Source organism: Bufo bufo, chromosome 3, assembly GCF_905171765.1.
Source record: "Bufo bufo chromosome 3, aBufBuf1.1, whole genome shotgun sequence".
Lineage (NCBI taxonomy): Eukaryota > Metazoa > Chordata > Amphibia > Anura > Bufonidae > Bufo > Bufo bufo.
The window spans coordinates 124,827,560-124,971,738 of NC_053391.1; the positions used below are offsets into that span (position 1 = coordinate 124,827,560).

At 44.5% G+C, this 144,179-nt stretch overlaps 2 protein-coding genes and 1 long non-coding RNA gene across 4 annotated transcripts; 1 reads left to right on the forward strand and 2 right to left on the reverse strand.

Annotated features, from left to right (window-relative positions):
- Nucleotides 1-25,848: 25,848 nt before the first annotated feature.
- LOC120993264 lies at nucleotides 25,849-26,550 on the reverse strand. The gene is made up of 2 exons (XR_005777184.1): nucleotides 26,319-26,550; nucleotides 25,849-26,169 (listed from the first exon to the last, which is right to left on the reverse strand). It is a non-coding gene; the product is annotated as an uncharacterized LOC120993264 (long non-coding RNA).
- Nucleotides 26,551-34,417: 7,867 nt separating this feature from the next.
- On the reverse strand, nucleotides 34,418-83,117 carry TLCD2 (TLC domain containing 2). Of its 2 annotated transcripts, XM_040421815.1 has the most exons (5): nucleotides 82,790-83,117; nucleotides 82,545-82,753; nucleotides 80,472-80,554; nucleotides 76,453-76,535; nucleotides 34,418-35,270 (listed from the first exon to the last, which is right to left on the reverse strand). In XM_040421815.1, the coding sequence occupies exons 2-5, from the start codon at nucleotides 82,727-82,729 to the stop codon at nucleotides 34,893-34,895; spliced, it is 729 nt and encodes a 242-aa protein (XP_040277749.1). In that variant the 5' UTR covers nucleotides 82,730-82,753; nucleotides 82,790-83,117; the 3' UTR covers nucleotides 34,418-34,892. The 2 variants fall into 2 exon arrangements, with proteins under 2 accessions (XP_040277749.1, XP_040277748.1); XM_040421814.1 differs by having other exon boundaries at nucleotides 82,545-83,117.
- Nucleotides 83,118-94,715: 11,598 nt separating this feature from the next.
- LOC120994758 (lamina-associated polypeptide 2, isoforms alpha/zeta-like) lies at nucleotides 94,716-96,624 on the forward strand. Its single transcript, XM_040423552.1, has 2 exons — nucleotides 94,716-95,140; nucleotides 95,218-96,624. Exons 1-2 carry the CDS (start codon nucleotides 95,084-95,086, stop codon nucleotides 96,388-96,390), a joined length of 1,230 nt encoding a protein of 409 aa, XP_040279486.1. The 5' UTR covers nucleotides 94,716-95,083; the 3' UTR covers nucleotides 96,391-96,624.
- The last annotated feature ends 47,555 nt before the right edge of the window (nucleotides 96,625-144,179 follow it).

A 144,179-nucleotide genomic window follows, 5' to 3' on the forward strand; every position in this document is an offset into this window, starting at 1 on the left:
AGGTCTGTATACTTCTGTATCTTGTACCTCAAATTTACCTCAAATGTATATTTCTCGGTGTCCATCACCACAGTGGCTCTTCCCTTATTAGCCTTCTTGATAGTTATCTCTTTCCTGCTCTTTAATGTAGACAGAGCTACCTTCTCTCCCTTAGTCAAATTCTAGGTATAGGGACACCCAGACTTGTTCCTGAGTCTCTCTATCTCAGATCTGACAAGGTAGACAAAAGTATCAATTGCCTTATTATATATAGGGGGCTGAAAGTCACTCTTCAGAAATAAACCCACACTTTTCAATGTCAACATATCTTTAAAGATCATCTCATCACCTACTGGTTTTTGTTCATTAAAAAACACTTTCAACTTAATACGTCAGAAAAAATTATGCAAGTCTACCTCTACTTGGAACCAGTCTACCTCAGTCTTTGGACTAAAGGAGAGTCCTCTGTTCAAAAGGGACAACTCCTCCTGTGTTAGTTCATAGGAGGATATATTTACTACCAGTGTCGGGTCCATTACAGGTTTGTATTTAATTTCCTGGGATGTTTGCTCCTTACAGGTGGCTTCCTTGATCATGTAATTCTCACATTCTTTTCTCCTTTGTCCCCTAAGTCGATGTTTTCGTCCCCCTCTTCTTGTACTCCTCTTATTCTTCCATTTTAAAAAAACATCACTCTGCTCTCCTGAGGATTCTGTATCCGTTAAGTTAGTACGGCTTCATTTGGGTTTTAATGGCTTATATCGTTTCAACGCCCTGATGTTTCTATTTTTATTGGTTGATGTTATTTTATAAATGTCCCCTTTACCATAATTGTCCTGGTCCCTGCTCCATTTTTTTCTATCCGCCTTTTCGTTATCTCTATGTTTTCACGGTATTTCTGTAAGTCCACCTCCGTCCGCCTCCGCGTATTCTTGTTCACTCTGGAGGGTCTGTAACTGTGCTTCATATTCAGATATTCTCCTCTGTATTTCAACTAGATCTTTCTGCAAATAGTCCATATTTAACAACATCATATCCATCGAAAATCTATCTGCCAAAGAAGTAAATTATGCCCAAAATTCTGGATTATTAGGAAAGAGGATTGGCCTTAGATGCGTCCTCAGTCCCCTTTGTATTCGCTCTGCCTTATATTATTCCCTCAATGTGGAGAGGTGCAGTTCAGTATTAATAAGTTGTTTCTTCTCATTTTCCCATTTGCGTTTTATCACGTCCACTATTGGTCTATTTAAGAACGCACCATTATATTCATTACCCCGCAAGATGTGTAAAATCTGTTCACTTGTATATAAGAGACTTTTCGGTGCATCTATTTTCTCAATACCACTGCAATGCTGCATAGATTTCACGGTCTATACTGCATAAGTGTGCTCGTCTTCAGGCCCCAATAGTACAATATAGCAATAAGACAGCACTACTCACTGGACACTTCCAGCTGATCCAATTTGTGGCGGTGCCTGCAGCGTTGAGTCCCGGCCTTTTGGTCCCCACAAACATCAGATAATATAGTATAGAGCCACGGCACTCCAATGATTGCGTAACCAGGAGAAAGGTGACGTCAGAACGAATGCGCAGTTGAGATTGTAGGACGCCCGATATTAAATGTTTTGCTGTAAGAAATATGATAATGAGAATCCTTGGAGATGTTCCCACAGCACGTGACATGGTATGTAAATGCTATGAATAGTCCTATGAATGTGCTACCTTTCTATTGGGAATAGATCCTAGGAAGGAGGAGGGGTTAATGTAGGTGGGGGAATGTGTAACCAATGAGAGATATTGTGTAAGTATTTAAATGTTCACTCTGGTGGTATTATGTTGTGAGCTTGATAAAGACCGGATAGGTCGAAACGTTGCTATTTTCGGTGCAAATAAACTTTAGAAGATAAAGAATCATTGGAGTGCCCTGGCTCTATACTATTATCTGACGGTAAAATATGAGAGACCCTTTGTCCCCTTTTATCTCATCTATCTAAGGATCCTCTCTGAGATATACATGATAAACCCATAAATGACACAAGAAACACTCCAACCAAGTAGGACATTGCTGCTCAGTAGATGACATGCTTTCTTTGGACATTTCCAGGTCCTGGCATCTCTGTACATCAGGGAGCTGCAGACGCCGTGTTACATCAAGGTAAATGGACTGTATCTAGGGGTGTAGCTATAGGGGAAGCTGTGGTTTTGGGATTCAAAGTCAGAAGGGCCCACCCAGGAGGAGGACTAAATGATTTTATTGTCAGGGCCCCCTCAACAGTATTATACAATGACATTATATACATTGACAGTGATCTTGACTAACTACAGGAGTGATGGTTGTGTAAGTGTAACACCCCAGAGTGGCGTTACCACTCCTGCACCCTGCTACTGTCTTTAATGGGCTAACACAGTGTCATCCTAATATTGTTATGTAACTGTTATAAATGTAATTTACCTGGTTCACCAGCAGGTGGCAGCAAACACAGCAGAGCTATAGTTAGATAGAATGGAACTCACCATTCCATCCCCCCCCCCTCCTTTGGTCAGAAGTGGGCCAGTCCTGCTTGCTACCAGTAGGAGGTGGGTCAATTCTGGTTTGTGCTGGTTCAGACTCCATGTTGGAGTTGACAAGACACTAACCTATTCCTTGGCTGAAACTAAGTCAGACTAAAGAGTGGACTGAAGCATAAAGAAGGACTCAAAGTTACTGAGGTAGCCTGTCAGTACAGCAGAGAGAAAGCAGAGTTGAGTTTGCCTGCCAGTTCATGCTCAAGCCTGCTGGAACCAAGACAAAGCCTGAAAACTGTTTGGAGAAATGTTTATTCAAGTAAAGCTGCCATTGAACTTCTTTCAAATCCCTCAATTATTCCCCCTATTTATTGCTTCTGAGCCAAAGCTCAGTCATATCCAGGTAGAAGCACCGCGACACACAATAAGAGACGTTTTAGGCCGCGCTATTCCACTCGGCATTCCTCCTACACCTGGGTCGTAGTATAGGAGGGCCCTGGGGGGAATCGCACATTGCAGTTGCACAGGAGGAGGGGGTTGCGAAGAAGTTGCTGGGGGGTGGGTATCATAAATCTGCTGTGGGGCCCAGTCATTTCTAGTTACCCCACTGACTGTAATAGAAGAATTTAGTAAGTGACCTCTGCTGACCTCTGTCTTTACTATTGCAGGCCGCAGTGACCAGTGTACAGGGTGAGTTCTGCCATCTACAACAATTGATCTCTAGCCTTTCCATGTCTGAGATCTTCTACTGACACATTTGTCTCATCATATAGTTTCTTTATGCCCCCTTCCCACTGTTATAATACTGTATACTAATGAATAAATATTCATCCATTAAAGAGGTTTTCTGGGAGTAGAATATTGATGAGCTAGCCTCAGGATAGGTCATCAAAATCTGATCGGTGGGGTCCGACTGTTTAAAGAGGCTGTGGTGCTCCAGTGAGCACTATGGACTCTTCCTAGACCAGTTCATCAGTCGCATGGCCTAGAGCAGATTAGGTCCCATTCAAGTGATTGTGTTTGGACTGTAATATCAAGCATAGCCACTATACAATATTCAAGCCTGTGCTTGATAAGCTGTCAGGTGGTCCCAGTACTCACCAAAGTCTCTTCAAACATGTGATTGGTAGCAATGTCAGGAGTCAGAACCACACCGATCAAATATTGATGTCCTATTCTGAGGAAAGGTCATCAATATTCTACTCCCTGACAACCCAATTAACCCAGGGATCAATGTAGCCAAGACCGAGATTACAATCAGGTTCAGGCCATAACACATATTAGACATCCATATTATGGCTATAAGACCCATATCTGCAAGTTTATGGCCATCAATGGTGATGAAGTTGTCTGGAGACCTAAACGCTGTCTCATCGAACTGTGTGGTGTCCTTGTCTTACCACGATAATGGAGACGCTAAAAATGCAGCTACATAATGGTTATTCAGATCAGATCTAATAAATGTACTGGTCACTTGTACAGTGGTATTGTGTCGTGCTAGGTTATGTCATCCAACATGATTGAAGTGAATTTTACAATTTTATCTTGCTTTATACAATTACTTTGTGAAAATCTCAGTTTTAATCTAATTGTTTCCTTTTTTAGATGCAGAACCCAAAGTCAGGTGAATAATCTTTAATGTAACTGTGGAGGGTAAAGTCATACTGTGTGTCCTGTACAGCCTGAACGTCTCCCGACTTATATACCAACATGGCCATTGACTTAAAGGGGCATTACAGTTGTTAAACGCTATTTCCTATCCACAGAATAGGGGATAACTATTAGACCGTGGGGGTCCTATGCTGGAACCCCACCGATCATGAGAACAGATACTCCGTGCTCTCAGAGCCCCTAAAAATGAAAACAGCTGCAGGTCGAGCAATCGCACTCATCTCTATGGGAGTTCTGGAGGAGCAGAGTACAGAATTTGTCTATTTCTATTTCATTCATTTTGGTGTCTCCAAGGGGTCGGGTCACCCCTTCTGTGGATAGGAAAAACCTTTAGCAACCACAATACCCCATTATCAGCTATGAACACCTTTGAACTGTTTTTTAGTAATTCTTATTACTGAATGGCGTATATTATGTGGACACGTGCTCTATGACTATGCACTCTCACCTTTTGTGAACCGTCTATTCAGCTGATTTATGACGAAATAAAACTTTCACTAATTGTATAAATGGATCAGTATTGTGTTGGGTTCTCACTGTTTTCTCTATTCTGTGACTAACAGGACTGATGATGACATTCTAGACCTGACGTAAGTATATCATTGTAATATATTATATAATGAATGCGGAGAATAAAGCGATTATCCAAACTGATACAAGAGAGAAGTGGAGCAGTTCCATAGTCGACCAATACCAATGAGATTCCAGCTTTATATTTCACAGAACCTTTTGCAGATCCACTTCGCTGCAAGGGCTTTAAGTGTTCCTTGTAGTAATTTGATAAATCTCCCCGAATAGAGGTTGGTAGCTGTTGACCCCCTCATAATACAGAATATTTTCACTATTTTTTTTTCTTCCTCTCAATAGCTAAAAAAGATGGTGATGACTGCACCACGTGCATTCAGGTAATTACCTCACAATACAGGCGCCTCCTTGGCAGAGAAATATATAAGAACAGAATGGGAGAAGTGTCAAGGATACATAATGGACAATGGGGAACGGAAGAGAAAGAAATCCCTGACTTTTACTTCATGTTTTTACTAATCATCAATACAGGGTCGATAATCCTAATCCAAATTGTGCTTTATGTTACAGACCTTTTAAATATGCCGACTGTCAGTACCGCCCTATACTAGAGACCATCATGTAAGTATGAAGAAGCTGCAGAGCTGACCTCCTGTTGCTGGAGTCTGGGTTGATATATGAGCCCTCTGTCATATACTTTGTATGCCTCATATACCACCACCCAGGTCTCTATATAATCACTGTCCACTGGCTGCTATAATAAGTATAAAGTAGTTCTGGAGCTATTTTGTTATTACAGAGAGGATCTGGGTAGAGACGGGCAAGGAGGCGGCCATCGTGATCCCCAGGTGAGGAATCAAATGCTATAAGGTTCCGAATGTAACTTGCAGGGAGAGGAGCAGTAAGTGGACAGGATAGGGGGCGCTAAATTGTCACAATTTTTATGACTCCTGAATGTAATTGTAGTGATAATGAGATATTATTGTAAAAAAAAAAATATAGGGGTTAATAACTTGGCTTTGCCAGAAGCTGCTCAGCATGCGGAAGTATAGAGAAATATGGCCTTGTCCAGAAATGTTAGACTGGGTTCATACCTCCAGACTGCCGGAGGAGGCATGTCATTTATGATGAGGCTTGTGTCTTGATAAAAAAATGGCTGCACAACTTTACACATACAAACAAAAGAGCTGAGAAATGGGGAACATTGTACACTGCCTGTCCAAAAAACAAGTGGCCACCTGGATTTAACTAAGCAAATAGTTATGAGCCTCCTATTGGATAATTACAGCATGGGCGATTTCTTAAACAACCATGTCGAAAGACACATCTCGTGGTCGTGGAAAAGATGTTAGTCTGTTTGAGAAGGGTGAAATCATTGGCATGCATCAAGCAGAGAAACATCTAAGGAGATTGCAGAAACTACTAAAATTGGGTTAAGAACTGTCCAACGCATTATTAAAAACTGAAAGGATAGTGGGGACCCATCATATTCGAGGAAGAAATGTGGCGGGGAAAAAAAATCCTGAATGATCGTAATCGGCGATCACTTAAACGTTTGGTGAAATCAAATAGAAGAAAAACAACAGTAGAACTCAGGGCTATGTTTAATAGTGAAAGTAAGAGCATTTCCACACGCACAATGCAAAGGGAACTCAAGGGATTGAACAGCTGTGTAGCCATAAGAAAACCACTAATCAGTGAGGCAAACCAGAAAAAAGGCTTCAATTTGCTAGGGAGCATAAAGATTGGATTCTGGAGCAATGGAAGAAGGTCATGTGGTCTGATGAGTCCAGATTTACCCTGTTCCAAAGTGCTGGGCGTATCAGGGTAAGAAGAGAGGCAGATCAAGTGATCATGCCTACCATCATGCCTAGTGCCTACTGTACAAGCCTGTGGGGGCAATGCTATGATTTGGGGTTGCTGCAGTTGGTCAGGTCTAGGTTCAGCAACAGTATGTTCTCCAAGAATGAGGTCAGCTGACTACCTGAACATACTGAATGACCAGGTTATTCCATCAATGGATTTTTTTCTTCCCTGATGGCACGGGCATATTCCAAGATGACAATGCCAGGATTCATCGGGCTCAAATTGTGAAAGAGTGGTTCAGGGAGCATGAGACATCATTTTCACACATGGCTTGGCCACCACAGAGTCCAGACCTAAACCCCATTGAGAATCTTTGGGATGTGCTGGAGAAGGTTTTGCGCAGCAGTCAGACTCTACCATCATCAATGCAAGATCTTGGTGAAAAATGTATGCAACACTGGATGGAAATAAATCTTAAGCTTATCAAAACAATGCCGCAGCGAATGCGTGTGGTAATCAAAGTTTAAGGCGGTTCAACAAAATATTAGAGTGTGTGACCTTTTTTTTTTGGTAGTGACTTTTTTTTTGGACAGGCAGTGTAAATTAAAGTGGTTTTTATATCTATTATAAATGGAAAAATGGAAGCTCTTAGCACACATATTTGATCAAACGTGTGTCAGGCCCATCTACCAGGCGTCAAGGTGGCTTGTGTCTTGTCATAAATGAGATGCCTCCTCCGGAAGCGCAGGCCTTATTAAGACTGGGGTATCTTGATAAATCAGGTCCGATATATGTAGCTGCAGGAGCTGAGGACTATAAGAATATGTTTTCTTTATATCCTTTTTTATATAATGTCTTCTATGCTTCTGGATTTCTTGAATTAATCATTTATTTCTCCCCATTTCTTGGTCACTTCTCTCCAGCAGAAGCCGCAAGAACAGCAGCTTTCTGCACAGGTAAATAAATACAAGTGCGGTTACTGCCTGTAAATCCCCGACTCCCTGATCTCCCGTGTAAAGCTTATTCCTCCATCACTGCTGTATCTCCAGAAGATATGTCTGATTTATGCTGTTTTTTCTTTTTTCAGATTAAGATCTCTATTTTGCTGCTGGGGCACTCACGATGAATAAAAGTAAGGAAACAAAATCCTCATCGGCACACAGCAAGCCGCCCTGCCTCTCAGGGTCCATATTGTCTTCTTTGCTGGCTACACTGCTCAATTCCATGGTTACGACCACCCTGCAATCCAGCATTGGTGGTCGTGCTCGCACACTATGGAAAAGTTCAGCCTATGCACACTTCCGTGGTCCCAGCCACCAGAGAGAACAGTGCAAGCATGACCACCACTGCTGGATTAAAGGTTGGTCGCAATCATGGAAACGAGAAGTATAATGTGATGGAAAATTTAATGAATCCAGCAAAGGAAGGCAATATAGAGTACCACAATACATTAGTGTTTGGTATTAACTTCCTCTACATCATACATGCCATTTGCTGAAGTGAGACAACCCCTTTAACCACCTCCGGACCGCCTAACGCAGGATCGCGTTCCGGAGGTGGCAGCCCTGCGCACAGTCACGCATATATGCGTCATCTCGCGATGGCCGAGATTTCCTGTGAACGCGCGCACACAGGCGCGCGCGCTCACAGGAACGGAAGGTAAGAGAGTTGATCTCCAGCCTGCCAGCGGCGATCGTTCGCTGGCAGGCTGGAGATGTGTTTTTTTTAACCCCTAACAGGTATATTAGACGCTGTTTTGATAACAGCGTCTAATATACCTGCTACCTGGTCCTCTGGTGGTCCCATTTGTTTGGATCGACCACCAGAGGACACAGGTAGCTCAGTAAAGTCCCACCAAGCACCACTACACTACACTACCCCCCCCCCCCCCCGTCACTTATTAACCCCTTATTAGCCCCTGATCACCCCATATAGACTCCCTGATCACCCCCCTGTCATTGATCACCCCCCTGTCATTGATTACCCCCCTGTAAAGCTCCATTCAGATGTCCGCATGATTTTTACGGATCCACTGATAGATGGATCGGATCCGCAAAACGCATCCGGACGTCTGAATGAAGCCTTACAGGGGCGTGATCAATGACTGTGGTTATCACCCCATATAGACTCCCTGATCACCCCCCCTGTCATTGATTACACCCCTGTCATTGATCAACCCCCTGTAAAGCTCCATTCAGACGTCCGCATGATTTTTACGGATCCACTGATAGATGGATCGGATCCGCAAAACGCATCCGGACGTCTGAATGAAGCCTTACAGGGGCGTGATCAATGACTGTGGTGATCACCCCATATAGACTCCCTGATCACCCCCCTGTAAAGCTCCATTCAGATGTCCGCATGATTTTTACGGATGCACTGATAGATGGATCCGATCCGCAAACGCATCCGGACGTCTGAATGAAGCCTTACAGGGGCATGATCAATGACTGTGGTGATCACCCCATATAGACTCCCTGATCACCCCCCTGTAAAGCTCCATTCAGATGTCCGCATGATTTTTACGGATGCACTGATAGATGGATCCGATCCGCAAAACGCATCCGGACGTCTGAATGAAGCCTTACAGGGGCATGATCAATGACTGTGGTGATCACCCCATATAGACTCCCTGATCACCCCCCTGTAAAGCTCCATTTAGATGTCCGCATGATTTTTACGGATGCACTGATAGATGGATCCGATCCGCAAAACGCATCCGGACGTCTAAATGAAGCCTTACAGGGGCGTGATCAATGACTGTGGTGATCACCCCATATAGACTCCCTGATCACCCCCCTGTCATTGATTACCCCCCTGTCATTGATTACCCCCCTGTAAAGCTCCATTCAGACATCCGCATGATTTTTACGGATCCACTGATAGATGGATCGGATCCGCAAAACGCATCCGGACGTCTGAATGAAGCCTTACAGGGGCGTGATCAATGACTGTGGTGATCACCCCATATAGACTCCCTGATTACCCCCCTGTCATTGATCAACCCCCCTGTCATTGATCACCCCCCCCTGTCATTGATCACTCCCCCTGTCATTGATCACCCCCCCTGTCATTGATCACCCCTCTGTAAGGCTCCATTCAGATATTTTTTTGGCCCAAGTTAGCGGAATTTATTTTTTTTTTCTTACAAAGTCTCATATTCCACTAACTTGTGTCAAAAAATAAAATCTCACATGAACTCCCCATACCCCTCACGGAATCCAAATGCGTAAAATTTTTTAGACATTTATATTCCAGACTTCTTCTCACGCTTTAGGGCCCCTAGAATGCCAGGGCAGTATAAATACCCCACATGTGACCCCATTTCGGAAAGAAGACACCCCCAGGTATTCCGTGAGGGGCATATTGAGTCCATGAAAGATTGAAATTTTTGTCCCAAGTTAGCGGAACGGGAGACTTTGTGAGAAAAAAATTAAAAATATCAATTTCCGCTAACTTGTGCCAAAAAAAAAAAATTTCTATGAACTCGCCATGCCCCTCATTGAATACCTTGGGGTGTCTTCTTTCCAAAATGGGGTCACATGTGGGGTATTTATACTGCCCTGGCATTCTAGGGGCCCCAAAGCGTGAGAAGAAGTCTGGTATCCAAATGTCTAAAAATGCCCTCCTAAAAGGAATTTGGGCACCTTTGCGCATCTAGGCTGCAAAAAAGTGTCACACATCTGGTATCGCCGTACTCAGGAGAAGTTGGGGAATGTGTTTTGGGGTGTCATTTTACATATACCCATGCTGGGTGAGAGAAATATCTTGGTCAAATGCCAACTTTGTATAAAAAAATGGGAAAAGTGATTTCTCCCCCCCCCCTCCCCTCCTCTTGTGTGTCACCCTGTCTTCCCCCCTTTTATGTCAAGTTTGTCTAGAATTATTGGCCTATACATCATTTGTTTGAGGCCTTATTAAGCCCTTTAGGGCCTTTGTTTCCTCTGACTTTTTGTCAGTTGACTGTTTGTTATACAGATACAGATACATGCTTATACCTTGTCCTTTATGCTGTACTGCTGTTCATGATGGCATGTCGCAATGTATCTTTGTATGCGGTATGTATACTGCAATTTGGGATGTTCTCTTATGATTGTATTTGATAATAATAATAATAAAATCTTATTGAACCATAAAAAAATGGGAAAAGTTGTCTTTTGCCAAGATATTTCTCTCACCCAGCATGGGTATATGTAAAATGACACCCCAAAACACATTCCCCAACTTCTCCTGAATACCACATGTGTGACACTTTTTTGCAGCCTAGGTGGGCAAAGGGGCCCATATTCCAAAGAGCACCTTTAGGATTTCACAGGTCATTTACCTACTTACCACACATTAGGGCCCCTGGAAAATGCCAGGGCAGTATAACTACCCCACAAGTGACCCCATTTTGGAAAGAAGACACCCCAAGGTATTCCGTGAGGGGCATGGCGAGTTCCTAGAATTTTTTATTTTTTTGTCACAAGTTAGTGGAAAATGCTTATTTTTTTTTTTATATTTTTTTTCATACAAAGTCTCATATTCCACTAACTTGTGACAAAAAATAAAAAGTTCCATGAACTCACTATGCCCATCAGCGAATACCTTGGGGTCTCTTCTTTCCAAAATGGGGTCACTTGTGGGGTAGTTATACTGCCCTGGCATTCTAGGGGCCCAAATGTGTGGTAAGGAGTTTGAAATCAAATTCTGTAAAAAATGACCTGTGAAATCCGAAAGGTGCTCTTTTGAATATGGGCCCCTTTGCCCACCTAGGCTGCAAAAAAGTGTCACACATCTGGTATCTCCGTAATCGGGAGAAGTTGGGGAATGTGTTTGGGGTGTCATTTTACATATACCCATGCTGGGTGAGAGAAATATCTTGGCAAAAGACAACTTTTCCCATTTTTTTATACAAAGTTGGCATTTGACCAAGATATTTATCTCACCCAGCATGGGTATATGTAAAAAGACACCCCAAAACACATTCCTCAACTTCTCCTGAATACAGAGATACCAGATGTGTGACACTTTTTTGCAGCCCAGGTGGGCAAAGGGGCCCACATTCCAAAGAGCACCTTTCGGATTTCACAGGTCATTTACCTACTTACCACACATTTGGGCCCCTAGAATGCCAGGGCAGTATAACTACCCCACAAGTGACCCCATTTTGGAAAGAAGAGACCCCAAGGTATTCGCTGATGGGCATAGTGAGTTCATGGAAGTTTTTATTTTTTGTCACAAGTTTGTGGAATATGAGACTTTGTATGAAAAAAAAAAAAAAAAAAAAAAAATCATCATTTTCCACTAACTTGTGACAAAAAATAAAAAATTCTAGGAACTCGCCATGCCCCTCACGGAATACCTTGGGGTGTCTTCTTTCCAAAATGGGGTCACTTGTGGGGTAGTTATACTGCCCTGGTATTCTAGGGGCCCAAATGTGTGGTAAGGAGTTTGAAATCAAATTCAGGAAAAAATGAGGAGTGAAATCCGAAAGGTGCTCTTTGGAATATGGGCCCCTTTGCCCACCTAGGCTGCAAAAAAGTGTCACACATCTGGTATCCCCGTACTCAGGAGAAGTTGAGGAATGTGTTTTGGGGTGTCTTTTTACATATACCCATGCTGGGTGAGATAAATATCTTGGTCAAATGACAACTTTGTATAAAAAAATGGGAAAAGTTGTCTTTTGCCAAGATATTTCTCTCACCCAGCATGGGTATATATAAAATGACACCCCAAAACACATTCCCCACCTTCTCCTGAGTACGGAGATACCAGATGTGTGACACTTTTTTGCAGCCTAGGTGGGCAAAGGGGCCCATATTCCAAAGAGCACCTTTCGGATTTCACAGGTAATTTTTTACAGAATTTGATTTCAAACTCCTTACCACACATTTGGGCCCCTAGAATGCCAGGGCAGTATAACTACCCCACAAGTGACCCCATTTTGGAAAGAAGAGACCCCAAGGTATTCGCTGATGGGCATAGTGAGTTCATAGAACTTTTTATTTTTTGTCACAAGTTAGTGGAATATGAGACTTTGTAAGAAAAAAAAAAAAAATATAATAAATCATAATTTTCCGCTAACTTGTGACAAAAAAATAAAAAGTTCTATGAACTCACTATGCCCATCAGCGAATACCTTAGGGTGTGTACTTTCAGAAATGGGGTCATTTGTGGGGTGTTTGTACTGTCTGGGCATTGTAGAACCTCAGGAAACATGACAGGTGCTCAGAAAGTCAGAGCTGCTTCAAAAAGCGGAAATTCACATTTTTGTACCATAGTTTGTAAACGCTATAACTTTTACCCAAACCATTTTTTTTTTACCCAAACATTTTTTTTTTATCAGAGACATGTAGAACTATAAATTTAGAGCAAAATTTCTATATGGATGTCGTTTTTTTTGCAAAATTTTACAACTGAAAGTGAAAAATGTCATTTTTTTGCAAAAAAATCGTTAAATTTCGATTAATAACAAAAAAAGTAAAAATGTCAGCAGCAATGAAATACCACCAAATGAAAGCTCTATTAGTGAGAAGAAAAGGAGGTAAAATTCATTTGGGTGGTAAGTTGCATGACCGAGCAATAAACGGTGAAAGTAGTGTAGGTCAGAAGTGTAAAAAGTGGCCTGGTCTTTCAGGGTGTTTAAGCACTGGGGGCTGAGGTGGTTAAGCTGGCCTTACATATTAGATTAATGTGAGCTGAATCTGCCATTTCAGAAAGTGACGACCATCTAATATACTGTACATGTGCCTTCTGATTTTCACCTGCCGCCAGATGTCAAGGGAAAGTTCAGGCATATTGGATTTCGACATGTCTGATCCCTTTGTTCTCGAAAGATAAGGTGTTGCTACAGATATGTGGCAGGGGTTCATTCCCCTCTCCTATGGAGATCACATGCATCCTCTGCCAATCTGAGCATGTATATGCATAGGGTGTCTGTTGGCCAAACATTTATCTAAACTGTATGGTCAGATTTAGACCTCATGCAAAATACGGATACCGGCCTCGTGCATCCCGCACTTTCCTCAGTCCCTTACATAGAAATACCTATTCTTGTCTGCAAAACAGAGAAGAATAGGATTTGTTCTATAATTTACAGCATGAATGGCGACACCACATGGATGACATCATCGTGCTCTCCACATTTGTGAATGGGTCCACGTCCAAACTGCAAATGTGAAAAATGGGTTTCACACTAGCGTTAAAATCATCTTCTGCTGTAACAGTCTGCCGGAGTTCATTGTTACTGCAAAAGCCAGATATTGCCTTTCCCGGCTGCAGCAAATTGGCTATACTGGTACCTGGCGGGGACCTGGCCTGTTTCTGGCATTAGTGACAGGATTCGGTTAGATAAAAAAAATGGTGCAAGCACTGGTTTTTTGTTCAGCCGAATACTGGCCCTAATGCCAGAAACTGGCCGGATCCCTGCTGGGTCCCATTATAGTCAATACGGTCTGGCAGTGCCCTTTCCGGGTATGTTGGATACGATAAACTGATTATTTTAAAGCTAGTGTGAAACTAACCTTAAAGGGAATCTGTCACCTACCTGACCGGTTTCAAACAGGTGACATTGTTCAGTGGGGCACAAAGACATGACACAGATGTTACCTGTGTTTCGTTCCTCAGATGCTTCAAATCGCCCAAAAAGTTGTTTTTGTCATATGCTAATGAGCCTTCGCAAGTGCCCAGGGGCAGAGAGTTTTCTTAAAGTGCCCTAGTTCCCCCGCCTCACTCCCTCCTCATCACTGCCGGGCCCGGGCATGCGCACTGTTCTGCCCACCGTGGGCAGAGGGACAGGGATATGGAGTGCGCATGCACTAGTAACTGGCGTGAAATTGGCGCATGCGCACTGCATATCTCTGTGCCTCTGACCACAGTGAGCAGAACAGTGCGCATGCCCAGGCCCAGCAGTGATGCGCAAACAGCCTATAGGGAAATATGATGTCACAGAGCCACAGGGCTGGCCTGAGCTTACTGAGGGGCAGAGTTAGGCGCGAGTGAGGCGGGGGAACTTGGGCACTTTCAGAAAACTCTCCGCCCCTGGGCACTTGCGGCGGCTCATTAGCATATGACAAAAATGACTTTTTGGGCGATTTGAAGCATCTGAAGAACGAAACACAGGTAAGATCTGTGTCATGCCTTTGTGCCCCACTGAACAATGTCACCTGTTTGAAACCGGTCAGGTAGGTGACAGATTCCCTTTAAGAATATTTATCTATGTGATGAAGCATTTTTATAGGCTGCAAAAAGGTGCAACAGGCCAGACCTGTATATCTTGTGTATGGAGTATACTGTTTTTATTTTTTTGGTTGATATAAAATGTATAAATTTGAAATATGATTTATTTATAATTTTATAAAGATTTGATGTTTATATTTTAATATTTTTTTTGTTTATCTCCCATGTAGGTACCATCAGAAAGTGGAGGAGCAGACTCCATTAACATCTGTGAGTCTGAAGGCGGAGGCGGCACCCGAACCATCTTGAGACAAATGAGGCGCCATTAACATCTGGAGGATTAATTTGTCTCACCGGGGGAGGAGTAGAAGGAGACCCCCCTTTAACCATCAGAAAGTGGAGGAGCAGACTCCATTACCATCTGGAGGAGTTTAAAGGCGGAGGCGGCACCCGAACCATCTTGAGACAAATGAGGCGCCATTAACATCTAGAGGATTAATTTGTCTCACCGGGGGAGGAGTAGAAGGAGACCCCCCTTTAACCATCAGAAAGTGGAGGAGCAGACTCCATTACCATCTGGAGGAGTCTGAAGGCGGAGGCGGCACCCATACCATCTTGAGACAAATGAGGCGCCATTAACATCTGGAGGATTCATTTGTCTCACTGGGGGGAGGAGGAGACCCCCCTTTACCATCAGATAGTGGATCACATGGTCGAGGAGGAGGCCTTTATCATCTGAAACTGGATTGTGGAGAGAGTCAAGCACTTTATCTCTGTGAAAAGAATGAGCTCCATTACATCTTGAGGGGCAGAAGTGCCCTTATCATCTTTAGGAATAGCCATCCATCTTATCTATACCATCAGGAGGAGTAGATGATCCTATCATTATAAGGAGGAGCTTATATCATCAGGTACATATATCTGGTTACCTAACTTGTACTATATTTTTTTTTCACATTTGTAGACTGTCCCCAGAGTTCATTGTTGATTTATCTACTTTCTTTGTCAACATAAAGCTGCATTTTATCACCCTAAGATCGGTGCTCTCTTAGGGCTCATGCACATGGCTGTATATTCGGTACGCATGTGATCAGCATTTTTGTGGATCACATGCGGACCCATTCATTGCAATAAGCACTGTGTGCTGTCCGCATCCGCACGTCCATTCTGCGACCCCCGAAAGAAAAGATAGAAAATTTACTATTCATGCCCATTTTGGAGACAAGGATAGGATATTTCTAAAGAAGTTCTACAATAAATGGTGGCATGCCCTCTGCCGGGATTGATGTTTTGCAGATGCGCAAGGGTGGGTTCACATCACATTGTTTCCCATCCTTTTAACGTATACATAAAACGTATATGTTAAACGGATGCCACAGACTGATTCCACACAGTGGCATCCCTTCACCTTTAAACTTCTTGTATCTTTTATATTTTGCAAACTTTGCGTCAAATGGAGGCATAAAACGTGATGTGAACACACCCTATCGGCCGTGTGCATGAGCCCTTAATGGAAAGAATGACTCTTGGATTTAGACCTCATGCACATAACTGTATTTTTGGTCTACATCTAATCTGCATTTTTTGCATATTGGATGTGGACCCATTCATTTGAATGAGGCCTCAAAAAATGCACACAACACACCGTGTGCTGTCCACATCCGTATGTCCGTTATGTAGAAAAGATAGAACATGTCCTATTCTTGTCCGTTTTGCTCACAAGAATAGCCATTTTTAACATAGGGTGGGACATGTGGAATGGTAAATTGCGAAACGCACAGGACTGGTATCCATGTTTTGATGATTCAGAAAGAAAACCTATGTGCGAAGCCACCCTAATAACTACCTGATTTATTCCAGCAGATACATCAGGAGGAGGATATAGAGAGAAGAAATATCCAACAAGATGGACATAAATGTGACAAACCCAAAGAACGTGTCCCTCTAATATATTTCCAGCTTCACTGTCACTGCAGCGGAAGATAAAAGATCATCAACAATCAGACTCGTTTTCACCGTTTACCATTAAATATCAGATGAAAGGACTATAACAAACTGGAGAATGTGTCTTTTGCTGATACTGGAGAAATACTGCTATTACACCATAAAATAATATTATTAGTAATAATTATAATTCAGCAACAATAAAATCTGATCTTTTATAATACTGTATATATCTTAGTTTTCTTTCTTGGGTAACAAAAAGACCAGAGTATAGGAAGTGCACAAGGGCAACTTGGTGATCTGGTTAAAATCACAACCGGATGAAGAGAACCAGTAATCTGACATGTGGAAGGGAGCTCCCTGCTCCACAATTTACCTTGTAGACCACAAGGTGACGTGCCAGACACACAGTATTCCAAACAATCAAGCACAATGTGATGATGTCCACTAGATGCTGAAATGGAAACATGGAAAGCTAAGTAGGTCATACTCATTTTAGTGAGAGGGCCATGGGCATGCCAGCTCTATGCCAACAATAAGAAGCAAGATATTCTATATTGTTATAGCCCCTGACCACGATGCAGACATTAGACATCTCTGAGGCTTATATAAGTCATTAGCTTGGTAGGTTGCTTCTTCTGTTGGGTTTGCTGTGGGCAACATCCTGGATCCCGATCAGTCACAGGAAAGGAGTGGAGCTTGGATGCAACAGGAGCAATGGCGACACCCTCATTGCACCACGGGCCTAAATTGCATATTAAGAAAAAGCATTAAAACTACTACAACTACGTGTCTATGCAAACAGTTGGATAAGGGGGTCGCTGGTGATAGTTTCCCTTTAAAATGCAAATGTTGTGGGGAAGAACAGATCCTGTGATTGCAATAAAAAGTTACATAGAATGGTTCACCACCCGGCTCTCCAGACATCGTCCACCCCTCTACCTTCACAGAAACAGCTGAACAGGACAAAGTGTAGACTCTCCTGGTTTGGCGATTGGTGCAGCTCTTGTCAGGCTGAGTGCAGACATCTCCCAATGGTCTCTGTGTAGAAGATGCGGGTTGTAAATGGTAGCCCTAGCGGAAATAATCAGGGAGTGGGAAACAGTCCTAAAGTACAGTAATTAGTCAGTAAAGAACAGCCCCAGAATAATACAGCAGTAGATAACAGCTCCAAACTTTATAGAAGTGTAACAGATCCTTCAAACTATGATAACCTGCTAGCCGCATTGCCTGAGAAACTATGACACTACCATGCTTGACATTGGCACACTTTTCCCTTAGTGTTGCAGTTGCCGGTGGCCCATCACCCTCAGTACTCTTCATATTACTGTTTGCTGCATCCTATCACTGTCTACTTACGTTAATGCATTGTTCAGACTGAGGGCTCATGCACACAGCCATGTGCACCCTGCATTACGGATGTGGATTCCCTTGAATGGATCCGCAATCCAGAAGGTCGGTGCGGAACACAGGCACAGAACCCTCCGTGGTGCTTCCGTGGAGTTTCTTTCCGTGCCTCTGCAACGCAAAAAAGTATTGCATGCACGACTTTTTTGCAGTGCGGACGGACCATGGACCCTTTCAAGTTAAATGGGTCTGGATCTGTCTTCAGAATCTGCACGGATGTTGCCTGTGCATTGGGGACAGCAAATTGCTGTCCCCAATGCACGGAACGGACTATCAACGGCCGTGTGCATGAGGCCTAAGGCTAGTAAACCCAAGCACATCCAAATGCTGAAATGCAACACATAACAATGAAATCTAGGATACGTAATACGGGTAAATTTACCTTTAAAAGGAACCTGTCATCAATTTTATGCTGACCATACTAACAGCAGTATAAAGTAGAGACAGGTGAGTTGATTTCAGCGGTCTGTCATTTATATGTTAAAAGTAAGTTGTTGCCGAGAACAAACGCCACAATCATTGCAGACTGGGCCTGGAAAAGAGTCCCAGCCACCTGAGAAGAATCATGGTTATTCATGAATTCCTGCTCTCCTGCCCACCTGCTCATGACTTCTACTGAGTTTTCTCCCTTTCTCTCTAGGAGAGAACTGTCAATCACCAGCAGATGGGCGAGGAGAGCAGGAGATTAGGAATAACCAGGACTCTTCTCAAGTAGATTTGACACTTTTCAAGGCCTGGGCTGCAATGATTATGCAGATGGTTCTCGGCGACCACTTACTTTTAGCTCATGAGTGACACACCGCTGAGATCAGCATTTCTGTCACTAATTTATGCGGCCCTCAGTGAGGTCAGCATAAAGTTGATGACAGGTTCCCTTTAACCACTTCAGCCCCCAGTGCTTAAACACCCTTAATGACCAGGCCACTTTTTACACTTCTGACCTACACTACTTTCACCGTTTATTGCTCGGTCATGCAACTTACCACCCAAATGAATTTTACCTCCTTTTCTTCTCACTAATAGAGCTTTCATTTGGTGGTATTTCATTGCTGCTGACATTTTTACTTTTTTTGTTATTAATCGAAATTTAACGATTTTTTTGCAAAAAAAGGACATTTTTCACTTTTTCAGGTGTAAAATTTTGCAAAAAAAACGACATCCATATATAAATTTTTCTCTAAATTTATTGTTCTACATGTCTTTGATAAAAAAAAAAATGTTTGGGTAAAAAAAAAATTTGAATTTCCGCTTTTGGAAGCAGCTCTGACTTTCTGAGCACCTGTCATGTTTCCTGAGGTTCTACAATGCCCAGACAGTACAAACACCCCACAAATGACCCCATTTCGGAAAGTAGACACCCTAAGGTATTCGCTGATGGGCATAGTGAGTTCATAGAACTTTTTATTTTTCTTCACAAGTTAGTGGAAAATGATGATTTTTTTTTTTTCTTACAAAGTCTCATATTCCACTAACTTGTGACAAAAAATAAAAACTTCTATGAACTCACTATGCCCATCAGCGAATACCTTGGGGTGTCTTCTTTCCAAAATGGGGTCACTTGTGGGGTAGTTATACTGCCCTGGCATTCTAGGGGCCCAAATGTGTGGTAAGAAGTTTGAAATCAAAATGTGTAAAAAATGACCGGTGAAATCCGAAAGGTGCTCTTTGGAATATGGGCCCCTTTGCCCACCTAGGCTGCAAAAAAGTGTCACACATCTGGTATCCCCGTACTCAGGAGAAGTTGGGCAATGTGTTTTGGGGTGTCATTTTACATATACCCATGCTGGGTGAGATAAATATCTCGGTCAAATGCCAACTTTGTATAAAAAAATGGGAAAAGTTGTCTTTTGCCAAGATATTTATCTCACCCAGCATGGGTATATGTAAAAAGACACCCCAAAACACATTGCCCAACTTCTCCTGAGTACGGGGATACCAGATGTGTGACACTTTTTTGCAGCCTAGGTGGGCAAAGGGGCCCACATTCCAAAGAGCACCTTTCGGATTTCACCGGCCATTTTTTACAGATTTTGATTTCAAACCACTTCTCACGCATTCGGCCCCTAAAATGCCAGGGCAGTATAACTACCCCACAAGTGACCCCATTTTGGAAAGAAGACACCCCAAGGTATTTCGTGATGGGCATAGTGAGTTCATGGAAGTTTTTATTTTTTGTCACAAGTTAGTGGAATATGAGACTTTGTAAGAAAAAAAAAAAGAAATCATCATTTTCCGCTAACTTGTGACAAAAAATATAAAATTCTAGGAACTCGCCATGCCCCTCACGGAATACCTTGGGGTGTCTTCTTTCCAAAATGGGGTCACTTGTGGGGTAGTTATACTGCCCTGGCATTCTAGGGGCCCTAATGTGTGGTAAGTAGGTAAATGACCTGTGAAATCCAAAAGGTGCTCTTTGGAATGTGGGCCCCTTTGCCCACCTAGGCTGCAAAAAAGTGTCACACATGTGGTATCGCCGTATTCAGGAGAAGTTGGGCAATGTGTTTTGGGGTGTCTTTTTACATATACTCATGCTGGGTGAGAGAAATATCTCGGCAAAAACAACTTTTCCCATTTTTTTATACAAAGTTGGCATTTGACCAAGATATTTATCTCACCCAGCATGGGTATATGTAAAATGACACCCCAAAACACATTGCCCAACTTCTCCTGAGTACGGCGATACTAGATGTGTGACAATTTTTTGCAGCCTAGATGCGCAAAGGGGCCCACATTCCTTTTATGCATTTGGATTCCGTGAGGAGTATGGTGAGTTCATGTGAGATTTTATTTTTTGACACAAGTTAGTGGAATATGAGACTTTGTAAGAAAAAAAAAATAATTTCCGCTAACTTGGGCCAAAAAAATGTCTGAATGAGGGGTGATCAATGACAGGGGGGTGATCAGGGAGTCTATATGGGGTGATCACCCCCCTGTCATTGATCACCCCCCCTATAAGGCTCCATTCAGATGTCCGTATGTGTTTTGCGGATCCGATCCATGTATCAGTGGATCCATAAAAATCATACGGACATCTGAATGCAGCCTTACAGGGGGGTGATCAATGACAGGGGGGTGATCAATGACAGGGGGGTGATCAGGGAGTCTATATGGGGTGATCACCCCCCTGTAAGGCTCTATTCAGACGTCCGTATGTGTTTTGCGGATCCGATCCATGTATCAGTGGATCCGTAAAAATCACACGGACATCTGAATGCAGCCTTACGGGGGGGGGGGGGGGGGGGTGATCAATGACAGGGGGGTGATCAGGGAGTCTATATGGGGTGATCACCCCCCTGTAAGGCTCCATTCAGATGTCCATATGTGTTTTGCGGATCCGATCTATGTATCAGTGGATCCGTAAAAATCATACGGACGTCCGAATGGAGCCTTACAGGGGGGTGATCAATGACAGGGGGGTGATCAGGGAGTCTATATGGGGTGATCACCTCCGTCATTGATCACTCCCCTGTAAGGCTCCATTCAGACGTCCGTATGTGTTTTGCGGATCCGATCCATCTATTAGTGGATCCGTAAAAATCATACAGACGTCTGAATGGAGCCTTACAGGGGGGTGATCAGAAAGTCTATATGGGGTGATCAGTGGTTCATAAGGGGTTAATAAGTGACAGGGGGGGGGGGTGTAGTGTAGTGGTGTTTGGTGCTACTTTACTGAGCTACCAGAAGGGACCACCAGAGGACCAGGTAGCAGGTATATTAGACGCTGTTATCATAACAGCGTCTAATATACCTGTTAGGGGTTAAAAAAATCACATCTCCAGCCTGCCAGCGAACGATCGCCGCTGGCAGGCTGGAGATCCACTCGCTTACCTTCCGATCCTGTGAGCGCGCGCGCGCCTGTGTGCGCGCGTTCACAGGAAATCTCGCGTCTCGCACGGATGCGTCCAGGAGGAATGAATCAACCACCTTCCGGACGCATCCGTGCGTTAGGCGGTCGGGAGGTGGTTAAACACGTGAACGAACACATTTTGGCGGCCATTGCCTCATGTAAGACTTGATTGAGAAAATTGTCAGAACTAATGTTGGCCTCCTCAAGGAAACCAGAGAGTGGGTGCAGGGTGTAGAGCAACAAATCTCTCATCCTGAGAACCGCCTGGCCCTACTACCTAGATCCACAGCTGATCTCAGTTCTAAAGCTGAATGAGGCCCCTTTCACACGGGCGAGTATTCCGCGTGGATGCGATGCGTGAGTTGAACGCATTGCACCCGCACTGAATCATGACCCAGTCATTTCTATGGGGCTGTGCACACGAGCAGTGATTTTCACGCATCACTTGTGCGTTGCGTGAAAATCGCAGCATGCTCCTCTTTGTGCGTTTTTCACGTAACGCAGGCACCATAGAAATGAATAGGGTTGCGTGAAAATCGCAAGCATCCGCAAGCAAGTGCGGATGCGGTGCGATTTTCACGCACGGTTGCTAGGAGACGATCGGGATGGGGACCCGATCATTATTATTTTCCCTTATAACATAGTTATAAGGGAAAATAATAGCATTCTGAATACAGAATGCATAGTACAATAGGGCTGGAGGGGTTAATAAAATAAAAAATAATTAAACTCACCTTAATCCACTTGCTTGCGCAGCTCGGCTTCTCTTCTGTCTTCTTTATTGCTGTGTGCAGGAAAAGGACCTGTGGTGACGTCACTCCGGTCATCACATGGGTGCGCGAGCAAGTGGATTAAGGTGAGCTTAATAATTTTTTTTTTAACCCCTCCAGCCCTATTTTACTATGCATTCTGTATCCATGTTATAAGGGAAAATAATACAATCTACACAGAACACCGATCCCAAGCCCGAACTTCTGTGAAGAAGTTTGGGTACCAAGCATGCGCGATTTTTCTCACACGAGTGCAAAACGCATTACAATGTTTTGCACTCGCGCGGAAAAATTGTGCATGTTCCCGCAACGCACCCGCACCTTTTCCCGCAACGCCCGTGTGAAAGGGGCCTTAAAGAAGCAAACACAGGCTAACTTTACTGCCACACAAACCAAGCAAACACAGTTACTGTTGAGGTCCATTGGAGTGACGAGGTTCATGTAAGAATTCCAGATGGTCTACTGCAGTAAATGAGCTTATGTTAGAATTTCTGGTGCTCTAGGGCAGTGAAGGGGTTAAAAAGAGTATCTCTGGTGATATAGGGTTGTAAGGTGGTTAATATCAATATCCCTGGTAGTCTACGATACTGAAGAATTTAATATCATTATATTTGATTGTCTAGAACCATTAGAGGGTTAATTCCAGTATTTCTGGTGTTCTTTGCCACTGAAGGAACTACTGTCAGTATACCTACTGGGGTCAAGGGCAGGGAGGAGGGTTACACAGAATCCCTGTTGATCTAGGGAAGTCATATGGTTAAGAGGGTTTTCAGAGATTTTTTTTTTTTTACCGATTACCTATCGGTGGGGGTCCGACAACTGGGACCTCTGCCAAGCAGTGGCGCTTCTGTGAGTGCAGCTGACTTCTCACAGGTCATGAATCACAGCGCCGTACATAGTATTGCAACTGTGTTTGGTATCGCGCTCAGCCCCACAAGCCGCAGCACTACTGCGAGCGCCGCTGCCTTCTCAAACAGCTGATCGGCGGTGCTCCCGGTTGTCGGACCCCCACCACTCAGATACTGATGACCTATCCTGAGGATAGGTCATCAGTATAGAAATCTCAGAAAACCCCTTTAAATTTAAGATCCCAAGTGGTCTATGGCTGTACAAGGGTTAATACTTCATACCTGGGAGGCTTTGTTCACATCACCGTTCAGACTTTCCATTCTCCAGATCTGTTTAGGAGCAGGAGAACGGAAAGGACGGATTCGAAACATAACTGAGCCGAACGGAACCTAAGGACCCCATAGACTATAATTCTGCTCAGAGGAAGATTTTTGAAGCGGAGACAGAAGTCCTGCATGCGCAACTTTTGTCTCAGCTACAAAATCATCTTCTGAGCGGAAATCTAACGGACCCCATTATAGTCTATGGGGTCCTTAGGCTCCGTTCGGCTCAGTTATGTGCAGAATCCGTCCTTTCCGTTCTCCTGCTGAACGGTGATGTGAACGAACACTGATAACTAAACAATTTTTATGGGATTCAAATACTGATGACAATCAAAATCTGACTAGTAGGAGGTTGACTCCTGGGACCAAATGTCTGGAGGGGCCTATTATACCATGGCATCAAAGTTAATACAAGGCACTTACTAATGTATTGTGGTTGTCCTTATTGCCTCCTTTGCTGGTGAGATTCATTTTCCATTGCATTATACACTGCTAGTTTCCAGGGGTTACTTCGTATGTGCGCTGGAGTGGTGGCCGGTACCACTGCTGCTACGCATGGGTGCCTATGTGCATTCCTACGGTCTTGGCCACCAAAGAGGCCAGCGCTTCTTCCTATAGTGTGCAAGCATGGCCACCGCTGCTGGATTTTAGTGGTGGCCATGACCCCTGGAAACAAATGTGACTGGAAAACGAACGAAGGCAGCAAAGGATGCAATATGGACAATCACAATACATCAGTAATCGCCTTATATTAACTCTATCTACATGATAAATGCTATTGGCTAAAGTGAGAAAACGGATTAGTGCTTCTCCTTTCTGACATCTAACAAGTGTGACAAATGGTAGCAAAATGTAGAATGAAAACAGTTTTTTTACATTTAATTTACTGCAATGTACAACTTAGAGGAAAAAGTAAACATTTTTAGTCAAATATTTAACATATTATAATAATGAAATAAAAATCACAAAAGCCATTTATTTAGAAAAACAAAAATAGCAAATATAAAAAGAATTACAGCACAATTAAAAATTTCTTGATCCAGATAGAAGCCTCTGGGAAACAAATGTTCACATAGCTGCCTGAAAAAGCTTAGCTTTGTAGAGGGAGTTCGGCCTCGTTCACATGTCCTGACATCAGCGACAAGATGGTCAACAGTTTACAAGTGAAGGTCTGTGTGTCGTCCGTATTCCATGGACACTGCTCAGCTGAAAATTCATTTCAAGAGCATCTCCTAGCAATGATCCGTGAAACATGGACGAAACAGTATGTCGTGTTCGTATTTTTTCACAGACCCATAGACTATAATGGGTGTGAAGGAACCATAAACAATAAGTGCCATAACTGAACCATTCGGACCACACTGACACTGGTGTCCGTTTGGGAGTCCGCATTTTAGTGGAGAAAGGTCCTGCAATTTTGTCGACTGTTTTTGACGGAATCTGTGATGGAGCCTCGGGCACATGTGTGAACTTAGCCTAAGTCCATAAATTGGTTTACATCACAACAAAAAATGAAAGTCTCATTTAAAGCCTGAGCAGGCTAGGAAATATATTAAAATTCAAAGCAAATCAGCAAAACAGAGAATAATAATCAAAAAATTTAAAACTTAAAGAATAAGCCAAGACCTCATGCACACGGCCGTTCCGTGCATTGGGGACCGCAATTTGCGGTCTCCAATGCACGGGCAACATCCGTGCGGCGGCCGGGACGGATCGAGACCAATTCAACTCGAATGGGTCCGTGATCCGTCCGCGCCGCAAAAAAAATAGAACATGTTATATTTTTTTGCAGTGCAGAGGCACGGACAGGAACATCAAGTGAATGGGTCCGCATCCGTGATGCTGGGAGCACACGGCCGGTGCCTGCATATTACGGACCCACTGTTTGCGGGCCGGGCAACGGCCGTGTGCATGAGGCCTTAAAGGCAACATCAAAGGAAACATTCATTATTTCACAACCTTTATATCTTATAAGTTGGTCAACTTTCTTTTTTGTGTTTTAAGTGCACAAGTAAAACTTTAGAGACCTAGGCAGTCATTTATGAATCTTTTTTTAGGTCTATGTCCGGTCTATTTGGGTCTCATTTTTGGCGCACGTTTTCTTTGCGTTTTGGGCGCACATTAGAACTTATCCGTCGGCAACAAAATTTAGAACTGCAAACCCAGATTACAATCGATTTGTGAAGAGCGACTGACTAAATCAGTCGCATACTTGGCGCAACTCACGCCATCAAGACACCTGTCTTAAAATAGACGTCTTCGAATGTGCGCTGCAGCAGAGACGAAGGGCCGAGAATACATGAGCCTAGACAATACAATAAACGGCCCCTGACACTGGCTAAAAAATTGAACACATAATCGCTAGCGAGCGTTCATAGTGATGCTCGTTAGCGATGATCTTGTGGTGTAAATGTACCGCCGAGCAAAACGCTCGTTCATCGGGTAATTGGATTTTTTTGTGCAGCATAAACGATCATCGTTTCCCAGTGGCAGATCGTGCTGTGTAAACACAATCTGCTGCCGGGAAACAACAAGACAGTATGGGGAAGGGGGGCGGCGTTAGCGATCGCTCCTCCCCATACTCTGCAGGAGCTTTTTTACATCACTGTTGTACATCCCCGGAGACATTCCTTGTGTCATTTAGAACATTTTATTCATTGGATTCCACATGATTTTTTTCTCATTTTCATTGTGACATTAAATATTTTTTAGACTTGCAACAAGTTTGAAAATTAAATGGTAAATTTTAGGCCACATTTATCTTCTATTTTACGCATGCGCAGTGCCGGTATAGGTGTTCCTTCCCTGTGCTGGCATCAGCCTCAGGGAAGGAACTGCGCATCGCGAGATTACGGCAATCTATCGTTGATGAAAGGAGGAGATTCGGAGGACATAGGCGGTGCTGGGCTTCTTCACAGGCGGGCGTGGCTGGGCACCAGGAAGGTTCGTACAGACCCTTGGGCACCTTACAAGACTCATTTACATATCTCTAAAATCCTTTTTTAAAGAAAATAAAAAGCACACAGCTCTATTGGACCGGTATATTGCGGACATGCTAGCGGCGATCTAGCCGTGCATGTCCGCATCTCTATAGCCCAAAACTTGGTGACAGAATCCCTTTAACTAGATCACAGTTTTTAAGTAAAATACCCATCTCCCGATCAACCATGTAATGGATTTCAATATTTTAAACACTAAGGCCTCTTTCACACTTGCGTTGTTGGGATCCGGCATGCACTTCCGTTGCCGGAGGTGCCCGCCGGATCCGGAAAAACGCAAGTGTACTGAAAGCATTTGAAGACGGAACCGTCTTCCAAATGCTTTCAGTGTTACTATGGCACCCAGGACGCTATTAAAGTCCTGGTTGCCATAGTAGGAGCGGGGGAGCGGTATACTTACAGTCCGTGCGGCTCCCCGGGCGCTCCAGAATGACGTCAGAGCGCCCCATGCGCATGGATGACGTGATCCATGCGCTTGGGGCGCCCTGACGTCACTCTGGAGCGCCCGGGGAGCCGCACGGACGGTAAGTACACTGCTCTCCCGCTCCCCACTACACTTACCATGGCTGCCAGGAATTCAGCGTCCCAGCAGCCATGGTAACCATTCACAAAAAGCTAAATGTCGGATCTGGTAATGCGCCGAAACGACGTTTAGCTTAAGGCCGGATCCGGATCAATGCCTTCCAATGGGCATTAATTCCGGATCCGGCCTTGCGGCAAGTGTTCCGGATTTTTGGCCGGAGCAAAAAGCGCAGCATGCTGCGGTATTTTCTCCGGCCAAAAAAACGTTCCGTTCCGGAACTGAAGACATCCTGATGCATCCTGAATGGATTTCTCTCCATTCAGAATGCATTAGGATAATCCTGATCAGGATTCTTCCGGCATAGAGCCCCGACGACGGAACTCTATGCCGGAAGACAACAACGCAGGTGTGAAAGAGCCCTAACAGAGTATAATGTAAATGTAATGTTTTTTTTTTTTAGCAAATTGTCACAATGTTTCACTCAATCGTGTATTTTTATCAATATCGGTGACAGGCCCACCACCTGTTTGCTGAGAATGGTGAGCCATCTTGGACATTTTACACTTCTTTTTTCTGCCGTAAATCACGCCATTTAAAAAAAAAATATATTTTTTACATTCGGGTACTGTTCTGACAGCAACGCTAAGACTCAATACTTTGTCAGAGATGGTGTTCCGCAATGCAGATTTGCCACTCTGGGAAACCTTATCTGGTTTCTGTCCAAAAGAGACTATAAAAAAAAAATTATGGACAACCTATTACGATAAAAATGAAATTAAAAACAAGATAAACAAAAATCAAAAACACAATTTAGTTGATTTTAGCACAAAAAAAGGGAAACAGGAGGAAAAATTTAAAAACAAAATTAAATACTTAAATATCTTACAAGCTCAGCTATCATCACTGTCTCTTCATGTGAAAAATTTTGCATATAAATTTATTATTTTATTTTAACAGTGATGGGACTAGATGAGCCAGCTGATACATCGGATTTACGGGGAGACTGCAGGAGCGGAGGAACGATTCTCTCCGTGACAGGTAAGTCGCAGGCCAACAAAGAACTGCCTGATGCTTGTCCTGGATTTACGTTTGCAGGGAAAATTTGTACAATAAAAATTTGTTCCATAACTTCAACATAGGATGTTCGGGTGGGCCAGAGCTAGACATGTTTGCAGCATGGGAACTGACGCACTACAATTAGGACTTAATATACGATTCTGCTGGAGACCGCCAAACAACACAAATGTGCCCGATTTATGATTGCTAAACAATGTGTTAAATCAGGCGTACATTTAGACTTAGAAAACAGGTCAAAATCACTTCCAAAAAAACAACAGCCATAATAAATGAGCCCCTAAATTTCCAGATACAATTGCGGTATCATAGCTCCCTTTGCTTAAAGGGGTTTTGCAGTTTGTTTAAACTGATGATTTATCCTCTGGATAGATCATCAGCATCTGATCGGCTCCAGCAGCACCGCAGCCTTCTCACCGTTTACCGCTGGCCCAGTGACGTCATGACTAGTATCAACTGGCCTGGGCGCGGCTAAACTCTGTTCACTTGAATGGAGCTTAGCTGCGTCCAGGCAAGTTTATACTAGTCGTGACATCACTGGGCCAGCGGTAAACAGTGAGAAGGCCGCGGCGCTCCAGCAGCGCCGCTGCCTTCTCAAACAGCTGATCGGCGGGGGTCCCGGGTGTCGGACCCCTGCCTGTCAGATGCGGATGATCTATCCAGAGGATAGATCATCAGTTTAAACAAACTGCAGAACCCCTTTAAGGGCTCATGTACACGACTGCATTTTTCTTCTGTGCACTATCCATTTCTTCACAAATAACACACTGAGCAATTCCTTTCTATGAAGCCAGGCACACATCCATTTTTTCTTTTGTGGATCCGTGTGGCTGTTCCGCAAATTATAGAACAGGTCCTATTCTTGTCTTGTTGGGAGTCATAAAAATACAGAATGGTCATGGAAGTCTGTACTTCGTGGATTCATTTTTTTCTGGACTGAAATAGACACAGTCGTGTTCACAAGACCTTAGGGGGCTTATCCTTTTCTGCCTCTCAGTCTGGAGATTGGGAGAGTGGTCACGTGGCTGCACCCTCTGTGGAGACTATTTCCTCACAACCAGATCCCCTACGTTGCCCTCCGTCAGAATCTCTGTCCAAATGGTCATGATGTCAGACCAATGTTATCTCAGAATGGGGAGATCGACTCTCTCAATCCACAAGTAGGGTAGGCTTGTCATATCAAAGCTGTGGTGGAGGACAATGCAAGGGGATGATGGGGAGTGTAGTGGCAACGTTTTTCGGCCTAGGGAAGGGTGTAGTAGGCGTTTACATTGCTGGCTGATCTAGCAGGGCATAGCACTATGGGAAGTGTTGTGGCTGCTGCTCATCTACGTCCACAACCTGGAAGGTTGGGTTGTAAACAATGGAGAACAGCGGGAGCATGGAGATCAAAGTGAAGAGACAATAAATGACATTTTTTAGAATCCTGCACAACCCTTTAAGGGGACCTGTCACCAGTTTTATGATGCCCCATCTGAGAGCAACATAAACTGGTCACATGGACCAGGATTAAAACATTGGGTCATTCTCATGAATGGAGTCCACTCAATACACAGCGTGTGCCAGGGTGTCCTCATACTCACTGAAGGTGGCGACCCAGTGTTTTTCTCAGGTTCTCAGATAGGGCAGCATAAAACTGGTGAGAGATGCCCTTTGAGGACATCGACATTTCACAGGAAAACCAACACTTGTCTGCACTGGTATTTATGCAGGAGGTCAAAAATAGCCAGTTATGAAACTGCAGTTCCAAAATTGAATAAAAGGATAAGCTCTTCTAGGACTAGTTTACAAATCTTACACTTTATATACTACTAGAATGGGTGATAGAAAAAGGGTGAGAGTTACCCAGCTTCTACACTGGCTTTCTGGCGTAGAAAAGGTTTTGTAGCATTTTTACTGCTTGGTCCTGTCAAAGTGGAGAGGGTGCAGCGGTTGCAGAGAGAGCAGTCTCTAGGTGTAATAGCAACGCCCCCGTTGCTCCTAGAGGCTCATTTGCATATATTACAACTTCATTTTCCTCAGCAATGTGGGCACATATGAACCATATACAGATGCCTTCAGCTGCCAAGAGCACATGTAACAGGTCAGCCAGTTTCATAGGTACAAATCTCTTGCCAGATGCCCTTTAAGTGCAACAGAGGCGATGACCTGACCAGAAAGCCACTGCAAACGTTTCATCAAGGTTGAATTGGGACAAAGTACAAATGTCAATTGCATCTACCTATAAATTCTAGAAGTGGAAACGCTCTAAATGGGAAAAAAGGGTGGTACTTTTTGTATAAATAATTTACATGCTCATCAAAGTGCAGAAAATAAAATATTAATGGCATCAATTGCAAAAATAAAACAGTGCATACAAATCAACCTCACTACTGAGTAATAGACAGGCAGACGTCAGACTGAAACTGCTTCAATGGAGTAGAGGGCTAGTAGTGTACACCAAGATGTAAAATCTTGGCGTCTGCCCCAGTCCTGTCATTTTATAGTGCTGGTTTCTGGCTCTTCTTAAAAGGGACTGTCTGGGATCAAAAAAAAAGGGCAGTGGTTGGCTTTACTTACCTATGAAATCCCCTACTATTCCAACTCTGCTGCTCCGGTGTTCCTCACTACTGTGTTTATTGTGTGGCAGGACCAGAACTTTATTTAATTCCATACAAATTCCCACCATTGCTCCATGGGGTTTATAGACAATATCATCACACGGATCTAGCCATTCACTGCACGTCTTCCCATGTTCACAGTGATCGGACTACTTGCTGGAACAGAAGGATATTTGATTCCATCTTGGAAATAAAAGCTAACTCCCTCTCTAGCAATATATGCAACTAATGTACAGTATCCATATAGAATTAGCTCTTTGATTGGAACTTCAGCTTATTATGTTGTAGGCAAATATTCACAGAGGAAAGTATCTACGACATGAGGCCAGCGGTCGTCGGCTGCCTCATCACTGGGGGGGGGGGGGGGGGGGGGGGGCACAACACACGGCAAGGAAAAACTTGTGAGGTAGCCAGGTGATGGGGAAGAACACATCTTTGGCCTGTACACTAGCAAATACTGTTATCTTGTAATTTTTTTTACTGCCACCTGAACTATGTAAGACTCAGATCTGGTAGAGGCTCAAGTCCATAGCACCATTGAGAGGTAGATTTCAAGTGATGTGTAGTAAAAACCTTACAGCCGAGATGATGAAAACTAAGTATAACCAACATAAAGGATGCAAGAGTCACTGATGGTTGTAAGTAGGGATGAGCAAATTTCATATTTTGAAATTCGAGTTCAGGGTGTGGTATAATAATCTGAATTGTGGTATGGATTCCGTTACCATGGACCATAAACGCAATTCCATGACGGAATGCCTTTAGAGGCATTCCATTATTCATTCAGTCATAATAGAAGTCTATGGCCTGCATAACGGATCCCTCCGGTTTCCGTTAGGCTACTTTCACACTAGCGTTTTTTGCGGATCAGTCATGGATCTGCAAAAACGCTTCCGTTACAATAATACAACCGCATGTATCCTTCATGAACGGATCCGGTTGTATTAAATGTCTTCTATAGCCATGACGGATCCGTCTTGAACACCATTGAAAGTCGATGGGGGACGGATCCATTTTCTATTGTGCCAGATTGTGTAAGAGCAAACGGATCCATCCCCATTGACCTACATTGTGTGCCAGGATGGATCAGTTTGGCTCCGCTTCGTCAGGATAGGCCATAAATATCAGAAGCCTGGAAAATCCCTTTATGGTGGCATGCATCATCAAGGGACACACATTAGAGATGAGAGAAGCGAGCTTCGGATCCAAGATCTGAAGTAAGTTTGCTCAAAAATTTGTTTTAATGCTGTAGGGAGATCCATCTCGCAAGACTTTGGCATTTTATTAAACTTGAAAACCATTTTAAAACAGGTATCCGAAGTAGGCTTCGGTACCGAAGCCAACCTCAGAATCAAGGTTTTAAATGGTTTTCAAGTTCAAAATTCAAATCCAGGGACTTCGGTGATCACTCACTTCACATTTTAATGCTGTACGGAGACGGAGCGAAGAGAATTCGGATTTTGGATCAGAAGCTCGGTTCACTAATCCCTAACACACATTCATAGTAATAAAGTTTTTGGATGTGACCATTCAGCCATTTGAAACCTTACCTTGAAGGTATTGCCTGAAATTAGAAAAACAGGTCTGTTTTATCCAGAAACGCCACTACCTTTTGTCCATGGTCTGTGTCTATTCTTCTAGCTAAGTGAATGGAGATGAGTTGCAATACCAAACACAACCTATACAAAGAATGGTGCTGTTTCTGGAAATATAAAATAGACCTATTTTTTCTAATCGCCTTTAATATTTTATCTGGTGGCCATGCAGGGTTACTGCAACTTGGCTCCCACTTAAGTGAATGGGATCTAAGCTGCAGTGACTATCTGGTGACATCACCGAGACCCTCCGACCTCCAAACTACAGGGAGTGCAGAATTAGTATTTTGACCACATCATCCTCTTTATGCATGTTGTCTTACTCCAAGCTGTATAGGCTCGAAAGCCTACTACCAATTAAGCATATTAGGTGATGTGCATCTCTGTAATGAGAAGGGGTGTGGTCTAATGACATCAACACCCTATATTAGGTGTGCATAATTATTAGGCAACTTCCTTTCCTTTGGCAAAATGGGTCAAAAAAAGGACTTGACAGGCTCAGAAAAGTCAAAAATAGTGAGATATCTTGCAGAGGGATGCAGCACTCTTAAAATTGCAAAGCTTCTGAAGCGTGATCATCGAACAATCAAGCGTTTCATTCAAAATAGTCAACAGGGTCGCAAGAAGCGTGTGGAGAAACCAAGGCGCAAAATAACTGCCCATGAACTGAGAAAAGTCAAGCGTGCAGCTGCCAAGATGCCACTTGCCACCAGTTTGGCCATATTTCAGAGCTGCAACATCACTGGAGTGCCCAAAAGCACAAGGTGTGCAATACTCAGAGACATGGCCAAGGTAAGAAAGGCTGAAAGACGACCACCACTGAACAAGACACACAAGCTGAAACGTCAAGACTGGGCCAAGAAATATCTCAAGACTGATTTTTCTAAGGTTTTATGGACTGATGAAATGAGAGTGAGTCTTGATGGGCCAGATGGATGGGCCCGTGGCTGGATTGGTAAAGGGCAGAGAGCTCCAGTCCGACTCAGACGCCAGCAAGGTGGAGGTGGAGTACTGGTTTGGGCTGGTATCATCAAAGATGAGCTTGTGGGGCCTTTTCGGGTTGAGGATGGAGTCAAGCTCAACTCCCAGTCCTACTGCCAGTTTCTGGAAGACACCTTCTTCAAGCAGTGGTACAGGAAGAAGTCTGCATCCTTCAAGAAAAACATGATTTTCATGCAGGACAATGCTCCATCACACGCGTCCAAGTACTCCACAGCGTGGCTGGCAAGAAAGGGTATAAAAGAAGAAAATCTAATGACATGGCCTCCTTGTTCACCTGATCTGAACCCCATTGAGAACCTGTGGTCCATCATCAAATGTGAGATTTACAAGGAGGGAAAACAGTACACCTCTCTGAACAGTGTCTGGGAGGCTGTGGTTGCTGCTGCACGCAATGTTGATGGTGAACAGATCAAAACACTGACAGAATCCATGGATGGCAGGCTTTTGAGTGTCCTTGCAAAGAAAGGTGGCTATATTGGTCACAGATTTGTTTTTGTTTTGTTTTTGAATGTCAGAAATGTATATTTGTGAATGTTGAGATGTTATATTGGTTTCACTGGTAAAAATAAATAATTGAAATGGGTATATATTTGTTTTTTGTTAAGTTGCCTAATAATTATGCACAGTAATAGTCACCTGCACACACAGATATCCCCCTAAAATAGCTAAAACTAAAAACAAACTAAAAACTACTTCCAAAAATATTCAGCTTTGATATTAATGAGTTTTTTGGGTTCATTGAGAACATGGTTGTTGTTCAATAATAAAATTAATCCTCAAAAATACAACTTGCCTAATAATTCTGCACTCCCTGTATATACCATAGACAGATATCACTAGTTTGGAATGAACCTACATGACTAGTTCAGTTTTCCTTTAAATATATGCTGTGTTCAGCAATACCAATGCTTCCATTTCAGAAAAATATCATGATTTCCATCCACAACATACATTTTTTTTATGAAAATCCAGAAAAAGTGAGTCTGTCTGGTCGGTGTAGATGTACCGATACCTAAGTGCAGGAGCTATTAGTAGCATGGAACTGGAGAATGGATGAACATGATGGCTGATGGCATCTAAAGGGTTCAAGAAGGGGCATCCCTTTAGACCAGACTGTCTGTAAATGTATGACGCACCTGGCAATCTTTCTTTTGGTCTTCTCATTAGAGTAGTAGACATGTCATCTGACAGATTCAGAGAAGGTAATACTCAAGTATTGGGTTCTTGTGAATATCACAAGCAGAACTACAAATAATGGGCACAATATTATGGCCCAAAAGTCTCCCTGAATCTTCAGAATGAAGCTCTACTTGTTATTTATCCTTTTCGTTTGGCATATCTCGGGCTGACTTAAGGAAATCGCTTCTCAAGAGTCGGTAGAAAAGCACTATATTCATCACAGTCATTATGGCCATCCCAACACTGCCAATGGTGTAGGTGAGCAGAGGAATGTTCTCTCGGTTTATCACCAGCCACCTTGTCATCCAAGCCAACGTGCTGATCCGGAAGATGACATATGTCCCCAGGTTCAGTAGGCTGTTCAGCCTATACACGGTGGTTTTTACTAGGTTGGCCATGAGCAGTATTTGTCTCAGATGCAGGAAGATGGAGTTAATTTCCACTAGCAGGGCCACCACTGAAAATCCCACATACCGATGGAGGAGCACAGATATGCCAAAGCAAGTGATAACCTGAAAGAAAGGGGAAACATCTGGTAAGAGAAAGTCACATATTGCAGCTTCAAAGGAAAACAGACAACTCAGTTTTGGCCCCTAAACCACCCACATCTGCATGTACAGCACCAAAATGACAGTCGTTCCTCAATACTTCTTTTTCGAATCAATGTGTGATACTGTTGCAATTTGTTACCCAGGTGTTCCTGTTGTTACAGAGGTGGCCTGTGCCTGTTGCCGTCCTGGTGTCTCTGGCGTGCCCTGTGTTACTCACCCACTCCTGCATTCTGGCAGCAAGGACCCACTAGTCTTTTCATCCCCCTTTACATCAGGCCTGGCTGCCGGAGTAGCTACCTCCTTCACCTTGCAGGCCACAAGTTTGCATTCTGCCGGCAATGCCTCTTGCTGGTTGTAGGGTGTGCGCACTTCCTATGACTCTTTAAATGCCAACACACACACCCCTTATCATCCCCTGTGAGTGGCTGGTTATCCAGGGTTACTTGAGGCACCTGGACGGGTGCCTGAGCAATAGGTTCCAGTTTGCTAGTGCCTGCTAAGCTGTACTGCTTTACATTCATTTGCCCTTGTACCAACTACTGCCTGCTTCCTGGATTTTGATTCCTTGCTGCCTGTTCTGTGTCTGACTCCTGTGTGAGCTCCATATTGAACCTAAGCTGCCTGACCAAACCTCAGACTGTTTACTGGATTGCACATACTCTGCCTGCCCTGAACCAGAGTACGGTTTTGCTTGACCCCTCTGTGTTTCATACCAGCCTCTCTTGACCCCCCGGGAGTCAGCAGTCACTTGAACAAAGACTACTCCGGGAGTGGCCTAGTGCTTCCCCTGAAGCAGAGTCGAGATCCCTCTATAAGGGTAAACGGGTGAATACCAGGTAGACCACTTGGATAACGCTGCAAGCCAAATCTGTCCAAGTGACAGTGGGTGCATACCTGCTGCGTAGCACCTGCCTTGTATGTAAACTGGGCAACGTGTATTCCGGTTGTATCCTCCTCAGGTAACATCCAGCATATTCACGAGTTAGGGGAGCAACTACACCATAGCAGATTGATTGCTGTTCTGCTCAGATCTGCTTACAGAATTTAGCACATTAGCAGAGATGACTGTTTTTCGCTGCCTGCACAATGTAAGAACCCAGTACAACAGCTTGTCCTCACGGCTACTCTGCATGCTTCTGTCTAGTCAGATTTCAGGTGCAACCAGCGAGACGTTAGAGAGGGCAAAGAGGTCAGGAAGAAGCCTGAAAGCAGGACAGAGACTAAAAGAAGACACTGCTGATGAGGACCACCCTAGTTCTATATGTCTGAACGCAATTCACAAAAGGGCTTTCCCTCTGTTAGTTTACACCTTAAATTGGAAGAAGAGAAACATTTTATTAGCTACTTAGCCAAACAAAGTCCTGTTAATATTAAACTGAAGCTGACCTATGATTATCAGAGAAGAGAGGCTGGTCTCATTTATGGCTTTATCTTTCAGCCTGTATAGTATACAGTAGGAAACATTCAACTATCAGCAAGCAGGTTAGCTGTCTCTGATATGGTTTAAGGCAACACAGGGCAACTCACCTTAAAACAGGCGACAGAATAATGCTTAACCCCTTGAATACCAAAAGTTAATTTTTTTTGCTTTTTCATTTTTCTTCTTGGTCTTCCCAGAGCCATAACTTTTTTATTTTTCTATTCACATAGCTGTATGAGGGCTTGTTTTTTTGTGGGACAAGTTTTACTTTCTAATGCTACCATATAATAGGACATAGAATGTAGTGGGAAGCAGGAAAAATTTTAGATGGAGTGGACTTGGAAAAAAAACACAAACAAAAAAAAACGCAATTCAGCCACAGTTTTACGGGTTTTATCTCTATGGCGTTCCCTATGTGGTGAAACTGAACCTGTGTCCACTCATCAGAGCGCCGAGGCCTCTTCAAAAAAACAGCAGCTGATTAGCAAAGGAGCTGGGAGTCGGATGCTGCCAAGCAGACATTGATGATCTGAGGATAGGCCATCAATAACAAAATCTCTGAAAACCCCTTTAAATATTCTCTCTCTCACACATACATACAATTGTACCTGCAGAAACACCATGGGGGTCATTTATTAAGACCGGCATTTTAGATGCTGGTCTTAATAATCCCTATATCTGGTGGTGGATCCGCAGAAGTTATGAAAAGGCCTCGTCAGATGAAAATTTTGGTATCTTTACCAGATACCTGTGACATCCTACCAGGACTTTACCGGGTCACTCCCAGCCCATCTAGCTGCTGTCCGTGCTGTACATGGCGGTCACTCTGGATATTAGCTGGTGGTTATAATAAGGTGACTCAAATGTGTAACAATCAGCACTGTATTTGTCAGTACAGTGGTCCCTCAAGATACAATGGCCTCAGGATACAATATTTTCAACATACGATGGGTCATTAAAGACCATTGCAAGTTGAAACCAGACTGAACATACAATGTCTCAGACTCAGACCCAACCAATCAAGGCCACTTCTCTGGTAAATAGCTGGATTAGTAGCTATTCCTGACTGTTATATGTAAGGACTTGTTTTATCGGTCTTCGTTATCTACTTACTTTTCTTAAATCTTCATTTTCTATTATCTTGGATGACATTTTGGGGCTTTGGAACCAATTACTCGTTACAATGGTTTCAACATACAATGGTCCTCCTGCAACCAATTAATATTGTAACTTGAGGGACCATTGTATTTATTTTGTGCAACTTTTACCTCATCTCAGATGCTCTGGAGCACAGTCATATAAAGACTCATAGTGAGAGGGGTTACAAAGTGTGCCATGATTTCCACAGCTGAAACATGTATCCACTCCAGAGATGTAATTACTAAAATGTCCACAGGAGGGGGCTAAACGTGCATTCCTTAGAACAGGGATGCTCAACCTGCGGCCCTCCAGCTGTTGTAAAACGACAACTTCCACCATGCTCTTCTCTAGGCTGATAGCTGTAGGCTGGCCGGGAATGATGGGAGTTTTGCAACAGCTGGAGGGCCGCAGATTGAGCATGCCTACCTTAGAAGATCTCAATGAACCAAGAACATTGAACGGGACACACAACAAATGTTACAGAGGCAGATAATATTCCAAGAAGTAGGTAGTGGAAACCCAGGGCCACATTACAAATCTGTATTAGAGCACCTGTACTTCCATCATGTGCCTCCAGCTTTAGGGTCCATTCACACATCCGCAATTCCATTCCGCATTTTGCGGAACGGAATTGCGGACCCATACATTTCTATGAATTCCGATCCTGAAAAAAATAGAACATGTCCTATTCTTGTCCGCAATAGCGGACAAGAATAGGCATATTCTCTTAGTGCCGGCAATGTGCGGTCTGCAAAATGCGGAACGCACATTGCCGCTGTCCGTGTTTTGTGGATCCGCAAAACACACACAGATGTGTGAATGGACCCTAATACAGAGGTTTATGGAGTCCTTCAGCAAAAAAAAGCCTCATTCACACGTCAGTGTTTTGGTCAGCGATTTCCATCAAAACCAGGGCTGAAGCCTCCACAGACATAAAGGTATAAGGGATCAGCACCTGTTCTGTGTTTAGAGCCGCACCTGGTTTTAGCAGGCATTAGGGCATATAACCAAAAATAAAAAGAACAGTTTGTAAATCCTCTAAAGCAGCTGAGCATTGGTCTCTGAGTAAAAATTGTTCACCAGTAATTGTGAGCTCTGGGAGTAATTAGCATAACCTCTTGCAATCTAATGGCAGGTAGTAGCACTATACTAATGTGGAGGGGGGCTCGCCTGCAGCTGCGCAGGTTGTGCATATGGTATGTCAGTCCCTCCTATTAATTTTTTTTATAAATATATACATACATACATATACGTACACACACACAGACAAAATAACGCACCCATATCGAAATGTTGGATTGCTGCAAAATTGGCATGCATTTATGTCTCAGGTAGATATGTACATAATTACAGGTGTGGTCTGATTGCACACTGGTTCTTGCCACAAAAGGGCATGAAAGTGCTTCCCCTAGTGCCCTATAAAAATGCTCTCAGAGGCCACTTTGGCTAGTGTACCTCTTGGTGAAAGGCCGTTGACTGTTAGATATGCCTCTACAATGCACTCAACATTTTGCCCAGTTGACAGACTTTAAGAGGGAGCACATCACTGGTTAGGACATGTTTGAGGTTGAGCAGTGGTTATATGAGGGCACGCACACATGGCAAACAGGCTTTGGCCAGCCCAGACAGACCAACCAGTAAAGAGGATCATCTGAGCCGCCAACAAGCACAAACAGTTCCCACAGTTTCGTTGTCACCATCCAGACACAGGTGGCACAGTCATTACATACCCATGTCTCTCCCTGGACCATTTGCAGGTGATTAGCTAAAGGATATTTGACCACCAGCCACTGATGCATTCATTTGCAGTGGTGTCAACTAGGGGTGGGCGATATAGGCCATATGTGATATAAATTTGTGCCACGATATGGATTTTGTGCATATCGCCGGATCACGATATGACCACGGAGCGGTAGCGAATAATCGCGCTCTCGGCGCGCACCATGTTCTCCTGTGCCGGCACAGTGGAGAAGGAGGGAGTCCCTCCCTCCCCACTGTGCGCGGCTGCCGCTGGCCACTAATAGGAACAGAGTAGGAGGAGGAGGGGAGGGACTGTGGCCACTGCGCCACCAATGATGCCTGAATACCAACGGCCCCTATGACTGCACGCTGCGATCCGCCGCAATTAACCCCTCAGTTGAGGGGTTAATCGGCGGGATCATAGCGTCCTGTCAGAGGTCGGGTGCCGGGAATGTTCTTCAGTCTCTGCATTGGTGGCAGTGGGCAGCTCCGATCGGAGTCCCAGCAGTGTAATGCTGGGGCTCCGATCGGTTACCATGGCAGCCAGGAGTCACGCTACTGAAGTCTTGGCTGCTATGGTATGTTAGTGAGCAGCATTATACTCACGTGCACCGCACTAGCAATGTATTAGTAATGCGCCGCACAGATCTATGGAGCGCCCGGCGGCCACGGCACACGCGAGTATAATGCTGCTCACTAACATACCATGGCAGCCAGGACTTCAGTAGTGTGACTCCTGGCTGCCATGGTAACCGATCGGAGCCCCAGCATTACACTGCTGGGACTCCGATCGGAACTGCCCACTGCCACCAATGATGGGGGGGGGGGGAGGGGGACCCTGTGGCCACTGCCACCAATGATTAATACTGGGGAGGGAAGGGTGGGTGGATTTGAGTTACCAAAGGGGGCTGATAAGAGGGAGCAGCTGGGGGGCTGATCAGAGGCTGGCTGCCATGGTCAGCTCCCTGCTGTTGTGTGCACAAAGCACAGGGCAGCAGGGAGAGTGTAAAGTCCTATTCACCCTAATAGAGCTCTATTAGGGTGAATATTGCAAGGGTTCTAGCCCTTAAGGAGGCTAATAGTTATTAAATAAAAAAAATAAAAAAGAGTTTAACCCCCCCCAAATATATAAAACCATATATCGCGATATACATCACATATCGCACATGCTTAAAATTATATCGCAATATAGATTTTAGGCCATATCGCCCACCCCTAGTGTCAACCTTTACTCTTATGGACTGGAACCGCATTGTCTTTAATGTTGAATCCGGGTTCTGTTTGGGATGAGCGCTTCAATCAAGCCTTTGCTGTAGAGCGATACAGTGATGTATGTGATGGCTTCCCACATAAACAATCACCCCTAGTAGTGATACGAGGGACACTAACAGCTCAGAGATATGTGCAGGATATGCTGAAGCCACATGTGTTTTTTTATTTAAAATCAGATTTTTTATCTAAAATGCTTTTTGAGGAAAATATATTACCATCCAAAGGTTATTCCATCATGAAATAAAGATTAGTTTTTTAATTATGTAGAATAAGGCTGTACGTAGACTTCCATATTGTTGAATGGATTAGGCAGTGGCTGAGGGACAAACAGAGGGTTGTAGTCAATGGAGTATATTCAAACCATGGTCTTGTTACCAGTGGGGTACCTCAGGGATCTGTTCTGGGACCCATATTGTTTAATATCTTTATCAGCGAAATTGCAGAAGGCCTCGATGGTAAGGTGTGTCTTTTTGACACAAAGATTTGTAACAGGGTTGATGTTCCTGGAGGGATACACCAAATGGAAAAGGATTTAAGAAAACTAGAGGAATGGTCAAAAATCTGGCAACTAAAATTTAATGTGGATAAGTGCAAGATAATGCACCTGGGGTGTAAAAACCCAAGAGCAGAATATACAATCAGTGATACAGTCCTAACCTCAGTATCTGAGGAAAGGGATTTAGGGGTAATTATTTCAGAAGACTTAAAGGGGTTGTCTGGGTTCAGAGCTGAACCTGGACATCCCTCGATTTTCACCCCGGCAGCCCCCCTGACATGAGCATCGGAGTAGTTCATGCTCCGATGCTCTCCTTTGCCCTGCGCTAAATTGCGCAGGGCAAAGGCATTTTTAGGAGTTCCGGTGACGTACCGGGGCTCTCCATGGGGCTGACAGGAACCCCGGTGACATCACCGGCACTGATGGGCGGGATTTAGCTCTGCCCTAGCCAGTAAAACGGCTAGGGCAGAGCTAAAGCCCGCCCCTCAGAGCCGGTGAAGTCACCGAACACACTGCCGGGCGGAAGTTACCGCCCGGCAGTGTGTTATTGTAAACAAAAGAGCCTGTGCCCTGCGCAATCTAGCGCAGGGCAAGGGAGCGCATCGGAGCATGAGATGCTCCGATGCTAGGCTCAGGGATGCTGCCGGGGTGAAAAGAAGGGTATGTCCGGGTTCAGCTCTGAACCCGGACAACCCCTTTAAAAGGTAGGCAGACAATATGATAGAGCAGCAGGAAATGCTAGCAGAATGCTTGGGTGTATAGGGAGAGGCATTACCAGTAGAAAGAGGGAGGTGCTCATGCCGCTCTACAAAGCACTAGTGAGACCTCATTTGGAGTATTGTGCGCAGTACTGGAGACCATATCTCCAGAAGGATATTGATAGGAGAGAGTTCAGAGAAGAGCTACTAAACTGGTACATGGATTGCAGGATAAAACTTACCAGGGAAGATTAAAGGACCTTAACATGTATAGCTTGGAAGAAAGACGAGACAGAGGGGATATGATAGAAACTTTTAAATACATAAAAGGGAATCAACAAGGTAAAAGAGGAGAGAATATTTAAAAGAAGAAAAACTGCTACAAGAGGACATAGTTTTAAATTAGAGGGGCAAAGGTTTAAAAGTAATATCAGGAAGTATTACTTTACTGAGAGAGTAGTGGATGCATGGAATAGCCTTCCTGCAGAAGTGGTAGCTGCAAATACAGTGGAGGAGATTAAGCATGCATGGGATAGGCATAAGGCCATCCTTCATATAAGATAGGGCCAGGGGCTATCCATAGTATTCAGTATATTGGGCAGACTAGATGGGCCAAATGGTTCTTATCTGCCGACACATTCTATGTTTCTATATGTGTAATTTTTTTGGTAAATAAATTCCATTAATCCATTCACAATGTCATGCTCTTCCAGAAGTTTTTGTACGATTATTGGGCAGTTTCTCTGCCTACAAGATATTATCACAGATGCTTGGTTTACTTTTGCAGTTCTCAAAACAGAATTTGACTCAGCAGAGATCACATGCCTCTTCTTCACAGCAAAAATGTTATAACATGAACAGAGTTGAGAAAAATACCTTAATCCTAACTTCTACAAACCTATGAATGCAGAATCAACCTGATCAAACTAATATGAAAAGTTGTTATTCTAAAAATCTTCATCTACTTGCATATTATAAGTTATACCAGCAAGAATTAGTCTTTATGTAGAAAACTATGATTTAAAATCAAGCCTTACTGACTAGTGATTTAAATCAAATCCACCCTGCATGGCATGCCTTCCAAATGGCATTTTTCATCAGAATAATGCCGTCCACACACACCAAGGGTTTTCCAGGAATGTCTGCACCAGATTGTAACACTTCTGTGGCCTGCCTGGTCACCAGATCCATCAGCAATCCAGCATTGAGTGGATCAGCTGAGATGACCGCTTCAGCAACCAATGAGTCTGCAGGATCTACAGATCCAGCTGCAACTTCTGACAGCAAATGTGCTGCAGGATACCATACAGAACCTGTACGCCTCCATGCCCAACCGTATCTCATCTTGTATCCAGGCTGGAGGCGCCCAACAGGGTCCTAGAGCCGCCTTTCAATGGTACAGTTCTACTCAAACACATTTCTTCCCTCTAATAATGTGTGAAAAGATGGCTGTTAACTAAAGATTACTGGACCAATGGACTTGGAGCAGAATCCACAGCTCTAAGCGATGCAAACTTTTTTCAGCATGAAGCATCGGTTACTTTGATTTTTATTGTTGTGTTTTATCAAATATATTCCTTTTCTGGTATTTGAAGATGCCTAATAAACTTTGCTAGTGGATTGGGAGGGGCACCGCCAAAGCCACAGTCCACACACCATGCTCATCTAGACCCCAGAGCCATGAGGTGAGACGTGCTGGCTGGACTTTATGTCCACATAAGGCCAGACACGAGATTAGTAGTTAAAGTAATCATTCCATTAGCCTTGTTAATATTTTGGGGCCTCAATTAAGCCATTGTTCTCCTAGTCACTACTCCCATTATGTGGATGGCGACAGGTAGACCCAGTGGTGCTATCCCCACACTCAGGTGAGGCGCTCGGCCTCAGGGAAATACAGCCACCAATGCACAGTTAGCACTGGGGACGAGCTCAAACCAGGGGCAGCGTTGGGGTACATAGGACACTGACTAGGGGATAAGTGGGGGTTGCTGGCTGCAGTATGATCCATGCACTTCGGTCGTGGTATCCCTAGAATTTTCTCAAAGGGAAACTAAAGTAATAACTGGAATGGGTGGACTACAGTACCCAGAAAGATTATAAAAATTTGGGTTATTCAGTTTAGAAAAAAAGACGGCTGAGAGCAGATCTAATAACCATGTATAAATATATCAGGGGTCAGTACAGAGATCTCTCCCATCATTTATTTATTCCCAGGACTGTGAAGAGGGGACATCCTCTGCATAAAGAACGTTTGTACACAAACATAGGAGAGGACTCTTTACATAGTTACAGTTAAAACGGTTAAAAAATTACCGTATTTTTTGCTTTATAAGACGCATCTGATGATAAGACACCTAGATTTTTGAGGAAGAAAATAGGAAGAAAGAAAAATGGAACCTAAAGGTGTGCTTTTGCTGTGTTTTGAACTAATAGTTGTCTGTGGATAATGCACTGTTATGGGGGGGGGGGGAAGAATCTGTGAATGACACACTGTTATGGGGGGGGGGGGGGAATATGTGGATGACGCACTGTTGTTATTGGGGGGGGAAATCTGTGGATGATACACAGAAAACTCAAAGCAGTGGTCAGGCCGGCAGTGTAACGACAGTCATGCTCCTGCCATCTTCATTAATGAAGTGGGAGGAACATGACCGAGTGAGTGACATCACGCGCCGGATGAGTACATTACAGGGGGTGCAGTGACGTGTGTACATTACAGGGGGTGCAGTGACGTGTGTACATTACAGGGGATGCAGTGACGTGTGTACATTACAGGGGATGCAGTGACATGTGTGTATATTACAGGGGATGCAGTGACATGTGTGTATATTACAGGGGATGCAGTGACATGTGTGTATATAAAGGGGGTGAGGTGTGTTGATACGATACTGCACATATTGTATGTACACCGGGGTACACATGGCTATGTACATAACGTGTATACACGGGGACAGTCTGCTGCTGCTGGTAGTTAACCGGAGTGCAGAGCCGCCTCTGTGACCGGACTGAGGACGGGGTGACAGCTCAACCCCCGTAAAAGCTATGAACTTTCCAGTCACCATCCCCCAACCTGATCGCCCTCCCGTCGGAACAGGGCAGGTCCCGGGCCTCAGGCCACACACCCATAACTTGGGAGAAGCGTTGTACTCACGCAGCCGCTGCCTCGGCTCCTTTATCCTCGCACCGAACACTGTAGTGGGGGGATGCGTCTTATAAAGCGAAAAATACGGTACATAAAAGCATCAAGTTCACCCAAAGGATAGGTGGGGACGCGAATCTCAGAAAGGAAGCGAGACTCCGATTTCTACACATTTTCATGTAAGAATTCATCTGAACCCTTTTAAAACTATCCATTCTCCCTGTGGTGACCACGTCCTGAGGAAGTCTATTCCACAGATTCACAGTTCTTACAGTAAAGTTTTGACGCTTCTGGAGACTGAGCTTTTTCTTCTCCAGTCGGAGGCAGTGCACCTTGTCTTTTGAGGGCATTTTATATGGGACAGCTTTTCAACATATTTTTTGTATGACCCATTTATATATTTGTATAGGTTAATCATGTCTCCCCCCTAGACATCTCTTCAAGACTAAATAAATGTAATTCTTTTAATCCTCATAATTAAGCCCCTTCATGTCCCTCACCAGTTTAGTCGCTCTCCTTTGTACTTTTACCAGTTCCAAAGCATCCTTTCTATGCTGAACTGCATATTCCAGATGAGGCCGCACCAATGCTTTGTAAAGTAGTAATATTAAATCCCTGTCCCGCAAATTCATGCCTTGCCTAACACATGACATTATCCTGGTAGCCTCAGAAGCAGCTAATTGGCATTGTATGCTGTTATTTAATCTACCATCTACAAAGACACCTAAATCCTTCTCTACAAGTGATCCTCCGCCCCCCCCTTTACTTTTTATTTAGTAACTATTAGACCCTTTATACGGCTAGAACCCTTATCCTATTCATCCTAATAGAGATCAATTAGGGTGACTAAGACTTTACACTGTCCCTGCAGCCCTGGGCTTTTTGCACACAGCAGCAGGGAGCTTACCATGGCAGCCAAGGCTTCAGTAGCATCCTGGCTGCCATGGTAACCGTCCTGGATGCCATGGCTCAGATCGGAAGCTGCCAAAGTGATACATGATGGGGTTAATGTGAGGCACAGGTCCAACCGTTCCTAGTGAAAAGCCCCCATGTGCCTCATAATAACCCTATCAAGTATCCATATCCTTGCATAATGGGCAACATGGGGTTAATGCATGAGCTACAGGAATAGTCACTTGCTATTGTCTTAGGAATTTTGACTTCTAATCCATGTGCCCCATCTTAATAAGTAGCCTGTATTCTGTAACTCACATTAACCCCATGTTGCCCATTATGTGAGATGGTACTAATGGGGACACTTACTATTAATGTGAGGTCCAGTTCAAAAGCATGTGCCCAGCCTGACATTACAAATAAATGGCCCCATCAGGTTTTAAACATGGCAGTAGCAAAATTAAGGCAGGCTAATCACTCTTGCACTGTGTGGGGGTGGGGTACCTGCTATGCTGGCTGTTCAGTGCACTAATGCACACTGACTATGGGGCTGAGTTCCAGGGCCGACGCTGAGGAGGACAGGACACTCAGGAGGAGGAGGCTGCTGCCACTGTTCGCCAAGCTCACTAGCTCAGACGGCGCACCAGTTTATTCCCTCCCCCGTCCCTCCCCCCCTTTTAATTAGCCACACATTCATTGCTGGCAGTGGTGCGGGCAGCTTCAGAGCCCGCTCTTCTCATTAGTTTCAGTGGCGGCCGCATCATAGGAGGGAGGGACTCCCTCCCTCCACTTTCTGGCCGGAGGGAACATAGCATGCACCAAGCGCGACACACGACATGTTCTCTCATAACAGGAGATACTAGGCTGTGCAGCAGCGCAGCCCAGTATCACAATAACGCAAATCCTGGTACCGAAATGATAATGGCACAAAAATATTGATTGGGTATTGAAATTTCGATACCCGATGCAACCCTACATTGAACCTCATTTGTCAAGCTGATGCCCAATCACTCAGTGTCCAAGTCTGCTCGTAGTTTTTGGACATCTTCCATAGACTGCACCGTACTACATAGCCAAGTGTTATCTTAGTGTCCCATCCTCCATATCATTAATAAATAAATAAAAAATTAGAGGACCCAGCACTGAACCTTGGGGTACACCACTTATAACCACGACCATTCAAAATAGGAATCTATGACCACAAATCTCTGGACACGGTCCTTCAGACAGTTTTCAATCCAATTTCAAACTATACTTTCCAAGCCAATAGACCTTACTTTACCTATTAAACGTCTATGAGGGACAATATCAAAAGCCTTCGCAAAATCCAGAAACACTACATCCACAGCCGCTCCTCTGTCCAGGCTACTACTCACCTCCTCATAAAAAACTAATTAGGTTAGTCTGACAACCTCTGTTGGTTATCACATGATATTATTTACAGTCAAATACTCCTCTATATAGTCCCTTAAAAGGAGTTATCCAAGTTCTCAAACACCCCCCTCATAGATAATATACTTACCCCGCTCCTGCTTTTCCCTATACACAGAAGAAAAAAATCTAGTGTCGGATGTTTTCATCCGTGTACAGGGAGAAGCAGCAGCGCCGGGAGTGGGGTAAGTATATTACCTGTGAGGGGCCCGGCGCATGGGGGGCTGTTTGAGAACTTGGATAACCCCTTTAAGAGGCCTTCAAACATTTTTCCCATAACAGGAGTTAAACTTACTGGTCTATAATTACCTGTGGAGGACCTAGATCCTTTTTGAATATGAGCACCACATTTGCCTTGCGCCAGTCACTTGGCACTGTACCAGTCCCTAGAGAATCTTTAAAAAAAATTTAAACAGGGGCACGGCGATGACTGAACTGAGCTGTTTAAGAACTCTTGGGTGTAATCCATCTGGACCCGGAACCTTTGTTCACATTACCTTATTTAACTTATCTTGGACCATATCTACAGTTAGTACATCCAGTAATATACTCAATTGGCTAACAGTCCCAGCACCACAGATATCATCTCATTTCTCTTCTTTTGTATATACAGAGCTTAAAAAAAAAAAAAAAAAAAAAAACAAAAACAATTTAATAACTGCCTTTTCCTTATCTTCAGTGACTAACCCCCTTTACCATTATTGAGAGGTCCTGTCTGCTCTGACCTTGGTTATTTAGCATTTAAATAATTTTTGGAGATTTGTTTTGCTCTCTTTTGTAACCTGCTGTTCATTTTGTAATTTTGCAGATTTTATTAAGCTCTTTGTAAACTTCAAAGGCTACATCTGACCCTTCAGATTTGTAATTTTTTAATTCCCTTTTTGGTCTTTTTTTGACCTTTTTACAGTGGCTGTAAACCATGGGGGGGGGGGGGGGGGGCTTAATTTTAGCCGTTTATACTTGTTACCTACAGGAATAAATTTTGTAGTGTAATTACTCAAGGTGGATTTAAAGATTTATCCTCTGTTCCCAGTCTATGCCCTGAAATGCTGTCCTTAACCCGGGGAAATTGGCCTTTTTAAAAGTCTGTGTTTTTGCTCTCCCTGCCAGAGTTCGCTTTTTATAGTTCAGGGGGGGGATATAATTATATTGTGGTCACTATTACATAGTGTTTCTCGAACAGTAACATTTCCAACAAGCTCTGCATCATTACAAATTAGCAGATCCAAAAAGAGAATCGCCCCTAGTGTGTTCTCCCTTTGTAATTCCACCGATAAGGTTTCGACATCCTTTTTAGACAGTCCTCTTTAGGACTCTCCTTCATATCACTCCTCACATACAAGAACACGCCACCGCCTTTTCTATTGGCCCTATCTATCCTAAATAGTGTAAAACCCTGAATATTAACAGCCCAGTCGTAAGAAGAGTCCAGTCATGTCTCAGCCACACCAACTCCCCCATTTTGCTTGCTAAATTTCGGGCATTTGTGAACATACACTTTAAATACAGTTACATTCATATATATTTGGACAAAGACAACATTTTTCTAATTTTTGTTCTGTACATTATCACAATGGATTTTGAACAAAACAATTCAGATGCAGTTGAAGTTCAGACTTTCAGCTTTAAGTCAGTGGGTTGAACAAAATGATTGCACAAAAATGTGAGGCACTAAAGCATTTTTTAAACTCAATCCCTTCATTTCAGGGGCTCAAAAGTAATTGGTTGAAAACCCTTTGTTGGCAATGACTGCCTGAAGTCTTGAACTCATGGACATCACCAGCATGCTCTATTGGGTTCAGATCAGGTCACTGACTTGACCATTCAAGAATATTCCACTTCTTTGCTTTAATAAACTCCTGGGTTGCTTTGGCTTTAAAGTTCGAGTTATTGTCCATCTGTATTATGAAACGCCGACCAATCAGTTTGCATCATTTGGCTGGATTTGAGCACACATTCATCCGGCTGCTTCTGTCCTGTTTCACATCAATAAACACTAGGGACCCAGTGCCACTGGCAGTCACACATGTCCAAGCCATCACACTGACTCAGCCACGTTTTACAGATGATGTGGTATGCTTTGGATCATGAGCTGTACCATGCCTTTGCCATACGTTTTTCTTTCCAGCATTCTGGTAGAGGCTGATCTTTGTTTCATCTGTCCAAAGAATGTTCTTTTAGAAGTGTGCTGGTTTTTAAGATTTTTTTTTTAGCAATCTAGCCTTCTTATTATTGAGGCTTATGAGTGGTTTGAACCGTGTAATGAACCCTCTGTATTTCCTTTCATGCAGTCTTCTCTTTATGGTAGATTTGGATATTGATACGCCTATATCCCGGAGAGTGTTGTTCACTTGGTTGGCTGTTGTAAGGGGGTTTCTATTCAGTTGTCTTCCGTGGGTGTCCAGGTCTTTTTGCATTGTTGAGGTTTCCAGTGCTTGCTTTCTTTCTCAGGATGTACCAAACTGTAGATTTTGCCACTCCTAATAGTTTAGCAATTTCTCGGATGGGTTTTTTCTGTTTTCGCAGATGAAGGATGGCTTGTTTCAACTGCATGGAGAGCTCCTTTGACCGCATGTTTACTTCTCTTCTCAGTTTACACCTCAAATCAACTCCAGGCCTTTTATGTGCTTAATTTAGAAGGAAATAATGAAGGAATTGCCCACACCTGCCCATGAAACAGCCCTTGAGTCAATTGTCTAATTATTTTTGGTCCCTTTATAAACAGGGTGCCACATGTAAAGGAGCTGAAACTCCTAAACCCTTCATCTAATTTTAATGTGCATAACCCTCAAATAAAAACTAAAAGTCTGGACTTTATGTCCATTATATAACTATAACTTGAATATGTTTTAGCAAACTGGTAAAAAAATTAATAAAATTGTGTCGGTGTCCAAATATATATATGGACCTAACTAATTTCTCACATTTAGTTCCCATAAAGTGAATATCAGATTTTTTTTTTTGGGTACCTTGGTTGATGTTTGTATGCAACAGGTCCATGTTACCAGCAGTTCTATTTTTCATCGGTGTAAAGTTCTGCCCAGTCACCTCCCTACTTTCCCCACTAAATCCCCACTGTCCCCTCCTATATCCCACTCTATCTACCCCCTTATTAATATGACCCCCCCCCCCCTAAGATCCTAGATTAGCTCCTCCAGCCATCTTACCATTTTTTTCCCCAGAGCAGCTGCACTCTCCCCATTAAGGTGCAGCCCATCCCTACTGTAGAGCCTGTAGCCAACAGAGAAGTCAGCCCAGTTCTCCATGAACCCAAACCCTTCCTTCCTGCCTGCCTGCACCAGCTTCTGAGCCACTTGATTAACTCCCTAAGTTCCCGCTGTCTCTCTGGTGGCACTGGTAGCATTTCTTAAAAAACACTACCTTGGAGGTCCTGGACTTGAGCTTCTCTCCTAGTTCCCTAAAATCAGTTTTAAAAGGACCTTCCATCCCCCCTGACTTTGTCATTGGTACCAATATGGACCATGACTGCCGGGTCTTCCCCAGCCCTACTCCAGCAATCTGTCTATCTGATCCGCAATATGCCAAACCAGAGCACCTAGAAGACAACACCCTGTTCTGTAGTTTCAGTGACAGATGACCCTGTCTGTCCACCTAGTTAGAGAGCCCCCTACCACCAGCATCTGTCTGACCTTTGCTGGACTCCTCTTCCCTTTCTTCCTACAGCAGTCATCCTTCTGGCTGCTAGGAGAAACGCCCTGCTGCAGTGTTGCTAGCCCTGGTCTTTCATCCCTTATATCAACCAAACAGGAATATTTACTAGGTCGTTGCAGCTCAGGACTAGCCTCACCGGCACATTTCCCTCTACCCATTCTTGTAACATTAACCCAACTACTGACCCCGTAGTCCAAATCTTGCCCTCCTCCACCCACCTCCTTTTAACCGACCCTGGCCAGTGCTTGCACAATGAGGTCTAAGCCTTTCTCCAGGTTTGCAATGCTCCTGCAGATTGCCAGCTGCGCATTTAGATCAAAGACAAATACGAGCAGTGAGACTATGGAGCTCTGTCTGAGTAGGTGGTGATGTTGAACTCACTAAAAGAGTTTGAGAGGGGCCTGGATGTATTTCTATAATATTACAGGCTATAGCTACTAGAGATGGGTCATTGATCCAGGGAGTATTCTGATTGCCTGATTGGAGTCGGGAAGGAATTTTTTCCGCCTAAAATGAGGTTGTTTTTTTTTTGGCGTTCATCTGGATCAACTTGTAGGATAACAGGCTGGACTGAATGGACAGAGGTCTTTTCGGCCTTACAAACTATGGGGAACATTTATTAAGACCGGCATTTTAGACGCCAGTCTTAATAGAGCCCCATCGCTGGGGTTGGATCCAGCGCGTATGCTGCGTCGCTGCTAAATGCAAGACAGCTTCCTAGGTGTCTTACATTTAGACTTTTTTCTATGCCTGAAACAGGCATAGAAAATGGTAAATGAGACGGGCCGGCCTGTCCCCTTCCCCGCCACAATTTTAGACCTGGCGTGAGCAGCGTAAAGTCGCATATTGCGGCGCAACTAACCGCTGCGCCGCAATCTGCACCTGAAATACACCTAGTTTAGGCGTATTTCAACTTGAAAAATCGCCCCATATGTTACTAAATTGATTGCCGCAGTCAGATATACAGGGTGGGCCATTTATATGGATACACCTTAATAAAATGGGAATGGTTGGTGATATTAACTTCCTGTTTGTGGCACATTAGTATATGTGAGGGGGGAAACTTTTCAAGATGGGTGGTGTCCATGGCGGCCATTTTGAAGTCGGCCATTTTGAATCCAACTTTGTTTTTTTCAATAGGAAGAGGGTCATTTGACACATCAAACTTATTGGGAATTTCACAAGAAAAACAAAAGGTGTGCTTGGTTTTAACGTAACTTTATTCTTTCATGAGTTATTTACAAGTTTCTGACCACTTACAAAATGTGTTCAATGTGCTGCCCGTTGTGTTGGATTGTCAATGCAACCCTTTTCTCCCACTCTTCACACACTAATAGCAACACCGCAGGAGAAATGCTAGCACAGGCTTCCAGTATCCGTAGTTTCAGGTACTGCACATCTCGTATCATCTGAAGGCAATCGTCTATGCTGTGAAGATACGAGATGTGCAGCACCTGAAACTACGGATACTGGAAGCCTGTGCTAGCATTTTTCCTGCTGTGTTGCTATCAGTGTGTGAAGAGTGGGAGAAAAGGGTTGCATTGACAATCCAACACAATGGGCAGCACATTGAACACATTTTGTAAGTGGTCAGAAACTTGTAAATAACTCATGAAAGAATAAAGTTACGTTAAAACCAAGAACACCATTGTTTTTCTTGTGAAATTCCCAATAAGTTTGATGTGTCAAATGACCATCTTCCTATTGAAAAAACAAAAGTTGGATTCAAAATGGCCGACTTCAAAATGGCCGCCATGGTCAGCACCCATCTTGAAAAGTTTCCCCCCTCACATATACTAATGTGCCACAAACAGGAAGTTAATATCACCAACCATTCCCATTTTATTAAGGTGTATCCATATAAATGGCCCACCCTGTACAATATCTCTTGTGGTTAAAAAGTTAAACAAAGAAAGCTCAAAAGTTTGAACACATCAGCTGGGCATCACAGGGAATGTTCCCAATTGTTGTTGGAACTTTCTTTGTTAGTAACTTTTGAACCACAAAAGATATGGCAAATCTGATTGCGGCAATCGATTTGAGAAAATTTTGGTCTTCTCTCATATGCTACATAACCCCCTTCCCATTGGAAAAATTTGCCCTTGATCCAATATGGTGGCTTTCAAGATGGTGACCATGGTCCATATATAGCCTGGAATCCATTACTTGCTGGGGTATTCAGATAATTTTCCCTTTCGTTTCTGAAATGGTGTCCTCCATTTTATCAGAATTTCACACGCGGTCATACATGTACATCGATCTGTGTTAAGGCAGAAAAGGACGAGGTGGTAATGGGCATTTATTTTTTTTTTTAACCTTGATGCTGAGATCTCATGAAGAGGTTCTGAAGATGATATTTCCTCCTCTGAATTGTCGCTTGTTGAACTTGTTTTGCCATGACAACACTGCAATCTCATGTGTGCACACGTGGGGCAGACACGTATTTGGTGAGGAGAACACGCTTCCATGACAACACGACACCTCACAATTTAAAGCTGCAATGGTCTTCAAAAACAGGCTTTGTAAGTGATCATACGTCGGCATGGAGGCTTTCATCTTTGAGAGATCAGAGTAGATCAAGCTCCACTATTTTCACTGGTGTTTCAGTCCGCAGCTCCCAGTTCTGCTTGAGGAGTGGGGTCTAAACAGTGGACCCCTCGTTTTAGGATGTTCATATAACCTAAAAAAAGTTCTCAAAATAGGCCATCAATATCAGATCAGCGGGAGTCCGACCCCCGCACACCCACCGTCAATCTGCTGTCACCTTGTAGCTCTGCTGCTGGGACTACACAGCGCCGTCCATTGTGTAGAGGATGGAGCTGGTAACTGCAGCGCTGCTCCTGTTCACTTCAATAGAAGCAGTGCAGCAGTCAATAGCTCTGTCCATTATACAATAGATGGAGCTGTGTAGCTGATCAATAAGAGTCCGGGGCGCCAGACCCCCGCTGATCTGATATGGATGAGGATCTGATATCATGAGGATAGGCCATCAATATCAAAATCCTTGACAACCCCTTTAAAGGAGTTGTCCCTTGACACAACTTATCCTCTATCCACAGGGAGTGGGGATCTGACTGCAGGGGCCCCCCACGATCACTGGAACTGGGAGAGAGTACAGGCACTCAGCTATTTCCAGCAGCTGCTCCATTCAAAAGGGCAACACAGGCCCATTCTAGTGAACAGACCCCCACTGATCAGATACATATTCCCTTATCCTGTGGATAAGTTGTCATGCGGCGACCCCTGTACACTTTAGGCCATCACTGGCTAAACCTGCCATTTTCAGTGGGACTGTATTACAATCTAATGTGTATGGGCAGCTGCCAACTCTCTCCAGACAGATCATGTCGGGGGAAAGAAGGATCGGGTACATTGAATTTCAACACCTGATGCTTTTGTTCTCCATGAGTGGTAGGACTGCAAAATTGTGCGGTTTTGCAGAAAGTACAGGTGAAGCATATAAAAACCCTGTGTGTAACCTGGATACTTTCTACAAATCAATCCGTGGTAAATCAGCGTGGTTTTGCCAAACGTTTCTTGGCTACACGGCACACTACCACCCAAGGCTGCAACATGGAAACCATGTATTCACAGGACTGCTGCACCACCCCACAATATGTTATAATGCTGGCAACTATGAGGTGGCCTCCTCTGAAACCAATGCGTTCACCCAGACTAGATGGTAATTAGCCAAGTCGATCGGTAGTGAATGAGCAGCAGTACTACAGATCCTTCTGCAAGCCGACGTCCAACTTGAAATCACTGTAGTAAAAGGCTCTGTAAAGTGGCAGCTGGCGCGGTGCCAGTATTAGTATAATCTGCCCAAACCATGCAATAAAATCCAATAATGAGGATAGGAATCCTGCTCCGTGCATTTCAATAAACAGATGGCGATGGCGAATACTGCCAATTACAGGGGAAAAAAACAAACAAACACGTTGACAGTCATAGACCAGCCTAATCCACGGATATTCACAGAAAATCAGATCGCATATATATTTGTTACACTTTCCTTTTTAAATTACTGTGGGGGAGATTTATCAAACCTGGCGTAAAAGGAAAATTTTCATTTTCCAAAAGGAGCACACAAATATGAAAAGTGGAATCTAACTGGTTGCTATGGGCAACTAATCCAGCTCCTCTTGCACCAGTTTAGATGATTCTCCCCCAATGTTTTTTTTTTGTTCATGGTTAGAAGGTTAAAGGGGGTTGTCCAGCCTTTACAAAGTGACAGGCCACCATCACTAGCCAACACCCCGCACCCACTGGCGGTCAGCTGTTTGGGTGTAGCGCCACCAACCTTGTAGTGGATGGAGTTTGTTACTACAGCGCTGCTCCCATTGAAGTCAATAATGGCTGCTCTGTAGTAATAAGCTCTGTCCACTACAAGGTTGACAAATCTCTGAAGTTCCACTGCTGAGCTACACCCGAACAGCTGATTGGCAGGGGCGGACTGACCGGTCGGGCACTTCGGACATGGTCCGAGGGCCCGGGCGGGATGGGGGCCCGCCGCAGAATAACATTCTGATAACTTATCAGCAGCACAGAGTATTGGCCGTGGCCAATAAGAACAGGGACAGGGGGAGAGCTGTGGCCACTGCGCCACCAATGAAGATAACTGAGCTGTTAATACAAATACAGGAGGCGGGTGCTGGAATCAAATAGCGGCACCCGACCTCTATGACAGGGAGCGGCACCTAAGTGGTTAACTGCCGCTGATCGCAGCTCCCTGTCATAGAGGTCGGGTGCCGCTATTTGATTCCAGCACCCGCCTCCTGTATTTGTATTAACAGCTCAGTTATCTTCATTGGTGGCGCCCCCCAACACCCCAGTATAATAAACATTGAGTGCGGCCCCCCCCCCAGTATAATAAAACATTGAGTGCGGCGCCCCCCCCCCCCCCAGTATAATAAACATTGGTGGTGCAGTGGGAAGTGCCAATGAGGGTTAAAATAAATAAATAAAAATTAACTCACCTCCTCCAATTGATCGCGCAGCTGCCGGTCTCCTGTTCTTTCTTCAGGACCTGTGGGGACGTCACTGAGCTCCATCACATGGTCCATTACCATGGTGATGGATCATGTGATGAGCACAGTGATGTCACCACAGGTCCTTTGACAGGCTGCTACGCGATCAATTGGAGGAGGTGAGTTAATTTTTATTTATTTTTTTAACCCTCATTGGCACTGCCCACTGCCCACCAATGTTTATATATTTATTATACTAGGGAGGGGGGGCGCACTGCGCCACCAATGTTTATATGTTCATTATACTAGGGAGGGGGGGCGCACTGCGCCACCAATGTTTATTATGTTGGGGGGGGGGGGGGGACGCACTGCGCCACCAATCTTTATTATACTGGGGTGTTGGGGGGGGGGGGGGGCGCCCTGCGCCACCAATGTTTATTATATTGACCTTCTACTACGCATTCTGCATTAAAGAATGCAATTATTTTCCCTTATAACCATGTTGTTATAAGGGAAAGTAATACAGTGAATAGACTTTCATCCTAGCAACCATGCGTGAAAATCGCACGGTTCAACCGGAAGGATGGATCCGGCATTCCGGTATTTTGAATGCCGGATACAGCACTAATACATTCCTATGGGGAAAAATGCTGAATCCGGCATTCAGGCAAATCTTCAGTTTTTCTCGCCAGAGATAAAACCGTAGAATGCTGCAGTTTTATCTTTTGCCTGATCAGTCAAAAAGACTGACCTGAAGACATCTTTTCCGGTATAGAGCCCCTGTGAACTCTATGCCGGAAATGAAAAACGCTAGTGTGAAAGTACCCTAAAATATTAAGTTTAAATCCCCCCTTTCCCAATTTTACATATAAAATATATAAACAATAAATAAACATATTACATAGCGCTGTGTCCGAAAAGTCCAAACTATTAAAAAATATCTCCTATGCGGTGAGCATTCGCCATTTTTAGTCACCTTCTCACCCCAAAAAATAGGATAGGACTGTTCTATTATGGGCCGAACGTTTCATAAAATGCAAAATGCACGCGGCTTTTTTTGGTGTTTTTTTTTTGCACGGTATTGAGTATCGCAATACTTTTTTATGGTGACGAAAGCGAATCAAAACTTTGGTATCGAAACAACCCTACGCCAATCTGATCGGCGTAGCGTTGTCACGATACCAAAATTTTGATTCAGTTTTGATTTGGCTCCTAAATTTTTCAGTTCAGGAGCCAATGGCTACTAGGTATTCTTTTTTGTCTGGAGCACTGTGCCCAGTACCCCGATTCCGAATGTTATGCTGGCCTGGTAATGGCAGTGCGGCCCGGTGCAGTCACTGTATTCTATTACACCGGGCCCCGCTCACTGTAATACTAATATTCCGATGTGAACAACTTGAAATCCCCTGCGATCCTCTCCCTCTCTGTACTCAAACTCAGTAGCAGGCCGGGCAGCAGCGGAACTCACTGACGTAACGCGCCTGCTCCTCCCACTTTATGAATTAAGTAGGAGGAGCAGGCGTGGGACATCAGCGAGTTGCGCTGCCGCCCGGCCTGCTACTGAGGTTGTGAGTTCAGAGAGGGAGAGGATCGCAGGGGATTTCAAGTTGTTCACATATGAATATTAGTATTACAGTGAGCGGGGCCCGGTGTAATAGAATACAGTGACTGCACCGGGCCGCACTGCCATTACAACACCAGATGCCGGCCCCCAGACCCTGTATTGGGGGGTCATTCACTCACAGGGACACTTATGGGGGTATCTGTGGATGACACATATATAGCATAAGGTGCTATATATGTGTCACCCACAGATCCCCCCCACAACAGTGCCATCCACAGAGCCCCCACAACAGTGCCATCCACAGAGCCCCCACAACAGTGCCATCCACAGAGCCCCCACAACAGTGCCATCCACAGAGCCCCCACAACACCTTTTGGTTCAAAATATTTTTTAATTTGGCTATTCCCCACCCCTCTTGTAATTGTTCCGCTACTTGTGAGCTGCGCGGGAATGAGTTCAGTCACTTCGGTGCGCAATCCCGTCCTGCAGCGCGTGATCCCGCAAGACCCGCCGCTGTAGGTCACGGGTCTCGCGGGATCACGCGCCGCAGGATGGGATTGCGCACCGAAGTGACTAAACTCATGCCCATGTAGCCCGCAAGTAGCGGATCAGTGGAACAAGTACAAGGTGGGTGGGGGGATGATCTGGGGGGTTGCTCAGACGGCTAGGCCCTTCACAGTAGTTATTAACCCCTTTCAGCAGTCCCCCATTCACTGAAGGGGGGACTGCTGAAAGGGATTAATAACTACTGTGAAGGGTCCCCCCCCCCCCCCCCTTTCACAGTAGTTATGCCCAGATATGTGCCCCCTTCACAGTAGTTATGCCCACACTGCTTCTAACTAATGGACGCTGAGATTAGATCACCCCATACGAAAGCATTGAATCAATGCTTTCCTATGGGGAAAAAATCTGACCCTGGAGGTCATCATGCAGAGTGTGAGGACGTCCAGCGTCAGATACCGGACCAAAGGTCTGTTTTACTCCAGGAAGCCCTCAGGTGGCTGCCAGCCTCTAGAGGCTGACTTATTGCTGGAACGTAAACAATGCAGTTTCTCTAGAACATTGCAGCTCAATTTGCAAAAGGGACACTGTACCCAGACCACTGCAATGAGCTGACGTGGTCTGGGTGCCTTTTGTGTCACTTTAACTTTGAAATCTTATTAAAGATTGTGTAGGGTGTGACTGGAGGCGGGACAAGGGTGGGGCTTGCAGCAGAACATGGGTGGGGCCTGTAAGGGGGCCCTTGATTTATTTTGGCCGGGGGCCCTGAGGGTTCTCAGTCCACCCCTGCTGATTGGCATGGGTGCAGGACCCACTCTGATCAGCTAGTGATGACTTATCCTGAGGACAGGCCATTACTTAAAGTCGATTTAAACAGCCAGATAATTGGGCACGAACGTTCCTGCAAATGCACGTGCCCAACAATCTGCCCATGTAGAGGTGCCGCAGATCACCCGATGAATGAGCAAAACGCTCATTCATCTGTTGATCCAGTTTGTGAAGGCACCTAAATTATTGTTTCTGGGCAGCAGATGGTGCGGTTTAAACAGTGATCTGCTGCCCAGAAACAATGAAGCTGTATGAGGATGAGAGATCGCCATGTTGCAGCACCTCACCCCCAATGAGCGAGCTCCTTTATAGACTGAACACTGACGGCATATCCTTAGGCTATGTCATCAAGGTGTGACTGGCTGCGGTCCAACTGCTAAATGGGGCTGCAATGCCAGAAAAAGCACCTCGAAAATATTTAAGTGATGGGTGAGGGATATGAAAGTAAAAAAAATAAATAAAAATAAATATTAAAATGAGGCTACGTTCACATCTGTGCTAAAAAAAACTGCGCCAGATCATAACTGAAATGAATTGAGCTGAATGGACCCCATCGACTATAATAGGGTCCATCTGGTTTCCGTTCAGGTGTCCGATTTTTTTAGCACTCTTTTTGGCAACAAAGGCCTCATACTGAGCCTGCAATGCATATGTGAACAAGCCTTACTAATAATTATAGCTGACTGACCTTAAGCAGAAGTTGTTCTCCCCAGATCCTTACAACAATTACACAAGACTATATTGGTGCAACTGTCAATGCGGCCTGTTTGCCCAAATGTTCTTAGAACGGTATCCTATTGAAATGTATGGTGGTAATAATACTTATTTGCCTCTTGTCAAGAAGTTTTACTCTTCTAAGGCTACTTTCACACTGGCGTTTTGGTTTCCTTTTGTGAGATCCGTTCAGGGCTCTCACAAGCGTCCTAAACGGATCAGTTTTGCCCTAATGCATTCTGAATGGAAAAGGATCCGCTCAGAATGCATCAGTTTGCCTCCGTTTAGTCACCATTCTGCTCTGGAGGCGGACACCAAAACACTGCTTGCAGCGTTTTGGTGTCCGTCTGACGAAACTGAGCCAAACGTTTTCTATGACACAATCTGGCACAACAGAAAACGGATCCGTCCTCCATTGACTTTCAATGGTGTTCAAGACAGATCCGTCTTGGCTATGTTAAAGATAATACAAACAGGATCCGTTCTGAACGGATGCAGACGGTTGTATTATCTGAACGGATCCGTTTGTGCAGATTTATGACGGATCCGCACCAAACGCGATTGTGAAAGTAGCATTAAAGGGCTTGTCCAGGATCAGAAAAACGGTTGCTCTTTTTCAGCACCACCATGGGTTGTGTGTGGCATCGCTGTTCAGTCCCATTCACGTCAATGGAGAGCACCTACAATGTGGCGCCGTTTTCAGGAAGAGGGCAATTACAGTTTTATGCCAGGTTTAGCCATAAAATTAAAATTTTAAAAGACCCCTTTTTATTTAATATTTTTTACGCCATCCTAGCTACTTGGGAGTGGCAGGTTTAGGACTTTTGCCTCGGCAAAGTTATTAAGATTTGCTCCTGAAAACAGCAGGACAAGCTACATACCTTAACATAAATATGGGGAATCCTCCCGCAACAAAGGGTGGGTGGGGGCGCAAAGAAAGGCCAGTCTCTGTAACTGACCCTCAGTGGTTTTTCCATAAAGGTACTCTAATGGAATGGAAAATATAAAGGATGGACTTCTCTCCAGTCTTCAGCCAAAACGGCTGAAAACCCTAAGCAGGGATGCTCAACCAGTGCCCTCCAGCTGTTGTAAAACTAGGAGTTGTAGTTTTGCAACAGCTGGAGGGCCACAAGTTGCGCATTCCTGCCCTATAGGCTGTGGCTACACGCTGATCTTGGGTGCAACAGCTGTTGCGCGACCAAGGTTCGGAAATGAATGGGGTCGCAGTTGCTGCAACCCCAAAATCCAACCCTGCTGGATTTTTTGCTATTCTGTGTTCACGGCAACTTGCGCGCCGCTCTGTGACCCTGATCATTTCTATGGCTGCCCTGCTACACTGCGATCCTTACTCACACCAAAGACTGCGGCATAGACCCAGTCTTACTGATTCGGAAATCGCTTTTCATTTCTCGCATTACCTATAAATAAAATATTTAGGTCCAGCAATCACCGACCGACAGTCAGCATGGAAGAAGTTACTTCAGACACTAAGTGCTCAGCGGTCAGCAAAATATGGAACTAATGGAAGCCGTAATCTTTGCGTTTCATAACCTATCCTTAGAGATGAGAGGGTGGTGGAGCAGATTCTTGGAGGTCACAACTTCTGGAATCCGGCACGTGATCAAGGAGGTTTACACAAGGCTTGGTTGTTTGATAATATGTCTTGACAGCAAAATTTCTGTTTAATGAATTACTGCCGCATCCAGCCCTCACGTTTCATATGCAGTGTAGGATTTCTCTTTCCTGCATGTAAAATCATTGAGCGGCAGGAAAATAAGAAGTGCAGGAAACCTGCTGATGCCCAAGAATGCGGAGGGCATGGCTCGTGTGAACATGAGAATGCGGAGCTAAAAATAAGTGAATTTATATAAAAACTACAGCTCGGCGAGATACGCTTATGACCTCCCTATCGGCGGCTGCAGTATATTTCAGTGGGCTTACTGTAATGCACTGGTGTTACAGGGAAACTGCACACTGGCTGCAAAATGGTCTGCAGGCCGCATGTTATAGAGCAGGAGGAGCTGAGCAGATTGATATATATAGTTTTATGGGAAAATAGTCACTATTTATTAATTTACATGTCTGAATGACAATGCTGCGCTGCCTGGGCTCTGTCCTCACCACTTCCAGGTGACCTGCGCACAGCCCGAGGACGTTGGCGAGCTCTGTCACCTCACGTTGTGCAATATTGGGTCACAGGACAGTGGGCTTGATGTTAGGAGCAAGCGATAACACTTTTAAGATTAGTTAAAAAGCATCAGCCATTCAGTGTAGGCAATTACCATGAGATTAGCTATTGATTTCCCTCACAGATATGTAATCCTATCTCTCAGGTCATCACAGCGTGTTGTGTAACCAGACCAATTACTACAGATTACCTACAGCAAGTAGGCAGGTATAACACCTGGCAGTGGTAAATGCAGGGGGGTGACCTGGTGGACTTAGTCTCTAAAGGTCATATAGAAGTTGGCTGATGGTTGAACAAATGATAAGCCCTCGTCGGCAGGTCCTCTCCTCTCGTTCATGCTGATTGTACTGGTTTTTGTATTATGTATGTACACCCCCCTGGAATAAAACACAGTAAATGAATAATTCTAATAATGATCACGTTGCAGACACGGTCAGATACATTTTAGTCTGTATCAGCCATTACAGTGGTTCAAACTGCCCATAGAAATTCAATAAAACCAGGACGGGTGAACGATCTTTCTGCGAAATATATCTTTTCTCCACAAATGTTCTTTCTTTCAATGAAATAGCTTTTATCCAGCAATAGGATGAAAATTTCAAACATGGCCGACTTCTGTTCAGACAATGATGGTCTATCTTAGGATGCCTAAAACTCTTGTTCATTGTTAAAGGGGTCATCCGCCTTTTGGGCGTATTTGCAGGACAGAGGCCGGATCTCCGACAGACCCCATCATTGTCAATGGGCCAGCGGGCATTCTGGTAACACCCAGCAATCCTGGATCCAGAGAGTTTCGGCAGAAACAGCCTGCCGCAAATGTGAAACATGCTTAAAACATGATGTGAACATAACGTTAGGTTTTCCATCTCTGTATAAAAGGGACTAGAGATGAGAGAATTTCATATTTTGAAATTCGTTCATACTTTGTTTGTGGGTAAAAGGTGACCTGCGTTATGGATTCCGTTGTTACTCCTAACCATAACGCAATTCCATAACGAAATACATAACTGAATGCCTTTAGAGGCATTCCGTTTTTCATTCTGTCATAATAGAAGTCTATGTGCTGCATAACGGATCCGTCCCGTTTTCATTATGCAGGAGAGGACTCCCCTGCATAACGGACACAGGACGGATCCGTTTTGCAGCCCTTAGACTTCTAAAGGCATTCCGTCATAGAATTGCGTTATGGTCCGTGGTAACGGAATCCATAACGCAATTGACCTTTAACCAACAAATAAAGTGTGAACGAATTTCATAAGCGGAAATTCGCTCATCTCTAAAAGGGACCCAAACCAAGAAAAACAGCTTGTCCATTTTTTCTTCCTCCACCCAACAACCATTATTTGGCACTGCAAGAAAAAGGGGGTCAGTCAGCACATCCCAATGCACAGGTGCATGTCACTATGGCTAGAAACATGAAGAAAGCAAAAAATGCAGACACAAATTACATACAATAAAGCCATAGTTATAGTAAATATTCTGGTGTTCATGCTACACTTATTTTGTAAATTTAAGATTCTTGGGAAATATATTTTGTACAAAATTATTTGGGCCCATCTGCCAAACTTCAAGGCGAATCTCTATTAGACGGGAATCTAACATTAAAGGGGTTCTGCACTTTGTTTAAACTGATTATGTATCCTCTGGATAGATCATCAGCTTCTGATCGGCAGGGGTTCGACACCCAGGACCCCCGCCGATCAGCTGTTTGAGAAGGCAGCGGCGCTCCAGCAGCGCCACGGCCTTCTCACTGTTTACCGCAGGCCCAGTGACGTCACGACTAGTATAACTGGCCTGGGCGCGGCTAAGCTCCATTCAAGTGATAGATAATCAGTTTAAACAAAGTGCAGAACCCCTTTAAAAATACTACCTGCTATGTGCCATAACGGCCACCATAAAATTCAGGGAGTGCAGGTTCCACATGCATGCTGGGTCCACTCTGCCTTTTACAATTTTTTGTGCCATAATGGCCTCGCCTTGACGCCGGCAGACGGGCCCAAATAATTTTGTACAAAATGTATTTGCCAAGAATCTCAAAGTTAGAAAATAAGCATAGCATTAGCACCAGAATATTTTCTATAACTATGGCATTATTGTACTTTATTTGTGTTTGCAGTGTGTTTTTTTCCCTCGTGTTTCTAGCCATGGTGACTTGCAACTGCGCATTGGGATGTACTGACTGACCACCTTTTTCTTGCAGTTGTACTGAGCTGGAGGTATGGCTGACTCCTGTTGGTCTTGCACCCCTGACCAGCCTGTCTGCCCCAAAGGCTGATTTTAATTTTGTTTAAGTATAAGGGCTCATGAACATAACTGTGTGCTGGCTGGGCGCGTGCTGTCGAACTGCAAATTGCGGTCCGCAATGTAAGGGCACCGACCGCGGGGCAGGCGCATGCAGATCGTGGACCCATTTACTTAAATGGGGTCCGCGATCCGCATCAGATAGTCCGCACTGTAAAAAAGTAGTGCATGGACAGAAAACCCATAGAAGCACTCCATAGTGCTTCCGATCCGTGCCTCCGCTCCGCATCTCCCGGATTGCGAACCCATACAACTGAATGGGTCCACATCTGTGATGCGGTGTGCACACGGCCGGTGCCTGTGTGCATGAGCCCTAAAGCTGTAGCCTCTCTCCCTGTATTCATTGGAAGCCGTCTGGCACCAGGAGAGGTATAGAGTGGGCTCAGCATGCATGTTGGTACCTACATTCCCTGGATTTAATGGAGGCCATTATGGCACATAACAGGTAGTATTTAGTATTAGGTTCCCGTCTTAGAGATTCGCCTTGACACCGGCAGAAATAATTTTTTACAAAATGTATTTGCCAAGAATCTCAAATTTACTAAATAAACATAGTATTAGTTATAGAAAATATTCTGGTGCTATGGTATTATTGTACTTAATTTGTGTTTGCAGAGTGCTGTTGCATTATTTGGCACTGGCCATTTGTGAGTCACTCACCCATAAAGCTCCCCACATTGCTGCACCATCTCACATTTCCTCCCTCATCTCTGTACACCACCCGTGCTCTCCGTTCTGCCAACGATTTAAAGAGGACCTTTCACCCATTATTACCCTATGAACTAAGTATACAGACATGGAGAGCAGCGCCCGGGGATCTCACTGCACTTACTATTATCCCCGGGCCCCGCTCCGTTTTCCTGCTATGCCCTCCGGTATCTTCGTTCACAAAGTTATGGTAGGCGGAGTCTGCCCTTGTTCTGCTGTAGCACTGGCCAATCGCATTGCAGAGCTCACAGCCTGGGAGAAAAGAACCTCCCAGGCTGTGAGCTCTGCGCTGCGATTGGCCAGCGCTACAGCAGAACAAGGGCTGACTCCGCCTACCATAACTTAGTGACTGAAATCTCTGCCTACCATAACTTAGTGAGCGAAGATACTGGGGGGCATAACGGGAGAACTGAGCAGCGCCCGGGGATAATAGTAAGTGCCGTGAGATCACCGGGCGCCGCTCTCCATGTATGTATACTTAGTTCACATTATCATAATGGGTGAAAGGTCCTTATTAAGACAGACATCCTCCATAATCCCACTCACGACTTTCCTCAAGCGGTACTAGTTCTTTGAAAAGCGTAACCCCAGACAATCAGGTTAAAGGGGTTGTCTCGGATTTTCATATTGATGGCCTATCCTTAGGAAATGTCATTAATATCAGATAGTGGGGTCCGACTCCTGGCTCACCCGCCTATCAGCTGTATGAAGAGGCCGCGGCACTCCATGAGCGCTGGGGCCTCTTCCTGGGCCAGTGATATCACATTCACCGGTCACATAGTCGAGGCGCAGCTCAGTCCCATTCAAGTCAATGGGGGTGAGCTGTGATACTACGTACGGCGCTGTGCTTGGTAAGCTGTAAGAAGGCCGCGGCACTCACAAGATCGCCGGTGCTTTCTCAAATAGCTGATCAGCGGGGATCCTGGGTGTCGGACCCCCACCGATCAGATACTCATGACATATCCTGAGGATAGGTAATCTGTATTAAAATGTCGGAAAACTCCCCCTTAAAGGGAACTGGTCATGTTAATTATGGTGTCAGCTGAAGACAGCATGTTATTGAGCAGGAAGAGAAGAGCAGATTGGTATATACTTTCATGAGACATTTTTCACTAATTTATTCATTTAAAATCGGTGCCTATTCTGGGCTTTGAAGTCAAGGACTAGGTCCTATCAGTGATTGACAGCATTCCCTCTATGACTGAGTATACAGAGACAGCGTCAGTCACAGATTTCTTAACGTCAAAGCCTAGAATGAGCAGGAATATCAATGAATGCAATACAAGTTATACTGAATCTTTTTCCAAAAGTCTATATATCAATCTGCTCTATAACATGCGGCCTGCAGATTATTTTGCAGCCAGTGTGCAGTGTCCCTGTAACACTGGTGAAGGGGAAATGATGCATTACAGTAAGCCCACTGAAATATACTGCAGCCGCCGATAGGGGGGTCATGAGCGGCTGTCGAAGATCAGTAGTTTCTATATAAATTCACTTATTTTTAGCTCCGCATTCTCATGTTTACACGAGCCATGCCCTCCGCATTCTTAGGCATCAGCAGGTTTCCTGCACTTCTTGTTTTCAGGCCGCTCAAAGATCATATAGATTTTACATACAGGAAAGGGAAATCCTACACTGCATATGAAACGTGAGGTTTATGGCCATGGATGGGCTGGATGTGGCAGTAATTCATTAAACAGAAATTTAACCACTAAAACTGCAGAAGTACACCAAAACGCCACTAAAACCTTTGTGTGAACCCACCCTTAAGAGCCAAGTGGTCTTGGTGAGAAAACCCCTTCAATACTTTGAAGAATGTAATTCCACTCCTCCAGAGTACCAGTGTAACACTGCACACAGTAAGGGTACGTTCATCTCTGCATTCAGAAATCTGGAAGGCTGTTCTGGCAGAGGAACAGCCTGCCGGAGCTCACCGTGTCTGGCATGGCCGGGTGATGCCATGAACCGACTATAAAATGGGATCCAACCACTTTCCAGCAGAAATGTCAGCTTTCAGCCAGACAAAAAGTTGTGTATGCAGGACTTTTTGTCCGACCGAAAGCCACAGGAGTCACTGGCTGCAACACATGGAAAATGCTACTACTGTAAGGGTACTTTCACACTTGCGGCAGAGGATTCCGGCAGGCAGTTCCATCGCCGGCAATCCGGACGCAAACGGATGCATTTGTGAGACAGATCCGGATGCGGATCCGTCTCACAAATGCATTGCAATATCGGATCAGTCTTTCCGGTTGTCATCCAGAAAAACAGATCCGGTATTTATTTTTTTCTCATTTTTAAAAGGTCTGCCCATGCGCAGACCGCAAAACCGTATCCGTTTTGCGGGAACACTTGGGGCCGGATGCGGCATTAATGCATTTTAATGGAAATTAATGCCGGATCCGGCATTCCGGCAAGTGTTCAGGATTTTTGGCCGGAGAGAAAACTGCAGCATGCTGCTGTATTTTCTCTGGCCAAAAAAAGGATACATCACTTTACCAGATGGCATAAATGGTGCACAATCTGGGCCATGTAACGTGGTAACTTTTACATAACTCACTAGGGATGTTAGACATTTCTCTCTATTCTACATCCCCTCATGGCTGGCGTATACACGTTGGTAATGTCCCCTTTTATGGTCACTTTTCAAAGTCCAAAAGGTAAGCATTAAAGAAGCACTCCCAATAAAATATATTCTCTGACCTGTACATGATGAGGTACATGATGTAAACTGCAGTGAAGGAAATCTTCTTACCAGTGACTATTTGCGAGTTATAACCTCCCTTCTGATCCTCAGCTGTGTCATGTGACCAACAGTCTGACTCCCCAAACACAGCAACTTATGTGGGGAGAGGAAGTAACTGTCAGATCAGAGTGTTGGCCACATGACAGCTGAGGATCAGAAGAGAGGTTATATCTGAATCTGATACAGTCACTGGTAAGAAAATTATCTTAATTTCTATTTTTTGTGGAGTGCTTCTTTAAAAAAAAAAAAAAAAAAAAATATATTTAAATGGATTACTTGGCTCAAATTATTGCCTAGCAAATCTCTCGTAGTTAGGGAAATTCTTGTAAAATAACGAGTAAAACACTATGATTTTGCACAAAAACTGCACAAACAGTACTGTGAAAATAAAACTTGGCACGGGCAGCCCCAACAGACTGATTTTCTTATTTAACACAGTAGTTGGAGGATAAAGCCAAAAGGATGTAGTTTACATTTGCATTGCAACACTTCTCATCTCTATGTGTACACTGTAAAAAAGTTACTTAAACAGTAATTACTTTAGTAATGTACTGTACGCTGAAAAGAGACAAATTCAATTTACAGTGTCTGTCATTTCAAAAAACTTTGGAACTGTCCTAAAGGTATGTCAAAAGTTCTGAGGGGTTTGAGTACCAATACACGCTCTCTAGAGACAAAGGGGCACTTTGCTGAGCATTGCGCCCCTTCAGCTCTTGTCACTTTCACCCCAGTGCCAATGCAGCCTGTCCCAAGTAACCTGTTCTGTGACCTGTACAGAGGTCATTGTGCAGTGAGGGGAGGAGGCCATCTGGGTCCATCACCTACTATCAATGGTAGATCCTGAATTATCCTACCAGCTTTATGACAGGAGTAACCTTGCATTGTAATCCTACTAGAACAATAAAAAGGGACTCTGCCCCAGTGTGCCTAGCATAATACTAAACATTCCCTATTGCAAGGTGTTTAGAGGCCAGTGTATGAATTATAATATTTCAGGTTTTTTTTTTTTTTTTTTTTTTTTTTTCTTCATTAAAAAAGAAGCTATAAATATATATGTATCATAAAATCTAAAGCAAAGTACAGAAACATTCTTAACCACTTCCCATCTGGGCCATTTGCCCCCTTCCTGACCAGGCCAAATTTTGCAAATCTGACATATCTCACTTTATGTGGTAATAACTTTGGAACGCCTTTACTTATCCAAGTCATTCAGAGATTGTTTTCTCGTGACACATTGTACTTCATGATAGTCATAAATTTGAGTAAATATATTTCACCTTTATTTATGAAAAAATCCCAAATTTACCAAAAATTTTGATAAATTCGCAATTTTCTAAATTTAAATTTCTCTGCTTTTAAAACAGAAAGTGATACCTCATAAAATATTTATTACTTAACATTCCCCATATGTCTACTTTATGTTGGCATCATTTTGGAAATGTCATTTTATTTTTTTAGGACGTTAGAAGGCTAAGAAGCAATTCTTCAAATTTTTAAGAAGATTGTCAAAACCCACTTTTTAAAGGACCAGTTCAGGTCTGAAGTGACTTTGTGGGGCTTACATAGTGGAAACTCCCCATAAATGACGCCATTGTAGAAACTACACCCCTCAAGTTACTTAAAACCGATTTTACAAACTTTGTTAACCCTTTAGGCGGAACAAGAATTAAAGGAAAATGGAGATCAAATTTTTAAATTTCACTTTTTTGGCAGATTTTCAATTTTAATCCAATGTTTTCTTTAACACATCGATGGTTAACAGCCAAACAAAACTCAATATTTATTACCCAGATTCTGCGGTTTACAGAAACACCCCACATGTGGTCATAAACTGCTGTATGGGCACACGGCAGGGTGCAGAAGAAAAGGAACTCCACATGGTTTTTAGATGCCATGTCCTATTGGAAGCCCCCCTGATGCACCCTTAGGCTGAGTTCACACGGGCTAGATGGACCATGTGATCTGACGTCACCACAGGTCCTTTAGCCGGCAGCTCATGATTAAAGTAGTAAGAAGAGACCAGCAGCTACGCGATCAAGAGAAGGCGAGTTAATTATTTTTTATCCCTCAATTGACCACCTACTAAGCATTCTATAATAAAATATGCTATTATTTTCCCTTATAACCATGTTATAAGGGAAAATAACAACATCTACACAACACCGAACCCAAACCTGAACTTCTGTGAAGAAGTTCGGGTCTGGGTACCACAGTCAGTTTTTTTTATCACGCGCGTGCAAAACGCATTGCACCCACGCGATAAAAACTGAACAACGGAACGCAATCGCAGTCAAAACCGACTGCAATTGGGTACCTACTCACGTGGGTTTGCCGCAAAGCATCCGGACCTTATCCGGACACGCTCGTGTGAACTCAGCCTTACAGTAGAAACTCCCAAGAAGTAACCCCATTTTGGAAACTAGGGGATAAGGTGCCAGTTTTATTGGTACTATTTTTGGGTACATATGATTTTTTGATCATTCATTATAACACTTTATGGGGCAAGGTGACCAAAAAATTGGTTGTTTTAGCAGTTTTTATTTATTTATTTTTACAGCGTTCACCTGAGGGGTTCGGTCAAGTGACATTTTTATAGAGCAGATTGTTACGGACGTGGAGATACCTAATATGTATACTTTTTCTTATTTATTTAGGTTTTACACAATAGCATTTTTGAAACCAAAAAAATTATGTTTTAATGTGTCCATGTTCTGAGAGCTATAGTTTTTTTATTTTTTGAGAGATTTTCTTATGTAGAGGCTCATTTTTTGCGGGATGAGGTGCCGGTTTTATTGGTACCATTTTGTGGGACATACGCCTTTTTGATCACTTGGTGTTGCACTTTTTGTGATGTAAGGTGACAAAAATGGCTTTTTTTGACAGTTATTTTTTTTATTTATTTTTTATGGCGTTTATCGGACTGGGTCGATTATGTGATATTTATAGAGCCGACCGTCACGGACGCAAAAATACAAAATATGTCTATTTTATTTTATTTTTTCTATTTTTAACATTTTTTTTATTCCTTACTCGGGGAATTTTTTTTTTTTTTTTACATGTGAAACCTTTTTTTTTTACCACTATTTTTTTATTTTACACTTTTCGGCCCCCATAAGGTCATACAAGACCTCTGGGGGACATTTACTTCACTTTTTTTTGTTTTCACTGTTGATTTCTCCTGTAACTGGGGCTGACATAGTAGCCCCAGTTACAGGAGAAATACTCCCCCCAGAGAGGCTGTACAGCGCAATACAGTGCTGTACAGCCTCAGTGCAGGGCTGATCGAGGTCTCTGAAAGACCTCACACAGCTCCTGCACTCTCCGGTCCCGGCGATCACATGACCGCCGGGCCGGAACAGGAAGCACATAGCGCTGTGTATGCAGCGATCCAGAAGGCAGGGACACCTGGGCACTGTTCCTGCCTTCTCTCTGGGTTGCCCTGCTGTCACCGATCAGCAGCTGCACAATTAGCGTGCAGCTGTAGTTTCTGAACGGACGTTCTGGAACGTCCACTCAGAAATAGAGATCCACCTCCCGGACGTTTATAGTCAACGTGCGGACGGGAGGTGGTTAAAGGGGTTCTGCTGTTTGTTTAAACTGATGATCTATCCTCTGGATAGATCATCAGCATCTGATCAGCAGGGGTCCAACACCTGGGACCCCCGCCGATCAGCTGTTTGAGAAGGCAGCGGCGCTCACGACTAGTATCAACTTGCCTGGGCGGGGCTAAGCTCCATTCAAGTGAACAGAGCTTAGCCGCGCACATGCCAGTGATACTAGACGTGACGTCACTGGGCTAGCAGGAAACAGTGAGAAGGCCGCGGCACCGCTGGAGTGCCGCTGCCTTCTCAAACAGCTGATCAGCGGGGGTGTCGGACCCCCACAGAGGATAGATCATCAGTTTAAACAAACTGCAGAACCCCTTTAATGAAAACCTGATCCAGATGGATCTCGACTTCAGACTGCTTCACCGTCCAAAAAGACAATGACCCTAGGTACGCAGCCAAGACAACACAGGAGTGGCTTAGAGACAACTCTGTGAATGTCCTTGAGTGGCCCAGCTAAGACCCGACTTGACCTCAATCGAACATCTCTCGATGGTCCCCATCCAAATCAATCAATACATTAGCAAAGATTTGGAAAATTCTGTTTTCACATTGTCATTATGGGGTATTTAGTGATGAATAAAAAAAATTGAATTTGTGTTTATTTTAGTACAAGGCTGCAAGATTAAATGTTAAAAAAAGTGAAAGACTGAAGACTTTCTGAATGCACTGTGTGTCTTTCAGTGTCTTCCATTTTTAACAAGAAGCTCAATTATCACTTCAAAATGTAAAAAACCAGTTCGGTTGGGCAGAGTGATGCGAGTGATGTCTAGGGACAGTGTCAAGCAGATACAAGGTCTGCATACCACGCAGGTTACTGAGCTTAGACAAACAAAGACATGCCGAATTACACCCACCCCGCCCCTGAAGACTAACCAGAAAAAGGTGTCATTTTGTTGAAAGGAACACTAAAAACACAGAAAATGCACAACAAAACTCCCAGCTCTCCCTCCCCCATCATCTCCTTTCCCTCGGTCCCATTTTGTCTCTTATTAAAATTAAAACCGAGAACTACATAAAGAAATCTGGTCCTTCCTCCTCAGAGGCTGTAAGACAAGTAGCTGGAGCAGGAGCCTCCCTGCTGTATCCTGTCTGCAGCAGGACAAAGATTCTTAATTCCTGCCTTTTGGCCAAGGCCTGTTTCACACTGCCGGCAGGCTGCTCCGGCACTGAATGCCGGGAATTGGCTGGATATAAAAAACACTGCACGTGGCGGTATTTGTCCGGCTGTTTCTCTGTATATTTGCCGGATAACCGCCAGACCCCATTTTAATAATGAGTCCCGACGGCATTCCGGCAGTGTCCAGCAATCCCGGCCAGAACAGCCTGCCAGATCGGCAAACAAGCTAAAGGCCCACCCCCACAGTCAGTCTCCAGCCGAAGATGGAGCAGATCAGCAGGAGATTAGCCTCTTTGGTCCCTGCAGGATTTCTACAAGGCTGTTTGTGGTAGGGTCATGTAAAAGGTTTTGCAGATTAACAAACTGTAACTTGATACTCATAAGATCTTTGTCGGCAGACCCCATCCATTTTAGCGGGTCTACCAACAATCTTATTTATGTGACAACTGTTCTGCTCAACCAGTTATTCAAGTGAGGAGTTTCTTAGGTGGATAGACAGCTTAGCTTGTTGGCCAACGCAACATATATCTCTCCTAAACTGGCTATAGAAGGGACATTAGATTCTCAGTGAGGTTGTGTGTTAAGGTCCCTTTACACGGGACAATTCAGCAGTGGAGGTGACTGCTGAATTTACATGCAACAATCCCCTCCACAGTATAGTGGAGGAGGGCTCGCCAATGCCATCGCTTGTCCCCATACAGAATCATTGTTTGCCGATAGCAGAGGATGTTTAAACGGCACAATCTGCTGCCGGCAAACAATGATATAGGCATCTACACAAAGGAGCAGATTACCCGATGAATGAGCGTTTTGCTCGTTAATCGGTGGCACCTTTACACTGCCAGATAATCCTATGAATGCTCGTTAGCAATTATCTAGCGGATTCTTCACTCGCGTAAAGGGGCCTTTAGTAACATGCACAACTCACATTTAGCAAAATAAAATCCATCAGGACAGATCGTGATGTGAACAGCATTTTAGCTTACCTGATAATGAGCCTGTTCTCACCTTCAAGTCACCGTCAGTGATGACAGTGTGAAATATACATGCCCAAAGCTAGAGCTAGCTAGTCAAGTATTTCCACCAGTGTCCTTTATATAGGCTGAAGGACATAACTGAAGCATGAGCACGTACAGGACTAGTGACAAGAGAACGGCTTTCTTTCAAAAAATGCCACATCTGTCCACATGTTTTGTGTAGCCCAATACACTTCAATGGAGCCAAGCTGCTAAACCAGATGCTTCCCATGGGCAAGTATGGCACCGTTCCGGTCATATTTTTTCAAACCATGTAAATCCCCTTCAAAAGGGGTTGTCCAAAGTTTTTTTTATTGATAACCTGTCCTCAAGTTAGGCTACTTTCACACTAGCGTTCGGGTGTCCGCTCGTGCGCACCGTTTGAAGGGGCTCACGAGCGGCCCCGAACGCATCCGTCTGGCCCCAATGCATTCTCAGTGGAGGCGGATCCACTGAGAATGCATCCGCCTGCCAGCGTTCAGCCTCCGCTCCGCTCAGTGAGCGGACACCTGAACGCTGCTTGCAGCGTTCGGGTGTCCGCCTGGCCGTGCGGAGGCGAGCGGATCCGTCCAGACTTACCATGTAAGTCAATGGGGACGGATCCGCTTGAAGATGACACAATATGGCTCAATCTTCAAGCGGATCCGTTCCCCATTGACTTTCAATGTAAAGTCTGAACGGATCCGCTCAGACAACTTTCACACTTAGAAAATTTTCTAAGTTTTAATGCAGACGCATCCGTTCTGAACGGATGCGAACGTCTGCATTATCGGAGCGGATCCGTCTGATGAAACATCAGACAGATCCGCTCCGAACGCTAGTGTGAAAGTAGCCTTAGGTCATCAATATCAGATTGGCAGGGGTCCTACACCTGGCACCCCCGCCGATCAGCTGGTTGAAGAGAAGGTGCGCTCCGTGCCAGCGCTGATTTCCCTTCATTGTTTACCTGCTCGCAGTCGCAACAGCAGCGTTGAGGAGGCGTAATTACAAGAAGCCGTCCCATTCACTTCAATGAGAAGGCTCATTCTTATACACTTAAATAGGAATGAACATCCCCATTGAAATAAATGGGACGGTTTTTGTAATTACGCCTCCTCAATGCTGCTGTTGCGACTGCGAGCAGGTAAACAATGAAGAGAAATCAGCGCTGGCACGGAGCGCACCTTCTCTTCAACCAGCTGATCGGCAGGGGTGCCAGGTGTAGGACCCCCACCGATCTGATATTGGTGACCTATCCTGAGGATAGGTCATCAATAAAAGTAACTTGGACAACCCCTTTAAATAAAGGGTGTGCTACATTGACTCTTCTGTGAAAAAGGTCTTTGTGAGGTCACCAATTATAGAACATGTCCTATTCCTGTCTGTTTTGTGGACAAGAATAGGCATTTCTACTGATGGGAGTGAGAAAATTGCAGAATGCACAATTTGCGGACTGCAAAATGGGTACAGTCGTGTGCATGAGGCCCAAGAAAAAGTATCATCATGTCACGACTGTCTGCAGAAAAGTGTGATATGCACCAAATTCACAAACTGTAGCGAGTACAAAAACTCCTTTGCAGCGTATGACTGTTCAAGCCAGGCATGGGCCGGCAGACAGGGGTAAGAAATGTCGTACAAGCCTCTCCCCTGAACGCTATGCTCCATATGGAAAAGGTGGTAACCAGATGCTTCCTGTATAAGGACACGCTTGCATCATTTGTAACACTATTTACTGCAACATGTTGTTGGGTCCAGTGGGGATTTACTAAGCAAGAAAAAGGGCATCTGTCAGCAGATTTGTACCCATGACACTGGCTGACCTGTTACATGTGCGCTTGGCAGCTGAAGGCATCTGTGTTGGTCCCATGTTCCTTCCTATGTGCCCGCATTGCTGAGAAAAATGATGTTTAATGTATATGCAAATGAGCCTCTAGGAGCAACGGGGGCGGTATCATTACACCAAGAGGCTCTGCTTTCTCTGCAACTGCCGCGCCCTCTCCACTTTATTGACAGAGCCAGGTGTGATGAGGTATTCACTGCCTGCAGAGAGAGCCTCTAGGAGTAACAGCAACACCCCCGTTGCTCCAAGATGCTCACTTGCATATATAAAACATCTCAGCAATGCGGGCACATATAAACATGGGACCAACACAGATGCCTTCAGCTGCCAAGCGCACATGTAACAGGTCAGCCGGTGTCATAGGTACAAATCTGCTGACAGATGCCCTTTAAAGGGGTTATCCAGGAAAATATATTTAAGATTCATCCCCAGGAAAGGTCATCAGTATCAGATCTGTGGGCATGTGACATCCAGGAGTCCCACCAATCAGCTCTTAGAAGAGGCCTTGAGCACCACAGCCTTTTCCTAAGCCAGCGACATCACATGATCTAGTGGCAGATTAGCTCCATTCAAGTGAATGTGGCTGAGCTGCAATACCAAGAACTGCCACTATATGATGTACGGCGCTGTCCTTGGAAAGCTGTCGGGAGCCTGCATTACTCACCAGAGCTCCGGTGAGAGCGGCAGCTCATCGGCAGGGATCATGAAACGTTAACTCCTGCCCATGTGATAATCATGACCTATCATTATCATTTTCCGGATAACCTCTTTAATACACCACAAACATGTAGCACACTTAAAGCAACAAGGCTTATCATAGCCCGGTGTTTTACAGCCATGGCGCTTTAAACTGTACAGTGAACGGAGCTGAAAGCAGTGGCCGTGCAGGGGGAACTGCTGCTCTGCTACTGTTCACGTGAATGGGAACCGAGCTGCAGTCCACAGGCACCAGTGTAGGGATCATTGTATCGTTTCTGGTGCTGTGGCCAATCAGTGGGGATGCCGTGCGTCAAATGCCCACCGATCGGATATTGACGACCTCTCCTGAGTATAGGTCATCAATATCTCTAGCCCGGACAACCCCTTTAAAAGAACTTTTTGTGAAGATGACCCTTTACAGGTAATTTCCCTCAGTGGATCAGAAGGCAGAAGATCTATACATACCACAGTGTGATGGAAGAGCAGCTCCCAGGACTGATGCAGCTTCTGGTTCTGCAGCATATCCACAAAATCATGGATGAAATAACCTAAAATGAAAACAAGGAACACAGGGTTATTTTTTTTTCTTTTGAAAGGATCCATCATCAGCATGCGCTTAGAAATATTTTTATTGGGTCATAAAGTGAAAAGATTTTTCCAGGGCGAAAGAAAACCTTTTGCAGAAATTGTTTTGCAGCATTTTTCATGTTTGTTTATAAAAACCCATCCCATTTAACCCCAAAAAAAATAAAAAAGCCTTTAAAAACGCTGTGTGAATAAAGTCTTGCTCATATAGATGACCTATCATCAGGACAGGTCGTCAATATCAGATCAGATTGGCGGGGTCGGACTGCCGGCACCCCCGCCAATCAGCTGTTTGAAGAGATCGCAGCTATGTTCTCTTCACCGTTTACCTGCTCGTCATCAACACTGCAGTGGGGAGCAGTGTAATTACAACTGAATGCGACGGAGGAGCTGTAATTACACCCCTCGAGGGTGGGCAGGTACTGTATAAGAGAAAGCAGCGCTTGCAGCTGATCAGTGGAAGTGTCCCTGGAGTTGGATCTCTCCGGATCGGAGATTGACGAATTATCAATATGGGAAAACTGGACAACCCCTTTAAGAAGGGCTTCCCAAGTTTTAAATGTATTCCCTATCCACAGGATAGTGGACAAGATTCTGATCAACAAGTGTCAGACCGCAGGGTCCCCCACCATTCACAAAAATAGGGTTCCTGTGCCACTGCCCCGTTCTGAAAGGAGCAGCAGTCATACATGCAAACTAACGTGCTATTCATCTCTATAGGACTACCGGAGATAGTTTCATAGAGATAAATGGAGGGGCAGCATACATGCTCAACCGCGGCTCCGTTCAGATGGAGGGGGCACAGGACACCTGTTCTAGTGATGGTTCGGGGTCCCAGATGTCCCCCCCCCTCCCCTTCAATAAGACACTTACCCATAATCCTGTGGCTAGATACTGTAGAGTCTTGGGTGTAGAGCTATACAAGCTCAGCCAGACTCACGAACGTGTGCTGCCCGTTGCCGTATTGCGGATCTGCAATACACGGGCACCGTTCCGTGGCCATTCCGCATCACGGATGCAGACCCATTCAATTCAATGGGTCCGCAAATCCGGAGAAGCGGAACGGAACACTATGGAGTGCTTTTTGGGGTTCCGTGCTTCCGCACCGCAAAAAGATAGAACTTGTGCTATCTTTATGCGGAACGGAAGGATCGCGGACCCATTCAAGTGAATGGGTCTGCGATCCCCATGCGCCTGCCCCACGGACGCTGCCCGTGCATTGCGGACCGGAGCCCTCAGTGTGTACTATGTCCAACTGAACTTGCCACATTAGGGGGATCCATGCACCACTAGGACAGTTCTATCATGGCTCTGTACATAGAGCAGCCTTAAAGGTGTTGTCCAGAATTAGAAACGCATGGCTGCTTTCTTATCGACAGGTTGGATGCGGCAATGCAGCTCTGCCCCCGTGACTCCAATGCAGCTGAGCTGCAATACCGCACACGACCCATGGACAGTGGTGGTAAACTTTGTGGTAGAAAGTAGCCATGTTTTTCTGATCCAGGACAATACCTTTAATGTGGACATGAGCCCTCACACCACCACTGTATATTGCCGTTGTTCTGCTCCCCCATTAGAGGAGCATTCAGGGCTTTTTGACAGAATTTAAAACAGTGGCTCCGAAAAGAGCTTTCAATACAAATGTGATTTATGTTCCACTTTGATTTTGGGATATTTCCCTAATTGGTCACCATCTCTATGCTAGCACCATCATGCTACCAATCATTTTTAAATATTTATAAATCGTACCAACAATATCTCCTTTGTTTCAATGACTCTCGTCCATGTTCAGTGTCTCAGGGTCAGAATGGAGACATCACGAGGGAGGACAAACTGCGTATGAGGGGACGGGAGGACACGGGAATGTGGTAATGAGGGCCGCTTCTAGTCTTGTGACATGCTGTATATGCTTAGGTGTATCCCTATGGTGTGTAAACAGCAACTAAACAATGAGGATTTGTTTTGCGGTGTGTCAGTGTTTTCTGTAACAAAGGTCGTAAGGCTGAAAAAAATACAATACGTCCATTTGGTTCGGCCTCATTTACACGACCGTGTCCGTTTTGCAGAACACAGAGGGCTTCTGGGGCCACGCGGCGGCATCGCAAAAGATAGAACATGTCCTATCTTTGGCCGCACCTTGGAAATCGCGGACCCGTTGACGTCAATGGGTCCGCACCGAGATTTAGGGTGTACATGGCCGGTGTCTGTGTTTAGAGGTCCAGAAAATGGACACGATTATATGAATGGGGCCTTGTCATGTAAGGTTCATCCAGAGGAAGGCAAAAAACAAAAACTCAAGAGTTAGAATCCAATCTTCCTCATTTTAGGGAAAAAAAAAAAAAAAAAGGATGCAGAATCTGCTTTAAAATACCATTGTGTGAACATAGACCAAGGGTAGGTCCGGAGGAGTTGCTGTGGCCAATGTCTGCAGAAAATCTAAAAAAGGTTGTATTAAGGCTGTTTTACACTGGCAGACTTTCTGCCGGATGATCGCCAACGAGCGTTTGTAGTAACGCCCATTAGTAATGATCTGGCAGTGTAATACTGCCGCCGATTACCCGTTTGCTCGTTCATCGGGTAGCATGCTAAAAGATCACGATCTGCTGCCGGCAAACAACTACCGTAGCAAGCATTGGAATGAGCAATGGCATAGCGATCGCTCCTCCCCATACTGTGGAGGAGATTGCTGCATGTAATAGCAGCGGTCTCCTCCTCTAGCGAGCAGGCGTTTGCCGGGAGGGAACGCTTCCTTCGTGACCATCACCAGTATGATCCCTTGGTCTAATACAGGCTTTACACTGCCTGATGTACGGTCAGTGCGAGCGCTGACTGATGAGAACACATCCATCGGCGCTGGTTTGCACTGGCCTCATTACACAGACCGATGCAAACAGAATGCGAGAGGAAGGATTTAGTCTCCTCCATTGAGTTCTAGCGATTATCGGCAGCCCATCTCTGACGACACAGGAAGATGGACTGCCGATAATCGGGCATCTTTTATCCTGCCGATGAATGAGCGTTTGATCGTTGACTAGCTGATCGTCTGCTTGATTATACAAGCCAATTATTTATGAACGAGTCTTCCTATGAGCTTGTTCCCAATAATTGTGCTGCTTAATAGGACCTTAAAGGGGTTATCCGACACTAACAAATGCTCGCCCATACGCCGGGCCCCTCACACAAAAATCCAGTGTCGGGGGGGGGGGGGGGGGGGGGGGGGCAGCAGCGAATGGCAGGTGGTGATGGGGAAGAGCCTCCCTAGGGAGGCTTGTCCCCGTCACCGCCCCCACATGTTTTCCTCCGCGCACCCCTTTAAACAATATATACACATATTGGTGTGCACTTTTCTCCATGCAAAGTTCCCAAGCTGAGAAAAAATAAAATAAAAATCACATTTCTCGAAACTGGTGTAAAGAAAACTGGTTTAGTTGCCCATAGCAACCATTTAGAGTCCAATTTTCATTTTCCAAAAGAGCTCTGAGAGATGAAAGGTGGAATCTCATTGGTTGCTATGGGAAACTAAGCCACAGGATATAGGATAACTATCAGATCGTGGGGGTTCCACGGCTGGGACCCCAAACCGATCACGAGAACGGGGGCTCCGTACGCCCAAATGAAATGACAAGAGCGACCGGTTGTACATGCGCGTGGCCGCTCCATTTATTTCGAATGGAGAGGCCATACGCATGTGCAACCGGACACTCTGTTTATTTCAGGGAGGCTGCAGGGAGTATGGGGCCCCCATTCTCGGGATCGGTTTGGGGTCCCAGAGGTAGGACCCCCCCCCACCACCAATCTGATAGTTATACCCTGTCCTGTGGATAGAGGATGACTTTAAACAACTGGAATACCCCTTTAATATATGGGGCAGGTCCGAGAAATCAGGAAAAGCCGCTCACCTATTGAGACAGCAACGAGGCAATGCGAGAAGCGGGAATGTGTGGAGATCAGATCTTCTGCCATCTGAGGATGAAGGTAAAACCTAAACAAAAAGAAAGCAGATGACATTTACAGATAAACACTGTGATGGTTACCAGTGCGCCCACAGCTTCCTGGGCTATATCAGGGATAGCGTAAATGAATGCCACAGAGACTACATTCCAGCTGCCAAGTCCCAGAGCACTCTGACTGCTGGGCACTACCACTACACCTGTGCCCATAAGGTTGCCCTCATGCTCCAGCACAGACTCCGTTCAATCTGATTGCTGGGGACACCACCACAATGATACCTGTGCCCATGAGGTCACGGTGACAACGTTCTAGCTTTGTGCTCGGCGCAGCTCCTCTCCACAGAGAATACTCACATGCCCGCACTGTATGGAAGAAGCCTGGTGCCCTGGTAATGAAGAAGGCCTCCATGGAATCACCTCGCACTGCGCCCCAGATCAGCCACGGTAGATACTGGGATGGGTAGTTATAGGGATTTGGCACCAGGAGAGGTGGAATACAGAGTGGGCTCAGCAGTCATGTGCAACCTGCATTCTCTGAATATAATGGAGGCCATTATGGCACCGCTAGCGGTATAATATAGCGTGGGCTCGGCATGCATGTGGAATCTGCATCCCCTGAATGTAAAGGTGGTTGGTATGGCACTTAGTGAATGTGGTATTTAAATGTTAGGGTCCCATCTTAAAGAGATCAGCTTCACACCGGCAGACGGGCACAAATAATTTTGTACAAAAAGTATTTGCCAAGAATCTCACATTTACAACGCAGCATTAGTACTTTATATCTTACATAGTGAGTATGGCGTTATTAGATGTACTTATTGTATTGTTTGTGTGTGCCGAGAGCTGTTCCATTGTGTTTGTTTTTTACTTTTGTACTTCCAGCCATGGTGACGTGCACCTGTGTATTGGGATGTGCGGACTGACCCCCAATTTTATTTTCCGGGTAGTTATAGGGATAAAATAGATACTGGACTACCCCACATCCAGGATTAGATACATACAAGATCCCTACAGGACTAATGCACATCCAGGGATGATACATACAAGATCCCTATATTAGTACCCCACATCCAGGGATGCATGAGATCCATACACGGATCCCTATAGAAGTACCCCACATTCAGGGATTAGATCCATACACGGATCCCTATAGAAGTACCCCACATTCAGGGATTAGATCCATACACGGATCCCTATAGAAGTACCCCACATTCAGGGATTAGATCCATACACGGATCCCTATAGAAGTACCCCACATCCAGGGATTAGATCCATACACGGATCCCTATAGAAGTACCCCACATTCAGGGATTAGATCCATACACGGATTCCTATAGAAGTACCCCACATTCAGGGATTAGATCCATACACGGATTCCTATAGAAGTACCCCACATTCAGGGATTAGATCCATACACGGATCCCTATAGAAGTACCCCACATTCAGGGATTAGATCCATACACGGATCCCTATAGAAGTACCCCACATCCAGGGATTAGATCCATACACGGATCCCTATAGAAGTACCCCACATTCAGGGATTAGATCCATACACGGATCCCTATAGAAGTACCCCACATTCAGGGATTAGATCCATACACGGATCCCTATAGAAGTACCCCACATTCAGGGATTAGATACATACACGGATCACATGGGGTGCGCATCGGAGTATATTATGGAGCATGTGTTCCATGTTCATCCATATCACTATCTATCCCTCTTCCCAGTGCCCCCTCACTCTCACCCCAGCAGCGCCCCCTCACTCTCACCCCAGCAGCGCCCCCTCACTCTCACCCCAGCAGCGCCCCCTCACTCTCACCCCAGCAGCGCCCCCTCACTCTCACCCCAGCAGCGCCCCCTCACTCTCACCCCAGCAGCGCCCCCTCCCTCTCACCCCAGCAGCGCCCCCTCACTCTCACCCCAGCAGCGCCCCCTCACTCTCACCCCAGCAGCGCCCCCTCACTCTCACCCCAGCAGCGCCCCCTCACTCTCACCCCAGCAGCGCCCCCTCACTCTCACCCCAGCAGTGCCCAGATTCCTGTCAGGAGACTGTGCACCAGCGATGTCCAGATGTTCCTCCATTTCCAGGGGTTCCTGAGCGCGGAGCTGGGTGCGGGAATCAGGCTCTCCAGCCTTCCATTCAACAGGCGGAAACAGGAGAAGGAGGCTCCGGTGACCAGAACTCCGGGGTCCAGCAGCTCCATGCAAAAGCGGTGTGCGGGCACTGATGGCTGCCGGTACACAGTGATGGGTGCGGGCACTGGTCGCTCCCGGTACACAGGGCACAGTGATGGGTGCGGGCACTGACCGCTCCTGGTACACAGTGATGGGTGCGGGCACGGGGCGACGCTCCCTGTAGATGCCGGGGCACCGCTCGCCGCCTTCTCTTTCCAGAACCTTGTGTAACTTTCTAGACAGAACGTCAGCCACACGACCCGGTCCGCGCGCTGGGAGTAATCATCCCTCCCCGCCTATTGCATCTCCATGGCTACGTCCCCTCCCTGGTGTGGCAGCTCCACCATGGAGATACAGCTCCCGGACTCGGCACCTCGGGGAAAGCTGTGTGCGCGCCGCTCTCTGCCCGGGACACGTTGTCACACCGGCCCCGGGTTCAGGGCGAAAGATAAGGAGCAACAGCTTGTGTAACAAAATAGTCACAGTTATACAATTGAGTCACGTGACGCGCCTGCGCCAATCCCGCCGCCTGTTTCGTAAGTCTGATGGTAGTAACTGGGGAAGGGATGGATGTGAGGTGAGGGGGAAGTGTGAAGGGGATTGTTCACGTGGTGTCCGGTCCTGGCTGAGGACTAGGAGAATGGCTGGAGATACCGGCTCATTGCGCTTCACCAATGCCTGACAATCCTTCCCTATGGCCGCTTTCACACAGTCAGTATTTAAGACAAAACTTGGAGTGGAACCGACAGACAGAAAGTATCATGGAAAAATGTGTCTCCTCCTGTCCGTTTTAGACCTGCTCCTGAGTATGGCTTTCACAGGCTTCATGCACACTACCGTCCCTTGTGCCCGACGTCTGCGGACGTGGACTCATTCACTTAAATGAGGTCCGTGATTCGCATCCAACGGTCCGCACTGCAAAAAAACCACGGAAGCGCTCCATAGTGCTAATATGGACTCCGTATTCATGCCTCCGTTCTGCACCGTATCCACCAGAATGCGTACCCGTTCCAGTGAATACAGTAGGTCTGTATGCCTGATACGGTGCGCACACGGCCGCAATACGGGCACGGATCTGGTATGGTTGTGTGAATGAGGCCTAATAAACAGCAGGTCCGCAATATGCAGGCACCAGCCGCGTGCTCCCCGCATTATGGATGCGGACTAGAGATGAGCGAACTTCTGTTTTAAGTTTGGCGTCTAAAGTTCGGCTTCCGGATAGCGGAGGATCCCGATATGGATTCCGAATTCCGTTGTGGTCCGTGGTAGCGGAATCAATAATGGCCATTATTGATTCCGCTACCACGGACCACAACGGAATTCGGAATCCATATCGGGATCCTCCGCTAACCGGAAGCCGAACTTTAGACGCCAAACTTAAAACAGAAGTTCGCTCATCTCTAATGCGGACCCGTTCACTTGAATGGGTCCGCAATCCATAGCTGGGCAGGCATATGAGCAAAAGAGGCAGAGCAGCCTGGCCTCCAACGAAGTGAACGCTGCCCCTGGGCTCTTGCGAGCCGTCATTTAAAGGGATTCTGTCACCAGGTTTCACCCCTGTCAGCTAAACATATGCTGATGTTCAGGGCCTCATCACGATTCCTAATGTGGGCTTCTAAATGTGATCTGTAGCCTTATTTTGCTAAAAAAACAGCTTTTACTAACCTGTCAGTCAAACAAATAAGGTGCCCAAGGGGATGTTAATGGGTGCAAGATGCCCGTCGCACCCACCGCCGTTCGTGCCCAGCGCCGCCTTTCCAGACTTCTGCGCCGCCTCCTAATCCTCTGTGCCGCCTCTCGCTCTCCCTCCATCCCTTGGCGTAAGGGGCCATGATGACCCCTACTGTTTGCAAAAAAACATAAAAAAAGAAGCGCATAGGGTTATTTTGGTGTGTTTTTTTTTATAGCTCTACCCACATAAATTTTGGGGGGACATTTATCACGCCAAAAGTGGCATAAAGGTGTCGCAAACTCTTGGCGCATGGCATATGTGTGCCAAAACTTGCGATTTTTACCCGCTCACACCACTTTTCCAAGCCTGCACCTCTACATAACTTTAGTGCTTCCTCCGGCAGTGCAGAAGGACTTCAGACCAGCGTGGCAAACGGCAGTCTTAGGCCTCATGCACACAGCCGTTGTGTGTTTTGTGGCCTGCAAACCGCGGATCCGCAAAACACGGATGCGTCCGTGTGCGTTCCGCAATTTGCGGAACGGCACGGACAGCCTTTAATATAACTGCCTATTCTTGTCCGCAAAGCGCGGACAAGAATAGGACAGGTTATTTATTTTTTTTGCGGACCACGGAACGGAGCAATGGATGCGGACAGCACACTGAGTGCTGTCTGCATCTTTTGCGGCCCCATTGAAGTGAATGGGTCCGCATTCGAGCCGTCAAAACTGCGGCTCGGATGCGGACCAAAACAACGGCCGTGTGCATGAGGCCTTAATAAATGTCCCCCTTTATTTTTTACTATTAAGAAAAGCCAAAACGATAACCACATGCTTTTTTTTTTTTTTTTTTTTACTTTTTTTGCAAGCACTGAGGGACATTTAGTAAGGGACTTGCGACTAAAAATAGTCACAAGTTCCCTGTTTAACTGGCCGAGCGACAATATTTTGTCGTATGGCCTGTTTTACACCGTGTTCAGGAGTTAGGAGGAGCGGGGAGCGGTCCCGGCAAGTCTACTTACTGTAAACAGGTGTAAATGTTGGCAAAGAACAACTCCAGACTTGTCATAAACTAGCCAAATCTTACGGCAGAGCAGGGAGAAATCACCTCCTTTAGGCCTCTTTCACACGACCGTATGGCTATTTCAGTGTTTTGCGGTCCGTTTTTCACGGATCCGTTCAGTTTTTTTGTTTCCGTTGTGTTTCCGTTCCGTTTTTCCGTATGGCATATACAGTATACAGTAATTACATAGAACAAATTGGGCTGGGCATAACATTTTTTAAATAGATGGTTCCACAAAAAACGGAATGGATACGGAAGACATACGGATGCATTTCCGTATGCATTCCGTTTTTTTGCGGACCCATTGACTTTGGCCTCTTTTACACGACCGTATGCCTTTTTCAGTGTTTTGCAGGCCGTTTTTTCCGGATCCGTTGTTCTGTTTTTTGTTTTCGTTGTGTTTCCGTTTCGGTTCCGTTTCTCCATTCTGTTTTTCCGTATGGCATATACAGTATACAGTCATTACATAGAAAAAATTGGGCTGGGAATAACATTTTAAATAGATGGTTCCGCAAAAACGGAACGGATACGGAAGACATATGGATGCATTTCCATATGTGTTCTGGTTTTTTTTTTGCGGACCCATTGACTTGAATGGAGCCACGGAATGTGATTTGCGGACAATAATAGGACAAGACTCAAAATGTAGCGGAACGTAAATGCGAACATACGGAAACGGAATGCTCACGGAGTGCATTCCATTTTTTTTTGCGGACCCATTGAAATTAATGGTTCTGTATACGGACCGTATACGGAACGCAATAAACTGCCCGTATACGGAACGCAAAAAACGTTCGTGTGAACAAGCCCTTTAATGGAGCCACGGAACGTGATTTGCGGCCAAATATAGGACATGTTCTATCTTTGCACGGAACGGAGATACGGAAACGGAATGCATACGGAGTACATTTCGTTTTTTTTTGCGGACCCATTGAAATGAATGGTTCCGTATACGGACCGTATACGGAACGCTAAAAAGGGCCCGCAAAACGGAAAAAAAAAATGGTAGTGTGAAAGAGGCCTTACACCTAGAGGCTCTGCTTTTTCTACAACTGCCTCGCCCTCTGCACTTTGATTGACAGGGGCAGGTGTGATGATAGTCACACTGCCTGGCCCTGTCAAAGTGCAGAGGACTCCGCAGTTGCAGAGAGAGCAGAGCCTCTAGGTGTAAAGGCAACGCCCCCGTTGCTCTTAGAGGTTCATTTGCATATATAAAAATTTTCTCAGCAATGCAGGCACATATGAACATAGGACCAACACTGATGTCTTCAGCTGCCAAGCGCACAGTTTCATAGGTGCAAATCTGCTGACAGACCCCTAGTTCAGTCAGTGAGTCTAGGGTTAGCTGAGAGGAGCTCCATGTGCTTTCTCCTTGGAGCTTTAAATTGCAGAGTGTTCAATCAAAAGATAATTGGAATGAAAATACAACAAAAATTATGGAAGTGTCAATGTGGTCCAAATGAGCCAACAGTTCCACACACACCTCATTAACATGCTGCATTATATCATCAGGCTTCTTTGACAGAATCTGTGATGGAAGCTACTGGCAGATGTGAACGAAGACTTAGTGTCACACCGGTGACAGGTTTGAGAAGATCTGAAAGATTATCTGCTCATTAGTGATCTGACATCATCTTTTGGTTTCACTTTGTCTGTGTGTTGCTTGTATGTCCACACCTCCTGTTCAGGTGTGGATCATGTGACCTTTACCTTCCCCTATTTAGTTTGACTCCACCCATCCCTCCTTGCTCTGGACAGCTTCATTTGGTGTTGGAAGAGCTGGAGTGTGGTTCTAGTTGAAGTCTTGATCATCCATCATCCTTAGAAGTTAAGTGTTCCGCTTGTTGTGTTTTGTATTCCCCCCCCCCCCTTCCCCTCTGTTGTTTACTAGGCCTCAGTGAGACGCTGGTTCCTTCACCAGGGAATAAGTCTAGGGCATCTGAGGGCCACCAGGGTTTTCTAGGTTCCTGTGTATGGGCATCTCTACCATCGAGAGGTGCACATACGGATAGGAGTCAGGGCCAGGAGCAGGGTTTCATAGGTGGTGACCCTTTTCCTTCCCTAGCGGTGAGGCCTAGTGTCTTTTCCCTTCCGTCTTGTTGTCTTTTGGTGTTCTCCCCTAATACATCTGTGACATTATCCAGAGCCCATACCGCCATTTTTTGTTCTGATCTGTGCAGCTATGGATGCTATTACTGCACTGGTCGAACAGCTGCAGAATCTGACTTTGGAGGTAGCAGACCTCCGTGCGATGGTTTTGCAAATTCAGAGCCCATAGGCTTCTGGTTCCGGTGGTGGGTTCTAGGCCTGCCCTGAACCGAAGGTGGCTCTCCCGGACAGGTTTTCCGGGGGTGGTGACAATTTCATCCGGTTCAGGGAGTCATGTAAATTATACTTTAGGCTTCGTCCATACTGTTCTGGTGATGAGTGTCAACGTGTGGGTATGATTATTTCATTACTTAACCACCTCAGCCCCCTCTAGCTTAAACACCCTTAATGACCAGGCCACTTTTTACACTTCCGACCTACACTACTTTAACCGTTTATTGCTCGGTCATGCAACTTACCACCCAAATGAATTTTACCTCCTTTTCTTCTCACTAATAGAGCTTTCATTTGGTGGTATTTCATTGCTGCTGACATTTTTACTTTTTTTGTTATTAATCGAAATTTAACAACATCCATATATAAATTTTTCTCAATTTATTGTTCTACATGTCTTTGATAAAAAAAAATGTTTGGGTAAAAGTTATGGTGTTTTACAAACTATGGTACAAAAATGTGAATTCCCGCTTTTTGAAGCAGCTCTGACTTTCTGAGCACCTGTTATGTTTCCTGAGGTTCTACAATAGCCAGACAGTACAAACACCCCACAAATGACCCCATTTCGGAAAGTAGACACCCTAAGGTATTCGCTGATGGGCATAGTGAGTTCATAGAACTTTTTATTTTTTGTCACAAGTTAGCGGAAAATGATTATTTTTTTCTTACAAAGTCTCATATTCCACTAACTTGTGACAAAAAATAAAAACTTCCATGAACTCACTATGCCCATCAGCGAATACCTTGGGGTGTCTTCTTTCCAAAATGGGGTCACTTGTGGGGTAGTTATACTGCCCTGGGATTCTAGGGGCCCTAATGTGTGGTAAGTAGTTTGAAATCAAAATCTGTAAAAAATGGCCAGTGAAATCCGAAAGGTGCTCTTTGGAATGTGGGCCCCTTTGCCCACCTAGGCTACAAAAAAGTCACACATGTGGTATCGCTGTATTCAGGAGAAGTTGGGCAATGTGTTTTGGGGTGTCTTTTTACATATACTCATGCTGGGTGAGAGAAATATCTCGGCAAAAGACAACTTTTCCCATTTTTTTTTTTTTATACAAAGTTGGCATTTGACCAAGATATTTATCTCACCCAGCATGGGTATATGTAAAATGACACCCCAAAACACATTGCCCAACTTCTCCTGAGTACGGCGATACCAGATGTGTGACACTTTTTTGCAGCCTAGATGCGCAAAGGGGCCCACATTCCTTTTATGAGGGCATTTTTAGAGATTTATATTCCAGACTTCTTCTCACGCTTTAGGGCCCCTAGAATGCCAGGGCAGTATAAATACCCCACATGTGACCCCATTTCGGAAAGAAGACACCCCAAGGTATTCCGTGAGGGGCATATTGAGTCCATGAAAGATTTAAATTTTTGTCCCAAGTTAGCGGAAATTGATATTTTTTATTTTTTTCTCACAAAGTCTCCCTTTCCGCTAACTTGGGACAAAAATTTAAATCTTTCATGGACTCAATATGCCCCTCACGGAATACCTTGGGGTGTCTTCTTTCCGAAATGGGGTCACATGTGGGGTATTTATACTGCCCTGGCATTCTAGGGGCCCTAAAGCGTGAGAAGAAGTCTGGAATATATATGTCTAAAAATTTTTACGCATTTGGATTCCGTGAGGGGTATGGTGAGTTCATGTGAGATTTTATTTTTTGACACAAGTTAGTGGAATATGAGACTTTGTAAGAAAAAAATATATATTTCCGCTAACTTGGGCCAAAAAAATGTCTGAATGGAGCCTGACAGGGGGGTGATCAATGACAGGGGGGTGATCAGGGAGTCTATATGGGGTGATCACCCCCCTGTCATTGATCACCCCCCTATAAGGCTCCATTCAGATGTCCGTATGTGTTTTGCGGATCCGATCCATGTATCAGTGGATCCGTAAAAATCATACGGACATCTGAATGGAGCCTTACAGGGGGTGATCAATGACAGGGGGGTGATCAGGGAGTCTATATGGGGTGATCAGGGGTTAATAAGTGACAGGGGGGGGTGTAGTGTAGTGGTGCTTGGTGCTACTTATTACTGAGCTACCTGTGTCCTCTGGTGGTCGATCCAAACAAAAGGGAAGGCTGGAGATCCACTCGCTTGCCTTCCGATCCTGTGAACGCGCGCGCCTGTGTGCGCGCGTTCACAGGAAATCTTGCGTCTCGCGAGATGACGCATATATGCGTGACTCTGCGCAGGGCTGCCGCCTCCGGAACGTGATCCTGCGTTAGGCGTTCCGGAGGCGGTTAAAGAGGACACACAATCTTGGGCTTTTTCTCTGCCGACCGGATCACCGTCCCTCCGGTCGGTGGATGAATTCTTTAGAGCCTTGGGTCTAATCTATGATGACCCGGATCGGATCTCTCAGGCCGAGACCAAGTTACGGGGTTTGCGGCAGGGAGAATGTTCTGCGGAGACCTTTTGCTCTGAATTTAGGAGATGGGCTACGGATACAGAGTGAAACGATTCTGCTCTCCGTTAGCCAATTCTGCCAGGGTCTCTCTGAGAGACTGCAGGACGCATAGGATTTTCATGAAAAGCCAGAGTCATTGGAAGCAGCTATGTCCCTTGCTGTACGTCTTGATAGATGCCTGAGGGAGAGATCTAGGGGTCCTCACCTTCAGAATGTACTGTCCAATAAGGGTACTGCTTCCTTTGACACTTATGGTGGAGAGACTCGGGTGGTTGTGCCTTGTGATGAGCCTATGCAGTTAGGAGGAGCTACTCCTGGAACTACTGGCAAAAGCTTGGGTCATGTGAAAGGAGTCTGCTTTTGTTGTCGCAAGAAGGGACATTTTGTGAATATTTGTCCATACTTGCAGCATCAAGGTGTAAACCAAAGAAAAAAAAAGTTTAATCCCCAAATTACTATTGGAAGTGTGGGTGGGCAGCAAGAAAACCTACTTTTGTCTTTTACTGGTAGTACCCGTTTTCTCCTGTCAGCCGAGGTGGCGCTAGAGTCCAAAACTGTGAAAATCAAAGCTTTTATCGACACTGGGGCAGGAGTTAACTTGATTGATGGACAGTTTGTACGCATTCACGGGTTGACTACTAATGCATTAGAGAATAGTATTTCTGTCTTTGCAATTGACTCAGCACCTCTCGCCCAAAAATGCCTGTCGCAGGTAGTGAATGACATTCATTTAAGAGTGGGTGATTTGCATCAGGAATCTATCTCCTGTTATGTGTTGGAGGGTCTGCCTGCTCCGTTGGTGTTGGGCTTACCATGATTAAGCAAACATAATCGATTGGCAGGCGAGACAGATTCTCGAGTGGAGTGATTTTTGCATGGACAACTGTCTTAATGCATCGTTCTTTATGGTTACCACTAAAACTGTACCCTCGTTCATTTCTGAATTTTCTGATGTGTTTTCTGAGAATGGTAATCAGGAGTTGCCTCTGCACCCGGGAGTATGACTGTCCCGTCAATCTTATTCCCGGAGCTAAATTGCCCAAATGTCAGTTGTATAATCTTTCGGAACCCGAAAGAAGGGCTATGCGAGAGTATATTACCGAGAGTTTGGCAAAGGGACATATTAGACCATCCAAGTCCCCAGTGGCTGCTGGATTTTTCTTTGTAAAGAAAAAGGATGGTACCCTGAGACCATGTCTGGACTTCCGTGAGCTCAATCGTATTACCGTCCGTGATCCTTACCCCCTTCCTTCGATTCCGGATTTGTTTAGTCAGATTGTTGGTGCCAAGGTGTTCTCTAAATTGGATCTGAGGGGGGCATATAATCTGGTAAGGATCAAGGAGGGGGATGAGTGGAAGACCGCATTTAATACCCCTGAGGGTCATTTTGAAAACCTGGTCATGCCTTTGGGTTAACCAATGCTCCTGCAGTTTTTCAACACTTTGTCAATGACATCTTTTATCATCTGGTGGGGAAGTTTGTCGTTGTATACCGTGATGACATACTAATTTATTCAAAGAAAAGAACACAAATGCAATAGCACTCTGCAACCAGCACTCCGCCCTGCCTCCATGCTGGATGTTGAATGAGGCATTGGTGTACATTTTGGCCAAAGCGTAATAAGCCACTCACCACGTCAAGGTCGCCTCTATGAGTGGTCCCTAACACTAGTTCCTACCTGTTTATGGGCCATGACAGCCACACAAAGTCCAGGGAGCGCAGGTACAGCATGAATGCCAGGCACACTCTGCTTTTAACCCCATCCGGTGCCGTTACAGCTTTCATCGGATCCAGGGATGCAAGTACCAACATGCATGCTGAGCCCACTATATACTTCTCCTGGAGCCAAATGGCTACTGGTAGGCCCTGTAGATGGAAAAGTGTGTATTTACTGTACAGGAAGTGCAATTTCTGGGTTACCTGCTATCATCCTCAGGTTTTCGTATGGATCCCGATAAGGTCCGTGCTGTGTTGGACTGGGATCGACCCGAAAATCTGAAAGCTCTTATGCGGTTTTTGGGGTTTACCAACTACTAGGGGTGCACCGAAATGAAAATTCTGGTCCGAAACCGAAAATTCAGGATGCCCTTGACCGAAAACCGAAACCGAAACTGCCTTTTTGCCCAAATACTTTAAAAATACTTTTTTTTAAAAATGATTTTATTAATAATTCTTTTTCATGAATGAAATTCATCTGTGGGTGGCGCTGTTATGGAGAGGAGGATCTGTGGGTGGCGCTGTTATGGAGAGGGGGATCTGTGGGTGGCGCTGTTATGGAGAGGGGGATCTGTGGGTGGCGCTGTTATGGAGAGGGGGATCTGTGGGTGGCGCTGTTATGGAGAGGGGGATCTGTGGGTGGCGCTGTTATGGAGAGGGGGATCTGTGGGTGGCGCTGTTATGGAGAGGGGGATCTGTGGGTGGCGCTGTTATGGAGAGGGAGATCTGTGGGTGGCGCTGTTATGGAGAGGGGGATCTGTGGGTGGCGCTGTTATGGAGAGGGGATATGTGCAGGGTCCTTCACCCAGTAAATGGCGCGCATGTGCATTTTTCTCTAAAAAAACTTTCGACTGCTGAAAGGAATTATGATGTAGGGAATTGCTGGCCATTAAGTTGGCGTTCGAGGAATGGCGGCATTGGTTGGAAGGATCAATTCATCCTATTACGGTAATTACGGATCACAAGAATCTGGCCTACTTGGAGTCGGCTAAGCGACTGAACCCAAGGCAGGCCAGATGGTCATTCTTTTTTACCAGATTTAACTCCATCGTCATTTACCGCCCTGGGGTTAAGAACGTCAAGGCGGATGCTTTGTCACGTAGCTTTCCTGGGGGGGGGGGGGGGGGTGAGTCTAATGACCCTAGTCCCATTTTATCTGAAGAGGTGGTTATATCCGCTCTTTATCCTGATCTCGAGGCCAGGGTGTTGGAGGCACAGGAGGATGCTCCGGACTCTTGTCCTCAGGGGAAATTGTTTGTTCCCCCCCCCCCCGAATTACGTCACAAGGTGTTCGAGGAACATGACTGTACGGTGCTTGCTGGGCACCCTGGGAGCAGATCGACTATCGATCTCATCTCTCGCAGATTCTGGTGGCCGGGGTTGCGTAAGTGTATTGAGGACTGTGTCAGCCTGTGGTACCTGTGCACGTGCTAAGGTGACACATACTCGGCCTTCCGGATCTCTGCTTCCATTGCCCATCCCGTCCAGACCTTGGACCTATTTGCCCATGGATTTTATCACGGATTTACCGAATTCTTCAGGAAAGACCGTTATTCTGGTGGTTGTCGATCGTTTTAGTAAAATGGCACACTTTATTGCATTACCTAGTCTACCCAATGCTAAAACTCTTGCGCAGGTGTTTGTCGACAATATCGTGAAACTACATGGCATTCCCTCTGATGTGGTGTCCGATAGAGGGACTCAGTCTGTTTCCAGATTCTGGAGAGCGTTCTGTACTCGTCTGGGTAGAAGTTAAGTGTTCCGCTTGTTGTGTTTTGTATCCCCCCCCCCCCCCCCCCTCTGTTGTTTACTAGGCCTCAGTGAGACGCTGGTTCCTTCACCAGGGAATAAGTCTAGGGCATCTGAGGGCCACCAGGGTTTTCTAGGTTCCTGTGTATAGGCATCTCTACCATCGAGAGGTGCCCATACGGATAGGAGTCAGGGCCAGGAGCAGGGTTTCATAGGTGGTGACTCTTTTCCTTCCCTAGCGGTGAGGCCTAGTGTCTTTTCCCTTCCGTCTTGTTGTCTTTTGGTGTTCTCCCCTAATACATCCGTGACACTTAGGCTTTTTTCACACGAGCGTGACGGATTGGCTCCGGATGCGTTCAGGGTGCGTTCAGTGAAACTCGCACCATTTTGCAAGCAAGTTCAATCAGTTTTGTCTGCGATTGTGTTCAGTTGTTCAGTTTTTTTCTGCGCAGGTGCAATGTGTTTTGATGCGTTTTTCACACGCGTTATAAAAACTGAATGTTTACAAACAACATCTAGCAATCAGTGAAAAACACATTGCATCCGCACTTGCTTGCGGATTCAATGCGTTATTCACGTAGCCCGATTTAATTTCTGTGGAGCCTAAGCTGTGTGAAAAATGCAGAATATAGAACATGCTGCAATTTTCACGCATTGCAGAAGTGATGCGTGAAAAACAACGCTCATGTACACAGACCCATTGAAATAAATGGGTTAGGATTCAGTGTAGGTGCTATGTGTTTACGTCACGCATTGCACCCGCACGGAAACCATGTTATAAGGGAAAATAATAGCATTCTTAATACAGAATGCTTTCTAAAATGTGGCTTGAGGGGTTAAAAAAAAAACAAAAAAGCTCACCTCATCCTCTTGTTCACGCAGCCGGCATCGTCTTCTTTCCCCAGTCGTCTCCATGACACCAAGTCCTGAGATTGACTTCCTTCTGATTGGACAGGAAAAACATAGAGAGGTTAAAACCCCCACCCCCTCCTCACATCACCAGTGTTTTTCCTGTCCCATCAGGATAGGAAGCAGGAGAGGTGCACGGAGCTCGTTTGGGCTCACCTGGAGTTATTTTTTTCATCTGGGCCGAGGTCGGATCTGCAGTGCAGCTCTCCCTCCTCCGTTTGGTTAGGCCTGGGCTCGGGCACATAGGTAGTGCCCCTGCGAAGATTCCCTCTGCGGCGGTCCCGGAGGGCTTGATGCAGAGGGAAGGAGGAACACGGCGGATCGGCACTGTGATGTGTCCCTTCCGGCCGGCAGGCGGATGACGTCAGACGCCGGGGGCGGAGCTAAGCGCGCTGACGTCATCAACATGCGCCACAGGTCCTGCAGCATGAGAAGCACATGGAGACACTATAAAAACGCTCAGGACCTGTGTAACGGCGCCCTGCATAGCGCGGCTCACATATTTTGGTGAAGCATCTCTGAAGCGGTCGGGAGTCAAGATGAGCACCCCCCTCACGCCGGGCTCTGGAACCGAGCCTGCATCAAACCCTGGGACAGTGAGTAACCTGTTCTCAGGTACATGCCTTGTATGGTGGGTTCAGTCTGCTCATCCTTTCCTCCCTTACCATTTCAGGGAGAAAAGGATTCGGCTTCTGCAGCCAAAAAAACTAGAAAATGTGGTATTTGCTGCAAAAGATTGTCTAACACTGGATCCAAGCCCCTGTGTAAAGAATGTACTGCCAGTGTCATCAAGTCTGAGTCTTCTAGTCTAATTGAAGACATTAGAAAAGTGGTAAAAGAAGAGGTTCAGCTAGCCTTAACTACCAGAGAACCTACTCCCCCCAAAGTTCCCCCCACTCAGGACGCCCGTAGTGTTAAATCACTTATCCTGGATTCCGACTCTGAGGGGCTGGCGGTCTCAGACTCCGAATCTGTCCAAAAACACCCGGCATCTTCAGATGAAGAGGGCGAATATAAGCGCTTCCTGTTCAATCCTGAAGATATTGATGAACTTATCAGGGCCATCAGGGCCACCATTCAGATGGAGATGCCTAAAACCCCTAGGTCTACCCAGCAAGAAATTTTTGGGGGTCTAGGTGAAAGGAAGAAGGCCGTTTTTCCAGTCCCTGATAGTGTCCAAAAATTAATTAGGTCTGAATGGGAAAAACCGGATAAAGGATCCTTTATCCCAAGAGGAATTAAGAGGCGCTACCCCTTTAGCCAAGAGGACTGTATGGATTGGGAGACCATTCCCAAAGTAGACGCGCCAGTGGCCAAGGTAGCAAAACATACGGCCCTACCGTTTGAAGACTCAGCACAATTGAAAGATCCTCTAGACAGGAAAGCGGAGAGTCTCTTGCGAAAGACCTGGGAGACTACGGCGGCCCTTCTCAAACCGGGCGTTGCCTCCACATGTGTGGCCAGAACACTGAACCTTTGGCTAGACCAGCTAGAGATACATCTGGTCAATAAGACACCACGGGATCAAATTCTAGAGAGCTTGCCTCTATTAAAGATGGCAACCTCCTTTCTAGCAGACGCAGCTGCTGAATCAGTTAAACTGTCCGCCCGTACAGCTGTTCTCTCAAATACAGCGAGAAGGGCACTATGGCTTAAAGCGTGGTCAGGAGATATCACATCTAAAAATAAATTAATCGCACTCCCCTTCCACGGTCAGTACGTTTTCGGAGAAGATCTAGATAAAATCCTAGACAACGCGACAAATAAAAAAAGAGGGTTTCCAGAGGAAAGATATAAACAAAAAAGGCAGCCCTTTCGTGACCGATTTTTTTCAACCCGAAAATAAAAAAGATAAAGGGAAGACTGGGAGGTGGAGCTATGCGAAGGGAGGCAGGGGGAGAAGCTTCCTCTTCAACCCAAATCGGGCCGAAGCCTCCTCATCCAACAACAAACAATGACGCCATACCAGTGGGGGGAAGACTCAGCTCCTTTCTAAGATCTTGGGAGCATGTAACAAACAGCCGGTGGATCTTAAGTATTATACAAGAGGGTTATCTGATAGATCTTCTCTCTTCCCCTCCACAGAAATATGTGATCACTACCCTTCCCCCATCTCAAACTGGGACTTTAAAAAACGACATAAAAAACCTATTAACCTTGGACGCCATAGAGCCCGTCCCGAAAAATCAGACAGGACTGGGATTCTATTCCCGCCTCTTCATTATAAAGAAACCAAACGGGAAATCCAGGGTAATTATAAATCTGAAACATCTAAACAAATACGTAAGATATCAAAAATTCAAAATGGAGACCCTGAAGTCAGCAGTGAAACTCTTAAAAAAGGATGCAGTGATGGCCACAATAGATTTAAGCGACGCCTATTATCACGTCCCAATTCACAGGTCATCAAGGGAATTCCTAAGGTTCGCAATAGAATTGGAGGGAAACATTCAGCATTTCCAGTTCAGGTGTCTCCCCTTCGGGATCTCTTCTGCCCCAAGGGTTTTTACCAAAATAATGGCGGAAGCCTTGACAACCTTGAGAGAAAAGGCAATTTGTGTGATCCCCTATCTGGACGACCTACTGGTAGTGGCGGACAACATAGAGACCATGGGAATCCATCTCGGGTTAGTCCTGGATCATCTACAGAGCCTAGGTTGGCTCATCAATTGGAAAAAATCGGATTTAATCCCATCCAAACGGAAAGTTTTTCTGGGCATTACTCTAGACACAGTCTCCCAAAGATCCTTTCTACCACCTCAAAAGATAGTAAAACTTCAGACAGCTTTGAGGAAGTTCAAGAAGGAGAAATTCTGTTCAATAAGACAGGCCATGAAGGTACTAGGGAGTCTGTCCGCTTGCATTCCAGCAGTTGCCTGGGCACAGTTCCATCTAAGACCACTCCAGAAATTCATCTTAGACAAATGGAACAGATCGCAATTAACCCTAGAGAGGAAAATATTCTTAGATGCAGAGACCAAAAAATCACTAACTTGGTGGCTCAGCAATTCGAACCTAGAAAACGGGATTTTCTGGGCACAAGATCTCCCTCTAGTCATCACAACAGATGCCAGCCTCCACGGGTGGGGAGCGGTCGTCCAGGGGAACTCCTACCAGGGAACATGGGGGAATTACGTGAGCCAGCAATCCTCAAATTTCAAGGAGCTGAGGGCAGTGTGGGAAGCACTGAAACACACAAGTCAGCTGGCAAAGGGTCGTCACGTCCTAGTCTACTCGGACAACGCTACAGCCGTGGCCTTTATCCAACACCAGGGAGGCACAAGGCATCGCCTGCTACAGAACCTGGCAAACAAAATCTTTTCCTGGGCAGAAGGCAACATTCAATCTCTTTCAGCGGTTCATTTGAAGGGAGTTTTAAACATTCAGGCCGATTACCTAAGCCGGCACAGACTAGACCCAGGGGAATGGATGTTAGCTCCAGAAGCCTTCCATTTAATCACAAAGAAATGGGGCAGGCCGACGATAGACCTGTTTGCATCCAGGAGAAATCATCAGCTAAACCAGTTCTTCTCCCTCAACCCCAGGGATCATCCTCGGGCAGTAGACGCCCTCAACCAGAGTTGGACAACAAACTTAGTCTACGCCTTCCCCCCATTTCCGCTTATCCCCAGAGTGTTACAGAAGTTCCTAAAAGAAAAGTGTACACTAATCCTGATAACCCCCTTCTGGCCCAAGAGAAGTTGGTTCTCCCTCTTGAAAGCCCTCAGCGTGGAAGCTCCTCTCCTTCTACCTCAGAGGCCGGACCTTCTAAGTCAGGGGCCCATTTCTCACCCAGACCTGAAAATACTAAAGTTAACAGCCTGGATTCTGAAGAATCCAACTTATTAAACTTTGGTCTATCAAAAAAAGTAGTGAACACCTTACTCCTTAGCAGGAAACAGAGTACCAACGACAAGTACCAAAAAATATGGAAGAAATTTGCTGATTGGTCTGGGACCTCCTTCAACCAGTTTAGAGCCAACATCTCACTAATCCTGGATTTTCTTCAAGAAGGGCTAGATTTAGGTCTATCCCCCAATACCCTTAGGGTCCAGGTATCGGCTTTAGGAGCACTATATAATACCAAGCTAACGGAACATCCCTGGATATCCAGATTCCTTAAGGCAGCAGATAGGATCAGACCTACAATTAGAAACATGGTGCCACCATGGAACCTTAATACGGTACTAGGGGGTCTAACCTCCGATCCATTCGAACCTCTGGACTCTATCCACATCAGATGGCTTACCATTAAAACGATTTTTCTGGTGGCAATAACCTCAGCCAGAAGGGTCTGTGAGCTGCAGGCCTTGTCCATCCAAGAACCATTCCTTGCAATATTTGAGGACAAATTAGTTTTCAAATTAGATCCGACTTTCCTCCCCAAGGTAGTCTCGACCTTCCATAGGTCTCAGGACATTGTTCTCCCCTCGTTCTGTGACGATCCGAAAAACGATCAAGAAATCACTTACCACACATTAGATGTCCGGAGAGCGGTCTTAAAGTACCTGGAAGCTACCAGCCTTTGGAGAAAAGACAAAAATCTGTTTGTCCAATTTTCAGGTCCTAACAAAGGGAAGAGAGCGGCAAAAAGTTCCATCTCCAGATGGATTAAGATGGCAATCTCCGAAGCATATAAAGCTCAGGGAAAAGACGTCCCTGCTTCCCTAAAAGCACATTCTACGAGAGGCATGGCTGCCTCCTGGGCGGAAAAAGCCTCAGCCTCCTTACAACAGATTTGCAGGGCAGCAACATGGAAAAGAGTTCATACTTTCACTAAGCACTACAGACTAGATGTAGCTGCTAATGACGACCTAAGATTTGGACGTAAGGTCCTGTCGGCAGTTGTCCCCCCCTAATTGTATCTTTGATATTGTCTCAGGACTTGGTGTCATGGAGACGACTGGGGAAAAGAGTATTACACTCACCGGTAATCCGGTTTCCTGGAAGTCTCCATGACACCACATATATCCCACCCTTTTTTTCTGCTATTAGCTATTATCCTTTCATCCTGGGGTTCTTCGTTAAAATACACTGGTGATGTGAGGAGGGGGTGGGGGTTTTAACCTCTCTATGTTTTTCCTGTCCAATCAGAAGGAAGTCAATCTCAGGACTTGGTGTCATGGAGACTTCCAGGAAACCGGATTACCGGTGAGTGTAATACTCTTTTCTTCTTCTTTCAGGACCTGCAAAAGGACCTTTGATGTAATCGCACTCACCGCGTGGTGACGTCAGCGCAGGTCCTGAAAGAAGACTATGATGGCTCCACGAACAAGAGGATGAGGGGAGTTAATTTATTTTTTAACCCCTCAAGCCACATTTTAGCAAGCATTCTGTATTAAGAATGCTATTTTCCCTTTATAACCATGTTATAATGGAAAATAATACAGAGATTAGACTTTAATGGGGTTGCTCATCCCGATCGTCTCCTAGCAACCATGCGTGAAAATCACACTGCATCCACACTTGCTTGCGGATGCTTGCGATTTTCATGCAGACCCATTCATTTTTATGGGGCCTGCGTTGCGTGAAAAACTCAGAATATAAAACATGCTGCGATTTTCACGCAACGCACAAGTGATGCGCCAAAATCACCGCTCATCTGAACAACCCCATTGAAGTGAATGGGTCCGGATTCAGTGCGGGTGCGCATTGCACCCACGCAGAATTCTCGCCCGTGTGAAAGGGGCCTGAAAGGGATTGTGCGCTTTTTTTATATTGATGACCTTTCCTCAGGATAGGTCATCAATATCAGATTGGCGGGGGTCCGGCTCCCGGCTTCCCCACTGATCAGCTGTTTGAAGAGACCGCAACACTCGTACGAGCAGTTCTCTTCACCGTTTACCTGCTCGCCACTGACATCACAGCAGTGTAATTACAACTATGCCATCCCATTTACTTCAGTGGGACGGAGATGTAATTACACCTGCTCACTAGTGCTAGCTGCACATGTGCTGGGAACTCGTATATGCAGCTAATACAATGATGAGCAAAAGGGTAACAATGTTTTGAACTTTAGGCTTTCAGGCTCCATATCTCAGCATCCACTATAGCTTCAAACGTGAGACTACCATCACTTTATAGACAATCATCTTGGCTATCTCATACATAAACTGGACTTGCAAATATTTAGCATATGATTAGGTATGCAGATTCTTGTCATGCAACTGTATTGTTACTGTTTTGCTCGTCAGAGTATGTCCTGCTCCCAGCTCATGTCCCTCTAGTGATATATAGCGGCCAAACTATTTAATATCAGGCCGGAAAACTTTCAAAAAGGATTGTACAGTCATTCTGACACAGATTTTCAAAGTACACCAGCCTCATCAGGTCTAAGAAATCTACTTAATAATTTGTGCAGTTTGTATTGGGGAAATCTGTGAAGATCCTCTTTAGGCCTCATGCACACGGGCATTGCCTTACTGCACTCCACAAACTGCAGATCAGCAAAATACGGATACCAGCCATGTGCATCCCGCACTTTCTTCAGTTCTTGTTATAGAAATGCCCATTCTTGTCTGCAAATTGCCTCCAGCAGTCCATAGCAGGCTTTTTGAGGGGCCCGTTTCCCCTTACAGACGGGTCTCAGCCCTCCAGCACGGCACAAGCCTGAGATCCCAGCACACACACCTCCTGAACTCCACTGTCAGACTGAGGTAATCCGCTTCACCTGGCAGTGCTGGCTGGTTTTTTAGGCATGGCAAAACCGGGCCTGGAACATGGGGAGTAGTCACCCACCCAGCACTTTGACTATTCCAGTAAGAGCCGTCCCAGATCAGCTATACAGCCATACTAAGTATTAAGGTGTCAAACAGCAACTGCTGCTGACACATAAAAATCGGCTCTTACTCCACCGAGGCCAGATACCTAAGAGTCTAATCTTCAAAAAACGCAGATGCGTTATTGATGCGTTTACAGCGCATTTCTTGCCAATAAAGCTATTTGTAGTGAACTGAATGAATTATACTTGTCTGAACTTTTATTGTTTTTAAACATTTAAGGTGCACATACAGTGGGGGAAATAATTATTTGACCCCTCACTGATTTTGTAAGTTTGTCCAATGACAAAGAAATGAAAAGTCTCAGAACAGTATCATTTCAATGGTAGGTTTATTGTAACAGTGGCAGATAGCACATCAAAAGGAAAATCGAAAAAATAACTTTAAATAAAAGATAGCAACTGATTTGCATTTCATTGAGTGAAATAAGTATTTGAACCCTCTAACAAAAAAAGACTTAATACTTGGTGGAAAAACCCTTGTTTGCAAGCACAGAGGTCAAACGTTTCTTGTAATTGATGACCAAGTTTGCGCACATTTTAGGAGGAATGTTGGTCCACTCCTCTTTGCAGATCATCTCTAAATCCCTAAGGTTTCGAGGCTGTCTCTGTGCAACTCTGAGCTTGAGCTCCCTCCATAGGTTTTCGATTGGATTAAGGTCCGGAGACTGACTAGGCCACTCCATGACCTTAATGTGCTTCTTCTTGAGCCACTCCTTTGTTGCCTTTGCTGTATGTTTTGGGTCATTGTCGTGCTGGAACACCCATCCACGACCCATTTTCAGTTTCCTGGCAGAGGGAAGGAGGTTGTCGCTCAGGATTTCACGATACATGGCTCCGTCCATTTTCCCGTTTATGCGAATAAGTTGTCCTGTGCCCTTAGCAGAAAAACACCCCCAAAGCAAAATGTTTCCACCCCCATGCTTGACGGTGGGGACGGTGTTTTGGGGGTCATAGGCAGCATTTTTCTTCCTCCAAACACAGCGAGTTGAGTTAATGCCAAAGAGCTCTATTTTGGTCTCATCAGACCACAGCACCTTCTCCCAGTCACTCTCTGAATCATTCAGGTGTTCATTGGCAAACTTCAGACGGGCCTGCACATGTGCCTTCCTGAGCAGGGGGACCTTGCGAGCCCTGCAGGATTTTAATCCATTGCGGTGTAATGTGTTTCCAATGGTTTTCTTGGTGACTGTGGTCCCTGCTAATTTGAGGTCATTAACTAACTCCTCCCGTGTAGTTCTAGGATGCTTTTTCACCTTTCTCAGAACCATTGACACCCCACGAGGTGAGATCTTGCGTGGAGCCCCAGAGCGAGGTCGATTGATGGTCATTTTGTGCTCCTTCCATTTTCGAACAATCGCACCAACAGTTGTCACCTTCTCTCCCAGCTTCTTGCTAATGGTTTTGTAGCCCATTCCAGCCTTGTGCAGGTCTACAATTTTGTCTCTGACATCCTTGGACAGCTCTTTGGTCTTTCCCATGTTGGAGAGTTTGGAGTCTGCTTGATTGATTGATTCTGTGGACAGGTGTCTTTTATACAGGTGACTAGTTAAGACAGGTGTCCTTAATGAGGGTGACTAATTGAGTAGAAGTGTCTAACCACTCTGTGGGAGCCAGAACTCTTAATGGTTGGTAGGGGTTCAAATACTTATTTCACTCAATGAAATGCAAATCAGTTGCTATCTTTTATTTAAAGTTTTTTTTTCGATTTTCCTTTTGATGTGCTATCTGCCACTGTTACAATAAACCTACCATTGAAATGATACTGTTCTGAGACTTTTCATTTCTTTGTCATTGGACAAACTTACAAAATCAGTGAGGGGTCAAATAATTATTTCCCCCACTGTATGTCCTTTTGCATCTTTAATGTATTGTGTCAGACTCCTTTTTAAAATAATATCTAAATTTCATGGATACCATCTCAAATATATTAAATATTTATTGTATGTTGTAACTATATTTACCCTTCTCTGACTTCTTTTCTTTTCCAGATGCGTTTCTTACAAATGCAGATACAGAACAAGCTGCAGATGAATAAGGGGATGGGGGACTACCTAGGAGGGGAGATCAAGGTGCTGGTAAAACAGCCGGCCCTCGAGGTCCTGTCCCAAAATGGCACCCATCCCGTGTCTACAGGAAACCAAACCGTTCCATTTCTGCGTTTAAACCTGCTGGAAGGTCAAGAATCAGAGAAACACATTCACAATCTTCGGAAAGAAGACACGAAAACACAATCTCAAACGCACGATTACAACTTAAGACAGTGACACTACAATCAAACAGACAATATGATAGGGAGACGACCATCGATACACACTCACAATTACCATCACCAATTAGACAATCACACCATGAGGACACCAATCAGAGCACGTACACACAAACAATTCTCTATATACCATTATAGAACACAATCAGGGAATAGAAGCATTAAGAAAACAATTAAAATCTAATAGCCTATTACATAAGGATCAAATTTGTTTTGTATTGGAAGGAGTCAAATATATACTCACTTATAATAATTTTACATATGATTCAGAATTTTATTTTCAGTAGAGGGTTACAGCCATGGGTACCAGATTTGCCCCCAGTTATGCCAACCTCTTCATGGTACAATGGGAGGAGGATGTCATCCAATCTAAATTGGGGGAAAGTCTGCTACTCTGGCAACGTTATATTGAGGACATTAACTTTATCAGGCAAGATACAGAGGATAGCCTAAATACCTTTGTCACAGACTGAACCGTCACTGGGGCTGCTGGAGAAGCCTGAGGGCCAGCCTCCTTCCTACAGACTATGGACCCAGAACTATGGAGACCCCCTCAGATCTTTTGGAGTTACAAGGAACTATGAACCCTGATTTATGTGTGGAATTTATATGCCACATATTTCCTATTGCCCATTAAAAAGGCATGGTGTGGATTCAGCAACACAAAAAGGGGTTAACTCTGCACTGAGACTCCCACTGATTGTGTTAGTGATGGGATTAAGATAGCTGATTATAAGAGCAGACAACTCCTAGATGAGTAGATCACCCTATGATACACTCAGAAGATAATCCCATCACATGTCTCCTCTCTCCCTATTCATTCATTATGGAGGGGGTGAAGATGTCTGTTTGCATGTTGCTCATGGTTGATTGCGTTATGATGTTAGACTTCTTGAACTGTATATATACTGAGTTGATCTTCAATAAAGAGTTCCTGTTTTACCCTTCATCATGTTGAGGCTGGTGTTTGGGTAACTGATCGACACTGGGGATTGCTATACGCTGAAAATTTGCTATACTCTCCTGGCTATAACTACTAGCTCTTGTAAGAGCTGTTCCTGGTGGTTACGGTGTCAAGTGGAGTGCTTGGAGTCCTCGGGGAGCACTAGGAGCATCCATCAACGGAGGTACCCGGTTGTGGTGCCTGGAGATCCGTTACAACCTTCCTACGGTAAATAAACATAAATGAGAGGAACCTCAGTTTTTTTATTAATATAAGTAGAACACAAATAGAGTTCATAGACCCAACTATTAAAATTAAATTAAAATTGATAACCATAAATTGATATGCAGTACATATCACAAACCGGTTATGAAAAATAGTTATATTTTATATTCAAGCTGCCACCTTCCTTGATGGCTTTTAAATATTCCAACTAGTCTGTTTAGGACAATTAAACGTAACTGTACAAACAATGAACAATTTGAGTATGAGGCTATAAAATTAAAACAACAGTTTTTAGCGAAGAATTATCTAAATAGGTCATTGAAAATGTCTTCAGACAAAGTTAGAGCTATGAACAGGGATTGTTTTATTATAGCTACTAAAAGGGAAATTAAACCGGATGATAATCTTAGTATTATCTTACCATTCCATGCCCAATATAGGATAGTTGAGAAAATAATTAATAAACATTGGCACCATCTATTAAAAGATAAGGTCATTGAATCTATACTAGCGACTACTCCTCAAATAACATATACCAAAGCCCCAAATCTAGGCTTAAAAATTGCACCAATAGTAAAGAGAAAAACGATTGGGACAAAATCGAATTGGTTATCTATGAAAGGCTTCTATAGATGCGGCAGATGCCGTAACTGGAGTTGAGCGAACCCGAACTTTAGGTTTTTCGGCACCCGAACATTTACGTAAAAGTTTGTGTTCGGCGCTTTCTTGGCGCTTTTTGAAAGGCTGCACAGCAGCTAATCAACAAGCGTCATACTACTTGCCCCAAAAGGCCATCACAGCCATGCCTACTATTGGCATGGCTGTGATTGGCCAACTGCAGCATGTGACCCAGCCTCTATTTAAGCTGGAGTCACGTAGCGCCGCCCGTCACTCTGCTCGGATTAGTGTAGGGATAGGCTGCAGCTGCTGTGCGGGAGAGATCAGGGAGAAATCTTATGAACTGCTTCTTTACTCAAGCAAATCTACAGCAAATGTGTTTAGTGGGTGCAGTGCGCAATTGTTTTAAGCCTGCCCAGAGCCAACTACTACTGAAAACGAACTTTTTTTCCTTCAGTTAGTCAATATCAATGCAGAATCGTCAGCCATTTTATGCAACGATAGTGACCCAGCACAGGATATCTGCAAGTCCAGAAATACTGCTTTGAGACACTGGGGTTAAAAAAAACCCCTTCTTATCATATAGTGGACATCTAGGATTAGACATGCATAAGTGAGTGTCACATTTAGGCCAGAAATACAGCTTTTTGCTTACTGGGGTTAAAAAAAAACATCTGTTTCATATAGTGCACATCTAGGATTAGACGTGCATAAGTGTCACATTTAGGCCAGAAATACAGCTTTTTGCTTACTGGAGTGAAAAAAAAACATCTGTTTCATATAGTGCACATCTAGGATTAGATGTGCATAAGTGAGTGTCACATTTAGGCCAGAAATACAGCTTTTTGCTTTCTGGGGTGAAAAAAACACATCTGTTTCATATAGTGCACATCTATGATTAGACGTGCATAAGTGAGTCACATTTAGGCCAGAAATACAGCTTTTTGCTTACTGGGGTGAAAAAAAACATCTGTTTCATATAGTGCACATCTAGGATTAGACGTGCATAAGTGTCACATTTAGGCCAGAAATACAGCTTTTTGCTTTCTGGGGTGAAAAAAACACATCTGTTTCATATAGTGCACATCTATGATTAGACGTGCATAAGTGAGTCACATTTAGGCCAGAAATACAGCTTTTTGCTTTCTGGGGTGAAAAAAAACCATCCGTTTCATATAGTGCACATCTAGGATTAGACATGCATAAGTGAGTGTCACATTTAGGCCACAAATACGGCTTTTTGCTTACTGGGGTTAAAAAAAAAACTGATATAGTGCACATCTGGGATTAGACTTGCATAAGTGACTGTGAAATTTAGGCCACAAATACGGCTTTCTCATACTGGGGCATATTGGGGTGAAAAAAAACCCATCTGTTTCATATAGTGCACATCTAGGATTATAGGTGAGGTTATTATACTGGGGTTAAAAAACCCTCTGATATACTGCACATCTGGGATTAGACGTGCATAGGTTACTGTGAAATTTAGGCCACAAATACCGCTGTCATATAGAGTTTAAAAAAAAATAATTTGTGCAATACCCTACATCAGGGTTTTTATTGGCGGTTAATTATTTTTAACAGACTTAACCACTTTTTACTTTGCTTGGTGAACGCTAACTATGAGGCAAACATCTAATAAGGGTCGTGGTGGTGGTGGTGGAGCCTCTGGTGCAGGGAGAGGACGTGGCCGTTCTGCCATAGCTACACGTCCTACTGAACCTACTACCTCAGGTCCCAGTAGCCGCCAGAATCTACAGCGATATTTGGTCGGGCCTAATGCCGTTCTAAGGATGGTAAGGCCTGAGCAAGTACAGGCGCTAGTTAATTGGGTGGCCGACAGTGGATCCAGCACGTTCACATTATCTCCCACCCAGTCTTCTGCAGAAAGCGCACAGGTGGCGCCTGAAACCCATGCCCATTAGTCTATCACATCACCCCCGTGCATATCGGGAAACCTGTCTGAGCCTCAAGTCATGCAGCAGTCTCTTATGCTGTTTGAAGACTCTGCTGGCAGGGCTTCCTAAGGGCATCCAACTAGCCCTTCCCCAGGGGTGGAAGACATAGAATGCCGTGACGCACAACCACTGGCCTTTGAAATGCTGTCATTCAGGCTGGTGGAGACGGACAGCTTCAAACAGCTCATGTCGCTTGCTGTCCCACAGTACATCGTTCCCAGCCGCCACTACTTCTCCAGGAGAGCCGTGCCCTCCCTTCACAACCAAGTATCGGATAAAATCAAGTGTGCACTGCGCAACGCCATCTGTGGCAAGGTCCACCTAACCACAGATACGTGGACCAGTAAGCACGGCCAGGGACGCTATATCTCCCTAACTGCACACTGGGTAAATGTAGTGGCGGCTGGGCCCCAGGCGGAGAGCTGTTTGGCGCACGTCCTTCCGCCGCCAAGGATCGCAGGGCATCATTCTTTGCCTCCTGTTGCCTCCTCTTCCTACTCGGCTTCCTCCTCCTCTTCTTCCACCTCCTCATCTGGTCAGCGACAGACCTTCACCACCAACTTCAGCACAGCCAGGGGTAACCATCAGCAGGCCGTTTTGAAACTGATGTGTTTGGGAGACAGGCCCCACACCGCGCAGGAGTTGTGGCGGGGTATAGAACAACAGACCGACGAGTGGTTGCTGCCAGTGAGCCTTAAGCCCGGCCTGTTGGTGTGCGATAATGGGTGAAATCTCGTTGCAGCTCTGGGACTAGCCGGTTTGACGCACATCCCTTGCCTGGCACATGTGCTGAATTTGGTGGTGCAGAAATTTATTCACAACTACCTGTCACGGCTGAGGATGGGGAAAACCCTCAGCCGTGCGATGACGGAAGATGGTGGTCGCTGCTTGGCCAGGAGCACAGAATTAGGGAGCAGGTCACCTCCTAACGCATCCCTAATCTGACCCTGACTCCTAGCTGCATGAGCCGACCTTGAAGGTAGGAGGGCTCATGCTCCGGAACCTCGGATCCCTAGTAACCCTCCGCCGTTCCCTAAAGCTAGGAGCAGGGTAAGACGACCTGTTCCTCCTAGACACGGAGGAACAGGAGTCTCACAGGCCAGGCTACAATAAAGGGGAACATATACAACTCATGCCAGTGGCAGGTAAATGCCATAAGCACAACACCCACCTGCCACAGACACAAAAGCCTGGAACCCATGCGCAAGTGCTGCTGTCCTAACACAGAAACGGACACAGCACACAACACACCTCACACAGGAACCCAGGGCCATAAGCTGCAATAAGAAACATACAACAGACACATCTTCATCACATCAAACAAGATTTATGACCACAAGGGTGGCTCTCAGTGGCAGATAGTATAAGCCAGGAGAGTGCCTCCAGCTTACAAACAAGGCTGGAGTACCTCTCAGCTTCAGGTCTCCACTGAGGCTTTATAGCCCAAGTAGCCACACCCACACAGACACACCCAGTGTTCACACACACAGAAGGGAATTAACCCTTCTCACACCAGGGAAGGGAAGACAACCACTTAAAGGAGAAAGTGTCCAAATGAACATCACACTGCAGCTGTTACCGCAGGCAACGACATGCGTGACAAGCATGTCCTGGGAATCAGCCTGAAGGCCGGGACACTGCCACCACATGTACACCATACCAAACGTTGCCACGGGCAGCCACAGTGAAGGGAAGTGTCACAGTGCACACCTACATAAACCTCGTGCACACCAGACATACAAAGTGCATAACATACACACACACACACAACCAGGAGTTACCGCATGCACTTGACAGCAAGCTGCCCAGCAACAGCTCAGGCTGCTATACTGCCAAGTACAACCATGTTACCAGCGGCAACCACACATGAGGCAACATACCAGCAGCCCTCACCATGTGGTTGACAATAAAACCAAACCGCAGGCAACTGCATGCGGATCCTGAGTCACGACCATGACCATGGTCGTGACACTACCCCGACATGTCAGAGCTGCTGCATAAAGTGCGGGCCGTCTGTGCGGGCTTCCGGCGTTCTCATCCTGCCGCCACTCGGCTGTCTGCTCTATAGCGTAACTTCGGCCTTCCTGCTCACCGCATCATATGCGACGTGCCCACCAGGTGGAACTCCACCTTGCACATGCTGGAGAGACTGTGCGAGCAGCAGCAGGCCATAGTGGAGTTTCAGCTTTAGCACGCACGGTTTAGTCACTCGGAGGAACAGCACCACTTCACCACCAATGACTGGGCCTCCATGCGAGACCTGTGTGCCCTGTTGCGCTGTTTCGAGTACTCCACCAACATGGCCAGTGGCGATGATGCCGTTATCAGCGTTACAATACTACTTCTATGTCTCCTTGAGAAAACACTTAGGGAGATGATGGAAGAGGATGTGGCCCAGGACGAGGAGGAGGAAGAGGGGTCATCTCTAACACTTTCAGGCCAGTCTTTTAGAAGTGGCTCAGAGGGAGTTTTTTTGCAACAGCAGAGGCCAGGTAAAAATTTGGCCAGCCAGGGCCCACTACTGGAGGATGGGGATGAAACATGTTCACAGCGGGGTGGCACCCAACGCAGCTCGGGCCCATCACTGGTGCGTGGCTGGGGGGATACGGAGGACACAGACGATACACCTCCCACAGAGGACAGCTTGTCCTTACCTCTGGGCAGCCTGGCACACATGAGCGACTACATGCTGCAGTGCCTGCGCAACGACAGCAGAGTTGCCCACATTTTAACGTGTGCTGACTACTGGGTGGCCACCCTGCTGGATCCCCGTTACAAAGACAATGTGCCGTCCTTAATTCCCTCACTGGAGCGTGATCGGAAGATGCGCGACTACAGGCGCATGCTGGTAGACGCGCTCCTGAGAGCATTCCCGACTGACGCCGGGGGACAAGTGGAAGCAAAAGGCCAAGGCAGGAGGAAGAGGTCGCCAACGCAGCTGTGTCAGCGCCAGCACCTCAGAAGGCAGGGTTAGCATGGCCGACATGTGGAAAAGCTTTGTCACCTTGCCGCAACAACTGGCCCCAACTGCTGATATGGAGCGTGTTAGCAGGAGGCAGCATTTAAACAACATGGTGGAACAGTACCTGTGCACACGACTACACGTACTGACTGATGGTTCTGCCCCATTCAACTTCTGGGTCTCCAAATTGTCCACATGGCCAGAGCTTGCCCTGTATGCCTTGGAGGTGCTGCCCTGCCCTGCAGCCAGTGTACTCACTGAACGTGTATTTAGCACGGCAGGAGGCGTCACTACAGACAGACGCAGCCGCCTGTCCACAGCCAACGTGGACAAGCTCACGTTCATTAAAATGAACCAGGCATGGATCCCACAAGACTTGTCTGTACCGTGTGCAGAATAGACAGTTCTAACAGCCTCAGCCATCCATCCTTGTACTCAAGTGCACTTATTCCTTTTTTTTTTTATATGTCCCAATATTTTGGGGCATACCCCTATGTAAAAATGCAAAATAACACACATCTGTGTTGGCTACCTATTCCTCCTTCACCGCCGCTTCCACCTAGACCGCCACGTGAGCCTACACGGCCACATCCACCCATTCACCGCCTCCTCAACCTCTTCCTCCTACATCATTCCTAATTTTAATTTTTTTAAGGTCTTTTATGTTTTTTTTATTCATTTCCCTATCCACATTTGTTTGCAGAGCATTTGCCATGCTCTTAAGCACATTTTGCTGCCTTTTGCAGCCCTCTAGCTCTTTCCAGGGCTATTTTGAGCCATTTTAGTGGCCAAAAGTTCGGGTCCCTATTGACTTCAATGGGGTTCGGGGTTAAGTTCGGGTCCCGAACCCGAACTTTTTTTTCAAGTTCGGCCGAACCTGCGGAACCCGAACATCCAGGTGTCCGCTACACTCTAGCCGTAACTGCAAGACTACTGATATTAGGAGGAGACTTCCTTTGTTCTCCTGGGCTTCTCCTAGGCTGTAGCGCTGGCCAATCGCAGCGCAGAGCTCACTGCCTGGGAGAAAAAAAACTCCCAGGCTGTGGCCAGTGCTACAGCCTGGGAGAAGGAGACGCCCAGGAGAACAAGGGCAGTCTCCTCCTACTATAACCAAGTCCCCTAAGTATCCGCCTACTATAACCCATTGACCGAACATACCGGAGGACATAGAGGGAGAACGGAGCGGCGCCAATGGGATAATAGTAAGTGCAGTGAGATCCCTGGGCGCCACTGTACAGATCATGACACTTAGTTCACAATTTTTTGCCAGATGAAAGGACCTCTTTAAGGATAACCTTTCCTGTGACTCAACTGATGTAATCTATATGTTGGAATGTCCGTGTCACAAACAATATATATAAAGAACTAAACGAACATTAAAATAAAGAGTAGCAGAACATATTACAAATATCAAAAACGGTTTTGAACAACACTCTGTTTCTAAACATTTTAAGGATTGCCACAATAAAGATCCCACTAAACTGATTTTTGCGGCCTTTGAGAAGATTTAGAGACAATGGAGAGGCGGCAATCATATAGCTAACATGTCAAGAACAGAGTCAAAAAGGATCTTTGAATTTGATACCATAATTCCTGCAGGTTTAAACGCAGAGATGGAATTGTTTGGTTTCCTGTAGACACTGGATGGGTGCCAATCCGGGACAGGACCTCGAGGGCCGGCTGTTTTACCAGCACCTTGATCTCCCCTCCTAGGTAGGCCCCCATCCTCTTATTCATCTGCAGCTTGTTCTGTATCTGAATTTGTAAGAAACGCATCTGGAAAAGAAAAGAAATCAGAGAAGGGTAAATATAGTTACAACATACAATAAATATTTAATATATTTGAGATGGTATCCATGAAATTTAGATATCATTATTTTAAAAGGAGTTTCTGACACAATACATTAAAGATGCAAAAGTACATATGTGCACCTTAAATGTTTAAAAACAATAAAAGTTTATTTCATGTATTATCAGATTGATGTATGAAAATGATCCACGTTTCTCTCCACATTTAATTGTCTATATCTCATCTAAAGGTACATTACTTATTAAGATACATACCATGTATAACTCCAAGAGACATTTTTGTTTTGTGTTATTTGCTTTATCTTTTATTCATATAATTGTTTTTTTGTTCAATGTACAAAAACCCAATAAATGCTTTTTGAAACTAAAAACAATAAAAGTTTATAAGACAAGTATAATTCATTCAGTTCACTACAAATAGCTTTATTGGCAAGAAACGCGCTGTAAACGCATCAATAACGCGTCTGCGTTTTTTGAAGATTAGACTCTTTTGCATGACAATACCCTCTTGTAAAACCCAGGGATATGGTTTACATGCTAAAATGTATTGAAGATACACTGGAACATATGTGTACTTCAAGAATATTTTTTATCTATTAAGAAATTACAATTAGTATTTTAAAATGTGAGATGTTATAAAACTTAGAGATGTTTGTATTATATATTTATATATAGTAGATACTCACTTTGAGTGAACATGACATTTGACTCTTCTCTATATGTAACAATATTACCAAGCTTCTTTTCAGCCTGTTATATAGGGCTTGTGATTAGGGAAATCCAGCCCACATTTTTATCTGAACATGGACCATGATAGATACCTCCTCCTAATGAATGAAATACCCTTTAAAATGATTCATCAAGTTATTCACTGTTGACCACTGAAGAAGGAGCACAAGGCTCCGAAATGCGTTTGGTATAAATCATATAGACAATGAATATGAGATCGACACAAGCTTTTTTATCATTGAGATGAACTGTCTGCTTCTAAATATTCCAGCACGATAAAAGTGATCCATGCCCAGTACCTATGTGCCGGTTTTCTGCGGACAATCAAAGATACAGCTCCCGATCACGTGGGATGCTGGAAGAGCACAGCCGGCAAAGCTCAGCGACCGCAATAACACAGCACCATTGCGGACGCAGCGGCTGCTTGTTACAAACAGGATTGGTAACATAGCTGACAGTTTGCTACAAAATAATAACAAGCAATCAAATATTTCATGTATGAACAGTCACTACAATAATATAAAGAACACAAAGTTGCTGCTATTGAAAGGATACTAATCATTTCTAACACGGTATTAATATATATACACAAGCGCAATTGGGCAACTATAAGGGGCAGTATAGTGTATGTGTTTAATTGGACATCTATATATCACTATCCCTTCATGCCAGCTGGCCAATTACAAGAATATCATTTGAAATGTTTTTTACACAATAATTTTGCCTATTTATTTTTACAACATCAGTTGATTAATCATGGACACTTAATTCTCCATATATTAGTTTTTTCAATGATTATCTAAATCATGTGCTAATATTAACTGGTATAACATCATGAAATTGAGAATTATGTGATTTATGAACATATTAACTATGTGGTGACCATATATTTTTGGATTCAACAGACATTCTGACTATAAGAATGACATTTGTTTAACTACAGGCATTAATTTTTATTTTTATGTTTACTTTTTTTGCATGCATTTTATGGATGTTTTTTTTTATTATTTTATTATATACGTTTGGAATAAATGACATATGTACAGTTGTGTTCAAAATAATAGCAGTCAGTTCTACAATCGGAAACATTCTTCTATCTGATCATGCTCCTGTTTTCGTCTCATATAAAGTCTCGACTTTACCCAGAACTGAGTTTAGATGGAGACTAAATGAAACCTTATTGAATGGATCTAATATTCCGAAAGTGACAGAGTTACTTGAAGAATATTTCCGATTTAATGAGGTTGCTGATACATCTCCAGTAAGCATATGGGCTGCTCATAAAGCAGTGATAAGAGGTCATCTTATAGCCCTAGGTTCTCAGGTAAAAAAACAAAAACAGAAGAAGATAGATGATCTCATTTCTGAGATCTCCAAATTAGAGAAACATCATAGGAAAAAGGTATCAGATGAGGTTTTGGCGCGCCTGGACACCTTACGTTCGGAACTAAAAAACATATTGAATAATAATACAGCTAAGCTATTTTTGGCTAATCAATATAAATACTATGCCCACGGTAATAAAGCTTCAAAGGTTTTAATGGCCCAGACTAAAAAAAGGAAATTGGCTGCGTTTATTTCATGTATTAAAACAAGAGAGGATCAGATCATTCATAAAACAAATCTTATCGCGGATCAGTTTTGTAAGTTTTACAGTCAATTGTACAACTTGCATGACACTTTGTCCCCTTCACAATTATCATCTAAGACCCAACTCATACAAAAGTGGCTAGACACATTAAATCTACCCAAATTAAAACCTGAGCAAACTGCCACTCTAAACTCTCCATTCACTATGTCAGAGCTTAAAACTGCTCTAAAAAACTCCCCACTTCACAAGAGCCCAGGTCCTGACGGCCTCCCAATCGTTTATTATAACATTTTTCAGAACATACTTCTGCCACGCTTTCTCAAGGTTTGCAATGGGGCGAGAGAGGCCGGGTCATTCACCAGTGACATGCTTGCAGCGCAAATTACCATTATTCCCAAACCTAATAAAGACCATTCACTCTGTGCGAACTATAGACCTATCTCACTCCTGAACAATGATCTTAAATTGTATGCTAAGATGTTAGCAAATAGATTAAAAATATACTTGCCAGATCTTATATCTGCGGAGCAAGTTGGTTTCATACCAGGTAGGGAGGGTAAAAATAATATTATTAGGGTTACCCAACTAATGCAATGGGCTCAACATTCAAAAACCCCACTAGCAATTCTCAGCATGGACGCAGAAAAGGCGTTTGACAGAGTGGATTGGTTATTCATGACCCAAACCCTGATCAAATTCGGAATCCCAGATTCTTTTATTATGAGCGTAATGGCAATGTATCAAAAACCAACGGCGCGCGTTCTGGTGAATGGCACACTGTCTCCATCATTCAGTATATCAAATGGGACGAGACAGGGTTGCCCTCTCTCCCCATTGCTCTTTGTGTTGGTGATAGAAACCCTCATGCAAGCATTTCGGATCAATACCGCAATTAAAGGTATTAGAATTGGTACAGAGAACCATCAGACCGCAGCTTTTGCAGATGATGTGTTGCTGTTCATTACTAATCCTGAAACGGCCTTTAAAGAGATTGAATCATTACTTCACGACTTCTTGGAAATGTCTAATTTCTTAGTGAATTTATCTAAGTCTACAATCTTAAACGTCTCTTTACCGGTGACGACTATGGCCAGGATAAAAGATGCTGCGGCCTTTCATTGGTCAACTGACCATATCACCTTTTTAGGAATTAAGTTGACCTCTAGTTTTTCCCGGTTATATCATGAGAACTTCCACACCCTTTCGAAACGTATAGAAGATCTCATAAGTTCATGGGATATCCCATTTGTTTCCTGGTTCGGCCGTAGAACTTTGATTAAATCTATTCTCATGCCAACGGTTTTGTATTACATTCAGGCATTACCTATTCCAATTCCCAGGGCCTTCTTTAAGAAAATCCAAAGCATCCTTTTGAAATTTTTATGGGGTAAAAAAAAGGCTAGGATACCTTTTAAACAGGTCAAGCAAAGGTCAACTAAAGGAGGAATGGGGGTGCCAGATGTTTATCTATACCACAAAGCAGTGATATGCATGCGTTGTTTGGAATGGTTGAGAAGTTATTCTAAACGCTTAGATCTTTCAACTGAAGCCGGCATGGCTAACATCCCCTTGCGCTCTTTGTTGTTTATGAATGGTACAATGGCTAGAAAGGTTTTGAAGACAGCTAGCTCCATAACTCTATATTCAATAAAGATATGGTCAGAATCTAAATGGCTTACAACATTAGCCCCAAATTATCTGACACTAATGCAAGTAAGAGATATATTATTTCAAGCACCTATACAGTTTCTAGACACTCTGCCAGTTAGAACGAAATCTATTACAACACCCATTTTAAACCTATGCAAAGAAGAAGATGTTCTTACATATGAAGATTTACGTTCTCTTCCGGCGCTAACTAATCTTTCCACTTTTCATCTGGCCTATTTACTCCAACAGCTAAAAAAACACTTAACAACGCTCCCGTCAATTACAACTCACACTCCGTTTGAAAAATTAGCATTACAATTAAAGGAACCAAAAGGGAAAATCTCACAACTATATGAAATACTACTTTCCAAACAAGGTTCAGATTCCCCTATATTTATTCAGCAATGGTCAACAGAGCTGGAGATTCAATTATCCCCTTTAGAAGTAAAACATGCACTCAGAGCGTTTCTTAAAGTGTCCAGGTGCGTTAAGCTGCAAGAGAACAGCTATAAAGTTTTAACAAGATGGTATTATACACCTCAAAGGCTTCACCGCATGTTTCCTGAGTGTAGCCCTATGTGCTGGAGATGTAACCTAGAAATAGGTACGCATACCCATATTTGGTGGGAGTGTAACAAGATAACTTCTTACTGGCAAGAGATCTGCAAACTTATATCTGAGATTTGTAGCTTGAAAGTACTTATTTCCCCGAAAATTTGCCTTTTAGGAGTTTTGGGAGAAATCAGGGGCCCCAAAATTAGACGTTTGTTGTGTAATACATTATTAGCAGCAGCTAGACTTATGGTGGCAATAGCATGGAAACAACCAAACCCACCAACTATTCAAAATTGGATCCTGAAATGCGACCAACTATATCGTCTAGAACAAATTGCACACTGGGATGCTCGTACCCCTATGCAATTCGAAATGGTTTGGAATCCATGGAAAACATTTAGGAATTTTTCTGGGATTTGAGTATTTACTGTGAGAGGTATTGTTTGGGAGGGTGGGCCTCCTCCTTTTGAGCTGCTTTCCTTTGAAAGGGTCTCATTCGGTTGTGAACACCCATACTGTTGCTCCTGGTTGGAGTCAGTAGGAGACATTACACTTTACGCCGGCCTCGATGGAATTCTGTGCTTTACAAAGCTACTTGTCCCCCCCCCCCTCCCCCAACCTATGCTTTCGTTTCTGTTTTGTTTTATTGTATTTAGGGTCAGTCCATTTAATTATATAGTGGATACTCATATACCTTTTAGATTAAGATGATCAGAGGCGTTTTCTTTGCTGGTAACATCTGGAAAACAATGAGCATGTTATTCTTCGATAGGGACAACTATATGAATATACTTGTAGACTGTATACGCAGGGTATGTGTATATTTTCAAAAAAAAAAAAAAAAAGGAAACTGGAATTATTGCTGACCTTTATGTTGGTTGTTTATTTCATGTCGGAAAACAATAAAAACAATTTTAAAACAAAATAATAGCAGTCAGACATCACTAACCTGATCAATCACTGTTTTTGGTAGAAATGATATTTCTACATGGCAAATAATTTACTAGCAGGTTTAGTAGAGTAATATAAATCCAACAGACCCAACAGTCATGACATGCATGCGGCTGATTCTGTGTAATTGAATCACTAATTGAAAGGGGCATGTTCAAAAAAATAGCAGTGTGGAGTTCAATGAGTGAGGTCATTTAAATGGATAGAAGAATAGCCAAAATGGCAAGGACTCAGCCAACAATCAGCTCCAGGAAGATCAAAGAAGGTCTAAAGTTACCTGTGAGTACTGTTATAATTAGAAGACGCCTATCTGAAGCCAAGTTATCTGCAAGAAGCCCCCGCAAAGTCCGACTGTTGAAAAAAGACATGTCCTGAAGAGGTTACAAATTGCTAAAAAGCACATTGACTGGCCTAAAGAGAAATGGCGCAACATTTTGTGGACTGATGAAAGTAAGATTGTTCTTTTTGGGTCTAGTGGCCAGAGACAGTTTGTCAGACGACCCCCAAACACTGAATTCAAGCCACAGTACACTGTGAAGACAGTGAAGCATGGTGGCACAAGCATCATGATATGGGGATGTTTTTCATGCTACGGTGTTGGGCCTATTTATCACATACCAGGGATCATGGATCAGTTTGAATACATCAGAATACTTGAAGAGGTCATGCTGCCTTATGCTGAAGAGGAAATGCCCTTGAAATGGGTGTTCCAACAAGACAACGACCCCAAACACACCAGTAAACGTCCAACATCTTGGTTCCAGACCAACAATATTGACGTTATTGAGTGTCCAGCCCAATCCCCGAATCTTAATCCAATAGAAAACTTGTGGGGTGACATCAAAAATGCAGTTTCTGAGGCAAAACCAAGAAATAGAGAAGAACTGTGGAATGACGTCCAATCATCCTGGGCTGGAATACCTGTTCACAGGTGCCAGAAGTTGGTTGACTCCATGCAACACAGATGTACAGCAGTTCTCAGAAACAGTGGTTATACAACTAAATATTAGTTAAGTGATTCAAAGGAATACAAACACTGCTATTTTTTTGAACAGTCTAATACTCAGTTTTCTTAATTTTTTTTTAGAGAAACAACACAAATTTGATATATTTTTCTTCATGTTTTGATTTGAAATAGAATGTGTAGTGTTCCCAATGCATTTGTGTGTATGGAAATAAAAGCTTTTAGAAGGATTTTGAGCTTTATAAAAAAATTTAAACACACTGCTATTATTTTGAACACAACTGTATATTCATGCTTTTGATAATTCTAACACCAGATAGTTGAGTGCCCTCCAAATTATTGATATTTTCATTTCTGTTACTGCACTACGTCTTTATCTTGCCCTATATTTGGCTTGCAAAACACGCCATAATTTTTTTTAGGGTGCTGCCACACTTGAGGGGGTTTATCATTCCCCCGTGCATCTTAATGCCAAATCTAGGTGCAAGTAGTGTTTCTACTCCACCTTTGCCAATTTCTCTAGTGGGCCCAGCAAATTTATCTTCGTTTATGACAGTTTTCTGTTGTAAAAGAAGACTGAGGCAGCTTGGATCTGCCTTATATTTTAGTTAAAGCGCACGGACTGATGGAGGATGTGCCTAATTTATGACAAACCTGCAGCACAGGGGATATAATAAACCAGTGTAAAACGCTGTTCTAAGATAAATTCCTCCATAGCTTGTCGGTATGTGCAACGAAGGCATCCAAAAATGCCTTATTTGTGCAGCAAAAACAAACACAATGCAACAGCACTCTGCAAACACAAATAATACAAACAACAATTTGTGCAGCACTTTTTTCACCCTTATTTGGGGGTTTTAGATTTTTTTGGCCAAGTAAACCATAGGTGTTTTGTAATAGCATTTTTATATAGTGTAGAAAAGTATTTACTCCCTGTAATGTCACTTCCTCTGTAGAGCCGTATGCAAAAATGTGTTGGTAAAAATCCCAATACCATAATGCTATTAAAAAAATGCAACACAAGCTGGCACATGTTTTTTTTTCAAGCAGGACAAAAAATCTATGGAGGTCTATGGGACAAAAACACAAGAAAATAAGGGAAAAAACTCCACACCCAGAGCATGCTGCAATTTAAAAAAATACCAACATTGCCATTGTTTGCTGCATTTAACCTCTTCAGCAAGCTCGGACTGGCCCAGAGGGGAACATGTGAATCCCCCAGTGTGCCCTTGAACAAGGAGGGTCCCTAGCCACCCATCCCCTGCACAAGTGGCACATGGCACAGAAGACTGACTACACTACATATAGATAGGCAGCTTATAACATCTAAAAAAGCTGGGTACCATATATTTCACCCTATAAGACGCACCTAGGTTTTAAATGACAATAAGAAAAAAATATTTTTCATTAGACCTCAGGTCAGACCACCAATCAGACCTCAGCTCAGATCCCAATGTGAATGACCCCCAATATAAATAAAAAAAAACATTTAGAACTCAGATCAGACCCCCATGCCTCATATCAGCCCCCATGGCTCAGAGCAAATAAAATAAAACTTACCTCTCCTGCTCTGGACACTGCAGGCTTCCAGGATCCAGCTCTCTATCTTCTTCCTGCTGCTCACAGCGCGAAGTGACAGAGCGTCGTCAAGCTGTGCGTAGTCACAGCACAGACGATGGCAGAGGACTAGAAATCGGTGAGTACAGAGCCTAGGGAGTGCTGCATTTACCGCTTCCTGGTCCTCAGGTAGATGAGTGCTTCCATAATGGAAGTGCTCATTAGTATTCGCCCCATAAGACGCAGTGACATTTTCTGGGTCTGTGAACATGAGCATCGTTTTTCATGCATCATCTTTGCGTTCAGAAAAAATCGCAGCATGTTCCTTCCCTTCTGGGCCCTGCAGTGTGCCCATACAGCAGTTTAACCCCATAGGGACACAGCCTTATTTCACCTTAAGGACCAGGCCATTTTTTGAAAATCTGACCACTGTCACTTTAAGTGCTGATAACTTTAAAACGCTTTGACTTATCCAGGCCGTTCTGAGATTGTTTTTTCATCACATATTGTACTTCATGACACTGGTAAAATGAAGTCAAATTTTTTTTTATTTTGCACAAAATAATACCTAATTTACCAAAAAATTGAAAAAATTAGCAAATTTCAAAGTTTCAGTTTCTCTACTTCTGTAATACATAGTGATACCCCCAAAAATTGTGATGACTTTACATTCCCCATATGTCTACTTCATGTTTGAATTATTTTGGGAATGATATTTTATTTTTTAGGGATGTTATAAGGCTTAGAAGTTTAGAAGCAAATCTTGAAATTTTTCCGAAATTTACAAAAACTCAATTTTTAGGGACCAGTTCAGGTCTGAAGTCACTTTGCGAGGCTTACATAATAGAAACCACCCAAAAATGACCCCATCTAAGAAACTACACCCCTCAAGGTATTCAAAACTGATTTTACATACGTTGTTAACCCTTTAGGTGTTGCACAAGAGTTATTGGCAAATGGGGATGAAATTTGAGAATTTCATTTTTTTGTCTAATTTTCCATTTTAACCCATTTTTTCCACTAACAAAGCAAGGGTTAACAGCCAAACAAGACTGTATCTTTATTGCCCTGACTCTGCCGTTTACAGAAACACCCGATATGTGGCCGTAAACTACTGTACGGCCACACAGCGGGGCATAGAGTGAAAGGTGCGCCGTTTGGTTTTTGGAGGGCTGATTTTTATGGACCAGTTTATTTACACCGTGTCCTGTTTCAACCCCCCTGATGCACCCCTGGAGTAGAAACTCCCTAAAAGTGACCCCATCTAAGAAAGTACACCCTCAAGGTATTCAAAACTGATTTTACATACGTCGTTAACCCTTTAGGTGTTGCACAAGAGTTATTGGCAAATGGGGATGAAATTTGAAAATTTCATTTTTTTGCCTTATTTTCCATTTTAACCCATTTTTTCCACTAACAAAGCAAGGGTTAACAGCCAAACAAGACTGTATCTTTATTGCCCTGACTCTGCCGTTTACAGAAACACCCCATATGTGGCCGTAAACTACTGTACGGCCACACAGCGGGGCATAGAGTGAAAGGTGCGCCGTTTGGTTTTTGGAGGGCTGATTTTTATGGACCAGTTTATTTACACCGTGTCCTGTTTCAACCCCCCTGATGCACCCCTGGAGTAGAAACTCCCTAAAAGTGACCCCATCTAAGAAAGTACACCCTCAAGGTATTCAAAACTGATTTTACATACGTCGTTAACCCTTTAGGTGTTGCACAAGAGTTATTGGCAAATGGGGATGAAATTTTCAAATTTCATTTTTTTGCCTTATTTTCCATTTTAACCCATTTTTTCCACTAACAAAGCAAGGGTTAACAGCCAAACAAGACTGTATCTTTATTGCCCTGACTCTGCCGTTTACAGAAACACCCAATATGTGGCCGTAAACTACTGTACGGCCACACAGCGGGGCGTAGAGTGAAAGGTGCGCCGTTTGGTTTTTGGAGGGCTGATTTTTATGGACCAGTTTATTTACACCGTGTCCTGTTTCAACCCCCCTGATGCACCCCTGGAGTAGAAACTCCCTAAAAGTGACCCCATCTAAGAAAGTACACCCCTCAAGGTATTCAAAACTGATTTTACATACGTCGTTAACCCTTTAGGTGTTGCACAAGAGTTATTGGCAAATGGGGATGAAATTTGAAAATTTCATTTTTTTGCCTTATTTTCCATTTTAACCCATTTTTTCCACTAACAAAGCAAGGGTTAACAGCCAAACAAGACTGTATCTTTATTGCCCTGACTCTGCCGTTTACAGAAACACCCAATATGTGGCCGTAAACTACTGTACGGCCACACAGCGGGGCGTAGAGTGAAAGGTGCGCCGTTTGGTTTTTGGAGGGCTGATTTTTATGGACCGGTTTATTTACACCGTGTCCTGTTTCAACCCCCCTGATGCACCCCTGGAGTAGAAACTCCCTAAAAGTGACCCCATCTAAGAAAGTACACCCCTCAAGGTATTCAAAACTGATTTTACATACGTCGTTAACCCTTTAGGTGTTGCACAAGAGTTATTGGCAAATGGGGATGAAATTTTAAAATGTCATTTTTTTGCCTTATTTTCCATTTTAACCCATTTTTTCCACTAACAAAGCAAGGGTTAACAGCCAAACAAGACTGTATCTTTATTGTTCTGACTCTGCCGTTTACAGAAACACCCAATATGTGGCCGTAAACTACTGTACGGCCACACAGCGGGGCGTAGAGTGAAAGGTGCGCCGTTTGGTTTTTGGAGGGCTGATTTTTATGGACCGGTTTATTTACACCGTGTCCTGTTTCAACCCCCCTGGTGCACCCCTGGAGTAGAAACTCCCTAAAAGTGACCCCATTTTTGAAACTACAGGATAAGGTGGCATTTTTTGGGGGACTATTTTTAGGGTACATATGATTTTTGGTTGCTCTATATTACATTTTTGTGAGGCAAGGTTACCAAAAATTTAAATTCTGAAATTTCATCTCCATTTGCCATTAACTGTTGAGGAACACCTAAAAGGTTAATAAAGTTTGTATAATCAGTTTTGAATACCTTGAGGGGTGTAGTTTCTTAGATGGGGTGACTTTTAGGGAGTTTTTACTCTAGGGGGGCATCAGGGGGGCTTCAATAGGGACATGGTGTCAATAAAAAAGGCCATCAAAATCGGCCTTCCGCAAATTGCACGCCAATTAACATCTCCTAACGTGCTCGCTCGTCTTTGGACGGTAGATAATGGTCCTGCGCATTGCATGGATGCACCACCCCTTCTAAAAGGCCTCCTAACAACTTGGAACGTTATAGTCAGGAAGTTTGGGTTTTGCCCTGGTCCCTCGCCTCTTCTCCCCATGCACCTGCTGCCGTACTGCTTATCTTCAAGCTATTCAGATATCCTGGGGATATGGCCTGCCTTTAATGCATTTGCTGTGGGGGATTTCTTGAGAGACGGGCGGGTTGCGTCCTTGGAGGACCTCCGGGCATCACAATTGGCTTTAAGTTGGACCCCCTTGCATTACTCTCATTTTTCATTTATAGGCCAAAAGTACCTCGCTAAAGCTAATAGGAATTTTATTCCCTCATGGTTCGATACTCTGGTAGCCTCGCACAAACCGGTGAGGAAGGTCATTTCGTTAATTTACAACAAACTGTTGCTGGAGGGTGTTCCTAGCAGACCGTCCTTCATTGGGAGGTGGGAGCAAGATTTAGGTATTACTTTATCAGATGAATCTGTCTCTTCACTACTGAGGAATTCTCACGGGTTCTCCAGATGCATCAGAATCCAGGAGAATTCCTTTAAACTGCTGACGAGATGGTACCGCACTCCAGAGGTGCTACATAGGATGGACCCTCTCACTTCCCCAGCCTGCTGGAGATGTCACGAAGAGGTTGGCACTGTCTCACATATATGGTGGTCGTGTCGGGGGGTCTCCCAGTTCTGGACCTCGCTTAGTGGGATACTACAGCAAATTTGTCCTTCGGCCCCTCCACTTTCTCCGACTCTGGTTCTTCTCAATGTACCATCAAAGGATTTCCCCTTGCATAAGTATTCTCTACTAGCTCATATGTTAACGGCTGCCAAACTTTTAATCCCTCTACATTGGCTCTCGACACATACTCCTTCAATTGAGGAATGGACCCAAAAGGTTCACGAGATCTGTAGGTTCGAAGAACTTACCAGTTGGGAGTCCCTCTCGCACGACAAATTTAATGATATGTGGAGACCGTGGTTGAATTGGTTGGAAACAGAGTCGGGGAACTTATGTCTTTCTACTGGGGTCTCTGTAAACTCTCCCACTCCTTAGTAACTACCCATTTGTGCTATTCACTCTTTTTTATATATCATGCTTGTTCAATTTAACAATGGTCATGTCTCACTCTACATCAACATACCTTTCTACTGTTCCTAGCCTGCATCACCTAGGTCTTGTGGACTAGGGTGGTTGTGCCTCAGAGGTACCTGACCCTCCTTACACGACACACATACTACTCTTGGTAGGTCCGCCTGACTAGCTTATCTAGCTTATCTTTATTCATTGCTTGAACATTTATGATAATGTACTTATATTCATTTCATTGTACTGCATATGCCTCCTCGATTGTTGGGCTGTTGCCCGCATTGTTATTGTCTTTTTTACCATGCTTGCCGTGATAAATAAAGATTTGTTAAAAAAAAAAAAAAAAAAAAAAATCGGCCTTCCAGAAACCATGTCGGTCCTTTCCTTTTGCGGCCTCCCTTTTACTGATACAGCAGTTTACGACCACAAATGTGGCATTTCTGTAAACTGCAGTATCAGGGAAATAAATATTAACTTTTGTTTGGTTGTTAACCCTTGTTTTGTTACCGTAAAAAACGGATTGAAATGGAAAAGTGCCAAAAATTGCGTTTTTGGCACCGTTTTTTTAATTTTTTTTAACCGTGTTAATCTGGGGGGTTAGGTCATGGGATATTTTTATAGAGGAGATTCTTACGGACGCGGCGATACCTAATCAGTCTACTTTTTTTTACAATTATTTTGGTTTTTTACTATATTATCCTTTTTGATACAAAAATAATTTTTTTGTATCTCTAAAGTCTAGGTGGCATTTTATTATTTATTTTTTATCCGATTATCTTATGTGGGGGCTCATTTTTTGCGGGACGAGCGGACAGTTTTATTGGCACTATTTTGGGGGCTATGTGACTTTTTTATCGCTTGCTATTAAATTTTTTTTTATGTTTGGTGACAAAAAAAAACGTTTTTTGCACCTTTTTTTTTTTTTTTTTCCTTGACCGTGTTAATCTGGGGGGTTAGGTCATGGGGTATTTTTATAGAGGAGATTATTACCGACGCGGCAATACCTAATATGTCTACTTTTAATAAATTATTTTAGTTTTTTTGGGTGTCAAGTCTGAGAACCAGTTTTTTTTATCCGATGTCAGTGCTAAATTGGGATATAAATTTAGTACTCCATGGAAGTGTGATACTCCCTGAAGCAACCAATAATGCAGAGGCCCGGATGATCGGGGCATGTGTCACATTGAGTAGTCGTGTCCTTCCATATCCCCCTCCTGTGACACACTGCATCTTTTTTGGGTTCGTCCCTTCTTTCCAGTATGGGGGACCACACCTGGAAAGTGTTGGCCAGGGACGATCCGGGCACCTACAGTTCCCGAGGTACTCCGGCCTGCTCTTTCCCGGTCCAAAAAGATCAGGGCCATGAGGACTGCCTTATAGAACTGGAGGAATGTCCCTGTGCTGCCAGCGCTTCGGGATAGTACAAAAGAGTTGTACATGGCAACCTGCACCAAGTAGACCGCAACTTTTTTGTACCATGCCCGGTTTTGCGCATGCCATTATATGGCTTGAGGACTTGATCAGAGAGATCAACTCCTCCCATATACCGATTGTAGGCGACGATACAATCGGGCTTGAGGACCGTTGCCGCGGTACCTCGCACAGGGACAGGGGTGATGCCGTTACCATGAATTGTGAACAGCATAAGGACATCCCTCTTGTCCTTATACCTGACCAGCAACAGGTTTCCAGTGGTAAGGGCACGGGTCTCACCCCTGGGGATAGGTACCTGGAGGGGGAGGGCAGGGAGGCCGCGTTGATTTTTCCGCACGGTCCCACAAGCGAACGTGGATCTGGCGGCAAGGGACTGGAACAAGGGGATACTGGTATAAAAGCTATCCACGTACAGGTGGTAACTCTTATCCAGCAGTGGGTGCATAAGGTCCCACACAAGTTTCCCGGTAACACCCAGAGTGGGGGGACATTCTGGGGGTTGAATCCGGGAATCTCGCCCCTCGTATATACGAAATTTGTAAGTGTACCCTGAGGTACTCTCACAAATTTTGTACAGCTTCACGCCATACCTCGCCCGCTTGGAGGGCACATACTGGCGGAAAATGAGTCTCCCCTTGAAGGCAATGAGAGACTCATCAACCGCGACCTCCCTTCCAGGTACATAGGCCTCCATGAATTTGGCCCCAAAGTGATCGATGACCGGCCGTATCTTATACAGACGGTCATGGGCAGGATCACCTCGGGGTGGACATGCTGCATTATCGGAATAATGGAGACATTTCCGGATGGCCTCAAACCGGGAGCGTGTCATGGCCGTACTGTAAAGTGGGGTCTGGTATAGGACGTCCCCACTCCAGTACAGCCTGACACTGGGTTTCTTGACCAGGCCCATATGCAGCTCGAGGCCCCGAAATGTCCTCATTTCGGCTGCACTGACCGGCGTCCAGCCACCGGGCCTGGCCAAAAAGGAGCCCGGGTGTTGAGCGACGAACTTACCGGATTTACCAGTGGGTCACGAAAAAAGTCATATTCAGTGTAGCCCACTGTGGAAATCTGGATTCCTGATTGGCCTACAAAATCAGGAATCACGGGCTCGTATCGCTCTGGGCTACACCAGACAAGTTCACCGGCAGGGTGCTCCGGTGGATTTAACTGGTGGGCCGGGAAACCAGTACGAGCCCCAGAGCTGCTCGTACTAGTGTGGGCCACAGGGTCCCTAACACGACGGTCCCCTTGTTCCGCCTGGCGGCGTCTCCGCCGCCTTGGGGGCTCATCATCATCGCTAGATGATGAGGAGGACGCGGATAAACAGGAATGTGGGATCATCCTCGTCCTCACTGGGACTCTCGGAGTCGGAGGCAAGCTGGGCGTATGCCTCCTTGGCCGGGAACGTCCGGCGGGCCATAGGGGAGTGTGTGTCTGCGTGTATATGTGCGTGTGTGTAACTCTTTATTTTGTGTGCGTGTGTGTGGGGGCACGGGTGTTCACGAACTCACCCTAAAACTAACAGAAAAAAAAAATAAATAACTAAAAAAAGGGCAAAAAATGTAAAAAAAAAAATTCAAAACCGCTGATCAACCGTCCGAAGTTGATCAGCGGTGGGGTGTGCGATGCGCAGTGGTCGGACACTAAGTGCCGGCCACAGTCAGCATACACCAAAAAAATAAAATAAATGCACCCCAAAAAAGGTGGGGGGGGGAAAAGTGGCAGCACCCCTGGGGGGTCTAGGGTCACACAGCTGTGCTGTGGACCCCAGACACCCTAACTTAGGGTGATGCAATCAAAGTTCAGAAACTAACTTTCCCTTTTTTTTCCCTGCCTAAACCAAACTTTCCCTGTGCTGTCCCTATGTACCTGATGGGGGGTGCTGGGGCACAGATCGGGTCCTGGGGGCAGAGATCGGGTCCTGGGGGTGCTGGCAGCGATGGCGGACACACGTGCAGGCAGCTCCTCTCTCCTCCGGCTCCGGAACACAAAAGGAGGAGGAGAGGAGCGCCTGCCTCTTTTGAATCTGCCGCCGGACCGCCCACAGACCAATCAGAAAGCGATCCTGAGTGGTGATGTCACCATCACCACTCAGGATCGCTGGATGGTGATTGGTGGAGTGAAATCACACCACCATCACCATCCTGTTCCGGGTTATCGGGTCTTCAGAGACCCGAATAACCCGGAAACGCAGAAAACCGCAGGTCTGAATTGACCTGCGGTTTTCTGCGATCGCCGACATGGGGGGGTCACAGGACCCCCCCGCGCATTTGCCCCAAGTGCCTGCTCAATGATTTGAGCAGGCACCGGGTTCCGATCACGGCCCGCCGAGCGGCGGTGATCGGAACCATTCATGACGTACCGGTACGTCATGTGTCCTTAAGAGGTTAAGACCACATATGGGGTGTTGCCACATTCAAGAAATATGGATAACTAAATGTAGGGTGCTTTTTCTCCTGTTATCCCTTGTGGAAATGAAAAAGGTGGGGCTAAAGCATCCAAGTGTTTATAAATTCTGTGAAATGCCTGTGATGTCAAAGTGCTCACTACATATCATGCATAATGTCCAAATAATGCACTTACCTATTGGTATGCTATCTCAAATGTTCTTCGTTGTCTGTGAATGATGCTTGGACCTGCTGAATGTGGCTACAGATATCAGCTATCAGCTTATCAGCTGCTGAGGAAAATCGGCAGCAAGACAACTGGCATATTATTACACACTGAGAGATTGATCTATGTTAAACTATTTTATTGTGTCATGGTGTTTGGTGCCCTGGGGAGACCTTTGGGGGAGGGCACTTGACAAATTTAGTCATATCAAGGTTGGCATCGGCAGTGCGCTCATACAGGCAAGTACCACTATGCCAATCACACAGGATGTTCCCACCACCAGCAAAAACAGGAAGTAGGGAGCTGCTGTGTTGGACTGCAAGTGAAAGAGCAAGATGATGCAACCCTTTAAGGTAAAAACCGGCTTGGTCCTGAAGGGGTTAACTCCCGTCCCGCTGCACTGTATATATACGGTGAGGGTCCGGAAGGGGTTAATCATTCCCATAGACTTCCTTACAACATCTGGAGCTGGTGTTTTTTTGCAAAAAAATGTTCTATTAAAAAGGCACGAAATGCCAAAAAAAGAACATGGAGGAAATTGATCATAGACTGGCATTTTACGCATTCGCTTTGTTATAAATTAAGTGCAGCCTCCGGCAGTCTGTGCGCCTGCACTGAAAGCTACACCAGCCCCTAGTCTAAATAAACGCCTAAATAAAAATTCCACACTCAGAGTCAGAGTGTCTTTGATTAGGGCTCCAGAAATGCCTACACTACATAGCCTATTACTGTCACTGACTGTAGTAGGCTGTGTACATGTATAAGGCTGGGTTCACACCTGAGCGTTTTACAGCGCGTTCCTACGCGCTGTAAAACGCTCAACAGGCAAGAACCAATGTTTCCCTATGGGAATGGTTCTCACCTGAGCGTTTCACAGCGCGTACGATCGCGCTGTAAAACGCCCGACGCCCCAAGAAGTACAGGAGCTTCTTTGTAGCGTCTTGTCGCGCGTTCCCGTACATAGACTTCCGGGAACGCGCGACAATGGGCGTTCACTTGTTCCGGAGCCGCGTCTGTAAACGCGCATACAATCGCCCATCCCGAACGCTCAGGTCTGAACGCAGCATTACAGAGAATGCTCTGTGCAGTAGCACTGTCCTCCAGTGTTATTCACTGCTCTGTAACCAGAGAGAGCAGGTCAGGAACTTTACACTGGGCTCAGTACTGCCAGGTCTGAATCAAGCTACAGGAGGTGATGAAGACCAGCACTGTGCCTCCCATACACACTGCATCCCATTTTCCGGTCTGTCCCAACTGCTAAACCCCCCTCCATCCTCCAAGGCTGTTCTAGAACATACCTCCCAACTGTCCCAGATACGTTGGGACAGTCTTAGATTTCGGTGGCTGTCCCACAGTCCTGGGGCAGCAAAGGTATACTACTTTGCAACTGTCCCTGATGATCATTCCCTGGCCTGTGCACTGTTGTGCTCATCTCAGAAGGCGTAATAATGTCACTTTATTGTGCCTGCTGCTGGGGAGAGCAGAATGAGCACCATTCACCAGGGGAATAGGGCTAGGGGAGTGCTGTTTTTTTAATTTTATTAACAATACAGGCTTCACTGCTATGAGTGGGCATTCTTCTGGTTGTGGGAGTACAAAGATGGCATTCTGATGACTGTGAGCGCACAAAAGGGCAATAACTAATGTATGAGGGCACTAAGGGGGCATATCTACTGTGTCTTTATTACAGTGGAATTCTATAGTGAGGAATGCCACTGTACGGCTCCTGTCAGAGGCATCTGTTTAACATATACAGTACAGACCAAAAGTTTGGACACACCTTCTCATTCAAAGAGTTTTCTTTATTTTCATGACTATGAAAATTGTAGATTCACACTGAAGGCATCAAAACTATGAATTAACACATGTGGAATTATATACATAACAAACAAGTGTGAAACAACTGAAAATATGTCATATTCTAGGTTCTTCAAAGTAGCCACCTTTTGCTTTGATTACTGCTTTGCAAACTCTTGGCATTCTCTTGATGAGCTTCAAGAGGTAGTCCCCTGAAATGGTTTTCACTTCACAGGTGTGCCCTGTCAGGTTTAATAAGTGGGATTTCTTGCCTTATAAATGGGGTTGAGACCATCAGTTGCGTTGAGGAGAAGTCAGGTGGATACACAGCTGATAGTCCTACTGAATAGACTGTTAGAATTTGTATTATGGCAAGAAAAAAGCAGCTAAGTAAAGAAAAACTAGTGGCCATCATTACTTTAAGAAATGAAGGTCAGTCAGTCAGCCGAAAAATTGGGAAAACTTTGAAAGTAAGGGCTATTTGACCATGAAGGAGAGTGATGGGGTGCTGCGCCAGATGACCTGGCCTCCACAGTCACCGGACCTGAACCCAATCGAGATGGTTTGGGGTGAGCTGGACCGCAGAGTGAAGGCAAAAGGGCCAACAAGTGCTAAGCATCTCTGGGAACTCCTTCAAGACTGTTAGAAGACCATTTCAGGTGACTACCTCTTGAAGCTCATCAAGAGAATGCCAAGAGTGTGCAAAGCAGTAATCAAAGCGAAAGGTGGCTACTTTGAAGAACCTAGAATATGACATATTTTCAGTTGTTTCACACTTGTTTGTTATGTATATAATTCCACATGTGTTAATTCATAGTTTTGATGCCTTCATAGTCATGAAAATAAAGAAAACTCTTTGAATGAGAAGGTGTGTCCAAACTTTTGGTCTGTACTGTATATATATATACAGTCGTGGCCAAAAGTTTTGAGAATGACACAAATTTCAGTTTTCACAAAGTTTGCTGCTAAACTGCTTTTAGATCTTTGTTTCAGTTGTTTCTGTGATGTAGTGAAATATAATTACACGCACTTTATACGTTTCAAAGGCTTTTATCGACAATTACATGACATTTATGCAAAGAGTCAGTATTTGCAGTGTTGGCCCTTCTTTTTCAGGACCTCTGCAATTCGACTGGGCATGCTCTCAATCAACTTCTGGGCCAATTCCTGACTGATAGCAACCCATTCTTTCATAATCACTTCTTGGAGTTTGTCAGAATTAGTGGGTTTTTGTTTGTCCACCCGCCTCTTGAGGTTTGCCCACAAGTTCTCAATGGGATTAAGATCTGGGGAGTTTCCAGGCCATGGACCCAAAATGTCAACGTTTTGGTCCCCGAGCCACTTAGTTATCACTTTTGCCTTATGGCACGGTGCTCCATCATGCTGGAAAATGCATTGTTCTTCACAAAACTGTTGTTGGATTGTTGGAAGAAGTTGCTGTTGGAGGGTGTTTTGGTACCATTCTTTATTCATGGCTGTGTTTTTGGGCAAAATTGTGAGTGAGCCCACTCCCTTGGATGAGAAGCAACCCCACACATGAATAGTCTCAGGATGCTTTACTGTTGGCATGACATAGGACTGATGGTAGCGCTCACCTTTTCTTCTCCGGACAAGCCTTTTTCCAGATGCCCCAAACAATCGGAAAGAGGCTTCATCGGAGAATATGACTTTGCCCCAGTCCTCAGCAGTCCATTCACCATACTTTCTGCAGAAGATCAATCTGTCACAGATTTTTTTTTGGAGAGAAGTGGCTTCTTTGCTGCCTTTCTTGACACCAGGCCATCTTCCAAAAGTCTTCACCTCACTGTGCGTGCAGATGCGCTCACACCTGCCTGCTGCCATTCCTGAGCAAGTTCTGCACTGGTGGCACTCCGATCCCGCAGCTGAATCCTCTTTAGGAGACGATCTTGGCGCTTGCTGGACTTTCTTGGACGCCCTGAAGCCTTCTTAACAAGAATTGAACCTCTTTCCTTGAAGTTCTTGATGATCCTATAAATTGTTGATTGAGGTGCAATCTTAGTAGTCACAATATCCTTGCGTCGAAGCCATTTTTATGCAACGCAATGATGGCTGCACGCGTTTCTTTGCAGGTTACCATGGTTAACAATGGAAGAACAATGATTTCAAGCATCACCCTCCTTTTAACATGTCAAGTCTGCCATTTTAACCCAATCAGCCTGATATAATGATCTCCAGCCTTGTGCTCGTCAACATTCTCACCTGAGTTAACAAGACGATTACTGAAATGATCTCAGCAGGTCCTTTAATGACAGCAATGAAATGCAGTGGAAAGTTTTTTTTGGGATTAAGTTAATTTTCATGGCAAAGAAGGACTATGCAATTCATCTGATCACTCTTCATAACATTCTGGAGTATATACAAATTGCTATTATAAAAACTTAAGCAGCAACTTTTCCAATTTCCAATATTTATGTAATTCTCAAAACTTTTGGCCACGACTGTATACATATACATTTCTTTACACAAAAATAACCTGTAAGGGTAAAGCCACATATAGCAGAAAGAATCTGCACATCGGCATACCTGTTATATTTAGGATTTTAGGTGCGATCTATTTTTCCATTATTCAACAGAATCTTGGAGGTCCCCAGCATGTGTGTGGACTAAGCGCAACTTGGAAATCTTTTCCATGATAAAACTAGTGTTGTGAGTCTTTACTACTAGTTTTAGTGTTTCCTAACAGCATAGGGAGCAAAACTCAACTCCTGCAAAAGGGGACAGTAAGTAGTGCCTGCTGTGTCATAAGGGATTGGGGCCCTGTGTCACCGGACTGTAGACAGTAAATGGACAAATGGACATTGGATATACTATTTATCTTAGCAAAATACTGTGGAGAACCCTGATCATACAACCAAAGTATTGGACTCTGGGCATTTTTACAGTAAATGGGCCTTGTGTGGCCTATGCAAGAACTATAAGGTAATACTTCAGCACTGCATGACAATATATGGACACCGTATAGCAGCATGCAGGCACTGCAAACATGTTATAAAAAAAAATACAAACGTCGGGCAGGATGTATTTTATTAAATGCGACCATCCAAAAAAGATAAACGCATTTTTTACATTGACCACTAAATCTGTGACAACAGACAGATGCTGACGGTTTTCTGTAACTCAGCTTTGTCACCTTTGCTGTACATATTCAGACAGAATGAGCAGAGTCATCACTAAAAGAGGGAAAGACTCCAGTCCGAGGCCATAAAGTGAGGTGCCTAGCAGCACAGACAGCCAGTCACAAACTCCAAAATAACAAAGAGGAAACATATCCACAGCACACATCAATCTATAAAGATTCCTTTATTCAATTCAATTAAAACATACAGCGTGATGGATACATTTCAGAAACAGATGTTTCATACTGTGTGCATGTCTTTCTGACGATACATTTATATGTGAGGAAGAGATGCAGAGAGCCATGGATTGTTACTGGTACGATCTCTATAAGATCTTGACACTCTGAAAAGCAGTAAAACACACTTTCAAATAATGTAAAGGTCAGATAACACAGTGAACAAGTCAACTTTTCATACTTCTAGTTTGTCAATATGCTGCCGACAAATGAAGATTTTTAATGTTGCATAAAAGATGTAATCAGCCAACCAGCATCTGCCTATAAGCATGCATCAGCCAACAAGATAGTATGTTGATCAATGCTCCAGTAATGGAGCAATCATTGTACTGTATGGGGACGAACAGTCGTTAGTACAACTGTTCCAACCAATACAGTTTGCATATGGTTTATACAAGGAGACTGCTGCCAACAAATGGTGATTTTTATGCCTGCTTAAAAGATGTGACCGACCACATACAAGCACTTGTTCTCTTGTTGGCTGATTGCTGGGCATGTTTACATAGGTCAATGATCGGGAACAGTCTCATACAAATATTTTTTAGCTCGTGTAAAACTATCTTTAACCCCTTAGAGACCGGGCTCATTTTGACCTTAAGGACCAGGCCATTTTTTGCAAATCTGACCAGTGTCACTTTATGCGGTGATGACTTTAAAACGCTTTGACTTATCCAGGCCATTCTGAGATAGTTTTTTCATCACATATTGTACTACATGACACTGGTAAAATGGAGTAAAAAAAAAATCTTTTTTATTTATAAAAAATACCAAATTTGTCAAAAATTTGGAAAACTTTTCAAATTTCCAAGTTTCAATTTCTCTACTTCTATAATACATAGTGATACCTACAAAAATAGTTATTACTTTACATTCCCCATACCGTATGTCTACTTCATGTTTGGATCATTTTGGGAATGACATTTTATTTTTTGGGGATGTTATAAGGCTTAGAAGTTTAGAAGCAAATCTTGAAATTTTTTAGACATTTTCAAAAAAACACTTTTTAAGGACCAGTTCAGGTCTGAAGTCACTTTGTGAGGCTTACTTAATAGAAACCACCCAAAAATGACCCCATTCTAGAAACAACACCCCCTCAAGGTATTCAAAACTGATTTTACAAACTTTGTTAACCCTTTAGGTGTTCCACAAGAATTTATGGAAAATAGAGATACAATTAAAAAATTTCACTTTTTTGGCAGATTTTCCATTTTAATAATTTTTTTCCAGTTACAAAGCAAGGGTTAACTGATTCTGTAGTTTACAGAAACACCCCATATGTGGTCATAAACCGCTGTATGGGCACACGGTCGGGCGCAGAAGGAAAGGAATGCCATACGGTTTTTGGAAGGCAGATTTTGCTGGACTGCTGAATTTTTTTGACACCATGTCCCATTTGAAGCCCCCCTGATGCACCCCTAGAGTAGAAACTCCAAAAAAGTGACCCCATTTTAGAAACTGGATAGGGTGGCAGTTTTGTTGGTACTAGTTTAGGGTGCATATGATTTTTGGTTGCGCTATATTACAATTTTTGTGAGGCAAGGTAACAAGAAATAGCTGTTTTGGCACCGTTTTTATTTTTTGTCATTTACAACATTCATCTGACAGGTTATATCATGTGGTATTTTTATAGACCAGGTTGGCACGGACGTGGCTATGCCTAATATGTATACTATTTTTTTATTTATGTAAGTTTTACACAATGATTTCATTTTTGAAACAAAAAAATATCTTGTTTTAGTGTTTCCATAGTCTGAGAGCCATAGTTTTTTCAGTTTTTGGGCGATTATCTTGGGGAGGGTATGATTTTTGCGGGATGAGATCATGGTTTGATTATCCTCGCGCACAGGAAGTGATGTCCTATCACTGTCTGTGCTTGAAGGAGCCTGACGTCTGGACGGGTAAGCCTGTCTGCTAAGGTCCGAGTTTTTTCGTTAATGACACCGCCGCTGAGCACCACTGCCACCAATGATTTAATTGAGCCTGGCTGAGCCTGGCTAATTTTATTTTAATTATTTGGCTGAGCAAGGCTTAATTTATTTGGGGGGACATGAAGCACCGCTGATTTATTTATTTGGGGGACCCTGAGCACTTCTGATTTATTTATTTGGGGGACCCTGAGCACCATTGATTTATTTATTTGGGGGAAACCTGATGGACCACTGATTTATTTATTTGGGGGTACCCTGAGCACCGCTGATTTATTTATTTGGGGGAGACCTGAAGCCCCGCTGATTTATTTATTTGGGGGACCCTGAGCACTTCTGATTTATTTATTTGGGGGGGACTTGAAGCACCACTGATTTATTTATTTGAGGGGTACCCTGAGCACCACAGATTTTTTATTTTTTTTGGGGGGGGGTACTGTGAGCACCACTGAGTTATTTATTTGAGGGGTACTGTGCGCACCACTGATTTATTTTTTAGGGGGTATTTGTTGTTTATTATTTATTTTAAAGTTATTTATTTGGTTTACAAATATTTTGTATTTATGCTAAAGTTCTGTGGTTATGAATGAATACTTGTGTATTTGAATTAACATTTGGTGTATTGGTGTCTGTGCGTGTTTTTGGTGGGTCATCATAACAGTAGCAAAATTAGTTATGACGTAGCAAGGAAAAAAATGTAATGGTTGGGGGTCACCACAACATGAGGAACTGTATTAAGGGGTCACGGCTTTAGAAAGGTTGAGAACCACTGGGTTAAGGGAACCTGTCATCATAAGGTCCACTGTTAAACCGGGCACAATGGCTTGTAGGGCTATCTCAGATGAATCTCTTTGCTTTATTGTCCAGAAAAAATACTTTAATTCATATGCTAATGAGAACTTATGTGCACTGAGGACAGGCCGAAGCCACTCTGTGCAACCTCGCTCCATCTGCTTTCTCTACCAGCCCCTCCACTCCTTGATTGACAGGGCCAGACTCCTGCATGGTCATCTTTCCTGGCTCTGTCAGTCAAGGTCCAGATGGGTGTAGATAGTTGGAGGGGTGTCTCTGCACAGTCTGATAATATCCAATCAGTGCTACCAGTGACAGACTGTGCAGGGACACATCCCCAACTGGTAACACCTATCTGGACCTTTAATTGAAAATTGCTAGCAATTAATTCATAATTTCTAGTATAAATAATAAATGAATGGCACAACATAAGAATAAAATGGGGGATGCAAGCAGTTACAGTACTAAAACAGACATGTCAGGAGAGGTTACAGGTCCTCCTTAACCTATTGTAGGTATAGGCAGGTCCAGTGACTATTTCATGTGTAATGGTGAAAAGGATATTTAGGGCCGTATGTAGCTATGGAAATCATTCTGCATAATACAGTATGTGAACAGTCCTTTGATCTGTTTCTCCAGGACTGTAGGTGAAGCAAAGGGCATGTTCTATAAGTAGATATTTATAAGCTTGAAGGACTTATTCACTCAATGTGTTTTTGTCAGAGAGGATTAGCTAGATTAAAATGCTGGCGTCTACATGTGCTAAATTAATTAGCCTTTCACTTGTGTTTTTTTTTTATACCAGATGTATAGAATACAGGTTTATATATTAATATCTAGCTAAAAAGATCCCACCTGAAAATTTGACTTCTAGGAAATTATTCGATTTTTTGTTTTCTGTCATTTAGTTTTTTATCTATCAATGTTACATTGAAAACGGTTTTCATGGTTTTAAAGGTGGTTTCCAAGATATATTTACTGATGACCTACAGTATCCTCTGGATAGGTCATTAGTATCTGATTGGTAGGGGTCTGATATCTGGGATCCCTGCAATTCTGCTGTTTGAAAAGGCACACAGTAAAGTCATGGCCTTCTCACAGGTTTCCCTAGACCATGTGATGTTACTTTCATTGGTCATTCACCAGAGGATTTAAGTCATCAGTAAAAATATCTCGGAAAACGCTTTTAAATATTCTCAAACTCCCAGGACCCTGATCAGCTGTTTGAAGAGGCCATATTGCTTTTTGTGGCCTCTTTATACTACACTGCTCAAAAAAATAAAGGGAACACTTAAACAACACAATGTAACTCCAAGTCAATCACACTTCTGTGAAATCAAACTGTCCACTTAGGAAGCAACACTGAGTGACAATCAATTTCACATGCTGTTGTGCAAATGGGATAGACAACAGGTGGAAATTATAGGCAATTAGCAAGACACCCCTAATAAAGGAGTGGTTCTGCAGGTGGTGACCTGACCACTTCTCAGTTCCTATTCTTCCTGGCTGATGTTTTGGTCACTTTTGAATGCTGGCGGTGCTTTCACTCTAGTGGTAGCATGAGACGGAGTCTACAACCCACACAAGTGGCTCAGGTAGTGCAGCTTATCGAGGATGGCACATCAATGCGAGCTGTGGCAAGAAGGTTTGCTGTGTCTGTCAGCGTAGTGTCCAGAGCATGGAGGCGCTACCAGGAGACAGGCCAGTACATCAGGAGACGAGGAGGAGGCCGTAGGAGGGCAACAACCCAGCAGCAGGACCGCTACCTCCGCCTTTGTGCAAGGAGGAACAGGAGGAGCACTGCCAGAGCCCTGCAAAATGACCTCCAGCAGGCCACAAATGTGCATGTGTCTGCTCAAACGGTCAGAAACAGACTCCATGAGGGTGATATGAGGGCCCGACGTCCACAGGTGGGGGTTGTGCTTACAGCCCAACACCGTGCAGGACGTTTGGCATTTGCCAGAAAACACCAAGATTGGCAAATGTTCCACTGGCGCCCTGTGCTCTTCACAGATGAAAGCAGGTTCACACTGAGCACATGTGACAGACGTGACAGAGTCTGGAGACGCCGTGGAGAACGTTCTGCTGCCTGCAACATCCTCCAGCATGACCGGTTTGGCATAAGGTCAGTAATGGTGTGGGGTGGCATTTCTTTGGAGGGCCGCACAGCCCTCCATGTGCTCGCCAGAGGTAGCCTGACTGCCATTAGGTACCGAGATGAGATCCTCAGACCCCTTGTGAGACCATATGCTGGTGCGGTTGGCCCTGGGTTCCTCCTAATGCAACACAATGCTAGACCTCATGTGGCTGGAGTGTGTCAGCAGTTCCTGCAAGACGAAGGCATTGATGCTATGGACTGGCCCGTCCGTTCCCCAGACCTTAATCCAATTGAGCACATCTGGGACATCATGTCTCGCTCTATCCACCAACGTCACATTGCACCACAAACTGTCCAGGAGTTGGCAGATGCTTTAGTCCAGGTCTGAGAGGAGATCCCTCAGGAGACCGTCCACCACCTTATCAGGAGCATGCACAGGCGTTGTAGGGAGGTCATACAGGCACGTGGAGGCCACACACACTACTGAGCCTCATTTTGACTTGTTTTAAGGACATTACATCAAAGTTAAATCAGCCTGTAGTGTGTTTTTCCACTTTAATTTTGAGGGTGACTCCAAATCCAGACCTCCATGGGTTAAAAAATTGGATTTCCATTTTTTTTTTTTGTGTGATTTTGTTGTCAGCACATTCAACTATGTAAAGAACAAAGTATTTCTGAAGAATATTTAATTAATTCAGATCTAGGATGTGTTATTTTTGTGTTCCCTTTATTTTTTTGAGCAGTGTATATCAAGTATAGTACTGTACATTGTGTAGTCGCTGTGCTTGGTATTGCAACTCTGTCCCATTCAGTAGAATGTGACCAATGGACCTGACACAAGCCTCTTGGCTTTTCTCACACCTTTGCTTCCTAGGTCAGAACAGTGAAAGGATGATGCACACTTTCTTCTTCTCCTGGTTCTAGCAGCCCTGCCTGATGGTAGTTGGGGTGCCCGTGATGTTAAGTGTTTGTATGCAAGCCAGTGGCGTGCCTAGGGTGTTTGGCACCCAGGGTGGGTCCTTTCTCTGGCACCCCCCCAATACGTTAAAAAAAATTCTACCCCCCTCATAGTAGTACTGCCCTCATTGTACAACTTTCACAGTAGGTTTGTACAGATGTGTGCCCTCTCACAATAGTTATGCCCACATGGTGCTACCCTCACAGTAGTTATGCCCTTTCTGTGCCCCTTTCACAGTTGCAATACCCTCTTTGTGACCTCTTCACAGTAATAATCCCCATTGTGCCCCCTTTATAGTAATAATGCCCAATGTGCCCCCTTCATAGTAATAATGCCTATTGTGCCCCCTTCACAGAAATAATGCCTTTTGTGCCCCCTAACTAGTAGTAATGTCCATTGTGCTAGTAATGCCATCTGTGCCCCCTCCATAGTAGAAATCCCCATTGTGCCCCCTTCACAGTAATAATGCCCACTGTGTCCCTACACATTCATAATGCCCACTGTGCCCCCTTCATTGTAGTAATGCCCTTTGGCTCTGTACTCCCTCCATAGTAGAAATGCCCATTGTGCCCCCTTCACATTAGTAATGACCTCTGTGCCCCCTCCATAGTAGTAATGCCCTCTGTGCCCCCTCCATAGTAATAAAGTCCTCTGTGCCCCCTCCATAGTAATACAGTCCTCTGTGCCCCCTCCATAGTAATAAAGCGCTCTGTGCCCCCTCTGTATTGAAAAAAACAAACAAAAAAAAACCCCACAGTAACTACTCACCTTGTCCCATTCCTGAAGCTCTCATATCTCTCTTCCCTTCAGGCAGATTTCTGGTCTGCAGGCTCCGCCCACACAGGCTGGCAGCGCGATCTGTGTCTGCAGGCTGAATGGTGGAGCGGGGAGAAGTCTTCCTGCTTACCATTCAGAGCCCCGCTGGCCTGAAGGAGGGGTGCATCGCTGGAAGCTGAGAGGTGAGTGACAGGACCCAGCTCCCTGCGCTCCAGCAATGAGTGCTTTTATCTATATTGATGGAAGCGCTCATAGCTTCTGGCAACCCCTGAGCGAACCGCCCCCCACGCCTCCTTAGTATGCCACTGATGGGTGCAAGGCAGGACATTTAGTGTGCCATGGCCAGCGTATGGTGCAGGAGTCAGTAACCAGACCAGATTATAGAAACATAGAATGTGTCGGCAGATAAGAACCATTTGGCCCATCTAGTCTGCCCAATATACTGAATACTATGAATAGCCCCTGGCCCCATCTTATATGAAGGATGGCCTTATGCCTATCCCATGCATGCTTAAACTCCTCCACTGTATTTGCAGCTACCACTTCTGCAGGAAGGCTATTCCATGCATCCACTACTCTTTCAGTAAAGTAATACTTCCTGATATTACTTTTAAACCTTTGCCCCTCTAATTTAAAACGATGTCCTCTTGTAGCAGTTTTTCTTCTTTTAAATATTCTTTCCTCTTTTACCTTGTTGATTCCCTTTATGTATTTAGAAGTTTCTATCATATCCCCTCTGCCTCGTCTTTCTTCCAAGCTATACATGTTAAGGTCCTTTAATCTTTCCTGGTAAGTTTTATCCTGCAATCCATGTACTAGTTTAGTAGCTCTTCTCTGAACTGTCTCCAAAGTATCAATATCCTTCTGGAGATATGGTCTCCAGTACTGAGCACAATATTCCAAATTAGGTCTCACTAGTGCCTTGTAGAGCGGCATGAGCACCTCCCTCTTTCTACTGGTAATTCCTCTCCCTATACACCAAAGCATTCTGCTAGCATTTCCTGCTGCTCTATGACATTGTCTGCCTACCTTTAAGTCTTCTGAAATAATGACCCCTAAATCCCTTTCCTCAGATACTGAGGTTAGGACTGTATCACAAATTTTATATTCTGCTCTTGGGTTTTTACGCCCCAGGTGCATTATCTTGCACTTATCAACATTAAGTTTTAGTTGCCAGATTTTTTACCATTCCTCTAGTTTTCCTAAATTCCTCTAGATTGAATAGAATAAACATCTCTCTCTTTACTTTAGTGCAAAATGGAAGTTGTAGTACATCCCACAATAGCAAAAACAAAGTTCCCACAATATACACTATGAATCTTCTAATTTGGTTATGTATGGATTTGAGCAAGGATTGAGATTATCGGACTCTTCCCTCTGTTTTTCGCAAGTCTTGTCCTGCAGAATCTATGGCTGGCAATATCACTTTTGCAATTATGCCTGTAATGTGTAATTGAGGCGTACAGATTTCAGAGACACCGGCCAAGTCATATCCAAGTGTGAAGGGTGTCTTAACAGTCTTCCCCTCACTGCAGTAAGTGAATCATATCCGGCCTGAAGAAGCGCGACTTCCGCGCGAAACGGCCGTCGCCGACGCACATTGTGGCCATCCCGCTCCCCTGCCTGCGCAGTATGCCGCTCGATTTGCAATAAAGCAACTAGCAACAACCATCGGTGAGTGCCGCGTCTCTCTCTACTTATCCTAAGTGAATGGCTGTATTGGCAGGTTACCTTACTGACTCCAGTGCTCAGCCATGCAGATTTCTGAACCTTCTTGTCTCTTTCTGTAAATCATCCAGAGATCAGTGGGTCCCAGTCCTGGGAGAACTAGAGTTCATGGAGTTGCTTCCTCACCCTTCTTTGGCTGACTCGTAACTAACTCTAACTAGACTGAGCTAGGGGCGGAGCCAGGATCCACAACCAGGCTTCCTATAGGTTGATTAACTCTGTCATTTCCAGACATTACCATACTGGATATACAGACCATAAAATTACATTAAATAACATGACAAGCATTAAACAGCAGTTTGCAAGTATCTCCCTGCTTTGGGGTACCCTCCCCCTCTTCAAACAGCTGATCGGCGGGAGTGCTGGGTGTCGGACCCTCACCGATCTGATATTGATGATGACCTATCCTGAAGATAGGTCATCAATATATATGGCTTGCATAACCCCTTTAACACTGATGAAATATCCCTAGGATAAGCTACCAATATGTGATTTTGGAAATCTAACCCTTGGGACCTTTAGTGATCATAAGAACCAAGGTGCCCATCGCTCACAGAAGTCTCTTCCAAGGGCTGTGTTTGGTATTGCAGCTTTCAAACACTGTATTAGGGGTACCCCATGGAGGATCCTCTTTTTCTAGCTCAAACGAGGCGTGGCTACCAAGAGCATCTGTGGCTATGGAGGAACTTGCATATCTGTGTGTTTAACAAATTGCCTGTTGAGTTCATCAGGAAATGTGTAATGCTTCAGTTCTCCTGTGGTGACACTGCAGGGGAATTGAAATTGCTGCCAGGTTAAGGCACAAATTGCATCTAATTACTGGGAGTCCCAGCAGGGACCCCTATGATCAACTTATCTACAGGGGACAAATTCTAGCAAAAAGTGCTACGGAATATGTAGGTGCAATATAAATAAACAGCCTTACAGACCCTGCTGCATGTGAGGGACAACGGCTCAGACACCTGTCACCTAGATTACATCCAGGCCAGACCAACTCAAAGCCTGTATTACACAGTGTCAGTGACAGCACGTACCTGTTAGGCAGAAGTTCAAGAGAGAGTCATCAGATTCCATTAACTGTCACTTTGCCAGTCAGCATACCTCATCATCTAGGGATAGAAATTGCACTTTGTTGAAATGACTGCTGGATGTACTACAATTTATCTTTTGCACTGAGACTTTTGAGATGAGTTGTTGATCCAGGGAGTTATTTTGATTGCCTGATTGGAGTCGGGAAGGAATTTTTTTCCCCTAAAGTGAGGAAAATTGGCTTCTACCTCACAGGGTCTTTTTGCCTCTGGATCAACTTGCAGGATAATAAGCTGAACTAGATCAACAGTTGTCTTTTTTCATCGTTATAAACTATGTTACTATGTTACTTTTTTATACTTTCACTTTTGGCCTGGTTACTCAAACCACCTTTTCACTGCACCGATCCCCAGGGAGCAACAGCTTGAGGGAGTACACTGTGACACATCTCATCATGGCCTCTATTCTTTTCATCCTCTGCACTGGCACCTCAGGGTCTCTTTGCACAGGTAATAAATGGTGATTCTCATGGAGATGCCACTGTGGGACTGCATTGGGTACAGTTAACCTGATCACGAACAATACCCAATATTCATAATGAACATTCTTGTTTATGTCATGTATAACAAGTACATCTATTTTCCACAAAATCAGGAGACTGTGCTTCATTTTAAAAGGAAACCAGATCTTTTGGAATTGCTGAATATTGTGGACGACGGCATGTGAGATGGGGAGGGTTGTGATGTTCACACGGCTAAAATCTGCCACTGATTCAGCAATGGAAAACATGCATTTTTTAAATTGCTGAATCAACATTCAAAACTCCATCAACAGTTTCCCACAGTTTCCCACTGACTGTGCAAAAAATCTCGACCATGTGCAAAATTGTACAAATGTTTTTTGTTCAGCTGCTGATTTGAAAAACATTGAGAAGTGACCTGATGCTTCTTAGAAGCAGATTTGATTGTGAATTCCATAGAAGTCAATGGGGAAGCAGAAAAACCTCAATCAATAACTATTCTAAAACCGTTGTAAAAACTCCACTAAAAGTACTACCAAATTACAAATCTGCCTCTAAAAACAACCTATTTTCAGCTACTGATTTTTCTGCTGCAGATTTTAGCAGTGTGAACATACCTTGAGAGCTAATGAGGCACATGGATTTGGATGAGAATTTGGTGAGGTGTTTGAAGGTGTTTGTCTGTCTGGCTTGTGTGAGAATCACCCAGCC

Excerpts from the sequence above, each read along its gene's own strand:
- TLCD2 (XM_040421815.1), bottom strand. The coding sequence starts at position 82,729 with ATGGAGCTGCTGGACCCCGGAGTTCTGGTCACCGGAGCCTCCTTCTCC. Across the intron at positions 76,536-80,471 it reads CCTCGTTGCTGTCTCAATAG|GTTATTTCATCCATGATTTT; the intron begins GTGAGCGGCTTT and ends TTTTCATTTTAG. Across the intron at positions 35,271-76,452 it reads TGCTCTTCCATCACACTGTG|GTTATCACTTGCTTTGGCAT; the intron begins GTATGTATAGAT and ends CCTTTCTTTCAG.
- LOC120994758 (XM_040423552.1), top strand. The coding sequence starts at position 95,084 with ATGAGCACCCCCCTCACGCCGGGCTCTGGAACCGAGCCTGCATCAAAC. Across the intron at positions 95,141-95,217 it reads CTGCATCAAACCCTGGGACA|GGAGAAAAGGATTCGGCTTC; the intron begins GTGAGTAACCTG and ends TTACCATTTCAG.